Here is a 141,674-nt window from a genome sequence, read left to right as displayed (position 1 = left end):
TTAGAGGCCCTGGTTCATCTACTTCTCTCTCCCTCTTTCTCTCTTTCAGGTAAGTAAATAAGTGTAAGAGGCTTGGGATGGGAAGATCGCCATTCAGGGGGACCAAGACATGAGTTAAAGAGAACACTGATTTTTCAGAAGACCTCCATCTTTCTGAGTGACACAAACACATCTAAACTCTGTCCCCAGGGTTCTGCATACACTGGTAGAAAGCAAAGAACTTGGGTCCTTAGAGCCTTATTTAAAGACTAAAAGGACAGGACATCTTTTTCTTCCCACTGTCTTGCCAGTTTACAGTTATGGCCATTCTCTTTCCCCCTTCCTCCCTTTCCTTTCTTCTCTTCTTCCCCTCCCCACCTCGCTCTGTTTTATGAGCCAGGGTATCAATGTAGCCTGGCCTTAAACTGACACTGATCCTCCTGCGTCAGCCTCTCAGTCTGGGATTATAGGTGTGTGCCACCACACCTAGCTTACAGTGGTGTTCCACATTAAAAAGGAATTACAGGGCTGGAGAGACAGGTTAGTGGTCACGGTTACTTGCCAGCAAAGACAAAGGACCCAGGTTTGATTCCCCAGTACTCATGTAAAGGCAAACGAACAAGGTGGCACATACATCTGGAGTTCATATGCGGTGGCTGGAGGCCCTGGTGCACCCGTTCTTTCTCTGCTCCCCCATCAAATAAATAAATTAATTTTTAAAAATTGTAGAACTGGAAAGATGGTTTTGGCCCATAGCATGAAGACCTGAGTCCAGATTCCCAGAACCCACATAAAAGCCTGGGGAGGTTACGCACACCCGTGACGTCAGCACTGAGGAGGCAGAGACAGGAGACCCACTGGCGTTTGCAGGGCAGCTACTCTAACTGAATGGGTGAGCTCCAGGTTCAGAGAGACCCTGTCTCAAACTAGCAAGGTGGAGAGCGACTGAGGAAGAGACCTAATGCAGACCTCTGGCTGCCACATGCACATGCAGTAACATATATATGAACACATATTCAAAAGATGCGGATGTTGGAATTAGGCCAACAAACCATTTCAAGTTCCAATTCCCAATGCATCCCAAAGTTTGGTCATTAGCTACCCTCTCCAGGGTACTATCATTACTAAAGTCACAACTAGCTTTTACTGCTGCTCCTGAAGTCTGAAAACTACACTCTCTGGCTTTCTAGATGATTGGACCTGAATTAAGATTCTTACAACCAGAGTTGGCCAGGGAGGTCCCTGATGCCCACAAAACCTAGGCCATTGCCGAAACCCTTGGTCTCCCACCAGGAATAGATGGTAAGACCTACTGCTGAAGACTCCACATACTTGGGCTGCAAGGCCACTAAGAAATCCGGCTGGAACCGAGCTGATAACCTCTCCCATGTAGACCAGCTGACAGAAACACACGGTTCAATAGGAGAGAGAGAAATCACCAGTGCAGATACTCAACAGTGGACACTGCAAATCTTGTATCTGGCCAGCCAGGCCAAATGAGCCAATGGGTGCAATAGTGGCACATCTGTCATGATGGAAACCAACTGCCCTCTAATTGGACTGGAGGCCCGCTCCATGGGAGGGAATCCATTCCTGTGACACTGAAAACTTAAAACAGGGGTAGTCATGAGCCCTAGGGGTGTAACGTCTGCTGCTGAATGGCTAAATGTATATTCTATGCTCATCAAACTGCCCAGTCAGCACTTCTCTTAATGTTCATACCTTTATATTAATGCTACTCTCATTTTTGGTTAGAGAACCTTTTCAGAGGGCAGTGATGTTGGGATGACTCAGGAGGCACCATGGTGCTGAGAAGAAGTGACAGGAGTGCTCAGCACAGCAATGTCTTTATCACACCTTCCAAGGCTCAGGGTCTATTGTGGAAGAGGTGGCGGAAAGCATGTTAAGAGCCAGAAAAGAGTAGGACTCCTTACAACGTGCTCCTCCAGACACAACATGGCCTGGATATCCATGACCTCACAGTGCCTGACACTCCCTACACAAGGCCATCATAAGAGGAGGAAAAGATCATGACATCAAAATAAAAGAGACGGATTGAGAGGGGGAGGGGATATGATGGAGAGTGGAGTTTCAAAGGGGAAAGTGGGGGTAGGGAGGGCATTACCATGGGATATTGTTTATAACCATGGAAGTTGTTAATAAAAAAAATGAAAACAAAGATTCTTACAAGCAGGAGTACTTCTGAGATTGGAATGAGGAAAGACTAAAGCCTTTTTCTATTTCTGCCTCGAAAAGCCAGCAGTGAGGCGATCTGCAGGGGTTATGGCGGCTCTGCCAGCAGCAGCAGAGCCAATGAAGCAACGGCGACAATGGTTTCATCAGACCTTTTCTTCCCTTCAGTTCCGCTCTGTCAGCAGAGGGTGCTGCAGGGTCACGGAAGGGAAAGGGCTGTTCTCTTACTACTGTACCGGCATGCTTGTTTTAACCACTCCCTTCCCACAGCTCTACTGATGGGGACCCAAAACCACTTCAGACCTTACACAGATAAGCAAAGAGGAATCTATGGCATATCTAATCTTTATATTAATTCACTTTAGTCACTATTAAAAAAATAGGGACGGGGATAGAGAGAAGTTCAGTCAATAGAAAGCATAAAGATCTGAAAATTCAATCTCCAGAACCCTTGTTTAAAAAAAGATGAACAACTTTTAATCCCAGCACTCAGGAGACAGAGGTAGGAGGATTGCCATGAGTTCAAGGCCACCCTGAGAATGCAGAGTGAATTCCAGGTCTGCCTGAGCTAGAGAGACCCTTCCTTGAAAAATCAAAATAAATAAATAAAATAAAACAATAGAAAAAGACGATCAGGGCTGAATAGATGGCTTAGAGGTTAAGGCACTTGCCTGCAAAGCGAAAAGGACCCAGGTTCAATTCCCAGGACCCATATAAGACAGATGAACAAGGTAGTGCATTCATCTGGAATTCATTTCCAGCCAGTAGAGGCCCTGTTGCACACATTCTCTCTCAAATAAGTAAATAAAAATGAAATTTAAAAAATATGTACTTGGGCTGGAGAGATGGCTTAGCGGTTAAGTGCTTGCCTGTGAAGCCTAAGGACCCCGGTTCGAGGCTCGGTTCCCCAGGTCCCACGTTAGCCAGATGCACAAGGGGGCGCACGCGTCTGGAGTTCGTTTGCAGAGGCTGGAAGCCCTGGCGCGCCCATTCTCTCTCTCTCTCCCTCTATCTGTCTTTCTCTCTGTGTCTGTTGCTCTCAAATAAATAAATAAAATTTTTAAAAAATATGTACTTAAAAAAAAGAATTTTACAATATATAGGACTATAGTTTTAATTGTTTAAAATATGCATACATCGGGCTGGAGAGATGGCTTAGTGGTTAAGGCTCTTGCCAAAGGACCCAGGTTCAATTTCTCAGGAGCCACATAAGCCAGATGTATGAGGTGGTACATACATCTGGAGTTTGTTTGCAGTGGTAGGAGACCCTGGCACGCCCATTCTGAGAAATTAAAATTCCAAAATTAAAATACGCATAATCGTACAGCATGGTTAGCTGACAAAGTGAGCACTTCAATCACGCTGGGCACATATAGAGCTGTGTGCTGGTCCTCAGAGGAAGCCTCGTAACTACGAGCAGGCCCAGCGGCTCTCCCCAACTTCCAGGAGTCACCAAAGTACTTCCCATAGACGTGCCTACTCCAGACACTTCCACAACTGGCTCATGACAAACGTGCTCTTTTGTGACTGGCTTCTTCACTTAGCATCAGGCTTGTAAGGTTCATCCCGGCTGTGGTATGTACCAGTAATCCATTTCTTTCTACTGGTGAATAATGCCCATCTCATTAGTAGACTACATTTATATATCCAATTACACATTGTTGTTTCCACTGCTTGTCTATTATGAATTATGATTCCGTAAAGACTCGTACAGATTTTGTGTAAATATGTCCTGAATTTTATTGTATATGCCTAGAAATTTAAAAAAAAAAAAGTCCTTTGGATCCTCGATTACTTTTTTTATTTCTATTTACTTTTTATTGACAACTTCCATGACTGTAAACAATATCCCATGGTAATCCCCTTCGAAACTCCACTCTCCATCACATCCCCTCCCTCTCTCAATCAGTCTCTCTTTTATTTTGATGTCATCACCTTTTCCTCCTATTCTGATGGTCTTGTGTAGGTAGTGTCAGGCAATGCAAGGTTATGGATATCTAGGCCATTTTGTGTCTGGAGGAGCACGTTATTAGGAGACTAGCCTTCCTTTAGCTCTTACATCCTTTCTGCTCCCTCTTCCGCAGTGGACCCCGAGGCTGCTCACTTTTAAGCGTGTAAAGGGAAGCGGGAATGGAGGCATACAACACCTGCAATCTCGGCACTCAGGAGACTGAGCTAGGAAGACTGGGGTTGAAGGCCAAACTGTTATACACAGCAAGCTCAAGGACATATCACGAGCCAGTCTCAAAAACAAAAAAATTTTTAACAAGTCCCATCACTGAGAGAATAACTGACAGAAGCAATTTAAAAGAACACTTATTTTGCTCACTGTTTGAAGGGGTGCAGTCCATAGTGTGGGAAGACATGGCAGGTGGGGGTGTCTGTCTGTCTCTGGTGACAGAAGCTGAAGCAAAGCTTGTTACCCCTCAGGATCACCTGCTGAGAAGGCTCAAGTCCCAAGCTGTAAGACTCTTCAGGCCACCCCCAGTGCCCCGCCCTCTCCAGCTAGGCCCTATCTTCTGAAGGTCCCACAACTCCCACACCTGGAGGAACACTTAGTGGATACAGCTACACCAGATGGATCAGATCAGATGTTCGAACATGCAAGCCTATGGGGAATATTTCCAATCCAAAACCTGATTTTCAGAATGTTCCATTCAATATAAATGCCTTGGTCTGGAGAGATGGCTCAGTGATTAAGGGTGCTAGTTTTCAAATACAAATGCCTCTACTCACTATGCAGTGTCAGGAAGGGAGGAGTGAAATTCACCCAGGAAACAGTAGTTGGCAAAGGTTGTAATCATATAACATGTATTCAATATGTGATAAATGGAGAACAAAACAAACCAACCAGCAAAAAAAAAAAAACAAAAACAAAAACATAAGACTTGAGGCAGGAGAGATGGTTCAGTGGTTAAAGACACTTACTTGCAAAGCCTGATGACCCAAAGTCCAATTCCCCAATATCCATGAAAAGCAGATGCACAAGGTGGAGCATGCATTTGGGGTTCACTTGCACCCACTCTCCCTCCCTCCCTTGAGCACACGCACGTGCGCACGCACACACACACACAGATTGTTTTGGTTTTTCAAGGTAGGGTCTCACTCTAGGCCAAGGCTGGTCTCAAACTCAATAGCGATCCTCTTACCTCTGTCTCCTGGGTACTGGGATTAAAAGGTGTCTGTCACCATGCCTGGCTAGTCCATGCTTTTCTATTAATTTTTTAAGATTAATTTACTGGGCGTGGTGGTAAACACCTTTAATCCCAGCATTCGGGAGGCAGAGGTAGGAAGATCACTGTGAGTTCAAGGCCAGGCTAAGGCTACATAGTGAATTCCAGGTCAGCCTGGGCTAGAGCGAGACCCTACCTCAAAAAAACCCAAAAAGATGGACCCCCTGTGGGTTATATGGCTCCCCAAAGAGATAGCAATCATGCACTGTCCTGGTCACCAGAAAGGGGAGGATCCTACTTCTAAAGGGAACAACAGGGCTGGCAAGGCAGCACAAGAGGCAGCCCTCCAGGTTGCTACTACCCTGGCAAAGTTGCTTCCATTGGTGGCATCAACCTTGCCAGAGACACCAAACTACACTGATTCAGAACTACAGAGGATTAAGACCTGCATGGCAGTTTATAAGGAACATGGATGGTACAAGACTCCTGATGGAAGGATCATCATCCCATGGGACTTTGCTAGCCAACTTGTAAGACAAACATGCCAGAGCACTCATCTAGGACAACAGAAGATTGAGGACTTACTGAGATGGGCCCACCTTAAAGTGTTTGACTTGATACAGAAGGCAGCAGAAGCCACAGCCCAATGCCATGCCTGCTGCCTGTAAATGCAAAAAGTATTGTTTCTTAGTCAGGAATGAGGAACCAGCCCAGGAGTAAATTGGGAGATTGACTTTATAGAGATAAAACCTGGTTTATATGGATACAGGTATTTTCTAGTATTTATAGACACCTTTTTAGGACGGTCTGAGGCTTTTCCAACTAAGAACGAGACTGCCACAACTGTAGCCAACAAACTGTTAGATGACATCATTTCAAGATATGGTTTGCCTATTATTTTGGGGTCAGACAATGGACCAGCCTTCATCTCAGAGGTAACCCAGGCTATATTTAAAGTTGTGGGGACAAATTGGAAACTTCATTGTGTGTATCGTCCCCAGAGTTCAGGACAGGTAGAAAGGATGAATCAGTCCTTAAAGGAAACCCTAACTAAACTCACCCTTGAAAGTGGCGGTGACTGGGCATCTCTCCTTCCCTTTGCCCTCTTCCAAGTTTGAAACTCCCTGTATGCCATGGGGCTGACCCCCTTTGAAATTATGTATGCAAGGCCCCTATCCTTGTTGCCCAATACAAAAGCAGAAATGTTTAAAAAAAAAAAAACCAAAAAGCATGGATTCTCCAAAATCTTCTATTTCTAACATGTTGCGACAGAATTGCACACTAAAAACAAGGATAAATTTTACTGTACATAAATAACACCGTATTAACCTGATTCCATCTTCAGAGAATACTCCTTCCAGTAAAAGGGAAAAGAAGGGTGAGGAGAATAAAAAGGGCGTGTAATGAAGAGCATATGAAGTAAAGAAAGGCAGAGGGTGTGCTTCACTGCCTGCCGAGCCTTCAGGAAATCACTGTCTCTTATGGGACTCGCTACCTAAAACCCCCACACGTGGTTGTCAACGAGGGCCCTACAGTAAGACTATGTCCTTGTCAGAGGGCGCTGAGCTGGGAGATGCTCAGAGGGGAAGGCGCTTGCTGGGCAAGCGTGAGGGCCTGAGCTCAGATCCAGCACTGTGTAAAAGCTGGGCATGACAGCGTATACCTGAAGGCAGACAGGAGAAGCCCCAGGGCTTGCTAACCGCAGGGCTAGCCAAATTGGTGAGCTCCAGGTTCAGTGCAAAACCCTGTCTCAAAAAATAAGGTAGGGGCTGGAGAGATGGCTTAGCGGTTAAGCGCTTACCTGTGAAGCCTAAGGACCCCGGTTCGAGGCTCGGTTCCCCAGGTCCCACGTTAGCCAGATGCACAAGGGGGTGCACGCGTCTGGAGTTCGTTTGCAGAGGCTGGAAGCCCTGGCGCACCCATTCTCTCTCTCTCCCTCTATCTGTCTTTCTCCCTGTGTCTGTCGCTCTCAAATAAATAAATAAAAAATGAACAAAAATAAATAAATAAATAAGGTAGGAAGCCGTGTGGGGGGGAGGGGGGCGCATGCCTTTATTCCTAGCACTCGGGAAGCAGAGGTAGGAGGATCGCTGAGAGTTCAAGGCCACCCTGAGACTCCATAGAGAATTCCAGGTCAGCCTGGGCTAGAGTGAGACCCTACCTCAAAAAAAAAAAAAAATAAAAATAAGGTAGGGCTGGAGAGAAAGAGATGACTTAGCCATTAAGGTACTTGCCTACGATTCCCAAAGACCCAGGTTTGATTCCCCAGAACCCACACAAGCCAGATGCACAAGGTGGCCCATGCACCTGGAGTAGTTCCTTTGCAGTGGCTGGAGGGCCTGGCACACCCATTCTCTCTCTCTCATAAATAAATTTGAAATATATTTTAATAAATAGGACAGAAGACAGGTGGAGAGTAACTGTAGAAGACGACCAATGTTGACTTCTGGCTAAGCACACACATGTGGCTGCACATACATGCACACTGAAAAGGGAGGGAGGGAGGGAGGGAGGGAGATCAGGACACAGACCGTGTTGTGGCACGGAGAGAGAGAGAGGGGACAATCACCCGCAAGCCCGGTGGAAAGGCCTCAGCAGAGACGAGCCCCACCAGCACTTGCATCATCCAGCCTCCAAACGATGGCGCCAGTTTGTTAAGGCAGACTCCATGTGAAAACATCAACTTTTCCAGTGCCTGGGTAAACTACTCTAGAAATCACTCCCTCCTCCCTAGACTACCTCATCAGCTGACATGCTCTTAGTTCTACCCCTCCCTCCCTGCTTCTTGCATTCTCTTTCCATTCCTACCTTCAGCTCCATCTTGCCTAGACCACTGCAGTAACAATCTGAATCAGTGACCTTTCCCTCCATGTTTTACTTCCTGTTATCTTTTTAACAACTCTTTTTCATTCTTCCTTTATTATACTAAAAGTAAGCGCTCTTACGTCTGTCATGGTGGAAACCCATCGCTCTCTAATTGGACTGGAAGTCTGTTCGTTGGGAGGGAATACATCCCTGATACTGAAAACTTAAAACAGGGGTAGTCATGAGCCCTAAGGGTGTAACGTCTGCTGCTGTCTGGCTAAATGCATATACTATGCTCACCAAACTGCCCAGTAAACACTTGTCTTAATGTTCATACCCACATATTAATGCTACTCTCTCTTTTGGTAGAGAATCTTCTCTTTTCAGATGGCAGTGACCTTGGGATGACTCAGGAGGCACCATGGTGCTAAGAAGAAGCGACAGGAGTGCTCAGCACTGAAACATCTCTATCACACCTTCCAAGGCTCAGGGTCCATTGCGGAAGAAGAGGCGGAAAAAACGTAAGAGCCAAAGGAAGGGTAGGACTCCTTACAATGTGCTCCTCCAGACACAAAATGGCCTGGATATCCATGACCTCACAGTGCCTGACACTCCCTACACAAGACCCTCATAATAGGAGGAAAAGATCATGACATCAAAACAAAAGAGACTGATTGAGAGGGGGAGGGAATGTGATGGACAGTGGAGTTTCAAAGGGGAAGTTGGGGGGACGGAGGGAATTATCACGAGATATTGTTTATAATCATGGAAGTTAATGAAAAAAAAATTAAATATTTAAAAAATAAATGCTCTTAGCCAGGCATGGTGGTACACAGCTTTAATCCCAGCACTCAGGAGGCAGAGGTAGGAGGATCACTGTGAATTCGAGGCCAGCTGGAGACTACATAGTGAATTCCAGGTCAGCCTGGGCTATAATGAGATACACTACACCTCCAAAACAAAACAAAGTGCTCCTCATGGCTTTCCAAGAAGAAATAGAAAGCATTGAAAGAGCCTCGTTTGGGGCTGGAGAGATGGCTTAGCAGTTAAGCGCTTGCCTGTGAAGCCTAAGGACCCCGGTTCGAGGCTCGGTTCCCCAGGTCCCACGTTAGCCAGATGCACAAGGGGGCGCACGCGTCTGGAGTTCGTTTGCAGTGGCTGGAAGCCCTGGCGCGCCCATTCTCTCTCTCTCTGCCTCTTTCTCTGTGGGTCTCAAATAAGTAAACAAAAGAGCCTTATCTGAAGGAGTTGGAAAGTGGCATCTGAAGGAGGGCACCGGCACAGCACTTCAGTACTCTACTTCACCACTGCAGCGGGCACCTTTTGGGTGCCTGACCAGGTCAAGAATGGATACAACCAGACCTGACTTTTATTCTTCCCTTTTCTTTTCCACTACCATCCACTTTCTTGGATCAAAGGACATGAGCCAATTAGATTCTAGCTTCCAGAAATCTGGGTTTAACAGTTGAAAGCAAACAGGCATACACAAGAGAAGTAGCTAGTGACAAGAATGGCGAGACAATTTATGTCTCACCTCTGCTCAAAAAAAAAAAAAAAAAAAGCCAGGCTTGGTGGCGCACGCCTTCAATCCCAGCACTCAGGAGGCAGAGACAAGAGGATCGCCAAGAGAGTTCAAGGCCACTGTGAGACTACACAGTGAATTCCAAATCAGCCTGGGCTACAGCAAGACTCTACTTCGGAAAACCACCAAAAAAAGAAAAAAGAAAAGAAAAAAGGCAGCTGGTTCCACAGCTCCTCATCTCACTAGTCAAGTCAATAAAAGGCTCCGTACCAGCACCTCGCAAACTAACCCGTTTCTAGGGTTCCAACAGGTGGGGCCTTTACTGACTCACAGGAGTCAGCAATGACTCTGCGTCTTCCGACCGTACTTACCCCACCTCATCCGATCCATGGCAGCAATACTGCTCCCTCGACGCTCTCGGCATCCCCTCACAGAGTTTACACTGGCCGCTGCCTCTGCCTGGAACGTTCTGCCACAAGCATGTGCACACTAACTCCTCCAAGATTTCTATAGAAACCACAACTTCTCTTGCTGTCAAAACTGTAATCCTGGGGCTGCAGAGATGGCTGAGCATTAAGGCGCAAGCCTGCGAAGCCTAAGGACCCAGGTTTGATTTTCTAGGTCCCATGTAAACTAGATGCACATGGTGGCGCATGCGTCTGGAGTTCATGTACAGTAGCTAGAGGCCGTGGTACGCCCATTCTCTGTATCTCCCTCTGTCTCCTTCTCTGTCTCAAATATATAAATAAAAGTCTTTAAAAAATTATTTAAAAATTGTAATCCTGAAGCCGGGTGTGGTGGCACACACCTTTAAATCCAGCACTCAGGAGGTACAGACAGGAAAATCACTGTGAGTTCAAGACAACCCTGAGACTACAGAGTGAATTCCAGGTCAGCCTGGGCTAGAATGAGACCCTACCTTGAAAAACCAAACAACCAAACAAGCAAACAAAAAAGGACTGTAATCCTAAACTGGAGAGATGGCTTAGCAGTTAAGGAGCTTGCCTGTGAAGCTCAAGGACCCAGGTTAGCTTGCCCAGAACCCACGTAAGCCAGATGCACAAGGCAGCACATGCGCCTAGAGTTTGCTTGCAGAGCTGGAGGCCCTGGCACACCCATTCATTCTCATCCTCCCTTTCTCTCTCTCTAATAAATACATTTTTTTAAAGAATGTGGTTATATGTGCTTCAAATTTCATAGTTTATTTATTTATTTATTTTTTGGTTTTGTTTTTCAAGGTAGGGTGTCACTCTAGCCCAGAATGACCTGGAATTCACTCAGTCTCAGGGTGGCCTCAAGCTCACAGTGAGATCCTCCTATCTCTGCCTCCCGAGTGCTGGGATTAAAGATGTGTGCCACCACACCCAGCTACTTTGTTTTACTTATTTGAGAGACAGAGAGAGAAAGAGAATGGGTGCACCAGGGCCTCTAAGCCACTACAAGCAAATTCCATATGCACATGCCACCTTGTGCATCTGGCTTTACATGGGTACTAGGAAATCAAACCCGGGTTCTTTGGCTTCGCTGGCAAGAATCTTAAAACACTGAGCCATCTCTCCAGCCCAGCTTTCACACTTTTAAAACGAATATCCATAAAAAAATGAAACGCAGCAGGGCGTGGTGGCGCACACCTTTAATCACAGCAGTCGGGAGGCAGAGGTAGGAGGATTGCCGTGAGTTCAGGGCCACCCCAAGACTCCATAGTGAATTCCAGGTCAGCCTGGGCTAGAGTGAGACCCTACCTCGAAAAACCAAAAAAATTAAAAAATTTTAAAACAAATGAAACACATCCTCTTTGGGATCTCTTTAACAATACTGGTAAGAGGCTGGGCGTGGTGGCGCACGCCTTTAATCCCAGCACTCAGGAGGCAGAAGTAGGAGGATCACCATGAGTTCAAGGCCACCCTGAGACTCCATAGTGAATTCCAGGTCAGCCTGGGCCAGAGTGAGACCCTACCTCAAAATATATATACACATATATGTGTGTGTATACACACACACACGTAAGATTTTACATTGTATCTGCTGGTGTAAGCAGTAAGCTAGCAAAACAAAAACCGTCTTAATGCCTCACTGGGCTGAAATATGTCAATTATCTTTTTGAGGACTTCATATGTGAATTCTTGCTGCAACATCTCTTCCATTACCACAGTATTTTTTTAACTATACAAATGTTTTATTTTCCTAATATCAGTACACAGACCAGAAGCCCAGGGAAACTGCTTCATGAAATGAAGGCTACCAGGAGGCCCAAGGAGCAGCTGGGTGAAGCTAAGAAAGAGACCCACCTGGGGCTCCTTAGTAGCAGGAGTAAGAATACTGGCCCACGCCCACAGTGCATAAAAACAAAAAAAGAAAGCTGGGTGTAGTAGCGCATGCCTTTAATCCCAGCAGAAAGAAAAAAGGCTATCTTTAAACAAAGGGGAGATTTTTGGCCCCTGAAACTAAAGAACAATGTACTGGGAGTTAAGTCTTCAAATCCATTAAATGGGAAGGCTGCATGTCCAAGGTTTCCTCCAGCTCTTAAGTTTAAATTGACGATGGCAGTTTACTTAACACACCTGCACTCATACAAACGTAACAAAATAATGAGTCATCTCGCAAAAGGCACCATGGTGCTGAGGAGAAGTAACCGAGGAGTGCTCAGCACTGAAACATCTCACTCACCTTCCAAGGCTCAGGGTCTATTGCGGAACAGGCGGTGGAGAGAATGTAAGAGCCAAAGGAAGGGTAGGACTCCTTACAACATGCTCCCTCCAGACACAAAATGGCCTGGATATCTATGACCTCACAGTGCCTGACACTACCTACACAAGACCCTCATAACAGGAGGAAAAGACAATAACATTAAAAAAAAACAGAGACACTGATTGAGAGGGAGGGGATATGTTGGAGAATGGAGTTTTAAAGGGGAAAGTGGGGGAAGGGAGGGAATTACCATGGGATATTGTTTACAATCATGGAAGTTGTTAATTTAAAAAAAAATTAAGAAAAATAATGAGTAATCTATAAAAAGAATTTCTAGGGGCTGGAGAGCTAGCTTAGTGGTAAAGGTGCTTGCTAGCAAAGCCAAAGGTCTCAGGTTTGATTCTCCAGTACTCACATACACATGCACAAGGTGGTACCTGCATCTGGAGATCATTTGTAGCACCTAGAGGCCCTGACACGCCCATTCTCTCTCCCTCTCTCTCTGCCTTTTTCTCTCAAATAAAATACAGTATTTTTAAAGTTTTATTTATTTATTTGAGAAAGCAAGAGAGGGAAAGAGGCAGAGAGAGAAAAGAGAATGAGTGCACCAGGGCTTCCAGCCACTGCAAATAAATTCCAGATGCATGCACCTCCTTGTGCATCTGGCTAATGTGGCTAGAGAATCAAACGAAGGTCCTTTGGATTTGCAGGCAAATGTCTTAACCACTAAGCCAGCTCTCCAGCCCCTAAAGTACAGTATTTTAAAGATTATATTCTAAAATGATTAGTTTTACAAAACACCACTTTAGAAATCTTTACATTTTAGCAAACATTTACTGTGAAAGGGCAAAAACTATGAATATTAACAATATTGTACAAGGTACTATCAGAGTAAAGCAATGTACTATTTCTTCTCTTTTCTTTCCAGGCAGGATCTCACTCTAGTCCAGGCTGACCTGGAATTCACTATGTAGTCTCAGGACGGCCTCAAACTCATGGCCTCCTACCTGTGCCTCTTGAGTGCTGGAGTTAAAGGTGTGTGCCACCATGCCCAGCCTTAAATTATTATTTGAGAGAAAATGGGTGCACCAGGGCTGCTTGCTGCTGTAACAAACTACAGACACATGCTCCACTTTGCACATCTGGCTTTACATGGGTACTGGGAAACGAAACCTGGGCCAACAGACTTTGCAAGCAATTGCCTTTAACAGCTGAGCTATCATCCCAGCTCTCAAACTGCATTTTTAACTCAATAATCTATAACTAACAAACAGAACAGTTGCTTTCAAGCTTTTCACCATCTTCATTCTGTAATTTTTGTCATGAAATCCTCTGTAAACCCACCTTCTCTTCAGTGTTATTTTAATTATACTAGTTGTAAAAACTTCAAGCCTTCCAATTGAAACTTTACAAAACCAAGCATTCACGTTTTGGGGCTCAAGAGAAGGCTTAGCGGTTAAGGCACTTGCCTGCAAAGCCTAAGGACCCAGGTTTGTTTCCCCAGAACCCACGTAAACCAGATGCACAAGGGTCAACGTGTATCTGTAAGTTTATTTGCAGTGGCGAGAGGCCCTGGTTCTCTGTGTCTCTATCAAAGTATGGCGCCTGATATGAATTTGAATGTTGCTGCCACTTACTACCTGTGTGACCTTAGGCAAGTAACTCAGTCAAACTAACCTTTAGCTCTGTCACTTATAAAATGGGGACACTGCCTTTCCAAAAATGCCAACAGAATTGAGATGCATAAGTAAGTAGTCCTTACTTTAGCAGGGTATAGTGCTCATATCAACTTAAAAAAACGTTCACACTTTATCTCAATTATAATTTACAAGAGAAAAACTACCTTTAAGGTCTAAAACTACACTCTTTCTTTCATGATGCCATAGTCATGTTGGGCTTCTCGGTTCCGGAAGTACTAACAAGCACTGCAGCACTGTGAAGCAGGAGTTCGCGCACGCCAGCACACATCAAGTGGCCCGTACCGAATTCACTCATCAGAATCGAATCCCAGGCCCTTGTGGTGGTGTGTGCCTGGGATCCCCACACCAGGGTGCTTGCGGAAGGGTCAGGAGCTTGTGGTCAGCCTCAGTACACAGTAACTTGAGGCCGGCACGGCTTCACTGCCTCACAACTGAAGCACAAACAAAGGACCAGAGGGGCAGCTCAGGCAAGGCGGAGGCGGCCTCGCTCTCGACCACCACACAGCCAGCACCGTGGCCGTCATCTCGGGACTCAGAAGGTGGAGTAAATCAAGAGCAAAAGGTCAGGCTTCAAAATGAAATACACTGAACCCACGCAGCCTAGTGTGATGGGTGGTGCCTGTCTTTAATCCAGCATGTAGGAGGCTGCGGTAGGACTGCTGAGAGCCTGAGGCCAGCCGGAAGCTACAGAGCGAGTTCCAGGTCAGCCTGGGCTACAGCGGGACCCTGCCTGCAGTGGGGGAGCGTTGAATCCAAAGCAGGGAGTGGCGGCATATGCCCTTAGTCACAGCACTTGGAAGGCAAGAGGACTGCTGCTGAGTTCGAGGCCACCCTGAGGCTACTTCATGAATTCCATCCAGATCAGCCCAGGCTAGGGGGAAACCCTACCTTGGAAAAAAAAAAAAAAATTGAATCCAAGCCAGTCATGGTAGTGCACTTAGGAGGGTAAGGCAAGAGGCTAGGGGCAGTGACCCTCTCGTCCCACAAAAATAAATAAATAAATAAATAAATAAATAAATAAATAAATAAATGCTTGAATACAAAAGGATGTAAAACCTAGGTTGATGGAAATTTACATGCAAAGTCAACCAGGCAAAAAGAATGTGATTGCTAATATTCCAACAATTTCCTCTAGCTTTCCCAAAGGAGCCCTCCAGTAGTGACTACTTTCACTCAGTGCTAAAAATGTTAACTATGGCATAATGAAAGGGAAGCTATCAAGGATCACAACCTGTGGGTTCAATGCTGTGAACCCGGAGCCAAAAGAATCCTCAATTTCCACAAGCGGTTATCACCTGTTTCCCAGCCCTGCTTGCGAGTTCGAATGTGAATGTACAGGAGTAGGCTTAGTAAGCTATCTCATGCCCTGCCTATGTATTTCTATTAGGACTTCAAACACCATTTAAGTGGGCTGGAGAGAAGACTCAGTGGGTAAGGCACTTGCCTGCAATGCCTAATGACCCGATTCAATCCCCCAGGACCTACATAAAAGCCAAATGCACAGTGGCACATGCAAAAACAAAACAAAACAAAACAAAACAAAACAAAACTTTAAGCCGAGAGTGGTGGAGTTTAATCCCAGCACTGGGGCGGCAGAGGTAGGAGAATCACATGACTTTGAGGCCACCCTGAGACTACACAGTGAATTCCAGGTCAGCCTTGGCTACAGTGAGACCCTAACTTGAAAAACAAATAAAAATGACGCATGCATTTGGAGTCTGTCTGTAGTTGCTGGAAGCCCTGGTGGCCCCATTCATTCTCTCTCTCCCTCTCCCTCTGTAATCCACTCTTCACTCCCCATCTTTCCTTGCAAATAAAATTTTTTAAGCAACTTTAATCGACTCATTGTATGAACATGCATCTTTTTATTTCCCATTACTAGAATCCAGGACAGTGCTTGATGACTCAATTTCACTTAAAAATCGCAAAAATAAGCATCACGATTGAAAATACTCACCCCCATAAAAAAAAAAAAAAAAGCACAGTATTCGGCACTGCTAAGTACATCAATCACTTCCTCTTGTAGACTCAACTAATGTATCTTAACACCACCACACCACTTTAAACGAACCTGCCGCCTTCAGTGAGCAAGCGGATGCATTTCAGTTCTACACTGCTGTGGCTGTGTGTGTGTGTGTGTGTGTCTCTCCAAACACCCACGAAACTGCCCACCCCGCCCCCGCCGCTGCTGGTGTCGGGATGGAGCAGGGAGATGTAAAATCCCACCGGGCCTCTGTCCTGGCCTATGCACTGGGCCTTTACCTCCCAGGTCTGGCTAACAAGCTGGGGGCAGGCGGGCGTTTGAAACAGCAGGTCAGTTCAGTCCACTGGGCCACTGGATTTTCCACCAAGTTTCAAAGTCAAAAGGCAGGCGGGGTGGCGCATGCCTTTAATCCCAGCATTTGGATGGCTGAGGGAGGAGGGTGGCGGTGAGTTGGAGGCCACCCGGAGCCTACACACAGTCAATTCCAGGTCAGCCTGGGCTAGAGTGAGACCCTAACTCAAAAAAAAAAAAGAAAAAGAAAAAGAAAAGAAAAACAACCAGGCCTGGTGGCGCGCACCTTTAATCCCAGCATTTGGATGGCAGAGGAAGGAGGATCGCTGCGAGTTCGAGGCCACCCTGAGACTACAGGTCAATTCCAGGTCAGCCTGGGCTACAGCAAGACCCTTCTTCAAAAAATAAATAAATAAATAAGTAAATAAGTAAAATAACCAGGCCTGGTGACGAGCGCCTTTAATCCCAGCATTTGGATGGCAGAGGGAGGAGGGTGGCCGTGAGTTCGAGGCCACCCTGAGACTACACGGTCAATTCTAGGTCAGCCTGGGCTACAGCAAGACCCTTCTTTAAAAAAATAAATAAGTAAGTAAAATAACCAGGCCTGGTGACGAGCGCCTTTAATCCCAGCATTTGGATGGCAGAGGGAGGAGGGTGGCCATGAGTTCGAGGCCACCCTGAGACTACACCAGTCAAATCCAGTTCAGCTTGGGCTACAACAAGACCCTACTTCCAAAAAAAAAAAAAAAAAAAAAAAAAACCAACCACGCCTAATGGCGCGCTCCTTTAATCCCAGCATTTGGATGGCAGAGGGAGGAGGGTGGCCGTGAGTTCGAGGCCACCCTGAGACTACACGGCCAATGCCAGGTCAGCCTGGGCTACAGCAAGACCCTAGCTCAAAAAAACAAAAAAAACAAAAAAAGTCAACAGAGCAGCAGCGGCCAGGGGAGGCAGGTGGTGGGGAGGGAGGGAGGCCGGGCCTGCAGGATCACCCCCCACCACGGGAGACAAAACCGGGTGGGGAAGGGGAGGGGAAACCGCCAAACCGACGGTGGACAAGGCGGGGGCGCGCGCGGCGGCGGCGGCGGGGGCGCGCGTGGGAGGGAGGGTCACCTTCCTCGGCGACCCCGCCGCCGCCGCCCCTCCGGGAGGCCGCGGGTTCGGATGCGCGCGGGCGCCGCCGACTCACCTTCCTCGGCGGTGTCCATGTCGTCGCGGGGGTGGCAGGTGGGTGTGGGGAGGGCGGACGGAGGACGGCGGTGACGCAGCCGCGAGCCTCCCGCGGCCCCGGGGCCGAGCCTGTCTTCCGGCCGCCCGCGAGACGCGAGACGCGAGAGAGAAAAAGAGAGGGAGAAAAAGACGAACGGGGAAGCGAAAGGACGGCGAAAACCCGGGGGGCCCCCCAGCAGCTGCGTGAGCGCGAGTAGGCGGACGCGGGACGGCGTGCGTGTGCGTGCGCGTACGCGCGCGGGCGCGCGCGCGCGGCGGGACGCTCGCTGACAACGCCGCGGGCCGCCGGCAGGGGGAAGAGGGGGGAGCGCGCGCGCGTAGGCCGGAAGGGGCGGGGCGTGTGGCGGAAGAGACGGGCGTTGGGGCCGGAAGGGGCGGGGCGAGAGGCCGGAAGGAGCCGGCTTGCGTCCTTTCCGGCATGCTGCGCGCATGCTCGTGAGCGGCGGCGTGTCTGCGCGCGTCCAGGGGATGAAGTCCAGGCTCCGGGGACAAAGGGAGCGCCGAGCCGCGGACGTGGGGGGGGGTTGGGGACGGGGGGGGGGGGGGGTCGGCGGGAGCGAGCGCCGAGCGGGCATGCGGAGGGCCGGGCGCGCGCCCGGTCTGCACGCGTAGGCGGTGGAGGGGGAGAGGGACAAAGGCTCCCCCCTCCCCCCCACACACACTCACCTTAGGGGTACTTCACCCGGGCACCCCAGCATGGAGGAGCACGCATGGACTGTCAACGATCAGAAGGGGCCTTGGGAGCCTAGCGTGTTGTATTCAGCACCCCGCTGGCTCTAGTGCATGCCTTGAAGTAGTACAAAAGAAAAAAACCAAAATGGGGCTGGAGGGATGGCTTGCTAGTTCAGGCGCTTGCCTGCAAAGTCTAAGGACCACAGTTGGATTCCCCAGGACCCACGTAAACCACATGCACAAGGTGGTACGTGCAGTTCATTTGCAGTGGCTGGAGGCCCTGGTGTACCCATTCTCATTTTTTCTGTCTCTCTCAAATAAATGAAAAAAATACACAGTTATGTTTTTTTTTTTTTTTTCAAAACAGAAAACCACTTAAGCTAGGCATGGTGGTGCACGCCTTTAATCCCAGCACTCAGGAGGCAGAGGTAAGGGGATCGCAGGGAGCTCAAGGCCACCCTGAGACTCCATAGGGAATTCCAGGTCATCCTGGGCTAGTGCCAGACACCCTAACTTAAGAAAACCAACATCACTACACTATATCTAAATGCACACACCAAAAGTATTACAGGTGGCTCACCTAGCTAGGGCTAAATTGCTGATGAAAGAATGATGCAACACGGGGCTCTGCACCTATTGCATTCCTCAGCAATCCTTGGATTTTTCTCGAAATGAAGAAGTGCGGGTCCACACAAGAGCTGGAGAGATGGCTTAGCAGTCAAGGCGCTTGCCTCAAAGCCAAAGGACCCAGGTTCAACTCCCACCCTTGTAAACCAGATGCGCAAGGTGCTACATACATCTGGAGTTCATTTGCAAAGGCTGGCACACCCATACTGTCTCCCACCTATCCGCCTCTCTCAAGTAAATAAAAATTAAATTTAAAAAGTATTTTTTAAGTCTGGCCTGATGGCACATGCCTTTAATCCCAGGACTCAGGAGGCAGAGGTAGGAGGATCACCATGAGTTCGAGGCCACCCTGAGACTACATAGTGAATTCCAGGTCAGCATGAGCTAGAGTGAGACCCTACCAACAAAAACATAGATACATATTAGAATATATATATATATATATATATATATATATATATACACATACATATTAGAACATATATATATGAAGCAAAGAAGTCTTTCCAACCTTAATGTTCAAGCATACTCATGACAGGAAGAATACATTTAAAAATGCTAACATTGGTCTGGAGAGATGGGTTAGCAGTTAACGCACTTGCCTGCGAAGCTTAAGGACCCAGGTTCAATTCTCCAGGTCCCACGTAAGCCAGATGCACAAGGTGACACATGCATCAGTTCACTTGCGGTGGCTAGAGGCCCTGGCATGCCCTTTCTCTCTCTCCACGCCCCCCCCCATGAAAGTAAATACAATTAATTTAAAAAATAATAATAAAACAATAAATAAAAATGCTAACATCCTCTTCTCCATTTGTGTTAGTGGAAGGACCAATCCCAAGGCTTAGAATAAAGAAATTTTGCCCTTCAAAAAAGATAGCTGTCCACTTAATGTTGCATATTACTCAAGACAAACTTATTGCCACAGAAGTAGAAAATCCACTGTTTTCAAAAAGTCTGACCTTTGGGGAGATGGTTCAGGAGTGAAATGCACTTGCTTACAAAGCCTGCCAGCCCAGGCTGAACTCCTCACAGATGCACAAAGTGATGCATGTACCTGGAATTCATTTGGATGAGGCCATGGTGAGCCCCTATTTTCTTTCTCTCTTTCTCTGCTCATAAATAAATTAATATTAAAAAAAAAGTCTGACCTTGAGAACTGAATAGCTATTGTGTAAAGATATTTACACTGTCTCCCAAAAAACCAAATTTGAAGACAAGTCTTTCCCAACCCCATCCGTCCCACTGAGCTCCAAGAGCCCACACTGAGTGTGAGGCCCGTGTCCCCGACTTTCAGCCAGCTGAGAAGACTACAGAGCCATCAACTCTGTCCACATTAAGGTGAAAGGATTCTGGGAGAGAAATGTGTGCCAGAGGACACGCTAGTACCATTTCAGGCATGTTTGTAAACCTCCTGGCCATGGATAAAGGCTATGTGGTGTTAGTACAAAGCTTTTTCTTGGGAGGTGCTCAAGGGAAAGTTAGCCATTCATCCATTCTGCATAGCAATAATCTTAACAGTTACCTGTGCTCACTTAGACTCTGAGTTAAATGGAAGAATAATCAACCAATGCTCGTTTAGCCCTTAAAACTGTATATGTCAGACCCTCCTCTATTGCCTTTAACAGGAATTTAAGCAAAAAATAGAAACACACACTTTTTTTTTGGAATGCACTCTCCATTTTGTACTTATTTATTTTTTTGGTTTTTCGAGGTAGGGTCTCACTCTAGCCCAGATTGACCTGGAATTTCACGATGTAGCCTCAGGTTGGCCTGGAACTCACAGTGATCCTCCTACCTCTGCCTCCGAGCGCTGGGATTTAAAGGCGTGCACCACCACATCAGACACTTTCTATTTTTTAAATATTTTATTTGTTTATCTATTTGCAAGCAGAGAGAGAGAGAACGGGCACGTCAGGACCTTTTGCCACTGCAAACAAATTTCAGATGCATGGGACACTTTGTGTGTCTGGCATCATGTGGGCACTGGGGAATCAAACTTAGGCTGTCAGACTTTGCAAGCAAGTGTCTTTAACTACTGAGCCATCACTCCAGCCCCTGTGCTCTTAAAAAAAAAAAAAAAAAAAGTGGGACGGGAGAGATGGCTTAGCTGTTAAGTACTTGCCTGTAAAGCCCAAGAATCCTGGTTCAAGGCTTGATTCCCCAGGACCCACGTTAGCCAGATGCACAAGGGGGCGCACGCATCTGGAGTTCATTTGCAGTGGCTGGAAGCCCTGGCGCGCCCATTTTCTCTGTCTCTGTCGCTTCTCAAATAAAAATAAGTAAACAAAAATATCCCAGCAAGCCAGGCGTGGTGTGACACACCTTCAAAAAATGTGCATGCCTTAAAATCTCAGCACTCTGGAGGCAGAGGTAGGAGGATCACCTTGAGGTCAAGACTACCCTGAGAAAACAGTGAATTCCAGGTCAGCGTGGGTAGAGTAAGATCCTACGTCAAAAACAAAACAAAACAAAAAACTTGGGGGGCTTGAGCGATGGCTTAGTGGTTATGGTATTTGCTGCAAAGCAAAAGGATCCCAGTACGATTCTCCAGGACCCACCTAAGCCAGATGTACAAGGGGCACACGCGTCTGGAGTTTGTTTGCAGTGGCTGGAGGCCCTGGTGCGCCCATTCTCTCTTTCTTTCTCTCTCTCAAATAAATTAATAAAATATAAAAAAAAGATATTGGGGGGCTGGAGAGATGACTCAGTGGTTAAGGCGCTTCCCTGCAAAGCCTAAGGACCCAGGTTCAATTCCCCAGGACCCACGTAAGCCAGATGCACAAGGGGACTCATGTGTCTGGAGTTCGTTTGCAGCAGCTAGAGGCTTTGACTCACCCATTCTCCTCCTCTGCCTTTCTCTCTCTCCCTCCCTCTCTTTTTCAAATAAATAAATAAAAATAAAATATTTTTTGAAGGCATGATGTTGATCCCAAGCAGACTCCACTCTTTGGCTTTTTTTTTTTTTTGTTTGTTTTTTTTTGGCTTTTCGAGGTAGGGTCTCACTCTGGTCCAAGCTGACCTGGAATTAACTCTGTATATTCAAGGTGGCCTTGAACTCACGGCGATCCTCCTACCTCTGCCTCCCGAGTGCTGGGATTAAAGGCGCACACCACCACGCCCGACTCCAGATTCCACTCTTGATAGAGAATGTAATCACTTGCTCCTGCCCTTCACCATGGCGTCCTAGCCAGGAATGAGCTGATGCGAGGCACCAGGCCCTTTATTTTTATTTATTTATTTATTAGAGAGGGAGAGAAGAGAGTGAGAATGGGCGCACCAGGGCCTCTAGCCACCACAAAGGAACTCCAGACGCACGCGCCACCATGTGCATCTAGCTTACATGGGACATGGAGAATCGAACCTGGGTCCTTCGGCTTCACATGCATGCATGCTTGCATGCATCCGTGCATGCGCCTTAACTGCCCAGCCATCTCACCAGCCCTGCCTTTTTCCTTTCCTTGCAAATAGCTTGTGTCAAGTATGTCATTTATGTGACAAGAAGCTGACTCAGAGGGGAAATGTGGGAGGACACAGTGTAATTTTTCAGCACTAACTATAACAATAACAAGCTAATAATAACAGTAATTAACCAAACTCCCTATTATGTGCAGTGAATAGCAATAGCGATCCTGTAAGGTAAAATACACCCATTGTACACACGAGCCATCAGACTCACGCAGATAAGTGGCCAGCCCTAAACCATACACAAACCAGAACAGGAAGCAGGATTAAGGCATAGGTCTGTCTCTATCTTTGTCGCATAGTTTACACTTTACTGTTTTGACATCAGCATCCTCTTACTACAATTAAGTCCTCAACTTAAAAAAATATATATATGACCTTTCTGGTTATGTCAAACCTGTAACCTTCGCCGGGCATGGTGGTGGCACACGCCTTTAGTCCAACCCTCAGGAGGCAGAGGTAAGGAGGATCACTGTGAGTTCAAGGCCACCCTGAGACTATTGAGTGAATTCAGGTCAGCCTGGGGTAGATCGAGACCCTACCTCAAAAAAAAAAAAAAAAAAAAAAAAAAAACAAAAAAAAAAAAACAAAGCCTGATGTGGTGGCACACGCCTTTAATCCCAGCACTCGAGAGGCAGGGGTAGGAGGATCGCCGTGAGTTCGAGGCCACCCTGAGACTCCTTAGTGAATTCCGGGTCAGCCTGGACCAGAGTGAGACCCTACCTTGAAAAGCCAAAATAATAATAATAAACCCATGAACTTACAACTGCACCGGAGTATTGTCAAAGAAATTAAGTATGGTAATTAATCCAAATGTTTACCTCAAGCTTAACACCACTGATAATAGCAAAGTTTTGAAAGCAGTTTAACACTTTTTTGTTGTTGTTGCTGGGTTTTTTTTGTTTGTTTGTTTGAGTTGGCCTCTCACTCTAGTCCAGGCTGACCTGGAACTCTGTTAGCTGCAGGCTGGCCTTGGGCTTACAGTACATCTCCTAACTCAGCCTCCAGAGTACTGGGACTACAAGAAAGTGTCACCCAGAAGCAACACTGTACTAATATTAAACTCTTTCCTTGGGGGGAGCTCAATCAAAATTCAAGATGATAAGAATAAGCCATGTGAAAATCAACCTTAAAATTTTTTTTTGTTTTGTTTAGTTTTATTTATTTGAGAGTGACAGACAGAGAAAGAAGGAGAGAGAAAGCGAGAATGGGCACGCCAGGGCCTCCAGCCACTGCAAACGAACTCCAGATGCGTGCGCCCCCTTGTGCATCTGGCTAACGTGGGTCCTGGGAAATCAAGCGTCCAACCGGGGTCCTTAGGCTTCACAGGCAAGCGCTTAGCCGCTAAACCATCTCTCCAGCCCTGAAAATCTACTTTTTTGAAAATGGTGCATCCAGAAGCCAAAGATTGTCACTAAAAAAAATTGCAGTGCCAGGGATGGAATACCTTCCAGTGAGTTGCTGGCCAAGGAGGTCCTGATACCCCCAAAACATTATAGGCAAAAAAAATTACAGGTCATTGCCAAGGTTCTTGGTTTCCCACCAGGAATACATGGTAAGACACTATTGCTGAAGACTCCACATACTTGGGCTGCAAGGCCAGTGAGAAATCCTGCTGGAGCTGAGCTGAAAACCTTCTCCATGTAGACCAGCTGACAGAAAGCTGGAAAAAAGCTATGCTGCATGCAGCTCTATGGGAGAGAGAAGACATCAATGGTGTTAAACAACAGTGGACTTTTTTTTTTTTTTTTGAGGTAGGGTCTCACTCTGGCCCAGGCTGACATGGAATTAACTATGTAGTCTCAGGGTGGCCTCGAACTCGCCTCAGTCCTCCTACCTCTGTCTCCTAAGTGCTGGTATTAAAGGCATGTGCCACCATACCCAGCAACAGTGGACATTTTAAGCCTTAAGTTTGGCTAGCCAGGCCAAATGACCAAATGGGTGTAATAGTGCCATGTCTGTTATGGGGGAAACCAACCATGTTCTACTTGAACTGGAGGCCTGCCCCATGGGAGGGAATACATGCCTGATACTGAAAACCTAATCAAAAGCCTATGGCAGGGGAGGTCATGAGCCCTAGGAATGTAACACCTGCTCTTGTCTGGCTAAATACATATACTATGCTCACCAAACTGCCCAGTAAACACTTCTCTTAATGTTCATAGCATATATTAATGCTACTCTCACTTTTGGTTAGAGAACCTTCTCTTTTCAGACGGCAGTGACCTTGGGACGACTCAGAAGGCACCATGGTGCTGAGAAGAAGTGACAGAGGAGTGCTCAGCACTGCAATGTCTCAATCACACCTTCCAAGGCTCAGGGTCCATTGCGGAAGGGGTGGCAGAAATAATGAAAGAGCCAAAGGAAGGGTAGGACTGCTTGCAATGCAATCATTCAGACACAAATTGGCCTGGAAATCCATGACCTTGCAATGTGTGGTACCACCTCCATAATAGGAGGAAAAGATAATAACAACAAAATAAAAGAGTGACTCATTGAAAGAGAGGGAGGGGATATGATGGAGATTGGATTTGTGAAGAGGAAAGAGGGAGAGGGGAGCGGAGGGCATTTTCTTGGTTTATTGTCTACTTGTGGAAGTTGTCAATCAAAACTAAATAAACAAATAAGGGCCGGGCGTGGCGGCGCACACCTTTAACCCCAACACTCAGGAGGCAGAGGTAGGAGGATGGCCATGAGTTCGAGGCCACCCCTGAATTCCAGGTCAGCCTGAGCTAGAGTGAGACCTTACCTCGAAAAAGAAAAGAAATAAAAGAAAATAAAGACATATGAAAAAAAAAATTTTTTTCCTTCCCATTTCACTTTCTCTTCCCATATCCCTCTTCCAGTGTTATGTTTTCTCTCCTAGCTTCTCTGCCTTTTTATCTTTGTTTTCCATTTCTCTTCCCTAAATTAAGACCTAAGAGCAGAATAGGCAAGAACGCGAGGGTGAGAAGGAAATTCATACAGGTGGAAGAGAGAAGGCTGGTGTGGGGGACAACTGATGACATTGAGAAAATAAACATATTAAAAATGAAAAGAAAAAAGAAAAGAAAAAGGCCTGCAGAGATGGCTTAGCAGTTAAGTGCTTGCCTGTGAAGCCTAAGGACCCCGGTTCGAGGTTCGATTCCCCAGGACCCATGTTAGCCAGATGCACAAGGGGGCACATGCGTCTGGAGTTCGTTTGCAGTGGCTGGAGGCCCTGGTGCATCCATTCTCTCTCTCTCTCTCTCTCTCTCTCTCCCCCCCCCCTCTCTCTGTCACTCTCAAATAAATAAAGTAAGTTAAAAAAAAAAATGAAAATACCAGTTGGAGAGATGGCTTAGCAGTTAAGGCACTTGCCTGAGAAGCCAAAGAACCCAGGTTCAATTTCCCAAAACCCATGTAAAACCAGATGCACAAGGTAGTGCATGCCTCTGGAGTTCTTTTCCAGTGGGTAGAGGCCCTGGCGTGACCATTCTTCTATCTGCCTCTCCCTCTCTCTCTCAAGTAAATAAACTAAAAAAAAAAAGGAATAAAGAGATCCAGGTATGGTGACCCAGCACGTTGGAAGGTAGAGGTAAGAGGATTGCTGTGAGTTCAAGGCCATCCTGAGCCTACATAGTGAATTTCAAGTTAGCCTGGGCTACAGTGAAACCCTACCTTGAAAAAAACAAGCAAAAAATCCCAAAACAAAAGGGCTGGAGAGATGGCTTAATGATTAAGGCACTTGCCTGCAAAGCCAAAGGACCTAGGTTTGATCCCCTAGGATACACGTAAGCCAGATGCACAAGGGGGCAAATGTGCCAGGAATTCATTTGCAGCGGCTGAAGGCCCTACACGCCCATTTTCTCCCTCTCTCTTTCTCTCTCAAACAACTAAATAAAAATAAAATAACTTTGGGACTGGAGAGATGGCTTAGCAGTTAAGGCGCTTGCCTGCAAAGCCTAAGGACCGAGGTTCGATTCCCCAGGACCCACATAAGCCAGATGCACAAGACAGCACATTGGTCTGGAGTTCGTTTGCAGTGGCTAGTGGCCCTGATGTGCCCATTCTTTCTCTCTTTGCCTTTCTCTAATAAATAAACAAAATAAACTACTTTTTTGTTTATTTTTAATTATTTATTTGAGAGCGACAGAGAGAAAAAGAGGCAGAGAGACAGAGAGAGAGACAGAGAATGGGCGCGCCAGGGCCTCCAGCCACTGCAAACAAACTCCAGATGCATGCATCACCTTGTGCATCTGGCTAACATGGGTCTTGGGGAATCGAGCCTCGAACCAGTGTCCTTAGGCTTCACAAGCACTTAACTGCTAAGCCATCTGTCTAGCCCAAAATATTTTTTTTGTTTTTTTTAAGATAGGGTTTCACTCTAGCCCAGGCTAACCTGGAATTCACTATGTAGTCTCAGGGTGGCCTCGAACTCACGGCGATCCTCCTACCTCTGCCTCCCAAGTGCTAGGATTAAAGGCATGTGCCATCACGCCTGGCCCAAAATACTTTCTTAAAATAAAATTAAATAAATAAATAAATAAAAAGTTAGCCAGGCATGGTGGCACAGCGCTCAGAAGGCAGAGATAGGAGGAGTGCCATTAATTCTGAGGACATCCTGAGACTACACAGTGAAATCCAAGTCAGCCATGGTGAGACCCTACCTTGAAAAACCAAAAGAATAATGGGGGCTGGAGAGATGGCTTAGCGGTTAAGCGCTTGCCTGAGAAGCCTAAGGACCCCGGTTCGAGGCTCGGTTCCCCAGGTCCCACGTTAGCCAGATGCACAAGGGGGCGCACGCGTCTGGAGTTTGTTTGCAGTGGCTGGAGGTCCTGGTGCGCCCATTCTCTCCCTCTCTCTCTCTCTCTCTCTCTCTCTCCCTCTCTCCCCCCCCCTCTCTGTTGCTCTCAAATAAATAAATAAAAACAGAAAAAAATTAAAAAAAAAAAGAAGAAGAATGGCCAGATTTCCCAGTGTTAGAGAAAACGCAAACGTGGAAAGGGGGAAGATTAGATATATTCCAGAAAACTTACACACACAAATCAGCCCTGTTATAAACTCTGCCAAGGACTTCAATACCAGGCTGGGTTAGGACTATTAAGGCATCCAGCTGGCACGTTCTCAACCTCTCCAGCATGCAGACAGCCATTGTTGGACTATTTAGCTCCCATCTTATAAGCTGACCTAATAGATCTTTTTCCATAATATATATTCATTCAATTGATTCTGTTCCTCTAGGGAGCTCTTAATCCAATATATTTTTCAGTAAGTAGGATCGTTGTGTGTACGTGTTGCTCAGGATGCAATCCAAGGCCTTGTAAATACTAGAAAAGTGGTTCTACCATTAAACTAGTAAGCCTCAAGGTAGCTAAATTTAAAAATTTTTTGAGATTCTTAAATTTTAAACTGTGGGTCTGGAGAGATGGCTTAGCAGCTAAGATATATATGTATATATATATATATATATATATATATATATATATATATATATTTTTTTTTTTTTTTTTTTTTTTTTTTTTGGTTTTTCGAGGTAGGGTCTCACTTGAGCTGAGGCTGACCTGGAATTCACTATGGAGTCTCAGGATGGCCTCGAACTCAATCCTCCCACCTCTGCCTCCCGAGTGCTGGGATTAAAGGCGTGCGCCACCACGCCCGGTTTAAAATATTTTTATTATCAATTGATGACTGATTGATTTGAGAGAGAGAAAGGGGTAGATAGATGGATGGATGATGGATAGATAGATAGGTAGATGAAAGGATGAATGATAAATAGATAGATAATAGATAGATGAACAGATAAATAGATGGAAGGATGGATATAGATAGATAGATAATAGATGAATAGATAAATCGATAGATGGAAGGATGGATGACAGATGATAGATAGATAGATAGATAGATAGATAGATAGATAGATAGATAGATAGGGATGATAAATAAATAGAACTCCAGGCACATGTGCCACCATGTGCATCTGGATTACGTGGGTTCTGGAGAACCAAACCTGGGTCCTTAGACTCCGAAGGCAAGCACCTTAACCACTAAGCCATCTCTCCAGCCTGTAAAATGTTTTATTGTTTGTTTGTTTGTTGAGGTAGGGTCTCCCTCTAGCCCAGGCTGGACCTGGAATTCACTACGTAGTCTCAGCATAACCTCGAACTCAAGGCGATCCTCCTACCTCTGCCTCTTGAGTGCTGGGATTAAAGGCGTGCGCCACCACGCCCGGCTCCATAAAATGTTTTATTAGCAGGAAAAGTTTGCAGACACATTGGGAAATACAAGGCACCTTTACGTTAGGATTTCTGCGTGACTAATCTGGGCTGAGACAGTGGACTCTGCTGGCTTCACTGCTGGCTAGCCAGACCAAATGTGCCAACTGGTACAATGGTGGCATGTCTGTTATGGGGGAGACCAACAGTGCTATGATTGGATTTGAGGCCCACTCCACAGGTGGGGATTCCTGCCTGGTACTGCAAAAGTCTATGGCTGGGGAGGGCATAAGCCCTTGAGGGAAAGCTGCTACTGTTGTCTGGCTAGAGTAATATATATGCTTAACAAACTGCCCTCTAAATACGTTTATGCATATATATATATATATATATATATATATATATATATATATATATTTTGGGGGGAGGTGGGGTTGTTGAGATAGGATTTTGCTCTAGCCCAGGCTGACCTAGAATTCACTATGTAGCCTTAGGCTGGCCTCGAACTTGCCACAATCCTCCTAGGACCCACGTAGAGCATCTGGAGTTCGTTTGCAGCAGGAGTTTGTTTGCAGCGGCTGAAGGCCCTGGAGCTCCCTTTCTCTCCCTCTCTCTTTTTCCCTCTCCCTCCCTTTCTCATTCTCTCTCTCTGCCTCTTTCTCAAATAAATAATTTTTTTTTTTTTTTCTGGGCATGGTGGCGCACGCCTTTAATCCCAGCACTTGGGAGGCAGAGGTAGGAGGATCGCCATGAGTTCGAGGCCACCCTGAGACTACATAGTGAATTCCAGCTCAGCCTGAGCTAGAGTGAAACCCTGCCTCAAAAAAAGGGGGGGGGGGGGCGCTGGAGAGATGGCTTAGCGGTTAAGCGCTTGCCTGTGAAGCCTAAGGACGTAGGTTCGAGGCTCAATTCCCCAGGACCCACGTTAGCCAGATGCACAAGGGGGCACAGGCGTCTGGAGTTCGTTTGCAGTGGCTGGAGGCCCTGGCGCACCCATTCTCTCTCTGTGTCTCTCTCTCTCCCCCTCTCTCTCTCTGTCACTCTCAAATAAATAAATAAAAATGAACAAAAATATTAAAAAATAAAACAAGCCAAGATGTAACTCCAAGGCTGGAGAGATGGTTTAGTGTTTAAGGCACTTGCCTGTGAAGCCTAAGGACCCAGGTTCGATTCTCCAGCACCCACATAAGCTAAATGCACAAGGTGTTGCATGCATCTAACTAAAACTTTGTTTTGTTTTGTTTTTGAAGTAAGGTCTTGCTCTGGTCCAGCCTAACCTAGAATTCACTATGTAGTCCCAGGGTGTCCTCCAACCCACAGGGTCCTCCTACCTCTGCCTCCCGAGTGCTGATATTAAAGGTGTGCGCCACCACGCACAGCTTTGTTTCTAATTTTAATCAAAGAATTGAATTTAAAAAAAAAGAACGAGAAGGATAATTATTAAATTATTATATTCAGTGAGAGAAGTACAGAGCCAAGGAGAGACACCCACGTGGCTAGAGATCACATGCGGAAGGTCTGGAAAAAACAGTGGAAAGAAAAGAAAGAAAGGAAAGTTCAAAGAGCTCCTGCCCTGTGGGGAGCTGAAGAGGATAAAGAACCCATGTGGAGAGTAAGGGCTGGGGGGGGGGGGGCTTTCCTGGGCTCAGCTAAGGGGAAACTCACCAGCAGCTGGAAGTTTCCAGATGCTCAAGCAGCTCAGAGAGCTTGCCCTCCCCTTGCAAAGGTACTTAAAAGCTTGGGTGGGGGGTGGTGGAGAGATGGCTTAATGGCTAAGGTGCTTGCCTGCAAAGCCCAAGTACCCAGGTTCAATTCTCCAGGTTCCATGGAGTCCCTGGTGCACCCATTCTCACTCTCTGGCATCTCTCTCCCCTGCTTGCCTGCAAAGCCCAAGTACCCAGGTTCAATTCTCCAGGTTCCATGGAGTCCCTGGTGCACCCATTCTCACTCTCTGGCATCTCTCTCCCCCGTTCCTCTCCCGGTCTCTAATAAATAAATTAATTACAATAAAACTTTTTCGCGCCAGGGCTTCCAGCCTCTGCAAACGAACTCCAGACGTGTGCGCCCCCTTGTGCATCTGGCTAACATGGGACCTGGGGAACCGAGCCTCGAACCGGGGTCCTTAGGCTTCACAGGCAAGCGCTTAACTGCTAAGCCATCTCTCCAGCCCAAAACTTTTTTTTAAAAAAGCTTATAGTGGGCTTTGCCTTCCAGCTCAGGTGACCCAGAGGGACAGCTGGTCGGTTGGGGCTAGGGGCTGTTTCAGGATGAGGCTAGCCACATTCTGGGGTCTAAGATTGACCAGCCACTTGTGTAAAGATCTCCCTCCTAAATGGGGCCCAGGTTGCTTGTGGAAAAACAGGGAACTAGGCCAGAGAGAAGAATCCAGATCATCCTTTGATCTGTGGCAATTCGGACTTTCCTGCCTTTTTTACTTTCAGGGGCTCAGTCACGCCAACTGCCTGCTCCTTCTCAGTTAAGTCCCTGGAAACCAACAGTTTAGGTAGGCTTAACACCTGATGTTTCTCCCTCTCCCTTTTTTGGGGGGGTATGTGTGTAATGTGTATCCAGGTATGGGTGTACACGTGCCGTGGCACCTATGTAGATGTGCTTGCTACCAAGAGTGTCAGTTCTCCCCTCCAATCTTTTTTTGTTTGTTTGTTTGTTTGTTTTCGAGATAGGGTCTCACTCTAGCTCAGGCTGACCTGGAACTCACTATGGAGTCTCAGGGTGGCCTCGAACTCACGGCGATCCTCCTACCTCTGCCTCCCGAGTGCTGGGATTAAAGGTGTGCGCCACCACGCCCGGCTCCATCTTATTTTGGATAAGGTCTTTCTTGTTTGCTGATGTGAATGTCAGACTAGCTATATCCTATGAGCTTTGGAATTCTCTTGATTCTGCCTCGCACTGCATTTGGCATGTTTGGATTATAGACACAGGTGCCACTACATCTGGCTCTAAATGGGTTCTGGAGATCCAAATTTCATTCATCAGTAAGTGCTTCCAACCACTGACCCGTCTTCCCAGCACTTTCCCTCTTCCCTCACCCCGTTTTTTTTTTTTTTTTTTCAAGGTAAGCTCTCACTCTAGCCTAGGCTGACTGAGAGCTCACACTGTAGATTCAAGTCAGCCTTGAACTCATGGTGATCCTCCTACCTCTTCATTCCCCAGCATTCTGAAGGCATAGGAAGGAGGATTGCTCAGAAAGTTAGAGAGTTCAAGGCCATCCTAAGGCTACGTAATGAATTCTAGGTCAGCCTGGGCTAGAGTGAGACTCTACCTAAAAAAAAAAAAAAAAAAACAGGGGCAATTAAGGTGTTTGCCTGCAAAGCCAAAGGATCCTGGTTTGATTCCCCAGGCCCCACATAAGCCAGATGCCCAAGGGGGCACCTGGGTCTGGAGTTCGTTTGCAGTGGCTGGAGGCCCTGGCACGCCCATTCTCTCTCTCCTCTTTTTTTTTATTTTATTTTATTTTTTTATTTTTATTCATTTTTTCTCTCCTCCTCTTTCTCTCTCATAAATAAATAAATAAAATGTTTTTAAAAACCAAAAAACAAAGACAGAAAGAAAAAATAAATAAATAAAAATAAAAGCTGGGTTTGGAGGAGCATGCCTTTAATCCCAGCATTCAGGAGGCAGAGGAAGGAGAATCACCATGAGTTCGAGGCCACCCTGACACTACATAGTGAATTGTAGGTCAGCTTGGACTAGAGTGAAACCCTACCTTGGAAAACCAAATAACAATATTAAAAGTAAAAAATAAAAAACCAGGCCTGGTGGCTCATGCCTTTGAATTCCAGCACTCGGGAGGCAGAGGTAGGAGGACCGCCATGAGTTCGAGGCCACCCTGAGACTACATAGTGAATTCCAGGTCAGCCTGGGCTAGCGTGAGACCCTACCTCCTACCTTGAAAAACAAAAACAAAACAAAAAAAAAAAGAAAGAAAGAAAGAAAGGAAGAAAAAAAACACCTCTCAAGTTGGGGTCCTTGGGCCTGGGACCTCCAGAGCCATTATGGACATCAAATCTCTCCTGGGACTTCAAAAGTCCTGCCTCGGTGGGATGTGCTGGTTTGAGTTAGCTCATCTGCAGCTCCTCCACCCCAATGGGCTCTGGTCAGGACACCCCTTGGAGCCTTCCTTTGATTCGCTGTGAACCTTCCCGGCTCCCTTGCCTACCCTTGAGTCTTTGCCCAGTACATATGGTGGGGTACGGTGGTGGTGGTGGTAAACTCCTTTCCCCGGACAAGGCTTGCTGTAGCCCTCACCCATCTTAGCAGCTGGTCTCCAGGTTGGCAGTGGTGTCCTGCCCAGGCCTCTGCCTCCTGACAACCTCCCCAACTGTCCCCCAGGCTTGTCCACTGGCCTCCAGTCTGGTCCCCGCATCAGCAAGCATGCTGGGGCCCCAGCATCAATCTGCTCTAGGTGACAGAGGACATTCCCCTCGCTGCCGGGACACCCACAGAGCCTCATTGGAGGCCCAGTGCTAAGGAGGCAGTTGCCATAGTGATAGATGAGGCAGGCGGGCATCCTGCAGAATGGCTGGCAAGGAGGGGCGCTTAGGTCTGTCTGGCCTGCCTTACCATCCGCCACCCCCACTAACCTTTGAGAACACAAATGCAGGGCTGGGGGGGGCGGGATTCCTCCCCATTCATGCCTCTCAGAGCCTAGCTTCAGCCCACCCCACCCTTGGGTCTTAAAGGGTGGCCTCCCTGGGTTGTGTAGCTTAAGCTTTGTTGCTTAGCAACAAAACAACAATGTAAATCGAATCTCTATTGAATCTGCATGAATGCCTCCGCTTTTTTTTTTCTTTTTTTTTTTTTTTAATGAGGTTGCATTCTCAGTGCTCTGTGCCAAGGTGGGGGCAGGGAGAGGTAAACCTTCTCAAATGGGAGAATTAGTATAATGGGGGGGGTCGGGAAATGCATAAAGGGGGTGCACGTCTGGACAGATTGCAACCATCACTCAGCTCCAGATACAGGAGTTAAACATGTCTAGAATGCCAAGGAGTTCTCTTGTGCCCTTCCCAATCAACACCCCCACTCCGTTTAGACATGAGGATGAGCAGGAATCATCACCGCCCTCTTTGTTCTGCCTGAGCTAGCATGACACAGCACAGACCTATTGGTTTGTCATTTATTTCATGTGTCACTGTGCCTGTGAGGTTTCTCCCACGCTGTCTATGGAGCAAGTGGAATGGGAGAGACGCTGATCACAGTTCCTCCACTCCCAGTAACAATGCTGTCTCACTTTATATATATATAAAGGTCGTTTTCCCAATTTTCATCTGAGCATGTCAGTATTAGCCACGACAACCTCCATATGTCAGTTCGGGTGATCATACAGTTTGGTCATAGACATAAATTACCATGAATTCATTCAAGATTGATGATGGTTATTATTATTATTATTATTCTTGATTTTTCAAGGTAGGGTCTCACTCTAGCCCAGGCTGACCTAGAACTCACTATGGAGTCTCAGGGTGGCCTCGAACTCACGGCGATCCTCCTACCTCTGCCTCCGGGATGCTGGGATGAAAGGCGTGCGCCACCACACCCAACATGAGGATGTGGATTATTAATGACTGATTTTCTTTACCATGATCATTACTATTATGTTTGATGTCTGTGTGTCCATGTGTATTTCCTGCTATAGCAAATCCCCCAGGTTTGTTGACTTAAAACCAAGCAAATTATTTTCTTTGCATTTCTAGAGGTCAAAAGTCTGAGATGGGGACTGGAGAGATGGCTTAATGGTTAAGGGACTTGCCTGCAAAGCCAAAGGACCCAGATTCAATTCCCAACTACCTTTGTAAGTCAGATGCACAAGGTGGGGGTCTGTGTCTGGAGTTGTTTGGCAGCAGCATCTAGAGACCCTGGCATGCTCATTCTCTCTCTCTCTCTCTCTCTCTCTCTCTGCCTCTTTATCTCTCAAATAAATAAAAATATTTATAAGCAGGCGTGGTGGCGCACGCCTTTCATCCCAGCACTCGGGAGGCAGAGGTAGGAGGATCGCCGTGAGTTCGAGGCCACCCTGAGACTACATAGTGAATTCCAGGTCAGCCTGAGCCAGAGTGAGACCCTGCCTCGAAAAACCAAAAAAAAAAAAAAAATAATAGATAAATAAAGAGCCTTTGTCCCACCAAGACCAGAGATGGCCGTGGGGGAGGGGCTGCTGCCTTCCCTAACACCCCAGCCACCCCATCACATAGAGAGGAAAAACGAAAGCAGATGTGGGGTGAAGGAAAGACCGTGGACACCAGCCTGAAGCTGCTTCCTTGGTGGGTTTTTTTTTTTGGGGGGGGTTGGGGCTTAGATCAGAAGTGATATGCCTTTTAAGGACTAGAAACCCTGGTGTGGTGGTTTGATTCCGGAGTCCCCCATAAATTTAGGCATTCTGAATGCTAGGTTCCCAGCTGATGGAGATTTGGGAATTAACGCCTCCTGGAGGGAGTGTATTGTTGGGGGTGGGCTTAGGGGTGTTATAGCCAGTGTCCCCTTGCCAGTGTTCGGCACACCCTCCTGTTACTATTGTCCACCTGACATTGGCCAGGGGGTGATGTCCACCCTCTGCTCATGCCATCCTTTTCCCCCTGCCATCATGGAGCTTCCCCTCGAGCCTGTAAGCCAAAATAGACCCCCCACACACACACACAAGCTGCTCATGGTTGGATGATTTCTTTTTTTTTTAAACATTTTTTAAAATTATTTTTATTTATTTGAGAGTGACAGACACAGAGAGAAAGACAGATAGAGGGAGAGAGAGAGAGAATGGGCGCGCCAGGGCTTCTAGCCTCTGCAAACGAACTCCAGACGCGTGCGCCCCCTTGTGCATCTGGCTAACGTGGGACCTGGGGAACCGAGCCTCGAACCTGGGTCCTTAGGCTTCACAGGCAAGCGCTTAACCGCTAAGCCATCTCTCCAGCCCTGGTTGGATGATTTCTTCCAGCAGTGAGAACCTGACTGCAACACCTGGCATCTCACAGACCTCGCTGTGTAGGATTCACACCACACCAGTCATGAACTTAGAGCATACAGGTTCTGGGCTGGCAGGATGGTTCAGCGGTTAGCATGGACAGTTCTGTGGTGCAGATATTCAAATACGTAAGCAGCCATGACCACAAGCCAGCTTTATTTATTTAATGTATTTTAAAAATATATTTTATTTATTTGTTTATTTGAGAGAGAGAGAGAGAGAATGGGCACGCCAGGGCCTCTAGTCACTGCAAACGAACTTCAGATGCGTGTGCCCCCTTGTGCATCTGGCTAACGTGGGACCTGGGGAACCGAGCCTCGAACAGGGGTCCTTAGGCTTCACAGGCAAGCGCTTAACCGCTAAGCCATCTCTCCAGCCCCTTTGGTTTTTCTAATCTCTGTTGTCACGCTGTTGTGGACAATCATGTATGAATTATGGGTACACATGTTTTCAGTTCTTTTAGTTTTATACTTTGAAGTGAAATTGCTGGTCAAGTGGTAGCTAGCATTTTGAGGGACTATCAAAAAACCTAGTTTTGGCCGGGCGTGGTGGTGCACATCTTTAATCCTGACACTAAGGAGGAAGAGGTAGGAGGATTGTTGGGAGTTCGAGGCCACCCTGAGACTACAGAGTGAATTCCTGTTGGGAGCCATAGAGCAAAAGCTTCTCCATTTCGCCTGGGCCTGCTCATAAACTGACTCATTACTCAGAAAACTGGTCCATCCAGTTTTCTGTTAAGTACTTCTGGAACATCGGTCAGCAGACTGCTTACAGAATCTTATCTTTTGCAAAAGGCCAGTTTATGGTCAGGATGTGAAGCCTGGTGCAGTCAGGATGTTAAGCCATTGAGGCAAGATTAGATGAACACCTAATTACATCCCCTCTGGGTTTCCTGACAATTCCAAAGCCCTAAATCACGTCAGCCAGCTTATTCCCCCACTTTTCTTCCCCTATATAACCACTGTGTAAAAAATAAAGACTCTGAGGCCTTGACAAACATCTAGCATGGTCTGCTTCTTGTGTCTGTTTGCCTTCTCTCATTCAGGTTAATTTCCCCTCGGGTCCTTGTTCAACTCCCCGCTGGCTGGGGCAAATTCCGGGTCAGCCTGAGCTAGAGTGAGACTCTACCTCAAAAAACCACCAAAAAAAGAAAGAAAAAATCAAAAACACATAGTTTTGGGACTGGAGGGCTTGCCTGCAAAAGCCAAAGGACCCAGGCTTGATTCCCCAGGATCCACATAAGCCAGATGTCTGAGGTGGCGCAAGCCTTTGGAGTTTGTTTGCAGTTGCTAGAGGCCCTGGTGCACCCATTCTCTCTCTCTCTCTGCCTGTTTCATAGGTGAATAAAAATAAAATATATTGAGCCAGGCGTGATGGCGCACGCTTTTAATCCCAACACTCAGGAAGCAGAGGAAGGAGGATTGCCGTGAGTTCGAGGCCATCCTGAGACCACATAGTGAATTCCAGGTCAGCCTGGGCTAGAGTGAGACCCTACATTGAAAATAATAATAATAGATAAATAAAATATATTTTTAAAAATATAAAATAAAATATATTTTTAAAAATCTAAACTCTTTTTTTAAAAAAAAACTAGTTTTAGGGCTGGAGGGATGGCTTAGCAGTTAAGGCGCTTGCTTGCAAAGCCTGAGGACCCACGTTTGTCTCCCCAGGACTCACATAAGCCAGATGTACAGGTGGCACATGCATCTGGAGTTCGTTTGCAGCATCTGAAGTGGCTAAGGCCATTCTCTCTTTTTGTCTCACTTCCTCTACAAAAAAAAAAAAAAAATAGTTTTAACTGGTTTAGACCCTACCTCAAAAAAAAAACCTAGTTTTGGCTATTTCAGGGAGAGGGAAATGTTGGAGTTTAAAAGCAAACATGGCTGGGCATGGTAGCACAGGCTTTTTAAATTTTATGTGTTTTATTTTTATTTATTTGACAGAGAAAGAGGGAGAGAGAGAGATTGAGAGAGAGAGAGAGAGAATGGGCACGCCAGGGCCTCCAGCCACTGCAAACAAAGTCCAGATGCATGTGCCCCCTTGTGCATCTGGCTGATGTGGGTCCTGGGGAATCAAACCTGGGTTCTTTGGCTTTGCAGACAAATGCCTTAACCGCTAAGCCATCCCTCCAGCCCAATGGCGCACATCTTTAATCCCAGGATTTGGGAGGCAGAGGTAGGCGGGTAGCCATGAGTTCGAGGCCACCCTGAGACTCCATAGTGAATTCCAGGTCAGCCTGGGCTAGAGTGAGACCCTGCCTTGAAAAACAACAGCAAAAACAACAAAAAACATAGATGTGCAATGATCCTGATAACTTACCACCCTGACATTTTATTTTATTATTTCCTTTTATTTTATATTTTGGATTTTCAAGGTAGAGTTTCACTCTAGCCCAGGCTGACCTGGAATTCACTCTGTAATCTCAGGCTGGGCTCGAACTCACGGTGATCCTTCTACCTCTGCCTCCCGAGTGCTGGGATTAAAAGGCCTGCACCACCACGCCCGGCTCTCCCTGATATTTAAGAGGCACCTTCTCTGCAGATGTCCGAGCACATAAACCTCACTCTACTGTGGGGGGCGGGGGAGAAAGAAAGAAAAAAAGAACTTCTTCCTCCCCAAGACAGGAAAGGAGACAGACGCTCCAGCTTGAAGCCATAACCCATCACAGATGTTTTAACACAGACTGAGAAATCCACAGCTGAAATAATATTTGCCTCCACCTCCAACAGAGTTTTTCATGTCGCCAGCAAGTTGGGGAAGCCTTCCAGGAAGACAGAGTCTTGCAAGAGTACTTGATGCATTTGACAGTGGTGAGAGAAGACTGGGAGAGATTGGCTCGGTAGGATGAGCTCTGGCACAATGGCAATGCCACACAGGGCACGCTGGGCTTGAACCTACTGGCCGTGGGTGCCACGGAGCACATGGGGTCAAGCAGGTGGTCAGCTCATGTCCTGAAACATGGTCTTTTTAAAGTTTTATTTATTTATTTATTTATTTATTTATTTATTTGAGAGAGAGAGAGAGAGAGAGAGAGAGAGGGAGAGAATGTGTGAGCCAGGGCCTCCAGCCACTGCAAATGAACTCCAGACGCGTGCGCCCCCTTGTGCATCTGGCTAACGTGGGACCTGGGGAATCAAACCTGGGTCCTTATGCTTTGCGGGCAAACGCCTTAACTTCTAAGCCATCTCTCCAGTCCCCCCCCCCTTTCTTTTACACTTTTTAAAAGTATTTTAATTTTTACTGTTTTATTTATTTATTTGAGAGGGAGAGAGAGACAGAAAGAGAGACTGAGAGACAGAGAGAGAGAGAGAGAAAATGGGCATGCCAGGACCTCCAGCCATTACAAATGAACACCAGACGCGTATGCCACCATGTGCCGCTGGCTTACATGGGTCCTGGGGAATTGAACTTGGGTCCTTCAGCTTTGCAGGCAAGTGCCTTAACTGCTAAGCTATATCTCCGGCCCAGGTATTTTATTTATTTTGAGAGAGATAGAAAGAGGCAGAGAGAGAGAGAGAAAGAAAGAGAGAGAGAGAATGGATATGCCATGGCGTCCAGCCACTGGGATTGAGCCCTCGATACGTGCGCCCTCTTGTGGCACATGTGTGACATTGTGTGCTTACGTCACTGTGCGTCTGGCTAACGTGGGACCTGGAGATTCACACGTGAGTTCTTAGGCTTCACTGGCAAGTGCCTTAAGCACGAAGCCATCTCTCCAGCCATGAATCATGGTCTTGGGGGGTGGGAAAGCAGGGGTCTTGAAGAGAGAGACCTCACTGGAGGCAGCTGTTAGGAGGATAAGGAAGGAAGGAAAGGAGGAGGACCACAGAGGTGTGTAAGTGAGAGCCAAAGCCACCTTGGTTCCAGAGGCGTAATCTGCTTTATCTGCATTTTCTAGAAAGAGAGTAAGTGCCCCATTCGACATACCCGGCCCCCCGAGTATACCCCCTAACTGTTTGTTCCAGTTTAAAGACAAAATACTCCCCAGGGGCTCATGTGTTTGAATATTTTCGTGTTTTTTTTTTTCTTTTGGTTTTTCGGGGTAGGGTCTCACTGTAGCCCAGGCTGACCTGGAATTCACTATGGAGTCTCAGGGTGGCCTCGAACTCACGGCGATCCTCCTACCTCTGTCTCCCAAGTGCTGGGACTAAACGTGTGCACCATCAGGCCCAGCTCTGTTTGAACATTTTGATCTCCAGCTGGTGGCACTTTTTATTTTATTTTATTTTAATTAATTATTTAACTAGAGAGTGGGAAAGAAGCAGACACACACAGAGGGAGAGAGAGAAAGAAAACGGGCACGCCAGGGCCTCCAGCCACTGCAAATGGACTCCTGACACATGAGCCACTCTGTGCATCTGGCTTACGTGGGTCCTGGGGAATCCAACCCGGGTCTTTGGGCTTTGCAGGCAAGCGCCTTAACCACTAAGCCATCTCTCCAGCCCAGCTGGTGGTACTCTTTTGGGAGGTGGCCTAGCTGAGAAAACTGGCAAGGGAGGCCAGGATGGTTGGGTGGCCCTGCTTCTGACCTGCTCTGCTCTTCCTGGTCCAGGGATGTGGGCAAGCAGCTGCCCATTGCCATTGCCCACATCACGGTATTTGGTCACACCAAGACTGCTTTAATCATGCCAGAAGATTCCACCAAGCTGTGATCCAAACACTTAGCTCCAGGAGGCGACGCAGGCCTTGGAGGGATGACAAATGCTTTCCTTGCCTTGGGCGGGGTCTTTCACTGCCTTCCTTCCCTGCTGGGGGCCCACTGTCCTGGAAGGGCTGCCTCAGGGGGTCCTTTCTACCCTCGCCCTGACCTGACGCCCAGCAATACACTTGCCAAGCGCTCAGCGCTCTGCTGACAAGGGAAGGTCTTCAGCGCCGGCAGGCATGCGCACAGGGCAAGCCATCCTTTCTCTTCCTCCTGTCCTCTTTCTCCTCCCAAGCTCCCTGTCTGTCTGTCATCACCTGCAGCTCTCCAGCTCCTCAGTGTCACTGCAAGACTGGCTGTCCCAGGGTGGCATCAGGTCACTTCCAGTATTAAGACCCAGGACTCTGGCGAAGGCTGGGGTTCTAGAACTCGAGGTACCAGGATGGGGAGGAGGGATTTTTTTTCAAAGATGGATAGAGGCCAAAATTATGTTCCTAATTTTTATTTATTTATTTATTTATTTATTTAATGTTTTTTTGAGGTGGGGTCCCACTCTAGCCCAGGCTGACCTGGAATTCACTATGGAGTCACAGGGTGGCCTCGAACTCATGGCGATCTTCCTACCTCTGCCACCTCCAAACCGGGATTAAAGGCGTGCGCCACCATGACCGACATATGCTCCTAATTTTTATTAAATATCCTTGGGGGTCGAGTTCATGAAGGATTGGTGAGGATGCGTGCCTAGGCTGCAAGGTCACTGAGAAATCCATTTGGAGCTGAGCTGAAAGCCTTCTCCATGTAGACCAGCTGACAGAAACCTGGAAAAAGCCATGCTGCATGCAGTTCAATGGGAGAGAGAGAGAGAAATCACCAGTGAAGATACTCAGCAGCAGACACTGCAAACCATATATTTGGCCAGACAGGCCAAATGAGCCAATGGGTACAATAGTGGCATGTCTGTTATGGGGAAACCAACCACCCTGTAATTGGACTGGAGGCCCACTCCATGGGAGGGAATACATCCTGAAACTGAAAACTTAAAACAGGGGTAGTCATGAGCCCTAGGGTGTAACGTCTGCTGCTGTCTGGCTAAATGTATATACTATGCTCATCAAACTGCCCAGTAAACACTTCTCTTAATGTTCATACCCATATATAAATGCTACTCTCATTGTGGGTTAACGAAGCTTCTCTTTTCAGATGGCAGTGACCTTGGGATGACTCAGAAGGCACCATGGTGCTGAGAAGAAGTGACAGAGGAGTGCTCAGCGCTGAAACATCTCAATCACACCTTCCAAGGCTCAGGGTCTAATGCGGAAGAGGTGGCGGAAAGAATGTAAGAGCCAAAGGAAGGGCAGGACTCCTTACAACGTGCTCCTCCAGACACAAAATGGCCTGGATATCCATGACCTCACAGTGCCTGACACTACCTACACAAGACCATCATAAGAGGAGGAAAAGATGATGACATCAAAATAAAAGAGAGACTGGCCGGACGTGGTGGCGCACGCCTTTCATCCCAGCACTCGGGAGGCAGAGGTAGGAGGATTGCTGTGAGTTCGAGGCCACCCTGAGACTACATAGTGAATTCCAGGTCAGCCTGGGCTAGAGTGAGACCCTATCTTGAAAAAAAAAAAAAAAAAAGAGAGAGAGAGAGAGACTGATTGAGAGGGGGAGGGGATATGATGGAGAGTGGAGCGGTGAAGGGGAGAGTGAGGGAGGGAGTGAATTATCATGGTTTATTGCCTATAATTATGGAAGTTGTCAATTTTTAAAAGTTAACAAAGAAAGAACTGGGGGCTGGAGAGATGGCTTAGTAGTTAAGGCGCTTGCCTGTGAAGCCTAAGGACCCCGGTTCAAGGCTCAATTCCCCAGGACCCACGTTAGCCAGATGCACAAGGGGGCGCACGTGTCTGGAGTTCGTTTGCAGTGGCCATAGGCCCTGGTGTGTCCATTCTCTCTCTCTCAAATAAATAAATAAATAATTTTTTAAAAAAGAATTGGTAAGGATGAATAATCAGCTATGTGATCGGTTTCATAATCATTTCATTGTGTGTGTGTGTGTGTGTGTGTGCGCGCACGCGTGCACGTGAGGGTGCATGTCCACCGTGGTCAGCGGTCAACTTCCAAGTGTTGGGCTTCACCTTCCACCTTACTCGAGACAGAGTTTCACTCTCCTCCCTGTTTCTGTTGTTCACTGCTGCATGCACCCCGGCCAGGCTGGCTGGTCTTTGAGCTTCTGGGAAAATGATCCTGTCTCTGCCCCTCAGCTCCTCCCCAGCATGCATGCTGGGATTGCATGTGCCCTCCCTGCCTTTCAGATTTTATGTGGGCGCTGGGGACTGGGCACTAGGTTCCTAGCATTCAGGGTTAGGGTACTCAGAACTGAGCAGGAAGTGCTCTATGCACTGAGCCACGCCCCCAGCCCCCCAACCTCATTATTTCTGCTTGGTGCTGCTTGCTTCCTAGGGTTTTGTTTTGTTCTGGTTTTTTGTTTGTTTTCTGTTTTGTTTTGATTTTCGAGGTAGGGTCTCGCTCTAACCCAGGCTGACCTGGAATTCACTCTGGAGTCTCAGGGTGGCCTCGAACTCACGGCGATCCTCCTACCTCTGCCTCCAGAGGGCTGGGATGAAAGGCGTGCACCAACACGCCTGGCTTATTTTTTATTTAGTTATTAGAGATCGAGAGAGAGAGAGAGAGAGAGAGAGAGAGAGAGAATGGGCATGCCAGGGCCTGTAGCCACTGCCAATGAACTCTAGATACGTATACCACCATGTGCATCTGGCTTACGTGGGACCTGGGGAATCGAACCTGGGTCCTTAGGCTCCACAATCATGCACCTTAACCGTTAAGCCATCTCCCCAGAACACCCCCCCTAATTTTTTTAAACGTGAAAGAGAAAATTGGCATGCCAGGGCCTCCAGCCATTGCCATTGAACTCCAGACACGTGCGCCCCCTTGTGGGCACGTGTGGCCTTGTGCGTTTGTGTCACCTTTGTGAGTCTACCTTACATGGGACCTGGAGAGTCAGACATGGGTCCTTAGGCTTTGCAGGCAAGGGCCTTAACCGCTAAGCCATCTTTGCAGCCCCTAAAAAAAAATATATATATTTTTATTGGGACTGGAGTCTGCAAAGCCAAAGGACCCAGGTTTAATTCCCCAATACCAAGGCAAGCTAGATACACAAGGTGGCGCATGTGTCTGGAGTTTGTTTGCAGGGCTGGAGGCCCTGACATGCTCATTCTCTCTATCTGCTTCTCCCTCTCAAATAAATAAATTAAAAATTTTTTTTAAATATTTTATTTTTATTTATTTATTCGAGCGAGCGAGAGAGAAAGGTAGATAGAGTGGGAAAGAGGAGCTCCAGTCACTGCAAACAAACTCCAGATGCATGTGCCATCTTGTGCACCTATGTGGGTCCTGGGGACTTGAACCTGGGTCCTCTGGCTTTACAGACAAGCGCCTTAACCACTGAGCCATCCCTCTAGCTCCCCCCACCCAAAGCATGACTGCTCATTGCCAAGTTTGGCAGCCTGCAGGGAGGAGTGCTGGATGGGATGCGGAGCAAGCCTGAGCAATGGACAGAAGAGCTTACTGGTCCCTGTGTGCCTTGCACTTGGACGCCTGACTGCAGCTGAACTCCGGTGAACCAGTGCGCTCAACTTTGACCATGTCCTGCGGGGGAGTTGGATCCCACATTATTTATTCTACAACATTGTGAAATGCTTTGACATCAGGCAGCCAAAGAGAGCTGATCCACAATTAATAATAATGGTACATTTTAAAATATTTATTTATTTATTTTATTAGCAATGAGAGAGAAAGTGGGAGAGAGAGAAATGGGCACACCAAAGCCTCCAGCCTCTGCAAATGAACTCCAGACGCGTGCGCCTCCTTGTGCATCTGCCTAACGTGGGTCCTGGGGAATCGAGCCTCGAATCAGGGTCCTCAGCTTAGCCGCTAAGCCATCTCTCCAGCCAGATGCACACCTTTAATCACAGCACTTGGGGAAGGTGCTACATGAGCTTCTGGGGGAAAGTGGCCAACATCTGTCCAAGCAACTCAAAGTCTAAGTGGCTGAGAAGCAAATAACCTGACGTGATGCTCACGCAAGTGCAATAGTGGCACACAGCCATGGTGCATAACCAACTGCTCTTGGATTGGCTCACAGATGCATTCAGTGGAAAGGAAACCATGTCTGGAACTGGGAAACAAGTCAGAATCATATCCAGATAATGATTCTGCTTTCCATTGTCAAGCTCCCACTAACCTTAGACTATAAGAATGTCTAAACCCTTTTAATTCTCTCTAAACTAATAATGGCCATCCCATTTAACCAGCGCTGACTTCATTCTCCATTAGAGAATCGGCTTCTCTTTCAGACAGGAGCTGGACCTGAGGAGATAAATGACCCAGCGCAATCCACTCCAGCCCCAGCTGAAACCACAGAGGATTTGGGGAAATGAGCAGAGTGCTGCTTTCTGCTGGCCATGGTGGCACACACCTTTAATCCCAGCACTTGGGGGGCAGAGGTAGGAGGATCACCGTGAGTTCAAGGCCACCCTGAGACTCCATAGTGAATTCCAGGTCAGCCTCGGCTAGAGTGATACCCTACCTCGGCAAAACCAAAAACCAAAGAACAAGCAAACAAAAAACAAAACTATAAAACCTAAAACAGGGCTGGAGAAGATGGCTTAGCAGTTAAGGCCCTTTCCTGCAAAGCCAAAGGACCCAGGTTCAATTCCCCTGGACCCACACAAAGCCAGATGCACAAGGGGGTGCATGCATCTGGAGTTGGTCTACAGTGGCTGGAGGCCCTGGAGCACCCATTCTCTCTCTCTCTCTTTCCATGTCTCTCTGTCTCTCTCTCAAATAAATAAATAAATAAATATTTTAAAAGAATATCTAAAATATACCTCCTTACTGTTTCTGAGAAGCTTCAAGACAGTAATTTAACTACATACAGGTCGGTCCAGGGCGTGAAGGGCCCTGCTCCATGGTCAGTACCTGTACTTCCTGGGGGATGGTATGGGGTCTGGGGGTTGCAAGAGAAAGTACCTTGGGCTGTGTGATTTAGACAAAAAGCAATCCTTGCAGGCTTCTGAACTATAACCAGGTTCTTGCATGAAGAAGTAACTCTTGCACTCTGGTCTCCTTTTAAAGTTTTTTCTTTAAAAAGTTTAAAAAAGAAATTTTTGTTTTGTTTCGTTTTTTGTTTTCAATGTAGGGTCTCACTTTAGCCCAGGCTGGCCTGGAATTCACTATGTAGTCTCAGAGTGGCCTCGAACTCATAGAGATGCTCCTACCTCTGCCTCCTGAGTGCTGGGATTGAAGGCATCTGCCACCACACCCAGCTTAATATATATATATATATGAGAGAGGGCGAGAATGGGCACACCAGGGCCTCCAGCCACTGCACATGAACTCCAGACACATGCACCTCCTTGTGCATCTGGCTTACGTGGGTCCTGGGGAATTGACCCTGGGTCCTTTGGCTTTGAAGGCAAACGCCTTAACCACTAAGCCATCTCTCCAGCCCCCCTCCTCCTTTCTTTCTTTTTCGAGGCAGGATCTCACTCTAGCTCAGGCTGACGTGGAATTCACTATGTAGTCTCAGGGTGGCCTCGAACTCACGGCGATCCTCCTACCTCTGCCTCACGAGTGCTGGGATTAAAGGTGTGCACTGCCATGCCTGGCCAGCCCATATATATGTGTATATATTTAAAGATTTATTATTTTTATTTATTAGAGACAGAGAAAGGGAGAGAGTGGGAGATAGGGCACACAGGGGCCTCTAGCCACTGCAAACGAACTCCAGAGCATGCACCACCATGGGCATCTGGCTTACATGGAACCTAGAGAATTGAACCTGAGTCCTTAGGCTTTGCAGGCATGTGCCTTAACCACTAACCCATCTCTCCAGCCCCTGACCCTATATTTTTTTGTTTATTTTTATTTATTTGAGAGTGGCAGACAGAGAGAGAGAAAGGAGAAGAAGGAGGAGGAGGAGGAGGAGAAGAAGAAAGAGAGAGAGATAGGGAGAGAATGAGCACGCCAGGGCTTCCAGCCCCTGCAAACGAACTCCAGACGCGTGCGCCCCCTTGTGCATCTGGCTAACGTGGGACCTGGGGAACCGAGCCTCGAACCGGGGTCCTTAGGCTTCACAGGCAAGCGCTTAACCGCTAAGCCATCTCTCCAGCCCACTACACACATTTTCATGTGGCTATAGGGATTGTCCTCAGGTTCTCATACATACACAGCAAGCCCTTTACCCACTGAGCCATCTCCCCAGCCCTTAGATCTCTTCTGGTAAGCCCTTTGCCAAGACACCACCGTGATGGGGTGGCATTTTGCGGGGCAGGGGGTTCAAATGCGTGAGATAATTCCCCTCTCACCACCACCTTCGTGGAGAGCATTACTGTTGCAGTCAGGTCTGCATTGCTGGTAGAAATCACCCACCCAAGAGCAGCTGGTGGGAAAAAGGTTTATTTTCACTTACAGGCTCGTGGGGGAAGCTCCACGATGGCAGGGGAAAACGATGGCAAGAGCAGAGGGTGGACATCACCCCCTGGCCAACATCAGGTGGACAACAGCAACAGGAGAGCGTGCCAAACACTGGCCAGGGGACACTGGCTATGACACCCATAAGCCCGCCCCCAACACTACACCGCCTCCAGGGGGCGCTAATTCCCAAATCTCCATCAGCTGGGAACCTAGCGTTCAGAACACCTGAGTTTATGGGGGGGGGGCATCTGAATCCAACCAGCACAGTTAGGATTTCAACATACAATTGGAGGTGTGGAAAACCAGCATTTCACCGCAACAACATACTGTGGTTTACGTGTCCCTCTGGTGTAGACTGAGCCATATGTCCCCCCAAATTCCCTTTGGTGCTATGTTTCCATTGCGGGTGAGCTGTAAGAGATGGGCCCTCCCCAGACGCGGCTGATTTGATGAGTCACTCACCTGCTGTAGTAGCAGTTGGTCCAGAAAGTTCTTTGCTGTTTTTTTTTTCCCCCCAGCGTCCTTCCCCTTCTCTGGCTCCTGAGCCAGGTGTGTGTTTGGCTCCCTAGGGGAGAAGAGCTCGGAGTTTTTGCAGGACTCTCTCACATCATCATTGCAAGGAAAGCGTAGGAGAAAAGCAAAAGAGAAATGCCGGGCTTTGATCGGGACAGACAGACAGTTTATTAAGAGCTAGAGTGAGGGGCAGCAGCCCTCCCGCCTGATCCGGGAGTTGGGGTGCAAGCTCATAAGGAGGACCCTAAGATAAACAGACTGGACCAGGTGCAGTAGATCAGGATCTTGTAGCTGTGTGTGTCCGCGTTCAGAATAGGCTTCTTCAGCCAGGAATGGCTAAGGGAGGGTACCCAGATGGTCTCTGGTCCTTCAAGGCCATCTAGGCTAAGGGGAGTCCATCTGTCTAACACAGGAGATATCAAACTGAATGAGGCCCAATACCTCCAGTTGCTTCTTTATTTCCTGAGAGCTTTAGGGATGGTTATTAACTCTTTAGTTCCCTTTAGTTTTCAGGGAAGGCTATTTTTTTTCCTTTTCAATTTTTTTTTTATTTATTAACAACTTCCATTATTATAAACAATAGTCCATGTTAATGCCCTCCCCCCCCACTTTCCCCTTTGAAACTCCACTCCCCATCATATCCCCTCCCCCTCTCAATCAGTCTGTCTTTTATTTTGATATCATCATCTTTTCCTCCTATTATGAGGGTCTTGTGTAGGTAGTGTCAGGCACTGCGAGGTCATGGATATCCAGGCCATTTTGTGTCTGGAGGAGCACGTTGTAAGGAGTCCTACCCTTCCTTTGGCTTTTACATTCTTTCCGCCACCTCTTCCACGATGGACCCTGAGCCCTGGAAGGTGTGATAGAGATATTGCAGTGCTGAGCACTCCTCTGTCACTTCTTCTCAGCACCATGGTGCCTTCTGAGTCATCCCAAGGTCACTGCCATCTGAAAAGAGAAGCTTTGTTAACCCACAATGAGAGTAGCATTAATATATGGGTATGAACATTAAGAGAAGTGCTTACTGGGCAGTTTGATGAGCATAGTACGTACATTTATCCATAAGGCAGCGGATGTTACACCCCTAGGGCTCATGACTACCCCTGTTTTAAGTTTTCAGTATCAGGGATGTATTCCCTCCCATGGAGCGGGCCTCCAGTCCAATTAGAGGGCAGTTGGTTTCCACCATGACAGATGTGCCACTATTGCACCTGTTGGCTCATTTGGCCTGGCTGGCCAAATATAAGGCTTGCAGTGTCCACTGTGGAGTATCTTCACTGGTGATTTCTCTCCCTCTCTCCCATTGAACTGCATGGCTTTTTCCAGGTTTCTGTCAGCTGGTCTACATGGAGGAGGTTATCAGTTCAGTTCCAGCAGGATTTCTCAGTGGCCTTGCAGCCCAAGTATGTGGAGTCTTCAGCAATAGGGTCTTACCATCTATTCCTGGTGGGAAACCAAGGACCTTGGCAACGGCCTATAATGTTTTGGGGGCATTAGGGACCTCCCTGGCCAACAACTCACTGGAAGGTATCCCATCTCAGGGAAGGCTATTAACCCTTTAGTAATGGTCTCAAGGGACAAAGACACAGGGTGTTATGGTGCTCTGTGATTCATTTGCTGCATTCCATTGGTTCATGATCTCTCCTTATTGACTCTCCTGTGTGTGAACTTCGACCTTCCACACTGGATATGGTTACCTGGCAACAGCATCTACCCAGCCCCCCATGATTAGGTAAAAGGATCCCTGCACTGCTATGCAGAGGTTGGTCTCTCAAGGGTTTTTGTTTGTTTGTTTGTTTCTTGGGTCCACTTGGAAACCCCCCTCCTCCGAATAAGACCCTGTGTGGTTAAGGCTCAGTCCTTTAGTTTAACAAGCCCTCCGGGAATTCAGATGGCATGCTGAAGTTTGAGAACCAAATCCAGTCCAGTCCCCTCATTTTGTCGTTCAGGAGAAAAGTCCAAAGAACAGGGAGCAAGGGTGTGAGTGGAGATGATGCTCACTCAAGGAGCATACCCACAGCCTGGGTAGTGAGAGGCCTCAGGTTATGACACATACAGAAAGAAAGCTTTTGGGCTGGAGAGATGGCTTAGTGGTTAAGGCGCTTGCCTGCAAAACCAAAGGACCCAGGTTCGATTCCTCAGGACCCACGAAAGCCAGATGCACAAGGTGGTACACGCAGTCGTTTGCAGTGGCTGGAGGCACCCATTCTCTCCCTTACCCTTGCAAATAAATTTAAAAAATACATTTTTTTTAAAAGAAGGCTTTTGTTAACTAGAAGATGATCCCATATCCAGAGGTCCAGTGACAGGTGACAGCTTCTCTCCTTGACCACACTCTGCTCAGTCCCCTGAGGTCTTACCCAAGCAGGTCTCACCTTTCTAAGTGCACCTGTCATTCACCACAGGCCAGGAAAACTGTGGCAAGGCAGGTTTGCAAATATAAGGTCTCTTCTATTAATATCAGCGTTATTAAATCAGAAGCCGTTAGTGTTGCTTACGGAGCTAAATTTAGCAAATAGAGAAAAACGATATGTAATTAGTCATGCCTATTATTTTCTTGCAAATTGGGCTTCAAAGATGTTGAAAGATGCTTAAAAATAGTCTTACAGAGAGCTGGAGAGATGGCTTAGCGGTTTAGGCGCTTGCCTGTGAAGCTTAAGGACCCATGTCTGACTCTCTAGATCCCACATAAGCTGGCGCAAGGTCACACATGCCCATTAGGTGGCGCAAGCATCTGGAGTTCTATCATAGTGGCTGAGACCCTGGCCTCTCCCTCTGTTTCCTGCTCGCTCTCTCTCCCTCTCTCTCTCTCTCTTGTTTCTTCACTAGTGTACTCACTGGTAAGACGATCATGCTTCTTAAAAGCATTCCTTACTCAGAGAACTTCTCTTAATATTTATACCCTTATATTAATGCTACTCTCACTTTGGGTAGAGAATCTTCTCTTTTTAGATGGCAGTGACCTTGGGATGACTCAGAAGGTATCATCATAGAGCTGGAAAGAAGTAACTAGAGTACCGAGTAACATCTCTATCACACCTTCCAAGGCTCAGGGTCTAATGCGGAAGATGTGGCGGGAAGAATGTAAGAGCCAAAGGAAGGGCAGGACTCCTTACAACGTGCTCCCTCCAGACACAAAATGGTCTGGATATCTATGACCTCACAGTGCCTGACACTACCTACACAAGACCATCATAAGAGGAGGAAAAGATCACGACATCAAAATAAAAGAGAGACTGATTGAGAGGGGGAGGGGATATGATGGAGAGTGGAGTTGCAAAGGGGAAAGTGGGGGGGGGGAGATATTACCATGGGATATTTTTTATAATCATGGAAAATGTTTTAAAAAATTGAGAAAAAAATAAAATAAGATTAAAAAAAAAAAAGGATTACTTACTCAGGATTTTGTAAGGAACCCTAATGAAATTCACCGAGTCACTAAAAAAAGCAAGAAAATCAGAAGGGAACTAGTCAGGAAGAGAAGGGGAAGCTGACAGTGGAGGGGAAAAAGAGAAAGTAATGGGGGGTGTGCATGGGACAAAAATACCTTGTGGGGTTGCAGAAATGGCGTAGTGGTTAAGGCGCTTGCCTGCGAAGCTTAAGGACCCAGGTTCGATTCCCCAGGACCTATGTGAAACCAGATGCACAAGGGGGCGCATGCGCCTGGAGTTCATTTACAGTGGCTGGAGAACCTGACACACCTATTCTCTCTATCTGTGTTTTGCTCTCTCAAATAAATTTTTTTTTGGTCAATTTTATTTATTTATTTATTTGAGAGAGAACGTGAGAGAGAAGCAGAGACAGAGTGAGAGAGACAATGCTCTAGAGAGAGAATGAGAGAGAGAATGGTTGCGTCAGGGCCTCCAGCCACCGCAAACAAACTCCAGACACGCGTGCCCCCATCTTACCTGGGTCCTGGGGAATCGAACCAAAGATTTTTGGCTTTGCAGGCAAACACCTTAACCGCTAAGCCAACTCTCCAGCCTTAAATAAATATTTTTAAAAATATGCAGTAGCTGGGCATGGTGGTGCACACCTTTAATCCCAGCACTTGGGAGGTTTAGGTAGGAGGATCGCCGTGAGTTTGAGGCCACCTTGAGACGACATAGTGAATTCCAGGTCAGCCTGAGCTAGAGCTACCTCAAAAAACAAAAACAAAAACAAAACAAACAAACAAAAACAACAACAAAGGGCTGGAGAGATGGCTTAGCGGTTAAGCGCTTGCCTGTGAAGCCTAAGGACCCCGATTCGAGGCTCGGTTCCTCAGGACCCACGTTAGCCAGATGCACAAGGGGGCGCACGTGTCTGGAGTTCGTTTGCAGTGGCTGGAAGCCCTGGCGCGCCCATTCTCTCTCTCTCTCCCTCTATCTGTCTTTCTCTCTGTGTCTGTCGCTCTCAAATAAATAAGTTTTAAAAAATTAATTATTGTCATAATTATTATCATCTTGTTTTTTGAGGTAGGGTCTCACTCTAGCCCAGGCTAGCCTGGAATTCACTCTGCAGTCTCAGGCTGACCTTGAACTCACATCCACCCTCCTACCTCTGCGTCTGGAGAGCTGGCATTAAAGGCGTGCACCACCATGCCCAGCCAACAAGTGAGGCTCTTATCAATGCCTTGGACATATGACCAGGTAAAATGGGAGTTGGAGGGACACAACATGTAATAATTTATCCTAAAACAGTCACCCAAGCCAGGCATGGTGGCACACGCCTTTAATCCCAGAAATCTTGGGAGGCAGAGGTAGGAGGATCACTGTGAGTTCGAGGCCACCCTGGACTACTTAGTGAATTCCACGTCAGCCTGGGCTAGAGAGCGAGACCTTACCTTGACAAACCAATAAATAAGTAATAATAGATAAATAAATTAATTAATAAAAATAAATTAATGCCCATACAAAATATGTTAATAATGATATTAATTTTTTTTGAGGTAGCGTTTCACTCTAGTCCAGGCTGACCTGGAATGTACTCTATAGTCTCAGGGTGGCCTTGAACTCACGGTGATCTTCCTACCTCTGCTCCTGAGCGCTGGGATTAAAGGCGTGCACCACCACGCCCGGCATTATTACTAATATTTAATAAAATAAATAAATAAAATATGAAAAAAATAAAAATAAAACAGTACTCAGATTCAGACTTCCAACAGACAGGTGCAAAATTCTTTTACCCGTGTCAATGTCAGAAACTGCACACGCCTTTAATCCCAGCACTCGGGAGGCAGAGGTAGGAGGATCGCCGTGAGTTCGAGGCCATCCTGAGAGTACGTAGTGAATTCCAGGTCAGCCTGAGCTAGACCGAGACCCTGCCTCGAAAAATAAGACCAAAAAAAAAAAAAAATTAAATTAAATTAAAAAAAAATAGTAACCAGATTCAGATTTCCAACAGACAGGTGCAGAAGTCTTTTATTGCTGTAAATGTCAGAAGCTGTCTCTTGCAGGCTCCTTGCCAACTCCCCCCCGCCAATCGCAGACTTCACCTTGGGCCTCGTTTTTTCCTCTTGCCCACTTCTCTCCACCCCTTTCTTCCCACCCTACCCCCTTGGCCATCCTCCCTGGCCAGCACCCTCCTCCCTCGCCTCTCTCTCCTCTCCCCACCCCGGGAGGGAGGCGGGATCCGGGTCGCGCCCCAGGGCTCCGCCCTCTGGCCTCCCCGGGCGGACGGGCTGCTCAGCTCGGCCTCCTCTCCCTCTCTCCCTCTCTCTCTCTCTCTCTCTCTCTCTCTCTCTCTCTCTCTCTCTGACTGCCGGCTCCCCGCAGACTCCACGGTAACACCAGGTAGGAGCAAAGGCTCTGGGGTCTGGAGGGATTGCATTAAGACACAGGGTTTTGCCCTTGCAAAAAAGTTGTGTGTGTGTGTGTGTGTGTGTGTGTGTGTGTGTGTGGTGACTGACCCCCGTCCGTTATCCTTTTATAACAAAAAATATTTTATTTATTGATTTATTTGCGAGAGAGAGAGAGAGAGAGAGAGAGAGAGAATGGGCGTGCCAGGACCTCCACCCGCAGCAAACAAAGTCCAGGCACATACACCACCTTGTGCATCTGGCTTCACACGTGGGTCCTGGGGGGATTGAGCCTGGATCCTTAAACTTTGCAGGCAAGCGCCTTAACCACTAGGCAATCTCTCCAGCACATCCCCACCCCCCGCAAAAAAAAACAAACAAACCATATATTTCATGAAAGTGATTTATAGTCTTCATAGAAAAGTCATGATCCTGCAAGGCCACTGGTCCCTGGCAATCACCCTTTCCACCTAGGCAAACCTTCCTGTAAGTGTTTAGCCATATTCTTTCCCCTCTTCCCCCCCCCACCCCACCCCCTGCCAAGATGGGGTCTCGCTCTAGCTGAGGCTGACCTGGAACTCATACTGTAGTCCCAAGGGTGGCTTCAAACTCACAGCAATCCTTCTACCACTGCCTCCTGAGTGCTGGGCCATACGCTTTAAAAATAATTACAATCACTATATCCAAATTTATATTCTTAGCCAGGTGTGGTGGCGCATGCCTTTAATCCCAGTGCTCGGGAGTCAGAGGTAGGAGGACTGCTGTGAGTTCGAGGCCACCCTGAGACTACGTAGTGAATTCCAGGTCAGCCTGGGCTAGAGTGAGACCCTACCTCAAAAAACAAAAACAATAACAACAACAAAAAAACCCTATATTCCTTATTTCCATGTAAAAGAGCATCAAGGAGCCGTTCCTTCATGGCCTTAAATACCACCTGTAGGCTGGCCAACTTTATTGTAAAGTTTTTTATTTTATTTTATTTTATTTTATTTTATTTTATTTTATTTTATTTATTTATTTATTTGAGAGAGAGAGAGACAGAGGAAGAGGCAGAGAGAAAGAGAGAATGGGTGCACCAGGGCCTTCAGCCACTGTAAATGAACTCCAGGTAAACGCGCCCTCTTGTGTATCTGACTTAAGTGGGTCCTGGGGAATCGAACCAGGGTCCTTCAGGCTTCGCAGGCAAATGCCTTAACCACTAAGCCGTCTCTCCAGCCCCTATTGTAAAGGTATGAAGGCACTCAGTATATCCTGGTCAAAATTGGCGTCCTCGTGTGGCAGGCAGCACTTCTTTAGGGAGTGCAGAAGAGCCACGGTGTTATTAAGAGGATGACATTCTAGATGCAGGCTCAGTCTTGCCAAGAGAAAGAACAGTTTCACTCCCCACGGGCCACTGGGTCCGGCCCAGGCCTTGCTAAAACCGGGTACTGCTTTTTTTTTTTTTTTTTTTTTTTTTTTTGTCCACTTGCTGATAGAAAAAGCCACCTGTTGTTTTCAGAACCCATTTCAAACAAGGTTTACAATGATTGCTGGGCATACACGGACCCCAGGGACAGCCTGTGGCTGGCATGTAGAACGCGCCTGGCTTTCTGATTAACGCTATCTTATCCACATAGCCTCTTGCAGAATGCAAGCGTGATTGCTGAAAACTATGTACTCAGAGGCTCCACCAGTCACAAAATTAAATAAAATTAGAAGTGACCTTTCCCACTCTAGGATTTAAAAAAAAATCAAGTGTCATGCAAGTTTCTACAGCGTTTAACCTGTAAAGGGCAAACTGCCAGCCTCTCCCTGTTCCCCTCCCTGTGAAACACTTCCTTTCCATATTATCTTGTAGCTTGCCCTTGAACTTGGAGTCCATTTCTACTTGCGAACTTCCAAAGTTTCCAGAAGTTGATTCTTTTTGTTTGCTTTTTAGATATTTTATTTTTACTTATTTGAGAGAGAGGAAGAGAGAACGGGCACTCCAGGGCCTTCAGCCACTGCAAACGAACTCCAGACCCATGTACCACCTTGTGCATCTGTCTTACGTGGGACCTGGGGAATCAAACCTGGGTTCTTTGGCTTTGCAGGCCAGTGTCTTAACCACTAAGCCATTCCCTCCAGCCCCGCACCACCATTTGATTCTTTTTTTGGTTTTTTGGGGTAGGGTCTCACTCTAGCCCAGGCTGACCTGGAATTCCCTATGTAGTCTCAGGGTGGCCTCAAACTCACGGTGATCCTCCTACCTCTGCCTCCCGAGTGCTGGGATTAAAGGCGTGCGCCACCATGCCCTGCTACATAGTGAGTTTGAGGCCAGCCTAGGATATATGAAACTTTGCCTCAAAACAAATAGGTGATTATTTTCAGCAGAAGGTAAAACCATCACTTATTCCCTATGGGTATAAAAGTGAGTACTTAGGGTCTGGAGAGATGGCATAGCGGTTAAGGCGCTGGCCTAGGAAGCCTAAGGACCCAGGTTAGGCCGTACACATTTCTTCTTCTTCTTCTTCTTCTTTTTTTGGTCTTATCCTTGTAGCCTTTTAGAACATCTGCCTCTTTCTCTCCCATCCTCTACTAAAAATCCTTATTCTAAGTCGGGCGTGGTGGTGCACGCCTTAAATCCCAGCACTCAGGAGGCAGAGGTAGGAGGGTTGCCGTGAGTCCGAGGCCACCCTGAGACTACAGAATGAGTTCCAGGTCAGCCTGGGCTAGAGTGAGACCCCTACCTCGAAAAACCAAAAAATTTATTTTATTTTATTTTTATTTACTTCAGAGAGAAAGAAGTAGATAGATAGATAGACAGACAGACAGACAGACAGACAGACAGACAGACAGAAAGAAAGAATGGGTGCACCAGGGTCTCCATCTGCTGCAAACTAACTCCAGACACATGCACTGCCTTGTGCATCGGGCTTACGTGGGTCCTGGGGAATCGAACCTAGGTCCTTCGGCTTTGCAGACCAGTGCCCACCCCTTGAGTTTTGACTTAAAATTTTGCAGTGGGGGTTGTCTGTGGGAGGCCGAGCTGTGGTAGCCACAAGGGTCTCTGCGTGGGGGTCTTGCACGAATGTCTGTGGGGAAAACAGTGTGCTTTCTGCTACTAGCCACTGCGGCCCTCCCAAAGGTGCTGTCAGGGTGTCTTCTGTAACCCTGGCTTTTCCTGGTGCCACAAGTCTTCGGGGAGGCTGTGCCAGTGAAGACCACAGATCTGGTCTCAGGGTGGCCAGGGTGTGGCCTCAAATATGTATGTAATGGGCATCCATTCATTCTACCCCAATACAAGAGGAAACAGAAATCTTATCACCCCCACTCCACCCCCAGTGAAGGGCCCTATAGTGTATAGAAGAAACTTTGTGCTCCAATAGAGAGGCACCCATCTCCTCTAGCTTGGTCTCCAGGCTATTGGACTCCAGCGTGTGGTCAGTGTGGCTGAGTCATTTTGCAATTTTTTTTGTAGGTCATAGGTACCTGATAGACGGACAGATTTCTAAACTCTCTTAGAGAATGAGTCACCTTCCTCTTGTCCTAGGGAAAAAATACTTCATGTTTGTTTGCATTTCATTCCACTTACTTAGGCCGTACACATTTCTTCTTCTTCTTCTTTTTTTTTTTGTCTTATCCTTGTAGCCTTTTAGAACATCTGCCTCTTTCTCTCCCATCCTCTACTAAAAATCCTTATTCTAAGTCGGGCGTGGTGGTGCACGCCTTAAATCCCAGCACTCAGGAGGCAGAGGTAGGAGGATCACTGTGAGTTCGAGGCCACCCTGAGACTACATAGTGAATTCCAGGTCAGCTCTGAGCCTAGAGTGAGACCCTACCTCGGAAAACCAAAAAACAAAACAAAACAAAAACACTTCATTCTGAACTGGAGAGATGGCCACGTGGTTAAGGTGTTTGCCTGTGAAGCCAAAAGACCCAGGTTCCATTCCCCAGGACCCAAGTAAATCAGATGCCCATGGTGGCACGTGTGTCTGGAGTTCGTTTGCAGTGGCTGGAGGCCCTGGTGTGCCCATTCTCTCTCTCTCTCTCTGCCTGTTTCTCTCTCTCAAATAAAGTAAATAAAAATAAATCAAAAAAAAAAAAAAAAAAGAAATCCTTAAGCTACATTCACTTTTATGTCTGCATGAAGAGCGATGTCTACTTTTTTTGTTGGTCCTGAAAATTATCTTTGAATAAAGATAGTTTTGGGAGAAGCAAAAATCCTGGAAGTCCTGTACAGAAATGAATTGTACAGTCAGTCGAAGGTCAAGGGCTTGACCTGGCTCCCAGGCGGCTGTGGATAGGAACTTTATTCCTGCCTGGTCCACACTGGATTTGGCCCCTGGCACACAGGCAGCCGAGCCCACGTGGAAGGTCTGGGCAGGAGTCCAGCCTTCCGCATGTTGGCATGCTCAGGCCTGTGCTGGCTACCACCCCATTCTCTGGGACAATAAACTTGGCTCTCTGGGCTATAAAAATTCCTTTTGGAAAGTGCACATCCCTTGGAGATCAAGTCAAAAGATTTATATTACAGGCTGCTTTGGAGAACCCAGATTTCTGTGGTCCTGTGGCTCCTTGCAGATCAGCACTGGTAAGAGAGTAGCCTGTATGTATTTAGGGTTTTTATTTTTGTTTTTTAAAAGCTTTTATTTATTTGTGGGAGAGAGAGAGAGAATGGCATGCCAGGGCCTCCAGCCATTGCAAACAAACTCCAGATGCATGTGCCACCTGTGCATCTGGCTTACGTGGGTCCTGGGGGAATCGAACCTGGATCCTTTGGCTTTTCAGGCAAGTGCCTTAACCACTAAGCCATACTTCCAGCCCAGGGTTTTAATTTTTTCCTCTTCTCTCTCTGTTTCTTTTTTGTTTTTTCTAGGTAGGGTCTCACTCTAGCCTCTTTCTCTCTCTCGCAAATAAATAGATAAAAGTAATTAAAACAATTTTTTTTTTGGGGGGGTAGAGTCTTGCTCTAGGCCAGACTGACCTGGAATTCAGTATGTAGTCACAGGGTGGCCTCGAACTCATGGCGATCCTCCTACCTCTGCCTCCTGACTGCTAGGATTAAAGGTGTGCGCCACCAAGCCAAGCTTTTTTCTTTTCGGTTTTTTGAGGTAGAGTCTTGCTCTAGGCCAGATTGACCTGGAATTCACTATGTAGTCTCAGGGTGGCCTCGAGCTCACAGTGATCCTACAACCTCTGCCTCCCGAGTGCTGGGATGAAAGGCGTGCGCCACCACACCCAGCTCTCTTTTCTTTCTCTTTTTTTCAAACCATTGGTTAAAGTAACGTGAACTTTACTAATTCTTTCTTGTACGGTTTATATTTTCGGGTCTTGTTTAAAGAGATCATGCGGGCTGGAGAGATGGCTTAGCGGTTAAGCGCTTGCCCGTGAAGCCTAAGGACCCCGGTTCGAGGCTCGGTTCCCCAGGACCCACGTTAGCCAGATGCACAAGGGGGCGCACGCGTCTGGAGTTCGTTTGCAGAGGCTGGAGGCCCTGGCGCGCCCATTCTCTCTCTCTCTCCCTCTATCTGTCTTTCTCTCTGTGTCTGTTGCTCTCAAATAAATAAACAAAAATTGAAAATAAAGAGATCGCGCCTTCCTCCAACATTGCAGAAAAGGCACTCCCCTGTATTCTTCTTGGGCCAGGCTAGTTTTGTTTTCCTACTTAGATTTCAAATTGTCAGCTGAGATCGCTGCCTGTGGTGGATACAGGGTCACTGTGACTCGTTTTCTCAGCTGGGCAGTGTCCTATTCCGCCCCCCGCCCCCCGGGGATGACCCGGTAGAGCCCCCCCCCACTGTATCCTTCTGCGTACCCCTGTGAGCACACCTCACTGTGGCTGCACCTACCTGGCTGGCAGAAGTTGGCCTGGCAGCTGGCACGCCTCCCCCGGTTTCCCTCAAGCCCTCCTTCCCACTGCACCCCGGCTTGGCTGGGTCTGCATTTCAGTTCTGCGAGCAAACACACACCTACGGCCCGTCTACAATGTGCTGCTAAGACCCCCTGATGTCCCTGTGTCCCCCACTCATCTGCCCTCTGTCTGGGTATCATGGAACGCTACCTGTCGTTTGCAGATGCTGACTTATTCTGTTCTTTAAATTATTTTTATTTTTTATTTTTTTGGTTTTTCGAGGTAGGGTCTCACTCTGGTCCAGGCTCACCTGGAATTAACTCTGTAGTCTCAGGGTGGCCTTGAACTCACGGCGATCCTCCTACCTCTGCCTCCCGAGTGCTGGGATAAAAGGCACGCGCCACCACGCCCGGCTTTTTTGTTCTTTAAATTATTATGAACATTTTTTTTTTTCCAAGGTATGGTCTCTATCTAGCCCAGGCTTCATTATTTATTTATTTAGGTCTTTTTCGTTTGTTTGTTTGTTTTTGTTTTTTTTTTTAAATGTTTTTTATTTTTTAATTAATTAATTAATTTTATTATTTATTTATTTTTAGTTTTCTGAGGTACGGTTTCACTCACCGTTTGCTTGGTTGGTTTTTCGAGGTAGGGTCTCACTCTAGCCCAGGCTGACCTGGAATTCACTATGTAGTCTCAGGGTGGCTTCGAACTCACGGTGATCCTCCTACCTCTGCCTCCCGAGTGCTGGGATAAAAGGCACGCGCCACCACACCCGGCTTTTTTGTTCTTTAAATTATTATGAACATTTTTTTTTTCCAAGGTAGGGTCTCTATCTAGCCCAGGCTTCATTATTTATTTATTTAGGTCTTTTTCGTTTGTTTGTTTGTTTTTGCTTTTTTTAAATGTTTTTTATTTTTTAATTAATTAATTTTATTATTTATTTATTTTTAGTTTTCTGAGGTACGGTTTCACTCACCGTTTGCTTGGTTGGTTTTTCGAGGTAGGGTCTCACTCTAGCCCAGGCTGACCTGGAATTCACTATGTAGTCTCAGGGTGGCTTCGAACTCACGGTGATCCTCCTACCTCTGCCTCCCGAGTGCTGGGATAAAAGGCACGCGCCACCACACCCGGCTTTTTTGTTCTTTAAATTATTATGAACATTTTTTTTTTCCAAGGTAGGGTCTCTATCTAGCCCAGGCTTCATTATTTATTTATTTAGGTCTTTTTCGTTTGTTTGTTTGTTTTTGCTTTTTTTAAATGTTTTTTATTTTTTAATTAATTAATTTTATTTATTTATTTATTTTTAGTTTTCTGAGGTACGGTTTCACTCACCGTTTGCTTGGTTGGTTTTTCGAGGTAGGGTCTCACTCTAGCCCAGGCTGACCTGGAATTCACTATGGAGTCTCAGGGTGGCCTCGAACTCACGGTGATCCTCCTACCTCTGCCTCCCGAGTGCTGGGATTAAAGGCGTGCGCCACCACTACCCTGCTTTTTTTCCGGCACCTTTTTAAAAGTTTTTTTTTTTTAATTTTTATTTTATTTATGTATTTATTTAAGAGAGACAGAGAAAGAGAGGAGAATGGAGAATGGGCACGCCAGGACCTCCAGCCACTGCAAACAAACTCCAGACGCGTGCCGCCACCTTGTGCATCTGGCTTACATGGGTTCTGGGCAGTCAGACCTGAGTCCTTAGGCTTTGTAAGCAAATGCCTTAACTGTTAAGCCATCTCTTCAGTCCACTCTGCATTGGAGGTAGGGTCTTGCTTTAACCCGGGCTGACCTGGAATTCACTATGTAGTCTCAGGCTGGCCTCAAACTCACAGAAATTCTCCTATCTCAGCCTCCCAAGTGCTGACATTAAAGGCGTGTGCCATCATGCCCAGCCATTCCTAAAACTTTTTGAGTTTTTATTATGATTTATCATATTTATATAGTATCCTTACATAAAATCCTTCTTGAACGTTTCATTGCAGGGCAATATGTTGGTAGTTTGATAACTGTCCACATCTGTATGAAAATATTGAGTTTAGCTGGGCATGGTGGCATATGCTTTTAATCCCAGCACTCGGGAGGCAGAGGTAGGAGGATCTCTGTGAGTTCAAGGCCACCCTGAGACTCCATAGTGAATTCCAGGTCAGCCTGGGCTAGAGTGAAACCTTACCATAACCCCCACCCCCCCGCCAAAAAAAAACTGAATTCATTTACTACATTTATTTAATTACTTATGAGAGAGAGAGAGAGAGAAAAAACTGGCACAGCAGGGACTTAGCCACTGCAAACAAATTCCAGATGCATGCACCACCACCTTGTGCATCTGGTTTATGTGGGTCCTGGGGAATCGAACTTGGGTTGTTAGGTTTTGTAGGCAAGAATCTTAACTGCTGAGCCATCTCTCCAGCTGTTTGTTTGTTTGTTTGTTTATTTATTTATTTATTTATTTATTTATTTTCAGACTGACCTGGAATTCACTATGTATTTTCAGGATGGCCTCAAACTCACAGCCATCCTCCTACCTCTGCCTCCCAGTACTGGGATTAAAGGCGTGCGTCACCACGCCTGGCATGGCTCTTATGTTCTTTTGGCAGCCTATTTGGCAAACTATTGCACTCATTAAGGGGCTAATCCATTGAGTAGGTTCTCATGATCTCCTTGTCTCTGGAAAAGCAATCACAGGCCAATGTAGGTCTTAATCCCATCAGGGTGACAGTCAACATTAATCGCTGCGCCACTGATTTCCTTCAGAATAAATGCCGTAAATGGAACAAACAGGACTTTCCTTCAGTAATCTTTTTATTTATTTATTTAAAAATGGTTAAACTTTATTTTAGAGAGAGCAAGAGCGAAAGAATTGGCACGAAAAGAGCCTCAGCCACTGAAATCGCACTCCAGATGCTTGCGCCACCTAGTGGGCATTTGCAATCCTGCGCCTGCCTCTTTTTGTGTGTCTGGCTTATGTGGGATCTGGAGGGTGGAACATGGGTCCTTAGGCTGCACAGGCAAGCACCTGAATCATTAAGCCATCTCTCCAGCCCTTCAGTAAGCTTTATTTATTTATTTTATTTTATTTGAGAGAGAGCAGCAATGGGAGCATCTGGGGCCGCTAGCAAACGAACTCCAGACGCCTGTGCCACTTTGTGCATCTGTCTAATCTGTGTGCTGGGGAATCAAACCTGGGTCATTAGGCTTCGCAGGCAAATGCCTTAACTGCTAAACCATCTCTCCAGCCCTCCTCCCCCCTTTCAGTAACCTTTTTGTTTGTTTGTTTTGAGGTAGGGTCTCACTCTAGCTCAGGCTGACCTGGAATTCACTATGTAGTCTCAGAGTGGCCTCGAACTCACGGTGATCCTCCTACCTCTGCCTCCCAAGTGCTGGGATTAAAGGTGTGCACCACCGCGCCCGGCTTCCATTTCAGCAATCTTGACAGCAGTTTACTCTAGATTTTCATCACTCAGTATAATGCGTTATTTCTCTCTTCAGCCCAACGTCAGAAACACCAATGGCTAACGAAGCTTATCCCTGTCCATGTGACATTGGCGACAGGCTGGAGTATGGAGGCATGGGCCATGAAGTTCAGGTTGAGCACATCATGGCTTATATCACCCGACCTCCTGTGGACACGGGCAAGGCTGTGATTGTCATTCAAGATATCTTTGGGTGGAAACTGCCCAACACCAGGTATATGGTCGACATGATTGCCAGAAATGGATACACGTACGTATGAATTATCTTCCTTTGCTTAAGTTCTCGTATATTTTTTTGTCGTTCATCTTGTTTGTTTCTCTTCTCTTTCATTTTTATTTATTTGCAAGCAGAGAGAGAGAGATAGAGGGAAGAGAGACAGCCAGAGAGAAAATGGGTGCACCGTGGCCTCCAGCTGCTGCAGATGAATTCCAGATGCATGCACCACTTTGTGCATCTGACTTTATGTGGGTACTGGGGAATTGAACCCAGGTTGTTAGGCTTTGCGGGCAAGTGCCTTAACTGTTGAGACATCTCTCCAGCCCTATTTTTTTTTTTTCCTTTCAAGAAGACAATAAGCAGGGCTCGAGATATGGCTTAGTGGTTAAGATGCTTGCCTGTGAAGGCTAAGGACCTAGGTTCAATTCTCCAGGTCCCACATAAGCCAGATGCACATGGTGGCACATGTATCTGGAGTTTGTTTGCAGTGGCTAATGGTCCTGGTGTGCCCTTTCTTACTCTCTCTCTCTTCTCTCTGTCTCTAATGAATAAATAAAAATAAAGAAATCAGAAAAAAATATTCAAAAGCAAAACAGGGTTGGAGAGATGGCTTAACGGTTAAGGAGCTCACTTGCAAAGCCAAAGGACCCAGGTTTGATTCCCCAGCAAGCCAGATGCGCAAGGTGGCGCATGAGGCTACAGTTTGTTTCTGGTGGCCAGAGGTCCTGGTATGCCCTCTCTCTCTCTCTCTCTCTGCCTCTTCCTCCCCATCAAATAAATAATTAAATAATAGGGCCGGGTGTGGTGGCGCATGCCTTTAATCCCAGTACTCAGATCACTGTGAGTTCAAGACCAGCCTGGGATGACAGAGTTCTAGGTCAGCCTGGGCTAGAGTAAGACCCTACCTCAAAAAAAAAAAAAAAAACCTTTAGAAAAAAATAAAAAGGGGCTGGAGAGATAGATGGCTTAGCGGTTAATTGCTTGCCTGTGAAGCCTAAGGACCCCGGTTCAAGGCTCAATTCCCCAGGACCCACGTTAACCAGATGCACAAGGGGGCACATGCGTCTGGAGTTCGTTTGCAGTGGCTGGAGGCCCTGGCGCGCCCATTCTCTCTTTCTATCTGCCTCTTTCTCGCTTTGTCGCTGTCAAATAAATAAAAGTACCAAAAATTAAAAAAAAAAAAAAGAAAAAACGAAAAAAATAAAGTTAGTTCACATTTTTGCCTGGTCACTTGGCCACAGCCCCTTCTGATAAAGATGGTCATTGCTCATCCCTCATGTGCCCTGGTATTGATGGAAACTTCCAGGAGGATGGAGGTTGGCAGGAAGAGAGTAAGATTTCCCACCTGCCCTGAGCCCGTAGGCCCCCCAACTTCCCTTTGTTTTTCCTAGCACAGGCTGGAAAGCCAGGGTGCCCCAACTTTGTCTGCATTGGGTGAAAAGATGACTTACCCTTGATGTTTCGGTTTCCATCCCAGCTCTTCTGCTGAGGAGGAGGCCGGGCTATGTAAGCGCATCGCTGACCCGCATTGTCCCTGTCTTGTCCAGACATGACAAAGTCACCTCAAGGACCATGGCTCCTTCCTTCCCGCGCGCTTGTGTGGGACAGGAGTCACTGGGAAGTCATGTCACAAAGGCAGAGGTTCTCAGTTCACCCAGGTCACCCCACTGCCAGCAGCCGCTGGGAGGGGACCGACCGGGCTTACTGTCGTTTTCCGTGTGTCCCAAGCTGCAGTGAGGCCATTACGTGACGGAGGCACCTCTGAGTTACAATGCTTCTTCCCGGGCACACCAGCCGCTTTTTACTTTTATTTATTATTTATTTTAACCACTCACTTTTTATTTTTATTTATTTGTTTATTTTAACCATTCACTTTTTATTTTTGTTTGTTTTAACCACTCACTTTTTATTTTTATTTTTTTTAATTTTTATTTATTTTTTAAAATTTTTATTAACATTTTCCATGATTATAAAAAAATATCCCATGGTAATTCCCTCCCTCCCCACCCCCACACTTTCCCATTTGAAATTCCATTCCCCATCATATTACCTCCCCATTACAATCATTGTACTTACATATATACAATATCAACCTATTAAGTACCCTCCTCCCTTCCTTTCTCTTCCCTTCATGTCTCCTTTTTAATTTACTGGCCTCTGCTACTAAGTATTTTCATTCTCACGCAGAAGCCCAATCATCTGTAGCTAGGATCCACATATGAGGGAGAACATGTGATGCTTGGCTTTCTGGGCCTGGGTTACCTCACTTAGTATAATCCTTTCCAGGTCCATCCATTTTTTTTTTTTTTAAATTTTGTTTATTTATTTGAGAGCGACAGACACAGAGAGAAAGACATATAGAGGAAGAGAGAGAGAATGGGCGCGCCAGGGCCTCCAGCCTCTGCAAACGAACTCCAGATGCGTGCGCCCCCTTGTGCATCTGGCTAACGTGGGACCTGGGGAACCGAGCCTCGAACCGGGGTCCTTAGGCTTCACAGGCAAGCGCTTAACCACTAAGCCATCTCTCCAGCCCAGGTCCATCCATTTTTAAAAAGTGAGTGGTTAAAAAAAAAAAAAAAAGCCGGGCGTGGTGGCGCACACCTTTAATCCCAGCACTCGGGAGGCAGAGGTAGGAGGATCGCTGTGAGTTCGAGGTCACCCTGAGGCTCCATAGTGAATTCCAGGTCAGCCTGGACCAGAGTGAGACCCCTACTTGGGGGAAAAAAAAAAAAATCAGGGGCTGGAGAGATGGTTTAGCGGTTAAGCGCTTGCCTGTGAAGCCTAAGGACCCCGGTTCGAGGCTCGGTTCCCCAGGTCCCACGTTAGCCAGATGCACAAGGGGGCGCACGTGTCTGGAGTTCATCTGCAGTGGCTGGAAGCCCTGGTGTGCCCATTCTCTCTCTCTCTATCTTCCTCTTTCTGTCTCTCTCTGTCGCTCTCAAATAAATAAATAAAAATGAACTTAAAAAAAAAAATCAGGAAGAAAAGAAGAGTGAGGGGGAAGTGGTTGGGCGTATTGGTAAAGGTCTCATTGCAGTCCTGTGGCAGTGAGACTTGAGCTTGGGTTTGGGGTGTTGTGCCCAGCCTCGCAGGAGAAACCTAAGCGTCGTCGGTGCCAGCTGTTTTGGTAAATCATGGCATTGGCTCTGGGCCCCCTGGATCGACTCATGAAAGAATGACAGGAACTCAGAGCCTGGCTTGTTTTCCTCTGTGAAGTCTTCTAGAACAGTCTGTGGACTTTACTCCCAGGGCAGGAAATGGTGTTTTGTTGGCAGAGTTGGGGTGTTGGGGGGGGTGCGGGCGGGGAGGGATTGCTCAGTCACAGTGATTGGCTGTGCCTCTCAGGTGAGTGTGTAACCTCCAGCCAAGACTAATTCCAAATTGCAGAAGACTCCTTGGCCTGCGTTGGGGTGGGGGGCAACTCTGTAGGCCACCCACCCGGGCCTGTTCGTTCCTGCAGTGGACTTAGGGTCAACCTCATGCTGCTGGGGGGCTGTTTGGCTGCCCTTGTGCCAGGGTAACGGCTCCAGCTGGTCTCCTTGCTACCATTGTAGCTGGCCTCTGGGGCTCAAGCCTTTTGCCTTGCCTGTGACTTGAATTGCCAACCTCGCAGGCTGCTTAATAAATCCGAGCAAACACTGAGCTTGGGCAACCATGCCCATATTTTCCAGAGCCATCCTTCCGGACTTCTTTGTGGGGCAGGAGCCATGGGACCCGGCTGCTGACTGGTCCACATTCCCCAAGTGGCTGGAAACAAGAAATGCCAGAAAGATCAATCGGTGAGTCATCAGTGGACATGGCTGTATGACAGAGTCCCAGGAATGAGACAGGTTCCTTCTCTCCCTCCCTCCTGCATATGACTTCAAAGAGCCACTGGGCAAGAGTGTGTTCTACAGTGTGAAGAAAACAGAACAAACAAACAAACAAACAAAAAAAACCCACACGTATTTTAAAAAGCTAGGTATGGGCTGGAGGCATGGCTTAGCACTTAAGGCAGTTGCCTGCAAAACCAAAGGATGGAGGTTTGATTCCCCTGCACCCACGTTAGCCAGATGCACAAGGTGGCGCACGCACGTGGAGTTTGTTTGCAGTGACAGGAGGCCCTGGCGTGCCCATTCTCTCTCTCTCTCTGTCAAATAAATAAATAAAAATAAAACATTGAGGGCTGGAGAGATGGCTTAGCGGTTAAGGACTTGCCTGTGAAGCCTAAGGACCCCGGTTCGAGGCTCGGTTCCCCAGGTGCCCAGATGCACAAGGGGGCGCACACGTCTGGAGTTTGTTTGCAGAGGCTGGAAGCCCTGGTGCGCCCATTCTCTCTCTCTCCCTCTATCTGTCTTTCTCTCTGTGTCTGTCGCTCTCAAAAAAACAAAACAAAACAAAACAAAACAAACAAACAAACAAACAAACAAAAAAAAAAACATTGAGGGCTGGGCATGGTGGCACACTACTTTAATCCCAACCCTTGCGAGGCAGAGGTAGGAGGATCACTGTGAGTTCAAGGCCAGCCTGACTTTACATAGTGAATTCCAGGGCAGCCTGGGCTAGAGTGAGACCCTACCTTAAAAACAAAACAAAAAAAAACCATCAAAATATGTATTTTATTTTTAGTTATTTATTTGAGAGAGAGAGAGAGAATGGGCCTCTAGCCACTGTGAACAAACTCCAGACTCACGTGCCATCTTGTGCATCGTTTATGTGGGTCCTGGGGAATCGAACCTGGGTCTTTTGGCTTTGCAGGCAAGCACCTTGACCGCTAGCCCATCTCTCCAGCCCCCGAGAAATGCTCCTTGCCACTGAGGTGAGGGGATGAGGTGGAAATGGAGGGTTGGAGTCCTTGTGTCCAACCAGATGTCTGTAAGGGACAGGAAATGGATCCGGAACGCTTAGGCATTCAAGTAGGACTCCGTATGCCTCAGCTGGCATCATCCTCTGGCAGTTCTCATCTCTGGCTGGCAAGCTGTCTGGCCTTAGCTCCATCTTCTGTGTGCCCCCCCCCCCAACCCACCAACCTAAGAGTCTAGATTGGCTTTGATTGGTCGGAAGGTCACCTGGGACGTGCAGGTGACTGCTCTGCTCTGCTCTGGTTGGCTTGCCGTGAGTCAGACAGACCTGCAGCGATGGCCGAACCTGCCAGAGAACACAGAGGGAGAATGCTGCTGTTGCAGAATGGACAGGAGCAGAGTTGAACAAGGAAACAACTCACTGTTCACTCATCAGAGAATTCTCTTTCTGTTTTTTTTTTTTTTTCAAATTTTTATTAACAACTTCCATGATTATAAAAAATATCCTATGGTAATACCCTCCCTCCCCCCACTTTCCCCTTTGAAACTCCACTCTCCATCATATCCCCTCCCCATCTCAGTCAGTCTCTCTTTTATTTTGATGTCATCATCTTTCCTCCTGTTATGATGGTCTTGTGTAGGGAGTGTCAGGCACTGTGAGGTCATGGATATCCAGGCCATTTTGGGTCTGGAGGAGCATGTAGTAAGGAGTCCTACCCTTCCTTTGGCTGTTACATTCTTTCTGCCACCTCTTCCGCAATGGACCCTGAGCCTTGGAAGGGATGAGCACTCCTCCCCAGTACCATGATACCTTCTGAGTCATCCCAAGGTCACTGCCATCTGAAAAGAGAAAATTCTCTACCAAAAGTGAGAGTAGCATTCATATAAGGGTGTGAACATTAAGAGAAGTGCTCACTGGGCAGTTTGATAAGCACAGTATATACATTTAGCCAGACAGCAGCAGACATTATACCTCTAGGGCTCACGACTACCCCTGTTTTAAGTTTTCAGTATCAGGGATGTATTCCCTCCCATGGAGCGGGCCTCCAGTCCAATTAGAGGGCAGTTGGTTTCCACCATGACAGACGTGCCACTATTGCACCCGTTGGATCATATGGCCTGACTGGCCAAACTTAAGGTTTGCCGTGTCCACTGTTGAGTATCTTCACTGGTGATTTTTCTCTCTCTCTCCCATTGAACTGCATGCAGAATGTCTTCTTCCATCATCAGAGAATTTTCACAGACTGCAGATAGCTCAGCAGGTCACATGCTTGCCTTGCAAGCATGAGAACCTGAGTTCAATCACTAGACGCAACATGAAAGAAAGAAAGAAAGAAAGAAAGAAAGAAAGAAAGAGGGAAAGAAGAAAAACAATAATAGACTAGATCATGTGTCCCTGTAATCCCTGACACTTGAAGTCTAGTTAATCTGGCCTAAGTGAGTTCCAGGCCAATGGGAGATCCTGTCTCAAAAAAGATGGATGCGGGGAAGGAGAGCTGGCAGATTGGCTTAGTGGTCAAGGCATTTGCCTGCAAAGCCAAAGGACCTGGGTTCAATTCCCCAGGACCCACGTAAGCCAGATGCACAAGGGGGCGGACATGTCTAGAGTTTTGTTTGTAGTGTCTAGAGCCTTGGAGTTCCCATTCTCTCTCTTTCTCCCTCTTCCTCTGTGTCAAATAAATAAAAATAAAATATTTTTTTAAAAAAGGTGGATGTGGCTGGAGAGATGGCTTAGCAGTTAAGGTGCTAGCCTGCAAAGCCTAAGGACCCATGTTTGACTCCCCAGATCCCATCTAAGCTAGAGGCACAAGGTGACCCATGCACAAGGTTGCACATGTGTCTGGAGTGTGATTACAGCTGGAGGCCCTGGCATGCCAATTCTCTCTCTCTCTCTCTCTCTCTCATACACACACAGACAATAAAAAGAGTTAGGCTTATAGGCTTGCCTCAAAAAAAAAAAAAAAAAGTGTATAAGAGATACCACTAGTGAAAATACTCAACAGTGGACACTGCAAGCCTTATAATTGGCCAGCCAGGCCAGATGAGCCAATGGGTGCAATAGTGGCATGTCTGTCATGGTGGAAACCAATTGCCCTCTAATTGGACTGGAGGCCTGTTCCAGGGGAGGGAATACATCACTGATACTGAAAACTTAAAACAGGGGTAGTCATCAACCCTAGGGGTGTAACATCTGCTGATGTCTGGATAAGTGTATATACTATGCTTATCAAACTGCCCAGTAAGCACTTCTCTTAATATTTATACCCTTATATTAACGGTACTCTCACTTTGGGTAGAGAATCTTCTCTTTTCAGATGGCAGTGACCTTGGGATGACTCAGAAGGCACCATGTTGCTGGAAAGAAGTGACAGGAGTGCTCAGCACTGCAATATCTCTATCACACCTTCCAAGGCTCAGGGTCCATTGCGGAAGAGGTGGCAAAAAGAATGTACAAGCCAAAGGAAGGGCAGGACTCCTTACAACGTGCTCCCCCCAGACACAAAATGGCCTGGATATCCATGACCTCACAGTGCCTGACACTACCTACACAAGACCATCATAAGAGGAAGAATCATGACATCAGAATAAAAGAGAGTGATTGAGAGGGAAGGGGATATGATGGAGAATGGAATTTCAAAGGGGAAATTGGGGAGGGGGAGGGAGGTTATTACCATGGGATATTTTTTATAATCATGGAAAATGTTAATAAAAATTGAGAAAAAAGAAAAAAAAGAAAAAGAAAAAAAAAGTGTATGGCACCTGAAAAACAACACCTGATGCCCATATCAACACACATATATGTACCTGCACACACACACACACACATAACATACAGAAGAATTAAAAACAATTGTTTTGAGGTAGGGTTTCACTCTAGCTCAGGCTGACCTGGAATTCACTACATAGTCTCAGGGTGGCCTCGAACTCATGGCGATCCTTTTACCTCTACCTCCCGAGTGTTGGGACTAAAGGCGTGTGCTATCGTGCCTGGCTAATTTTTTAAATTTAGTTTTATTTTTAGAGAGAGAGAGAATTGGAGGGAGAGAGAATTGCCATGCCAAGTTTTCAGCCACTACAATCAAATGCCAGATGCTTGTGACTCTTCGTGTGCATGTGCGAGCTTGCCTTGCCTAATCTTTTGTGCATCTGGCCTATGTGGCATCAGGAGAGATCAAACTTGGGTCCTTAGGCTCCACAGGCAAGGGCTTTAACCGCTAAGCCATCTCCCCAGCCCTCACAGAAGAATTTTCCTAGAGCTTGTCTTCCTCCTTGTCTCACCCAAGGAAGGCAGTTATTCCTAAAATCAAAGAAGTAAAGAAAAAAGAATATCAAAATGACAAAATTATTGCTTGTCAATTTTATTTTGCACTAACATAACAATACTTGCACGGGGCTGGAGCGATGGCTTAGCGGTTAAGCGCTTGCCTGTGAAGCCTAAGGACCCTGGTTCGAGGCTCGATTCCCCAGGACCCACATTAGCCAGATGCACAAGGGGGCGCACGCATCTGGAGTTTACTTGCAGTGGCTGGAGGCCTCTCTCTCTCTCTCTCTCTGCCTCTTTCTGTCTCTGTCACTCTCAAACAAATAGAAATGAACAAAAAAGATTAAGAAAAATACTTGCACACACAGATACATGATGCATTCATTTAAATGTGTGCAAATATAGATTATGCTTGCAATCCCAGCACTTGGGAGGCTGAGGCAGGAAGATAAGGAGTTCAAGGTTGTCCTGGCTACATGACACATTGTCTAAAAAAACACAAAGAAGCCGGGTGTGGTGGTGCACGCCTTTAATCCCAGCACTCAGAAGGCAGAGGTAGGAGGATCGCAGTGAGTTCGAGGTCACCCTGAGACTCCATAGTGAATTCCAGGTCAGCCTGGGCTAGAGTGAGACCCTACCTCAAAAAACAAAAAATAATAAATGAATAAATAAAAATAAAATAAAAAAAACACAAAGAGGGCTGGAAGGATGGCTTAGCCGTTAAGGCATTTGCCAGCAAAGCCAAAGGACCCAGGTTCGATTCCCCAAGACCCACGTTAGCCAGATGCACATGGGGGCACATGTGTCTGGAGTTCGTTTGCAGTGGCTGGAGGCCCTGGCGTGCCCATTGTCTCTCTCTCTCTAAATAAATAAATAAAGTATTAAAAAAAAAAAAACCACAAAGAAAGGGCTGGAGAGATGGCTCTTCAGTTAAGGTGCTTGCCTACAAAGCCTAATGACCCGGGTTTAATTCCCCAGTATCCACATAAAAGCCAGATGCACAAAGTGATGCATGCATCTAGAGTCTATTTGCAGAGGCTGGAGGCCCTGGTGCACCCATTCTCTCTGTCTCTTCTATCCCTGCTTGCAAATAAATGAATTTTTTTTTTTTTTTCGAGGTAGGTTTTCACTCTAGCCCAGGCTGACCTGGAATTCACTCTGTAGTCTCAGGGTGGCCTCAAACTCACAGTGATCCTCCTACCTCTGCCTCCCGAGTGCTGGGATTAAATGCATGCTCCAGCACGCCTGGTTTAAATAAATTTTATTTTATTCTATTTTGGTTTTTCAAGTTAGAATTTCTCTCTACCCAGGCTGACCTAGAATTCACTATGTAGTCTCAGGGTGGCCTTGAACTCACAGCAATCCTCACACCTCTGCCTCCCCAGTGCTGGGATTAAAGGCATGCACCACTACGCCCTGCATAAATAAATTTTTTTTTTTTGAGGTAGGGTCTCACTGTAGCCCAGGCTGCCCTGGGATTCACTATGAAGTCTCAGGGTGGCCTCGAACTCACGACAATCCTCCTACCTCTGCCTCCCGAGTGCTGGGATTAAAGGTGTGCGCCACCACGTCGGGCTGTCAACCCCCAGTCCTTCAATGCCTGTTCTTCCTTTCTAGAGAGGTGGATGCTGTCTTGAGGTTTCTGAAACAACAATGCCATGCCCAGAAGATTGGCACCGTGGGCTTCTGCTGGGGCGGGGCTGCTGTGCACCACGCGATGGTGACGTACCCAGAGCTCCGGGCAGGAGTGTCCCTCTATGGTAAGCCCCCCTGTTCGGTTTTACTCACTGAAATCGGGAGTGGTCATTGTCACAAACATCTCCCACGTGGCGCAACATAAAACCCAACAGTGAGAGATGTGCCAGTTAAGAAGCTTGGCTTTAAGAATCTGGAAATAGGGCCGGAGGGGAGAGATGGCTTAGGTTAAGGCACTTGCCTGCAAAGCCAAAGGACCCGGGTTCAACTCCCTAGGACCCACGTAAGCCAGGTGCACAAGGTGACACATGTATCTGGAGTTCGTTTTCAGTGACTGGAGGCCCAGGCATGTCTATTTATTTTTCTCTCTCTCTCTAATAAATATATAAAAATAAATAAGTTTTTTTTTTTTTTTTTTAAAGAATCTGGGTGTCAGGGTCTGTTGTGGAAGAGGTGGTGGGAAGAATGTAAGAGCCAAAGGAAGGGTAGGACTCCTTACAACGTGCTCCTCCAGACACAAAATGGCCTGGATATCCGTGACCTCACAGTGCCTGACACTACCTACACAAGACCATCATAAGAGGAGGAAAAGATCATGACATCAAAATAAAAGAGAGACTGATTGAGAGGATGAGGGGATATGATGGAGAGTGGAGTATCAAAGGGGAAAGTGGGGGAGGGAGGGCATTACCAGGGGATATTGTTTACAATCATGGAAGTTGTTAAAACTTTGGGGGAAAAAAAAAAGAATCTAAGCATATACCAGGCATGGTGGCTGAAACCTGAATCACAGCCCTTGGGAGGCTGAGGTAGGAATATCAATGATTTTGAGGCCACCCTGAGACTCCATAGTGAATTCCAGGGCAGCCTGGGCTAGAGTGAGACCCTACCTCGAAACATCAACAAACAAAACAAAATATGGACAGCAACTTTTCACATTCCAGCCAAAATGAACCAAAAATTTCATAGAAATGAACTAAGAGCACTGTATCCATATATAGAAAACTGCATGCTAGGGTTGGAGTGATGGCTCAGTGGTTAAAAGCGCTTGCTTGAAAGCCTGACAGCCTGAGTTTGATTCCCCAGTACCCGCGTAGATACGCAAAGTGGTGCATGAACTTGGAGGTCGTTTACAAGGACAAGAGGCACTAGGGTACCCATTCTCATTCTGTCTCTCTTTGCAAATGAATAAGCTTATTTATTTATTTGAGAGACAGTGAGATAGAGAGAGAATGGGTGCACCAGGGCCTCTATCCACTGCAAATAAGCTCCAGACACATGCACCACCTTGTGCATATGGGTTACGTGTGTCCCGGGGGGAATGGAACTTGGGTCCTTTGGCTTTGCCGGAAGTGCCTCAACCAACCGTTAAGCCATCTCTCCATCCCTAAATACACACACACACACACACATACATATATATATACACACACATATATTTGGTTTTCCAAGAGAGAGTCTCATTCTATCCTAGGCTGACCTGGAATTCACTATGTAGTCTCAGGGTGGCCTCGAACTCACAGCAATCCTTCTACCTCTGCCTCCCGAGTGCTGGGATTAAAGGTGTGTGCCACTATGCCCAGGTAAAATATATATATACATTTTTTAAAAAAAGAAAGAAACTGCACACTAAACCCATGATTTAGTATTCAGACTAGTATATGAGGCTAGCATATCATAGTATACCATAGTTATACAGGTACCAATAATGCTTATTTGGACTAATGGTTCCTCACTGTTACATTTTCACCTACTAGTAGCACAAATTAAAAATCTTACTGTGTGCCTGCAAAGCCAAAGGATCGTGGATTGATTCTTCAGGACCCACGTAAGCCAGATGCACAAGGGGGCGCATACATCTGGAGTTCATTTGCAGTGGGCTGGAGGCCCTGGCGTGGCCATTCTCTCTCTCTCTCAAATAAATAAGTAACTAATAATAATAATAATAATAATTTTACTGTAGTCCTCCTACCATAGACACCCCTGTGCTGGGATTGAAGTCATGTGCCACACTGCCCAGCCAGGAAAAAATCTTTGTTCGAGGTAGAGTCTCACTCTAGCCCAGGCTGACCTGGAATTCACTACGTAAGTCTCAAGTTGTCCTCGAACTCACGGAGATCCTCCTACCTCTACTTCCGGAGGGCTGGGATTAAAGGTGTGTGCCGGCAGGCCTGGCTAGAAAAAAAGAAATCTTTTAAGCATTTACTTACATGAAAGTCAAACTGAGTGTGGCTCATACATCTTTTATTTTATTATATTTTTGGCTTTTTGAGGTAGGGTCTCACCTTAGCTCAGGCTAACCTGGAATTCACTATGTAGTCTCAAGGTGGCCTCGAACTCACCGCAATCCTCCTACCTCTGCCTCCCGAGTGCTGGGATTACAGGCATGCACCACCATGCCCGGCTACATCATACACCTTTTAATCTCAACACTCAGGAGTCTGTGGAGAATTGTGAGTTTGAGGCCAGCGTGGGCCACACAGTGACAACAATGAAATCAACTCAGTACCATTTATTAGTTAGCCTAAGGGTGTCTGGATTAAAGGTGCTCCTAGCTGGACGTGTCACTAGCGCCATCTGCTGGCTCTGGTTGTGTGGCACGTGATTTACAGACCCTTGTAGGACTCCAGACAACCTTTTTGCCTGTGGTTGTCCTTCCCATGGCTCTAGAGAGGAGTGATGGATGAGAGAGACCCACTGTGTGCTACTGGCAGGAACTAGAGAAAAAAAAAAAAGTTATTTCTCAACCTATTATTATTATTTTTTTTTGAGGTAGGGTCTTGCTGTAGCCCAGGCTGCCCTGGAATTCGCTATGTAGTCTCATGGCCATCCTCCTACCTCTGCCTCCCAAGCGCTGGGATTAAAGGCGTGTGTCACCCCATCCTGTTCTTTTGCTCTTTTTACACAGTTCCAGCTCCACTTTAAAAAGAAAATTATTTGCAAGCAGAGAGACAGACAGAGGGAGGGAGGGAGGGAGGGGGAAGAGGAGAATGGGCATGCCAGAGCCTCCAGGCACTGCAACCAAACTGTGGATGCATGTGCCACTTTGTGTATCTGGCTTTACATGGGCACCGGGGAATCAGACTTGGGTCGTTGGGCTTTGCAGGCAAGTGCCTTAACTGCTGAACTACCTCTCCAGCCTCTGGCCACTTTCTTATTTATTTATTTATTTTTGATTGTTCAAAGTATAGTTTCATTCCAGCCCAGGCTGCCCTGGAATTTACTGTTATCTTAGGGTGGCCTCGAACTCGCAGCAATCCCCTAACTCTGGTCTCCTGAGTGCTTGGATTAAAGGCACATACCACCATGTCTAGCATCTGGATACTTTTTTCTACTTACATGTATACAGTACCATCCTATTAGGTCCTCCCCTTCCTCGTTTCCTATTCCCTTTATATCTCCTTTCTCTCTTACTGGCCTATGCTACTGAGTTTTCTTCCTACTCACACAGAAGACCAGTTATTTGTAGCTAGGATCCACATATGAGAGAGAGCATGTGACATTTGGTTTCCTGGGCCTGGGTTACCTTTTTAATTTAATTTATTTAAGAGCGTGAGAGAAAGATGCAGATAGAAAGAATGGGTGCACCAGGGCCTCCAGCCCTGGCAATTGTGCATCATGTGGGTCCTTGGGAATCAAACCTGGGTTCTCTGGATTTGCAGGCAAATGCCGTAACTGCTAAGCCATTTCCCCAGCTTCCCCCACCTTTTTAAAAAAATTTTTTGAGGTAGGGTCTCACTCTGGTCCAGGCTGACCTGGGATTCACTGTGGAGTCTCAGAGTAGCCTCAAACTCACAGTGATCCTTCTACCTCTGCCTTCTGAGTGTTGGGATTAAAGGCGTGCGCCCCCGCGGCCGGCTCTGGACATTTAAAAAATATTTATTTAGAGAGAAAGAGGCAGATAGAATGTGTGTGCCAGGGTCTCTAGTCACTGCAAGCGAACTCCAGATGCTTTATGTGGATACTGGGGAATTGAACCTGGGTCTTTAAGCTTCACAGACAAGGGCCTTAACCACTAAGACATCTCTCCAGCTCCGGACACATTTTAAAAAAATTTTTTATTTATTTATGTGAGAGCGACAGAGAAAGAGGCAGATGGAGAGAGAGAGAATGGGCGCGCCAAGGCTTCCAGCCATTGCAAATGAACTCCAGACGCGTGCGCCCCCTTGTGCATCAGGTTTATGTGGGTCCTGGGGAATCAAGCCTTGAACCGGGGTCCTTAGGCTTCACAGGCAAGCACTTAGCAGCTAAGCCTTATCTCCAGCCCTCCGGACACTTTTCACTTTGTCAAACCTAACCATGTCTGGGCGGTGCTGCCTGGTGTAACTGGAAATCCCGTTTCCATTGACCTGTTTGCAGGCATCATCAAAGACACTGAGGACTGGTATGGTCTGAAGAACCCCACTCTGTTCATCTTCGCCGAGAACGACTCCCTGATTCCGCTTGAACAAGTGAGTGCCATCTTTCCTCTTGTTACTGTGTGTTCAGTGATATGTGTGTGTGTGTGTGTGAAGTCCTAAAGAAATCACTCACTGCTCTAAAGTTTTCCATTGTTGACATTGCAAACACGGAGCTCATCAGGGACATAGAATGAAACCACAGGCCCCAAGTGTGGGCACTTGGCAGACATGGGAAGTGCGTGTTCTTTGCACAGCCTGGACAGTTTCTGCCTTTTCTCCTCCCTGGCAACTCATGAGTTACCATGTCTGCCTCCTCACAGACAGACTGGTTAAATCGAGAAGGTTGATGAGGAAGAAGTTGACAGAGTGTAACTCAAAAGCCGTCATTTGAGCCGGGCGTGGTGGCGCACGCCTTTAATCCCAGCACTCGGGGAGGCAGAGGTAGGAGGATCGCCGTGAGTTCGAGGCCACCCTGAGACTACAGAGTGAATTCCAGGTCAGCCTGAGCTAGAGTGAGACCCTACCTCGAAAAACTCACAGCCATCCTCCTGAGTGCTGGGACTAAGGGTGTGTGCCACTGTTTTTTTAATGTTTATTTAAGAGCTTAAAGCATTGATGTTAAGTCTCTCTGAAGACTCGCCGTACTGAAAAGTCCAATTCTTTCAGTCACAAAATCTTTTCTGTGCCAGGTCTCTTTGCTGAACCAGAAGTTGAAAGAACAGTGCAAAGTTGATTATCAAATTAAAACGTTTTCGGGGCAAACTCATGGCTTTGTGCACAGGAAGAAAGAAAACTGCTCCCCTGCTGACAAGCCTTACATCGATGAGGCGAGAAGGAATTTAATTGAATGGCTGAACAAGTACATTTAGAAACAAACTTTTTCAGCATTAGCTTTCATCTAAAAATTTGTCTTGAAATCCTTAGATTTTTTTTTTTTTTTTTACTTTATCTGAAACACAAATTCAGTAGACACAATGTATGAAAAATAACATTGAAATAAATTTTAAAATGATCAGTACGGGGAGGCTGGAGAGATGGCTCAGCGGTTAAGCATTTGCCTGTGAAGCCTAAGGACCCTGGTTCGAGGCTCGATTCTCCAGGACCCACGTGAGCCAGATGCACAAGGGGGTGCATGCGTCTGGAGTTAGTCTGCAGTGGCTGGAGGCCCTGGTGCGCCCATTCTTTCTATCTGCCTCCTTCTGTCTCTGTCACTGTCAAATAAATAAACAAAAATTAAAAAGAAAAAGATCAGTATGTGAAGAATTTGAATGCTAATGACACAAATTTGGGAATATCTGGAGCTATTCAGGGACCAGTTGTGGTAGTGTGAACAAACGACCCCCTGCCCTGCCAGTATATTTAGGAGTTTTAGTAAAGCTTCTTGGATACCTCGCTGAAGGGAGGCATCACTGAGGGCGGACCTGAATTGCAGCCCGAGCTATTCTGTTTGGGTGCTCTGTGGTTAGGGTGCTGGTGTTTGGCTATTGGTTTTGTTCATGGGGGCATTTCTCTCTGCTTGGTCCTGTAAAAAAAACAACAACAACAAAAAAACAAAAACAACAACAACAACAACAAAAAAACAAAAGAGGGCCAAACCCTGCCATTATGGAACTTCCCCTGGAGTGGTAAACTTCAAATAAATGCCATTCCTCCCATACATAAACTGTGTCTGCTTTGGAGGTTCATTCCAGCAATGTGAGGCTGTCTGCTACACCAGCTAAAACCTTAGATGCGGCCTTTGAACACATCCTGTAAAAGGACTCGTATTGAACTTGTTTCTAATTATTATCAACCTAATAAAGTTACTCCCCCCCCCCCCAATTTGTAGCGTTTTCTTCTTCTTATTTTTTGGTTTTTCGAGGTAAGGTCTCACTCTAGCTCAGGCTGACCTGGAATTCACTATGGAGTCTCAAGGTAGCCTTGAACTCACGGCGATCCTCCTACCTCTGCCTCCCAAGTGCTGGGATGAAAGGCGTGTGCCACCATGCCCGGCTTTTTCTTCTTCTGATGTAGGGTCTTAATCAGGAACACCGTATAATCTCAGGCTGGCCTTGATAGCCATTCCCCTACACCTTTAATCTTAGAGTACTATGTACTGTTAGAGAGGGTGGGAAGATAGACAGACAGCCACACACACACACAGAAATGGGCACAGCAGGGCCTCTAGCCACTACAAACTCCACTCTGTGTATCTGACTTACATGGGTACTGGGGAATTGGACCTGTGTCCTTAGGCTTTGTAGGGAAGCGTCCCAGTTTTTAATTTGAGACAAAAGGCACACCAAGGCCTCCCTCCAGTCACTGCAAATGAACTGCAGACACATGTGCCATCTTGTGCATCTGGCTTACTTGGGTCCTGGGGAACCAAGCCTGTGTCCTTAGGCTTTGCAAGCAGGTGCCTTAACTGCTAAGCCATCTCTCCAGCCCTGCTTGAGGCTTTTATGCGGGTTGTCTAAGTCCTATGTAGGAGGCCTCTCTCCAGCAGCTTTTCTTGTAGGTGAGCCTTGGTTAGGACAGTTAGGTTCGGCGCATCTGAGGTGAGACACAGGAGGCAGCTTAATGGAGCAGATGGAGTTAAGTGAGGTCTCGTCCAGATCCTGGACTGAGGAGCTCAGCACACCTCGCAGCGCTGGGGTGCCAGGAGGGGGAGGGGAATACTTGAAGCCTGGAGCCTCGAACCCACCTTTCCAAGGAGCGCTCAGCAGGGAAGTTCTGACTGGTGGGCCTGAGGCCATCTGGTGGCCCAGAGAGGGTCCGCGCAGGATGTGGGAATGAGTGGAGCGAAGTCAAGCGGGGTGTGCCGTGCACAGAACTAGACGGTTGTGGGAGGCGTGAATCTTCATAGACTGACATAGACCTGGACAGCTAGGAGACAGGAGCATCAGAAATGGTCGGTGTGAATAAGCCCAGCTTTTTAGAAGAGAACGTAAAAAAACCCAGATTCTGAGATGACTTGTATTTTTGAAGAATTTGTTGGCATACAACACCCATAATCAGCCTGGCATGGTGGCATGTGCCTTTAATCCCAGCACTCAGGAGGTAGGGGTAGGAGGAGGATCACCGTAATTTCGAGGTGAGCCTGAGACTATGTGGTGAATTCCAGGTCAGCCTGGGCTAGAGCGAGACCCTCCCTTGAAAAACCAAAACCAAACACACACCAAAACATCCACAACCCCAGCACTTGGAAAATAGGAGGGTTGAGAGCTTCAGACCGTTGTTGGCTACCTACCAAGTCCAAGGTCAGCCTGGGCAACAGTTGGCTTTTCTGAGACTCTGTGCCATCTGTCCGGTTGGGATGAGGGAAGCTTTTGGGTAGGTTGAGAATATTCCTTGTGGACACTTAGCCGTGGACCTCCAACAGCCGATGGAGGGCTGGCCTCCAGTTCCTGCTACCGTACTGGTGAACGCCAGCAGACAGACTCCAAGATAGCTATCAGGATAGAAGATACCATCTGGACAGACCTGACCTGACTCTGAACCGGGAAGAACTGCATTCTGAAGCTGCACTCAGAATGCAGAGGTGGAGTGCTTTCAATCCTCAATGGTCTTTAGTCCGTAGAAAAGCAAACTAAACTTTCTAAAAGTTTAAACCCACAGGATAGTTTAGGAAAGCATCCAGTGTACCGCTGTGTTGGAAAGCTGGTGAGTGGACAACATGGTTGTGTCCAGCTTTCCGGGCCTGGCTACGCCTTGATGCCAGTGTAGAATCTGCTTGAGCAAATTGTAAGCGAACCATCCTGGCCTCGCGGTTCTCTGTAAGGAACCCACAACTTTTGCACTGGCAAAGATGGTTATAAGGAACCCACAACTTTTGCACTGGCAAAGATGGGGACGGGGACAGGGACACTGAAGCCTGCCTGCTGGGGACCAGCCTCGTTCTTTTTTTTTTCGAGGTACAGTGTTGTTCTGGCCCAGGCTGACCTGCAATTCACTATGGAGCCTCAGGGTGACCCTCCTCCTTCTGCCTCCTGTGCTGGCATTAAAGGTGTGCGCCGCCACGCCCAGTGGGGTGGGATGCTGGCAAATTATTGGGGCTCACTGGGGAAGAAGTGACAGTGGAAAAATCGAGTGCAGACAGCGTGCAGAGCAAGGCCTGCCCCGCAGCAGTCAGCTGGCCGTTTTTCGGGAAGTGAATGAGGCGACCAGCACCTTAGCTGTGTGCGTGGCGGCCGCAAGGCCTTTCTTCCCTGCGGTTCTGGATTTCCCCCTCAGCACGCTCAGTTCACCCCTCTTGCGAGCAGCCACCGGGTCTACCCTGCTCTCTCAGTACTTGCTGGCGGCGCAGCTCTGCCCACGCCGGTTCTGACCGGCTGGTCAAGACAGGACGTGAGGACCGTCTTCAGCACTTGATCCACCAGCGCCGGAGCGAGCAACCCCAGAAGCCTAAGCAAGGGGCCCTTGATTGTCCCCCAAAGCTCAGCTAATGTCGCTCTCCTTTTAGCCCACACATCTGTCAGCTGTAGGCTAAAGACACGATGTTTAGGCTGCAAAAATACAATCTATGTTGAAAAAAATCTGCTTACTTAAATCCCCTGAATTAATGTAACGTTACAACGAATGCTTCTGAAACCTGATGATACCAGTTTGAAGGGGTCTCTAATGAATACAAAAGCTGGTGAGAGAGCAGGGTGACAACCACAGAGCCCTGAAGAAGTGAAGCCGTGGCTACAGCTCTTTTTATTATAGCGTCTCCAGTACCTGAAAAAGGACGTAATAACAAATAACCGTAAATGCATCACAAATACACCCTTTATTTAGTCACAATGGTGGGTCTCAGGACACTTTACACTAGTTTTCTTTACTCTTCAGACTCTCCAGGCTTACGGATGTCATCAATCTTCAAAATCATTCTAACCATTTGTGTTGCAAGAGAAATCTGCTGCTTTTTGCCAATCAAGGTTTCTATGACATGTTGTTTCTTCATATCTGAAACATACAGGAAATCAATTGTTGGCAAAACAGCAGAGTAACTGGTATTAACAGGTTTCAACTTACGTAATCACAACAGCGTTGAAGAAACGTAGCAGGAAGTCGGGCATGGACGTAGGTACAGGCCACTTCTAGCGCTGCCATGGTTTGAGGCCAGCCTAGACTAGAGCGAGGCCTACCTATCGCAGAGCCGAGCCGAGCAGAAGGCGCGCGGCAGCAGGGAGCAGCAGGTCTCCAGGCCAGGATAAAGCAAACCCAAACCATGGAGGGCAGGGGCCACGCATCTCAGTCACATTTCGTTTCATTTTTTCCCAGACTTTCTTGAAATTGAGCATGGTAACATGCAAGGGAAAGGGCTTGTCAATAACAAGGCAAGCTGTCAGTGACACCGCATATTACAAGGTACACCCCAACTGAACAAATCTGAAGGTACCTGGAATATGAAATATTTGAGTCAAACACACTCAATGGCGGGGCGTGTTGGCACACACCTTTCGTCGAGCACTTGGGAGGCAGAGGTAGGGTTGGTATAAGTTTGACCCCAGCCTGGGACTACAAAGAGTTCTACATCGGCTACAGTGAGAAACTACCTTGGAAAAATAAAACCACCAAAAAATTTAAATGCTTTAGTGAGGGTTTTTTTTGGGGGTGGGGGGGATTGAGGAAGGGTCGGTGGTACTGGGGACTGAACCAGAGGCTTTGGCATATTGGGGTTGCTATTATTAAAAATAATTTTAGGAGCCGGGTGTGGTGGTGCACGCCTTTAATCCCAGCACTCGGGAAGCAGAGGTAGAAGGATCTCCGTGAGTTCGAGGCCACCCTGAGACTATAGTGAGACCCTACCTTGAAGATCCAAACAACAACAACAAACAATCTTAGGGATGGAGACATGGCTCAGGGTAAAGGTCCTTGCTTCTGACATCTGACAACCTGACCCCATGTGAAGCCAGACTGGCATTTGTTTGCAGGGGCAAGAGGCCCTGGCGTGCCCGTTCTCTCTTCCTCTCTGCTTAGAAGTAAGTAATTGTTAATTCCTGCAACCAGTTAGGGGAGTTCCTGCTGACTCCATGACTGACGCATGAACAAGCTGACCCTCTATCACCCACCGAGCAGCAGAGTGATGCAGAGAGCAGTGGTTCTGTTCAGCAAAACCCCACAGCCGGGCTGGAGGGATGGCTTAGTGGTTAAGGTATTGGCTTGCGAAGTCAAAGGACCCAGGTTCGATTCCCCAGGACCCACGTTAGCCAGATGCACAAGGGGTTACCTGCCTCTACTATCACCCACCGAGCAGCAGAGTGATGCAGAGAGCAGTGGTTCTGTTCAGCAAAACCCCACAGCCGGGCTGGAGGGATGGCTTAGTGGTTAAGGTATTGGCTTGCAAAGTCAAAGGACCCAGGTTCGATTCCCCAGGACCCACGTTAGCCAGATGCAAAAGGGGTTACCTGCCTCTAGAGTTCGTTTATAGTGTCTAGAGGCCCTGGTGTACCCTTTCAGTCTCCCTCCCTCCCCTCTCTGTGCTTGCAAATAAATGAATTAAAAAAAAAAAAGCCTCAGAACTGTTTTTTGAAAACACATATGTATTTTTTTTGGCCAGGAATTCACTATGCAATCTCAGGATGGCCTTGAACTCCATGGCAATCCTCCTACCGCTGCTTCCCGAGTGATGGAATTAAAGTTATGCGCCACTATGTTTGGCTCAAAACATGTCATTTTTGAAAATAATGTTTAGTAGTTTATTGTTTTACGTGCGAAGGCCATCAACTCAAAACTTTTAATCCAGGCCTTGAGTCCAAGACGTGCTCCGGCACTTCAGGCACGGCAGCCCTCCACTCACCGTTCGTCCCCTTGTGCAGACAGTCAATGCCGAGGGCGGCGTTCACCTCCTTCACTTGTTTGGCTCGGACTTCAGTCATGGTCTGGATGGGATTCATGCCACTGTTCTCAGCCAGGGCCATGGGGATGACCTCCAGCGCATCGGCAAAAGCCCTCATGGCATACTGCTCTAAGGTCGGGCACTGCAAAGGCACAGGGGTTAGTGGATGTACTTGGCAAAACCAAACCTACCAATCACACCCAAAACCGATTGGTAACAAAGCTACACACCACCATTGACAAACTCGTGAGCTTACTGAGCTGCCGTGACCATTCTGTCTCCGTTACCTTATCTGCTTCTTGGCTAACTGCCAAGGCGCAGGATATCTCAGCCGCTCCGCCCCCGTACACCACGCGGTTATCACGGATGAGGTTCCGGATGACACACAAAGCGTCGTGAAGGGATCGCTTGGCTTCCTCGATGATCTGGAGCAGCAGTGAGACAAATGACAAATGAGTTCAAGGTGACTAGCAAGAAGTGCCTGGCCCCTGGCTCAGTCCTCACAGAGGGCGTGCCACAACACTCAGACCTTCCTCCCTGCTCCTGTTGTTTTTGGACGGAGCCACTCTAACCCAGGCTGCCTAGGAATTCTCTCTGTAGCCCCGGGCTGAGATTAAAGTAAAGGCACACTCCTCTATGCTCGGCCAAACCTCCTCCTTTGGAGACAGGCTCAACGTTGCTCTGCATCCGTCTTTGAAGTGCTGTATTACAGGCCCGAACCACCATACCTGACTGGGTTCCTTCCTCCCCATGATGCAGTTGGTAAAACTTAAGAGGCAGAGGCAGCCAGCCAGTGGTTCATGGCAGACACATGCCAATCCTCAGGAGCATCCCTCACTAGTCTGGCTACTTGGCAAGCTCCAGGGATCCTCTGCTCCTGAAACCAACGTGGTTCTTACAATTGCAAGCACACGGCGCCACACTTGGCTTTTTTTGGTGAGTGTGTGTGTGTGTGTGTGTTTGTGTGTACGCTCGAGAGGCCAGCACTCTACACACTGAACTATCTCCCTCCCCCTACGAGGTCATTTCTGAACAGTCACTCACTTATTCGAGGGAAAGAAAGATGTAGACAGAACAGGCGCACCAGGGCCTCCAGCCACTGCAAATGAACTCCAGCAGATGCACCACCTTGTGCCTCTGGCTTATGTGGGTCCTGGGGAATCGACCCTGGGTCCTTTGGCTTTGCAGGAAAGCACCTTAACTCTAAGCCATCTCTGCAGCCCCAACGTCATTTTTTCTTTTTTGAGGTAGGCTTTCACTGTAGCTCAGGCTGACCTGGAAGTCACTGTATAGTCTCTCAGGGTAGCCTTGAACTCACAGCAATCCTCCTACCGCTGCCTCCTGAGTACTGGGATTAAAGTGTGTATCACCACGACAGGCTCTCAAGGTCATTTTTGAATATAGAGACTAGTAACGATTACTTACAAGTTTGTCTTGACTATAGTAGAAAAAAATTTTTTTTAACTTGAATCCTTTTGTCTCCACCTATCTTGAGCACTGGGGTTACAAGTGTCATGGTGACTGGCTGTTCACTAATTTTACATGATCATACATCTCTCTCTCTCTTTGAGAAAAAAACCCAAACTTATGTATCAAAATCTGAGAAAAAGCAGAACAAGAGGCTGAGTTCCTGCTTACCATCTTGTTCCCTCCTCTGATGAAGATGGTCACAGCTCTGGAGTTCTTGCACTGCTCGATGACCAGCATCTTGTCTTTCGTTGTGCCGAAGGAGATCTCCTGTACAACGCCGGCAAAGCCCAGCTTCTCAGCTGTGAGCTCTGAGAACCGAGGCACGATGCGACCTCCGGTTGCAATGGCAATCAGCTAATTGGGATGGGTCGGGGAAGGATGGAGAAAGACAAGAGGAGGTGAACTACATCGAATCCAGAACCAGCTCGTTCCTACCACAGTCGACAAGAATGCCTGGGGCTGCCCGGCTCTCACTGAGCCTGACTAGTCAGCCTTGCACCTCACCTCACCCTGCTGTGAACCCAGCTGCTACAGGGGGGTGGCGTGGAACGGACTAGGGGCAGCTACTGAGCACTTTGAGGAACAGCGGAAATACACAGCACCTTCCTCCCCTCTTTCTCGCTCACCGCCATGTGCCCCGCAGAGCCTTGGGTGGTGTGCCAGCTTCTCTGCCAGCGCAGCCCCACCCAGCGAGGGCTGTCGGGTCCTCACCTCAATCTCAGGACCTCCGACCCAGCGGACTGCAGGCAGGTTGTTCTGAAGAAGTAAGTGATTTGCTTCGTCATCAAAGCCCCACTGGCAGATGGCCAGGTTAGCGCCAGTGTCTTTAATCTGGGAGAAGAAACGCAGCAATTTCAATGGGAAGTATTCATTTTTATCACAGTCTGAGAACAAGGGGCGCTGTCCCGTTGGGTGTGTGACTGAGTTAAAATTCGTGACAGCAGCAAAGCACAGAAAAGAGAAAGACACTTTCCAAACTATGCTCCTTCCTTCCTTCCTCCCCTCCCTGCTTTCTTCTTTCTCTCTGTTTTTTTTGAGGTAGGGTCTCACTCTGGTCCAGGCTGACCTGGAATTAACTTTGGAGTCTCAGGGTGGCCTCGGACTCATGGTGATCCTCCTACCTCTGCTTCCCAAGTACTGGGATTAAAGGTGTGCGCCACCACGCCCGGCTCCGAACGATGCTTTTTAAAAAAATTCACTTTAGTTTGTTTGTGCATGAGAGCGAGAGAGGGGGAAAGAGAGGGTGACCAGGGCGTCCAGCCACTGCAAGTGAACTCCAGGTAGTTGCACCACTTTGTGCACAAGTTTATGTTCATGACAGTGCTGGTGGGCACTGATCCCGGGGTCCTTAGGCTTCATAGGCAAATGCCTTAACCACTATGCCACCTCTCTAGTGTCCCCCCCATCCCGAACTATGCTCTAAAAGCATCTGACAGTAATTTGTGCTGAGCTCTGTAACTAGTGAACAAGATACAGTATGTGTCACCCGAGCTCACAGCAAACCCTCCCAAGTGCTGTCGGAAGCGCCGGCAAGCAGGTTCCGTGCACGCGAATCCACACACCGGGCATGCTTCCGCACTCTGCCTGTGCACTTCAGCGCGGACGCTACTCCAAGGCCTAAGAGTGGAGACCGGCGCCATGGCTGGGCCTCTTGGTCACATAACATACGAAGGAGAGCGCACATGGAGCACAGCACCCATCACACGCTGTCCTGACTGTGCTGGACAGTGTCACCAGCTGCTCCGTGCTCCTGCCTCCATGAAACTGTGAGCCAAAGCAAAGCCTCCGCTGATCTGCTCTTGTCCAGTATCAGTTGCTGTGACAGAGCTGACCACGTGGCCCTTAGCCCCTGGACCTTCTCTGTGGGCGGAATGCAGACCATGGGGCCTGGGGTTAGAGAAGTCCCCAAAGCTGCAAGTGGGGCTCACCAGGTGAAGCTGGGAGACAGCGTCTTGTAGCGGACTGCTGGACCGGGCCGACCACTGCGAACCCTACTCACCCAGGGCCCCTCACCAACTACTCCTTCTTGGACTGCCACCTGCGTGCGTCACGAGTCCCCGGAAGCCAGGCGACCCACAGCAGGTGGAAGGCGGAAGGCCCCGTCTGGCCGCACACAGACGGGCCATCTCCTACAGCAGACACGCCTGCCCCTGCAACCCTTCAGGAGCCGTGGCTATTTTGCTTCCCAAGCATTCACATTGGACCACAAGCCCTTCTTGACTGTCACTTGCGGCGTTCCTCTGGGCCACTCTCTCTCCAACAGCTTTAGTCCCCAGTCTCACCACCACTCCTGTCTCCCGTTCTTAGCACCCTACAAACGAGCGGAGTGAGACCACACGGCCACGAGGCTGCACCCAGAGGCACTGCTGTCTCGCTAGAGACCTGCTCTGGCCACTTTTCCCACAGCCCCAGCACCTTTCTTATACCCTGTGCTTTAAAGCCGAGAGCTTGGTTCAGCTCAGTGCGGTGTTGCGCCCCAGTGTGAGCCACGATGCCTTCTATGAAGCAGGCAGGATGAGGTAACCGTGAGAGAATCAACTCAAGGAGTGCCTTGAGAGCAGACTTCCCAACAGCCTACAGCCTGCTTGCTGCAGTAACAGTGTTCCAATCACCGTGGTTGTTCATCTAGCCTTGAGTTCCCGTGTCTTAAACCCGCAAGCACAGGTCTGCAGGAGTGAAAGTGCCACGGTGGACAGCACATGCCCTTGCAGCACCAACAGCCAGGAGAGCAAAAGGCCTGCATCCAACCCCACCTGCGTGATGCTGGTCACGTCACTACACTGAGAAGCTCCCAGACAGCAAACGCAATGCAAAGCACAGTTAACATGAGACTCCTTTTCCCTCCATGCTTTTCTATGCCACTTGTTTTTTTGTGTTTTTATGACTTAAACAACTGAACACCACCAGGCTGAAGAGACTGCACGCCCAAATTCAACTCCCCAGTGCCCATGTAAATACAGATGTACAAGCAGCACACGTATCTGGAGTTTGTTTACACAGCCAGAGGCCCCGGCATGCCCATTGTATCTCTCTCTGCTCCCAAACATCAACAACAACAAAAGCACAAAAGTGAACCCGGGGTAAAGACCATTTTTGCTCAAGCATGAGTTGACTCCTGTGTTTAACTCCTGGAACCCACACAAGTGGGCGCAGCTGCACACACTGTAATTCTGGTCCTCTGGGGACCTGAGATCTTCAACCACCAAGGCTCCTAAGACGCCAGGTGTCCTCTAGAGCCCCGTGCTCACAGGGTGCCACACGCACACATCTGCACATGCCAAGCAGGCACGTGCCTGGAGTGACGGCTCAGCACTCACAGGTGCTTACTCACAAAGCCTGCTGGCCCGCGTTCAGTTCCCCAGTACCCACATAAAGCCAGGTGCACCAAGTGGAGCACGGGTGTGGCGTCCATTTATGACGGCCAAGAGGCCTGGGCATGTCCACTGTTTTCTCTCACGTGAGTAATGAAAACAGCCAACACCAACGCATAAACACAGCAGACCAGCTACAAAGTGCCGTAGTTGCTTCGCTACAACAAAGCGCCAAGGTGATAACTGCGGCTAGTGACATGGTTGGTGACACGTGTCACCAAGCCCATGTGCAGACCAGCATTCTAGGCAGTTTACACCTCACCAAGGGTGACATCAAGACTCACTTGTTGGGGTGGGAGACATGACTTAGCGGTTAAGGTGCTTGCCTGTGAAGTCAAAGGACCAGGTTCAAATAGATCTCCAACCCCCACATAAGCCACATGCTCAAGGGGGCGCATGCACCTGGGGTCCTCCTTTCTCTCCCGGCTCCTCTCTCGCGAGTCAAGACGGCGGCTCACCTGCTGGATCATCTCTTCAAACTTCTCCTTCTCGTACTTCTGCAGGGCTCGGTAGTCCTCGACGGAGGCCACGTCCAGCTTGTGCTTGGTCTTTGGCTTAGGCGGCTCAAAGGGACACGTGAGAATTGCAATCTTAGCATTATCCACTTTCTGTGGGGATAAGAAATGTTGAGTGTGTTTTTTTCTTTTTGTTCCTCCCGAGGTCGGGTCTCACTCTAGCCCAGGCTGACCTGGAGTTCACTATGGAGTCTCAGGGGGGACTTGATCCTCCTACCTCTCTGCCTCCCAAGAGCTGGGATTAAAGGTGTGTGCCACCAAGCCCGGCTAAGCCATGGTGTTTTAATCAGTGGGCTTGAGAATTAAACAGTGTGAAACCCGAAAGGTCACCGACTTACTTTTGGCATCTGAGGGTGACTGAAGTCCTTATCGACAATTACACCTTTGATAAGTTTCGTGTCCTCCAGCCGTCCACCCACTTTGCCTTCCACTTTGATGAGCTCAAAGTCAACATCTCTCCGCTCCATGTCGGCCACTGTGAGGATGGCATTCACAGCAATCTCAGCCATCTGCCGGTGACAGCTGTTGACCCTGGTGAGGAAAACAAGTATTTCACATTCCAGGCACACTGTTGCGGTCCAGAGAGAACCCACCACACACGGAACGTCCAGACAACAGCTCACAAAACTGGTGCATCCACAGCTTAAGCAAGGAATGCCATAACAAGTGCTTTAAAAAGCTTGAGGCAGGGCTGGAGAGATGGCTTAGTGGTTAAGGCATATGCCTGTGAGGCCCAAGGACCCTGGGAGAGAGAAAGAAAATGGGAAAGAGACATATAGAGAATGGGCACACCAGAGCTCCAGTCACTGCAAATGAACTCCAGATGTGTGCACTCCCTTGTGCCTCTGGCTGACATGGATCCTGGAGAATCGAACCTGGGTCCTTTGGCTTTGCAGGCAAACGCCTTAACTGCTAAGCCATCTCTCCAGCCCTGGAATTGCCGATTCTTAAGAAAACAAAATGCCTGAGGCAGGGGGCTGACTCGGCAGTTAAAGGCACTTCTTGCAAAGCTTGCTGGCCTGGGTTCAATTCCTCAGTATCCATGTAAATCCAGATGCACAAAGAGGTGCACACATGTACAATTCATTTGTACTGGCAGGAAGCCCATGCTGTCTTTCTCTAAATAAATGAAAATATTTTAAGAAGTTTAAGGCAGGAATTCTCAACCAAGGACCCCTGGAGCACAAAAGGGACCATAAACTCAGAAAGAAAACTGCATCTCTATTTTCACAAGCTAAAATTTATTCCCTTTCATTATGAATGCTTTTTCACTATGGCAAGAACTAAGATTTTTCTGAAGACTGTACTACCTTTTTTTTGTTTTTTCTTTGGGGGGGGAAGGGAAGGAGGGAGGGAGAATGGGCGCATGAGGGCCCCCAGCTGCTGTAAACTAACTCCAGATGCCTGTGCCCCCTTATGCATCTGGCTTACTTAGGTCCTGGGGAATTGAACCTGGGTCCTTTAGCTTGTAGGCAAGCACCTTAAACAGTAAGCCATTTCTCCAGCCCACTACGTTTTAAAATACTATTGAAGCTGGGCGTGGTGGTGCACACCTTTAATCTCAGCACTTGGGAGGCAGAGGTAGGAGGATCACCATGAGTTCAAGACCACTCTGACAGCACAAGTTTAAAGAAGAATGGATGAGGGCTGGAGAGATGGCTTAGCGGTTAAGCGCTTGCCTGTGAAGCCTAAGGACCCCGGTTCGAGGCTCGGTTCCCCAGGTCCCACGTTAGCCAGATGCACAAGGGGGCGCACGCGTCTGGAGTTCGTTTGCAGAGGCTGGAAGCCCTGGCGCGCCCATTCTCTCCCTCTCCCTCTATCTGTCTTTCTGTCTGTGTCTGTTGCTCTCAAATAAGTAAATAAATAAATAATTAAAAAAAAGAATGGATGAGATATAATACTCAAAAAAGTAATGAATCTATGAAATATATTAAAAACTGCCCCCAAAATTTAGTTTGAAAAAACATAAGGGAAATGTGGCACTTGAAAGAATGTCTGACACTCAGGAAAGAGATCCACAAAACTAGAGGTGCAGTCCGTGTCCCAGGTCACCGTTGTGGTGGAGCTGTCTGGGCGCTACCAGACGGTGTGCGTATTTTCTTTCTTTTTGAGGAAGGGTCTGGCTTTAGCCCACAGTGGCCTGGAAATCACTAGTCTCAGGCTGGCCTTGAACTCAGAACTCACGGTGAGCCTCCTCCCACTGCTTCCCAAGTGCTGGGACTAAAGGCACGTGCCACCATACCAGGTCGACCGGCGCATTAATAGACGTATCTGAGGTAATGAGGATGTGCTCGTGTGAGGAAGCGGGCCTCAGCTGAGCAAGCCCCGGGCGAGGGCAGCAAGCAGAGCCCAGGGCGCTGTCTCCGTGCAGGAAGGCGGCTGGGGGCGTCCTCTGTGGCACAGACTCCGAGTGCTTTCCCACACTTGTCACCCTGCGCTGGCACCACTCCTGCTAAAATCACCCTCCCCACACAAACACCCTGTCCATTCCGTTGTCAATTAGAACAGGGTAACGAGGAGGAAATGACAGACTAGCAACAAGAAAGACGTGTGTCACTTTTTTTCACACATGGAACTTAGATGTAAATTTGACGTAAAAAGTAATGTGATCAGCAAATCTCCTTGCTGGATAAAAACTACCACCTCTTCCTCAGCGACCTTCTCAGCAGAGAGACGATGGAAAGGAAAATGAACAGAGTCCCCAAGGAGCCTTCTGCTCCGGACCACACGCTGCCTGAAAGGACCATGCTCTTTACCAACACTGTTCAGGTGATCTGAGGCGCAGTAACGACAAAGCACCACCAGCGATCACACTGCTGCCCTCAAAGACCCGACGGCGCTTGGCGCACCGCGACCTGTGAGCACCTCTGCTGTGACACATACACTTTGGAGCCGAGTGTGGTTTTCGCCGTCTGAATGAGGGGTTCGGTGTTCTTTATGTCCACAAGGACACTGTCGCTGATCTTGTCGAGGTGCTCAATCGCAATGCGGGCGGCCTGCTCATAGCCGTCAGCGATCCGGATGGGGTGGATGCCTCGGTCCAGCAGCTGCTCAGCCTCTTCCAGCAAGGCCCCCGCCAGCACTGCAAGCACAGAGCACACAAGAGCTCAGAGGCAGCCCGAGCTCTTCACATGCCACAGCAATGCCAGCGGAGCGGGTTCCGAGAGCGCCCCCTGCTGTACACCCGGTCTCCCTTCTGGATAAACGTGATACAAAATATTTAGAACGTGCAGGCTATAATGCAGCGATTTTTTTTTGAACTTTTTTGGAGGCAGGGTTTTGCTCTGGCCCAGGCTGACCTGAAATTCACTATGTAGTCGCAGGGTGGCCTCCAATTCACAGCAATCCTCTTACCTCTGCCTCCCCAGTGCTGGGATTAAAGACGTGCACCACCACGCCCAATAAGAACATTTTTTTTTTTTTTAAACAAGGGAAGACCAACTATTATGTCACTTGTTCCAAGTACTATAACCCTGGTGGTAAGAGGACCGACAAATCTTATTTCCCCCTCAGCAACCTTTCTTTCCCCCGCTGACGCCTCACACATGAGTTTTGTTCTGCTGAACAATGACACACACCCTGCCACGTAATACATGATCCACAATTAAATCATGTCATGTTCCGGGATCCCTGTACTTTAAAACCAACTTGGGGCTAGAGAGATGGTTCAGCGGTTCAGTGTGCTTATTACACATGCTTAAGAAGTGGAGTCAGGTTCCTACAGCTCACCTAAAGCTAGAGGTTAGTGCACACTTCTCGAGTCTGAAAGTGCCCATGAAAACGGGAGGCAGAGGCAGAGGCACCAGAACCCCACGTCGGCGGGCTCGCCTAGGATTTACAGCAGCAAAAAGATCTTGTCTCAGAACGAGGTCGGCACCGACACTCTGGGGTGGCTTTCTGACCTCAACAGGCATGTGCATACCTGCCCCCCCCCAAAACCAAAACTGAACAAAACAAACCTCAGATGCTGTTTAAAATTACATTCAGGGGCTGGAGGGATGGCTTAGTGGTTAAGGCATTTGCTTGCAAAGCCGAAGGATCTCTTTTCCATTCATCTGGACCCACATAAGCCAGATGTACAAGGGGGCACAAACGTCTCGTCTGGAGTTTGTTTTGCAGTGGCTGGAGGCCCTGGTGGACGCATTCTTTCTCAAATTCATACATAAAAATAAAGTTTAAAAAAATTCCATCAAGGGTCTAGAGAGATGACTTAGTGGTTAAGGCACTTGCCTGCAAAGCCTAAGGACCCAGGTTCAATTCCCTAGTACCCATATAAGCCAGATGTACATGGTGGTGCAGGTGTCTCAAGTTTGTCTGCAGTGGCTACAGGCCCTGGTGCGTCCATTCGTTCTCTTTCTCCCAAGTAAATAAATAAAAAGTATTTTAAAAATCACGTTACAAGCTCGGCGTGGTGGTACATGCCTTTAATCCCAACACTTGGGAGGCAAGAGGCAGGAGGGTCACTGTGAGTTCGGGGCTAGCATGAGTCAGTTTCAGGTCCTTACATTACAGCTGGCTGTCGGATCTCACCGCCTAGCTGACCCTCCAGTCAGTTCAAGAGCCTGGACCACTTGCTTTGTGGCGTGAACTTCAGCTTGGATCTGTTCAAGTGTACCGGCCCGAGTGATGCTTTTAAGCAACAGCTCTTAAGTTGGAAAGAACGTCTTCTTACCGACCACTCCAGTGGTGCCGTCCCCAATCTCGTCATCCTGGGATTTAGACAGTTCAACCATCAGCTTGGCAATCTGATGGTCCACATCCATCATGCTTAGAATGGTGGCGCCGTCATTAGTTACCGTCACATCGCCATCCTTGTCTACCATCATCTTATCCAGCCCTGTAAGAGGACAACGTTTGCGTTTAGAAGGCCATTAGGAAAAAAAAACAAAAAAGAGTGAGGGTATTAAAAAGTTTGAGATGTCAGGACCCAGTGCTTGCTCAGGCAATTCATCAGAATCGATAGTTCAACATACACAGTTTCTGTAGGAAGCCATTCTTACACTGGCTAACCTAAAACACACTGCACACAAGCTAAATGGCTCGAGCCAGAGAAATGTGCACCCTCAAATATAGTATTAAACTGAAGAAATGAGTCACAATTGGGAAAAATGTTAAAGAGAAAAACCCTCACCTGTAATTGTAATTGTATCAGGGTAGCAGGACAGTCTACCACTTTTCTGAAAAGGTTGTACTGACCATGCTATGATTTGAAATGTCAAAAAATAAATAAATAAATAAGTGGGGGCTGGAGAGATGGCTTAGCAGTTAAGGTGCTTGCCTGCAAAGCCTAAGGATCCAGGTTCAATTCTCCAGAACACATGTAAGCCAGATGCACAAGGTGGCACATGCGTCTGGAGTTCATTTGTAGTTGCTGGAGGCCCTGGTGTGCCCATTCTCTATATATCTGCCTCTCTCAACAAACAAACAAATAAATATTTAAAAAGCGGGCTGGAGATGGCTGAGGTGTTAGAGGTGCTTGCTTGCAAAGTCGGATGGCCTGGGTTCACGTCCCCATACCCATGTAAAGGCACACACACAAAATGGTGCATGCACCTGGAGTTTGTTCTGGTGAGCTCAAATGAGTAAAACCTGGCGCTGGCTCAGCAGTTAAGATACTCACTTGCAAATTCTCAGGGCCCGGGTGTGATTCTCCAGCATGAGTGCAAAGCCCGATGCACAAAGTGGCACGTGTGCCTGGAATTCACTTGCAGTGGCAGGAGGCCCTGGTGCACCCATTCTCTTTCTCTCCCCCCTCCTCCTTGCAAATAAAAATTCTTTGTAAAAACCCCAAAAGCATGGTTAGGCTCTTACCATTTGGTCCAAGTGATGTTCTCATCGTATTTGCTACCGCTTTTGCAGCCATTATGTGAGACTAAACGAGACAGAAAAAGCACACTCAGTTACAGGTAATCCACAGTCAGTTGCAGTACCTAGAGAGACACAGCTGATTACAACATGCAACTGATGTTCTACTTTCTGTACTCCAGAAACGCCTACCTTTAAGAGGCCATAGACAGGTCTGAACTTAAATGTGGGGACATGAACTGTAAGCTTTATAGGCTATTTTCAGGTAAAACTAACAGAAGCCAATGCGGTGCCATTTCATTTGCCCCGGCACTTGGGGGCAGGTTCTGTCAGCCAGCCTAACTGCTGAGAACACAAGACACAAGACCAACCAAGGGCCCCAGACTCCGACAGCAAGCTCGCAGCACCTCTGACTCACACCCAGGTGCACGGTAGAAGGGCGCCTCTGCAACTCACACAGGGGTCACTGCGGTCACCTTAAACCTGCCCCACACCGCATGTGAACAGCAGATGTGCGCGCCACTTTGTGCGTCTGCTTTATGTGCGTGCCGGGGAATGGAACCTATACCAGGTTTTGCAACCGAGCACTTTAACCTCTCTCTAGCCCTGTCAACGTTTTTAAAAAGAATTCTCCCAGAAGAACCAAGTTCTGAAAAGTGGCTAAAAATTTAATAATTGCGATTTTTGTGAAGCATATAAGGTAGATTGCCGAACTTTATCTTTTATTCTTTTGTAGAGAGGGAGGGAGAAACTGGCATACCAGGGCCTCAGCCACTGCAACAGAACTCCAGACGCTTGCGCCACCTAGTTAGTGGCCATGTGAGACCTTGCACTTGCCTCCCCTTGGTGTTATGGCTTAGTGGGATCTGGAGAGGTGAACATGGGTCCTTAGGGTTCACAGACAAGCATCTTAACTGCTAAGCCGTGTCTCTAGCCCAGACTGCTATTGTCCATCTGATATTGGCCAGGAGGTGATGTCCACCCTCTGCTCATGCCATTGTTTCCCCCTGCCATCATGGGCCTTCCACTTGAGTCTGTAAGCCAAAATAAACTTTCTTCCTACAAGCTGCTCTTGGTCAGGTGTTTTCTGACTACAGCAGTGGACTTAACACAGTTTTAGAACACAAGGCTGACCTGCAATTCACTATGTAGTTTCAGGGAGGCCTCGAACTCATGACTATTCACCTACCTCTGCCCTCCAAGTGCTGGAATTAAAGGCATGTGCCACCATGCCCAGCTCCCATTGCCTTTTTAAAAAATGCCAGAGTTGCACTGGGCATGGTGGCACACGCCTTTAATCCCAGCACTGGGGAGGCAGAGGTAGGAGGATCGCTGCGAGTTCAAGGCTACCCTGAGACTACACAGTGAATTCCAGGTCAGCCTGGGCAAGAGTTAGAGCCTACCATGAAAACACCCATGGGCTAGAGTGAGACCCTACCTCAAAAACACCCAAAAACAAACAAACAAACAAAATAAAGGTTGGGCTGGAGAGATGGCTTAGTGGTTAAGCGCTTGCCTGTGAAGCCTAAGGACCCCTGGTTTGAGGCTCGATTCCCCAGGACCCACGTTAGCCAGATGCACAAGGGGGTGCACTTGTCTGGAGTTCGTTTGCAGTGACTGGAAGCCGTGGTGCATCCATTCTCTCCCTCTCTCTCTCTCCCCCTCTTTCTCCCTCTGACTGTCGCTCTCAAATAAATAAACAAAAAAAAGTTTTTTTAAAAAGGTAGTAAAATAATCTTTTAGGAAAATATTTTAACAACCCCCCCAAAATAGTAAGTAAAGTGTTAAAAGATAAAATCCTTAGCTATTAAAAAATTACAGGCTGAGCATGGTGATGCACACCTTTAACCCAGTTCAGCCTGGGCTACAGTGAAACCCTACCATGAAACCCCCCCAAAAAGGGGGCTGAAGAGATGGCTTAGTGGTTAAGGCACTGGTCAGCAAAGCCAAAGGACCCAGGTTCAGTTCCCCAGGACCCACGTAAGCCAGATGCTCAAGGTGGTAAATACATATGGAGTTTGTTTGCACCAGATGGAAGGCCTGGTGTGCCCATTCTCTCTTCTATCTGCCTTTCTCTTTCTTGAAAATAAATAAATAAAATAGAGACAATAAAAAAAATTTTTCAACTAGATTTTAAAGAGGCTTTTAGTTCTTTCATTCTTATATTATAAATTATTACTCAATATACATTTACTCAATTCCTTAGGAAAACAGTTTTAACAAAAAGTGGCCAAGAGTTACACAAAACTCTGTATTTAAAATGATACCATTAGCCAGCTGTGGTGGTGCACACCTTTAATCCCAGCACTCAGGAGGCAGAGGTAGGTGGATCGCCATGAGTTCGAGGCCACCCTGAGACTATAGTGCATTCCAGGTCAGCCTGGGCTAGAGTGAGTCTGTACCTTGAAAAACAAAACAAAACAAAAGCAATGGGGTCACAAAACTGAATGTGAGGTTTGTGACTGGGCAAAGACAACAACTAACTGAAAACCAAACACAGAATGAGTGCACAGCACATGCTTCTGGAAGCCCTGGCCTGTGTGACGTCTCTGCAGCCTTGCTTCTGATGGCACACCACACACACTGCAGAGCAACAGCTCCAACCCGAGACCGTCGCATGTTAAGAATCCAGTCTTTACAGCCTACAGAAAAGCCCCCACTTTTACAGATGCATAATCGTGTAACGAGGGAAAACAAGGTGCCAATAGTTTCTACCATCATTTGTCAGTGTGTTAAGTATCAAACTAGTGCGTCCTTGGCTTGAATGACTCTGAAAACTGGCATGTGAGCTGTCGACTCGACTGTCATAAAAATTGTTAAACTGGCCTCTAATCCCAGCACTCGGGAGACAGAGGTAGGAGGATCGCCGTGAGTTCGAGGCCACCCTGACACTGCATAGTGAATTCCAGGTCAGCCTGGATTAGAGTGAAACCCTACTTTGAAACACCCCCCCTAAATAAAATAAATAAAACAAACTCCAGATTCATGTACCACCGTGCATCTGGCTTTATGTGGGTACTAGGGAATTGAACCCAGTTAGTGAGGTTTTGTGGACAAGTACTTTAACTGCTGAGCCATCTCTCCCCAGTCCCACGTCTGCCATTTTCTGCTATGTATTTATGCAAAGCAGGGTTCTCAGTATAGACTATAAAAAATCAAAATAAGGCCTGGGGAGATGGCTTAGTGGTTAAGGTGTGTTTACCTATGAAGCCTAAGGACCCAGGTTCGGTTCCCTAGTACCCACGGAAGCCAGATGCACGAGGCGGCACACGTGTCTGCATTTCATTTGCAGTGGCTGGAGGGCCCAGCACACTCATGCCTCTCTCAAAGAAGTACATAGAGGAAAAAAAAAATATTTTCAAGCACAGAAAGAAAGAGAGGGAGACAAGAGAATGTGTGTGTCAGGGCCTCTTGACACTGTAAAAAAAAATATACCAAGTGCATGCACCACTTTGTGCATCTAGCTTTACATAGGTACTAGGGAAACTGAACCAAGCTGTGAGGCTTTGCAAGCAAGTGCCCTAACTGCTGTGCCATCTCTCCAGTCCAGGTCTGAATTCTCTCTCTCTCTCTCTATATATATATATATTTATTTAAGAGCGACCGAGAGAGAGAGAGAGAGAGAGAGAGAGAGAGAGGGGGGGGGGAGGAGGGAGGGAGGGAGGGAGGCAGGCAGGCAGATAGAGAATGGGCACGTGAGGGCTTCCAGCCTCTGCAAACGAACTCCAGACACGTGCGCCCCCTTGTGCATCTGGCTAACGTGGGACCTGGGGAACCGAGCCTCGGACCGGGATCCTTAGGCCTGACAGGCAAGCGCTTAACCGCTAAGCCATCTCTACAGCCCCAGGTTTGAATTCTTTATGTAAAAAATAAACCAAGCAGGGCTGGGCATGCTTTTAATCCCAGCACTTGGGAAGGCTGAGGTAGGAGGATTGCTGAGAGTCCCAGGACAGCCTGGACTAGACTGAGACCCTATGGTGGATGCGGTGGGGGAGGGAGGAGCCAAACACATCCATCTCATTAGTATGCAAATTTGGTTGTCTTTACGAAACAGTAACATATGCCTACTAAAGCAATGTATTAAAAACACATTTCATTACGGTTTCTCATCAGTAAATGTTTGATTTGTACACCCATTCTATATACCCGGGGTCATGTACAAATTTCTCGGGTGAGGGTTGGAAAGACGGCTCTGCAGTGAGAAGGGCTTGCTTGGCAAAGTTCGATGGCTTGATTTCTATTCCCCAGGACCTACTCAAAGCCAGAAGCACAAAGCGGCCCATGCATCTGGGGTTTGTCTGCAGTGGCTGGAGGATTGCCGTGAGTTCGAGGCCACCCTGAGACTACACAGTGAATTCCGCTTGCAAACAGATGAGTGAGGTCAATGAAACTGAAGCTGTACTCCAACAGGACGGCGGACCTCGGCCCGTTGAGGTGTCGTCGGGCTTAGACACCACACGTGGGTCGACAGGTTGCCCCAGACATCCAATCCGCATCACCACCGAATGAAACCCTAGAGACCTCGATTCCCGCTCTAGGGGGAAAAAAAAAAAAAATCACCAGCGTCCTAAGTGCCACACAGTGGACAGCTCCATTCATTTTCAGCGAGGTCCCCTGCAAGTCAGACCCTCGCTGGCACTCTTCACACCACGCACGATCACGGGCATCCCTTCCCCTCCCACGACCCCTCCACGAGCGTGCCCGGTCCACGCCCATCCCATCTTTCCTCCTCCAGCACGGCCGCTGCACATGGGCTCCCGGCACACGACCCTTCTCGACGTTTCCAGGGCGGGCCAGGGGCGGAAAAAAAAAAACGGCGCCCGACTCGCGCAGGCGCACACCGGCCTCCTTCCCTTCCGGCCCGGCACGCCGCGGCTCCGGCGTGTGTGTGTTTGGGTGCCGTTACCTTCAGGGCCTCGAGTCCCATGAGACGAGACTTGCGGTCCTGGTCCTTGATGATTAGGAACGGCCGCCCATACTCGTCGAAGGCCAGGGTCCCCACGGACGCCATGCTTGCAGGACCCGGGAGTTCCTTCCGCAGCCAGCGGCGGAGACAGCGCACGGACTCAGAGAGAACGCGCTCGCAGCCGCCCGCCTCTCGCGAGAACACGCCAACAAGCTCGCGCACGCGCAGCGCAGGGCCGCGCGAGACTTCTCTTACCCACCGAGACTCGGTTGTGAACGCCCGCGCGGCGACGGCGGCTTCCGGAAACTTCTATCGTTCGCGAGGCTTCGGGGGGGGGGCGGGAGGGTGAATTTCGAAGACGCGCGAACATTTACAGAATCCAAAAGCCAGTGACAAAACCTTAGTCGCAGAATAAAGTATTTCAAGTTCAGTTTCTCAATAGTGGGCTCCAGAAGGGGATCATTTTCTCAAGATATTTTATTTCATATTTTAACCCCCCCCAGGCTCCGATTAAGAATGGTAGATGCCAGCTTCCGGTTTTTCTCGGAAGTCTCGCGATGGGGAGCGGAAGTCTCGCGATGGAGGGCGGAGGTGAGCCTAGAGCGGCGTGGCGGGCAGGCGTGGGCTTGGGCCGAGGGTCGGGCCGGTGGTGGAGTTGAGTTGCGGGCGGGACGGTGTGGCCTGAGGGACAAAAGACGCGTAGCTTCGCGGAAGCCTGAGACACCTGGGTGCTAACCACTCCTGCCTTCTCGTCCTGTTTCTTTGGATGAGTTATTTGAAACAGCTGTACCTCAGTGTTTTTTTTTTTTTTTTTTTTTTTTTGGGGGGGGGCTACAAAAATGACGATAAACAATAGTGTAAAAAACAACAATAGGGGCTGGAGACTAAGGCGCTTGCCTGTGAAGCCTAAGGCCGTAGGTTCGATTCCCCAGAACTCATGTGCCAGATGCATGTGGTGGCACATGTGTTTGTGGAGTTCGTTTGCAGTGGCCGGAGGCCCTGCTGCACCCAATCTCTCCCTGTCCTTGGAAATAAATATATACAAACATTATTAAAAAAATAAGGGGACGTGGTGGCGTACGCCTTTAATCCCAGTTCGAGGCCAGCCTGAGACTATGAGCCTACCTAGTGAATTCCAGGTTCAGTCTGAGCTAGAGTGAAACCCTACCTTGAGAAACCACCGTAAAACAAAAACAAACAACAAAACCAAAGCAAAACAGAAACCTAAATAGTGTCCACCTGAGAAGGTTACTGTAAAGATTCGGGGGACAGTGGCTGCTCCTCAGCACATAATTTTTCCTATATCCCCATGTCACACAGACCTCGTAGCTTTTTGGATAAAGTTACACTGTTAGGGACAAAACCATAGGTTTCACTCTTCAATTTAAAAAAATTAAAAAAAATACTTATTATTATTAATATATATTTTTGGTTTTTTGAGGTAGGGTCTCACTGTGGTCCAGGCTGACCTGGAATTAACTCTGTCATCTCAGGGTGGCTTTGAACTCATGGCAATCCTCCTACCTCTGCCTCCCGAGTGCTAGGATTAAAGGCGTGCACCACCACGCCCGGCTCTTCATCCCTAATTTTTTAATATATTGTTTTATTTGGAAGGGTAGAGAAGAGGGAAGGCACGCCAGCATCTCCAGCCTCTGCAAAGGAACTCCAGATGCATGCGCCACTCTGCGTCTGGGGTTTATGTGGGTACTGGGCAAATCAAACCTGGGCTTTTAGGCTTTGCAAGCAAGAGCTTAAACCATGGAGCCATCTCTTCAGCCTAGGTTTTGCCCTTTCTTTTTAAAAACTAACTTACTTGAGAGAGCGTGTGTGGGCACAGAAGGTCTGCTTTGTGTGTCTGGCTTTACGTGGGTATTGGCGAATCGGGTGCTGGGCAGGCTTTACAAGCAAGTGCCTTTATCTGCAGAGCCATCTCTCCAGCTCACACTTCATGTGTTTTGCTGCCCCTCACATATTCTCTGGTCTCCCCAACCATGCTGTTTATAGACTTAGATTTATTTCTTTGGTGTTTCCAGCTCCTCTTCCCAAACGAGCACAGGACAGAACCTTGTCTGTATAGTGTATTATTCTCAGTTTTTATTAGATACCCAAGATTTGAATGCATGTATCATAAGAGTTAACACCCCCCCCCCATCTGGAAGCCAAGACTTGATTCGTCAAATACTCCACGATCTGTAGCCTTTCCTAATGTTTTCTGACATACATCTAACTTTAATGTTATTTACCACTATCATAGAACTGTTATGATACTCTCCCCCCCCCCCCGGCAATTTTTTCTTTCTTTCTTTTTTTTTCCAAGGTAGGGTCTTACTGTAGCCCAGGCTGACTTTGAACTCACTTTGTGGTTTCAGTCAGGGTGGCCTTGAGCTCATGGAGATCCTCCTGCCTCTGTGTCCCAGGTGCTGGGGTTAAAGGCGAGCACCACCTCAGGCTTTGAAACCAGTTTTAAGACCTTAGAGGCCTCAGGAGTTAGGAATAAAGACACGGAGCTGGGGTGGCTGGCAGCGGCTCTAGATGGGATGGCCCACTTTGTGTGGCATCTCTTGGTGTGTCCTGTGTTCACAGGTGTCCCTTACCAGAATAGATTGTCACAGTTCGTGGGGGAAGTATGTGGCGTAATGGTCCCTCCAACCATGTCCACAGTCTGATCAGTGTGACTCGTGTGAATGTGATTAAGGATTTAGGAATGGGAGAGTATCTTGGACTATGTGGGCGTGTCCAGCGCTTTCACAATGAAAGAGGGAAACAAAAGCGTGAGAAAAGGAGATACCGAGATGGAAGCTGAGGTCGGAGTCAGGCAGGGTGGGTACGTTCTGGAAGCTGTAGAGTGTGAGGGAACTTATGTGGGTATTGGCGAATCGGGTGCTGGGTAGGCTTTGCAAGCAAGTGCCTTTATCTGCAGAGCCATCTCTCCAACTCACACTTCATGTGTTTCGCTGTCCCTCACATATTCTCTGGTCTCCCCAACCAAGGACTGGGAGAACGCGGTCCTAACACTGTAGACTTCTGACCCCCTCTGCAAGGTATTAAGTACGTGTTGTTCTAAGCAACTCAGTGTGTAGTTATTTCTTGCAGCAGATTGAAACAAACGCAGTGGGCCTTTTGAGTGGCTTACTGATGAAAGAACCTTTATATTATATTGTGTTATATTATATTACTTATTTGAGGGAGAAAGAGAGGCAGATAGAGAATGGGCGTGCCAGGGCCTCCAGCCACTGCAAACTAACTCCAGATGTATGTGCTACTTTGTGCATCTGGCTTACATGGGTCCTGGGGAATTGAACCTAGGTCCCTTGGCTTTGCAGGCAAGTGCCTTAACCACTAAGCCATCTTTTCAATCCAAGAGAATCTTTAAAAAGTTTTTTATTTAGCCAGGCGTGGTGGTGCACGCCTTTAATACCAGCTCTCGGGTGGCAGAGGTAGGAGGATCGCCGTGAGATCGAGGCCACCCTGAGACTCCATAGTGAATTCCAGGTCAGCCAGGGCTAGAATAAGACTCTACCTAGAAAAACGGACACATTTATTTATTTATGTATTTGCAAGCAGAAAGATACAGAGAGAAGAGAGACAGACAGACAGAATGGGCGCACCAAGGCCTCCAGCAAACGAACTCCAGATGCACGTGCTGCTTTTCCAGGGTTCCTGGGGAATCGAACTCGGTCATAAGGCTTTGCAGGCAAGCAACTTCACGGCTGAGTTAAGTCTCTCTCTCCAGGCTAGATTGAACGACTTGCCGATAACGACACTACGACTGGTCATGTCTGCAAGGGGACAAGCAGCTGCTGTCCCTCCTCTTTCCCTTTCCTGTTTCCAGTCTTACCCCTCACTCTTGGGGAACTGCTGTTTCAAGCCTTTGTGCTCCAGCAGTGCTTAAGGATGACTGAGCCCGTGCATGCTTCATCCCGTGTGCGTGGCCCTCTCTAAGTGCCTCTCCGGTGTGCGCTGACTCAGTTTCCACCATGCTGAGGACACCCCCCCCCAGTACACTGATGAGGAAGTGGAGGGGTTACGCCCAGTTCTCGGCGCCCCCAGTGACCACCAAGGAGAACCAAACACGCATGCAAAGGCAAGGAGCTTTATTTCGGGCTGAAGCTCGGACTCTTGCCGTCACCAACGCAGTGGATCCATACAAGAGCCCTGAGCAGCAGGGGGCAGGTTTTTTATAGGGATTTGAACAAAGAAGTAGGGTAATGGTTCCATGATTGGTAGATTTAAGCAGTAACTGCACTTGTATTTTCCTGATAGGCTTAGGATGCTGGGGGGCAGAGCTGGGGGGCAGGGGGTAGGGGGATTTCAAGCAGATTAGGTAACCTTTATTGTGATTGGCTATGTGTGTTTGAAGAACTTAAGCAACTTGTTTTACGACTATAGAAATGTATGGCATAAGCAATTTGTGATCTTTTTTCAGTAACTGTTAAATTCTTATTTAAACCTTGCTGGGAAACAGAAACTTAGGCCTGCTGGTGACTCTGGAGCCTGTCATGGCGTCCCTCTGGTTCCTGAGTCCTTCAGAGGTTTGGTGTGGAGAGCTGCAGGCTCGCTTCCTTAGTCAGGTGATTGCAGGCCTGCATCGCTGCCCAGCCGGCTCCAAGGGAGCAGGCACTTGACTCCTGTGCTGCGCTTGTCATTTAGTCAGTTTTGCCATCCAGAATGCCTTTTATTTTACTTACTTATTTTTTTCAAATTTTTATTAACAACTTCCATGATTATAAACAATATCCCATAGTAATACCCTCCTCCCCCCCTGCTTTCCCCTTTCAAACTCCTCTCTCCATCAAAGCCCCTCCCCCTCTCAATCAGTCTCTCTTTTATTGTGATGTCATCATCTTTTCCTCCTATTATGAGGGTCTTGTGTAGGTAGTGTCAGGCCCTGTGAGGTCATGGATATCCAGGCCATTTTGTCTGGAGAGTAGAATGACTTTTAAAACATGGCACTCGGGCTGCAGAGATGGCTTAGCGGTTTAGGCATTTGCCTGCTAAATCTAAAAACCCAGATTGCGTTCCCCAGGACCCACGTTAGCCAGATGCACAAGGGGGCGCACACGTTTGCAGTGGCCGGAGGCCCTGGAGCACCCATTCTCTCTCCCTCTCTCACATACATAAAGAAAAACAAAGATAGAACTCAGGAATATTTCTGAGGTATTCATTTCTCTGCAATCACTGATTAGGGTTTGCTTTATTCTGTGCTTATGACAGTATTGAAATGACTTTTTTTGTTTTGATCTGCTTTCAGAAATCTCTATTACCATACTTTATAAAGAGTTTGGCAAAGCCGGGCATGGTGGCGCACGCCTTTAATCCCAGCACTTGGGAGGCAGAGGTAGGAGGATCGCCCTGAGTTCAAGGCCACCCCGAGACTACATAGTGAATCTCAAGTCAGCCTGGACTAGAATGAGACCATACTTCGAAAAACAAAAACAAACCCCAAACAAAGAATTTAGTGAAACTTGATTTTTATCTCTCCTGTACTTCAAAATTGTATTTGTAGCCGGGCGTGGCAGCGCACGCCTTTCATCCCAGCACTCGGGAGGCAGAGGTAGGAGGATCATCATGAGTTTGAGGCCACCCTGAGACTCCATAGTGAATTCCAGGTCAGCCTGGGCTAGAGTGAGACCCTACCTCGAAAAGCCAAAAAGAAAAAAAAAAAAATTGTATTTGTGCCACTGGATTATAGATGCCAAGCAATTTTGATGTATAATCCTTATGCCCTATTTTAAGTAAGTAATAACCAGATGTTTTTGTGCCTTTTTTTTGTCTGTGAAGTTTTTTTCATTCAGAATGTAAAAATGGGGGGGTGGTTTATGGTTAAAACCTGCAGTAATCAACATCAAATTTGTAAATTACTGGGTAAGTTTGAATACATTGTTTCCTCACGATGATTCTTAGACACACAAAATAAGCCTAATGGAAGGAAAAGATTTAGTCTGCCATTAGCGCTGAATAATTTTCTCCAAATCACCTTAATTTTGTTAGTGGAATTTAGAACTCAACGTAGCATCTTGTACTGGTAATTTAGATCATATTTAGTCAGCAAAATAATCCATTAAAAGGCATGAGGTTATTTCTCACTAAGAATTGTTACTACTGAGATGGGGAGGGGATGTGATGGAGAGTGGAATTTCAAAAAATAAATAAAAGAATTGTAGTAACAGGCTAGGGAGAAACAGGGGCACTTGCTTGCAAACCTGCCGACCTGAGTTTGATTCCCCGGGACCCACATACAGCTAGACACACTAAGTGGAACATGTGTCTGGAGTTCCTTTGCAGTGGCAGGAGGCCCATGTTCTCCCTCTTGAATAAATAATAAATAAGTATTGGGGCTGGAGAGATGGCTTAGTGGTTAAGGTGCTTGCCTGCAAAGCCAAAGGATCCCGGTTTGACTCTCCAGGACCCACGTTAGCCAGATGCACAAGGGGGCGCATGAGCCTGTCGTTCGTTTGCAGTGGCTGGAGGCCCTGGCATGCCCATTCTTTTTCTCTCTCAAGTAAAAAAAATAAAATAATGTTAAAAAACAATAAATAAGAGCTGGGCGTGGTGGCACACGCCTTTAATCCCAGCTCTCGGGAGGCAGAGAGGTAGGAGGATCGCCCCGTGAGTTCAAGGTCAGCCTGAGACTACAGAGTGAATTCCAGGTCAGCCTGAGCTAGAGTGGGACCCTTCCTGGGAAAAACCAATAAATAAATAAACAAACAAATAAATATCTAAAAAATCAGGGCCGAGAAGATGGCCTAGTAGTTAAAGGCACTTGCTTGCCAACCCTAGCAGCCCAGATTCATCTCCCCATTACCTATGTAAAGCCTGATGTGCAAAGTGACACATGTGTCTGGAATTCATTTGCAGCGGTGGGAGGCCCTGGTATGCCAATTCCCTGTCTCTCTCTCTCTCTCTCTCTCTTTTAGCCACCTCTCTCAAATAAATAATTGAAAGGAAGGCATCGTTGAATGCATGCAGCCTTGGATTTCAGATATGCCACACGGGCTGCTGTTTTCTCTTCTTGTAGACTGGTCCGCAGAGATGCCCAAGGATTTGGAACGGCCCAATGTAAAGCAAGGCAGCTGGGCGGTCCTAATTCCCGGGATTGTCGGTGGGGCACTGGTAGCGGTTTATGCGATAGCGACACCATTTCTCACGCCAGCCCTCCGGAAGCTCTGTTTACCCTTTGTACCGGCGACTCCCAAGCAGGTTGAAAATGTTGTGAAAATGTTGCAGCGTAGAAGTGGATCCCTGGTGGACATCGGTAGCGGCGATGGACGTATTGTGAGTTTTGCCAACTCGACTTAAGGTTTGGAACCAGAATTGTAAAAAATTTCTACCTCCTCTTTTTCTTGTAAGGCTTCTGCCAAGACTGCCAAATATGACAGTTTGAAAAGTGGGTGTTTTGTTTTGTGTTTGTTTGTTTGTTTGGTTAAACTGTTAGACCACCAATATTGGGAATTCATTTTTCTCTGATTTTTTTTTTTTTTTTGATTTTTCAAGGTAGGATCTTATTCTAGCCCAGGCTGACCTGGAATTCACTATGGAGTCTCAGGGTGGCTTCGAACTCATAGTGATCACCTCCTATCTCTGCCTCCCGAGTGCTGGGATTAAAGGCGTGCGCTACCACATTCGGCCTTGATTTTTTTTTCTTAAAGGAAAACATACTCCATAAACAAGCCAAATAAAAAAGGACAAGTAAGGTTGGAGGGATGGCTTAGCTGTTGAGGTGCTTGCCTGCAAAGCCAAAGGACCCAGGTTCGCTTCCCCAGGGCCTAGGTGAGCCAAATGCACAAGGTGGCACGTGCATCTGGAGTTTGTTTGCAGTGGCTGGAGGCCCTAGTGCGTCCATCCTCTCCCTCTCTTTCTCTCTCTGACTCTCTCTATCAAATAAATAAATACAAATAATTAAAAAAGGAAGCTGGGTGTGGTGGTGCATGCCTTTAATCCCAGCACTGGGGAGGCAGAGGTAGGAGGATCACCATGAGTTTGAGGCCACCCTGAGATTACATAGTGAATTCCAGGTCAGCCTGGGCCAGAGTGAGACCCTACCTCAAAAAACCAAAACAAACATACAAACAAAAAAAGCCTCAAATAATTAAAAACGGAAAAATTAGGGTTGAAGAGATGGATTAGTGGTTAAGGCCCTTTTCTGTGAAGCCCATGTAAGCTGAGTTCCTTTGCAGTAGCTGGAGGCCCTGGCATGCTCCTAAAAATAGAAACAAACAACAAAAAAAGGGTACAGTTGGGCTGGAGAAATGGCTTAGCGGTTATGTTGTTTGCCTGCAAAACCTAAGGACCCCGGTTCGATTCCCCAGGACCCACATAAGCAAGATGGCACAAGGGTGCTCATGCATCTGGAGTTTGCAGTGGTTAAAGGCCCTTGAGTGCCCATTCTCTCTTTCTCTCTATCTGCCTCTGTCAAATAAATAAAATAAAATACTTTTTTAGAAAAGGGACAATTAATTGATGGTTATCATATATTTTTTTAAAATTCTGGGTCCAGTAGAGGTGGTATAATTAGAAGAAGCAGGGCTGGAGAGATGGCTTAGTGGTTAAGGCGCTTGCCTGCAAAGTCAAAGAACCCAGGTTCGATTCCCCAGGACCCTCATTAGCCAGCTGCACAAGGTGGTGGATGTGTCTGGAGTTCATTTGCAGTGGCTGAAGGCGCTGGTACACCCATTCTCTCTCTCTCTCCCTCTTTCTGTCAAATTAATAATAATAATAATAATAATAATAATAATAAATTAGAAGCATGCTGTACTTAGGGGATAGCTGACTTGGTAAAGTGTTGGTCCTGCAAGCACAAAGACCTGGACTTTGTCCCCAGGACTCCAGTGAAAAAGCTGAGCCCCATGGCGCAGGGGAGGTGGAGACCAGAGTGTCCTTGGCATTCCTTTACCAGCCAGGGAATCTAGGCTAATTAGTAAAGCCAATGAGAGGCCCCATCTCCAAGGAAGCAGACAGTGCACTTAAGTATGACACTGAGAGTTGTACACACACACACACACACACACACACACACACACACACACAGAGCCGGGCGTGGTGGCACATGCCTTTAGTCCAGGCACTCGATTAAAGGTGTGTGCCACCATGCCCAGCTGAGAGAGAGAGAGAGAAGTAGTTAGAATGGGCACACCGGGTCTCCAGCCATTGCAAATGAAGTCCAGATGCATGTGCCTCTTTGTGCATCTGGCTTACGTGAGTCCTGGGGAACTGAACTTTGGTTCTTTGACTTTGCAAGCAAATGCCCTAACCTCCAAGATAGCTCTCCAGCCCACCTTATCTTTTCTTACTTCCCCTCTTCTTCATCCCTTTCTTCTTTCCAAATAGCACCCTAGGAAGTGCATTTTGTTTGTTTGTTTGTTTGTTTTTGTTTTTCGAGGTAGGGTCTCCCTCTAGCCCAGACTGATGAGGAATTCACTCTGTAGTCTCAGGTTGGCCTTGAACTCAGAGCAGTCTTCTTACCCCTGCTTCCCAAATGCTTGGATTAAAGATATGTGCCACCAGGCCCAGTAGGAAGTGTCTTTTTAAAAATTAATTAATTAGCAAGCAGAAAGAAGAGAGAATGGGTATGTCAGGACCTCTAGCCACTGCAAATGAACTCTAGACACATGTGGCCCTTTGTGCATCTGGCTTACGTGAGTCCTGGGGAATCGAACCTGGGTCCTTTGGCTTTGCAGGCAAACACCTTAACTGCTAAGCCATCACTCCAGCCCAGGGAATGTCTTTTGATGGGATATTTTAGCATTATAAAAGCTAAATGAGAAATGCACCTATTATTCCACTCTGTAAGATGAATTTCTTCTTTTCAGGTGATTGCGGCAGCAAAGGAAGGATTCACAGCCGTTGGTTATGAACTAAACCCGTGGCTAGTTTGGTACGCCAGATACCGTGCTTGGCGAGAAGGCGTGCATGGTTCTGCCAAGTTCTATATTTCGGATTTGTGGAAGGTACATAACGCCTCTAGAGGATGGTTCTAGAAAAATTCAAATGAGAATTTCTATTTTTTTAAACATATTTTATTTATTTATTTGAGAAAGAGAAAGAGGGAGAGAAAAAGAGAGAGAAGATGGGTGTGTCAGGGCATCCAGCTACTGCAGACGAACTCCAGATGCATGCGCCCCCTTGTGCATCTGGTTCACATGGGTCCTGGGGAATCGAACCAGGGTCCTTTGGCTTTGTAGGCAAACGCCTTAACTGCTAAGCCATCCCTCCAGACCCAATGTTTCTATTCTTTTTTTTTTTTTTTCCTGAGGTAGGGTCTCACGCAAGCTCAGGCTGACCTGTAACTCACTATTTGGTCTCAGGGTGGCCTTGAACTCATGGCGATCCTCCCACCTTTGCCTCCCAAGTGCTAGGATGAAAGGCGTGCGCCACCACGCCCGGCATCTATTCTTACTTAGTATGGCTGACAGTTGGAAAATGTATTAAATGAAAAGTAATTATAGTCCAAACGAGTACTTCGTACTTTTAGACCTACCGTCAAACTCCCAAGTTTGATTCATCACACAAATTTCATGAATTTAACTAAATTAAAATGCTCTCTTTTTTTTAAAATTTTTTTTGTTCATTTTTATTTATTTGAGAGTAACAGAGAAAGAGGTAGATAGATAGAGAGAGAGAATGGGAGCACCAGGGCCTCCAGCCACTGCAGACGAACTCCAGACACGTGCGCCCCCTTGTGCATCTGGCTAAAGTGGGTCCTGGGGAATCGAGCCTCGAACCGGGGTCCTTAAGCTTCACAGGCAAGCGCTTAACCACTGAGCCATCCCAGCCCAAAATGCTCTCATTTTATTTATTGCGGCATGAGTTTTTTTTCCCCCCATCACTTTAATGGAACTCTTACAAATTCTTCAAGGTAAAACTTTGACTTGTGTGTTTGAAGTTTAGGGAGGCAGCAGTGGCTGGTGCAGAAGAATCCACTACCCTTCTTTTTACCCTCATAAAATATGAGGTTTTTGTCCAAATTTACTTGTACTCCCAGAAAAAAAAAAACAAAAAGCCCTGGACTATTGCTCTATAAAATGCTTTTCCTTAAATAAGAATTTTCCCATTGTAACATTGTCATCAGTAGCTTATAAAAATTCACTTGGATTTTGCTTGCATTGTTTTTCAGGCCATTTATAACTAAACAATCTCTATAGAGTAAATAGACTTTTATTGGGCAATAAGAATTTTGACTGGCAAAGCACTTTTACTGTTCTCCCCCCGCCTTGTTTTCAACTGTTGAAAGTCCATTTTACTATTTATTTTTTGGTGTGGTTTTTTGAGGTAGATTTTCACTGTAGCCCAGGCTGACCTGGAATTCACTATGGATTCTCAGGGTGGCCTTGAACTCATGGCGATCCTCCTGCCTCTGCCTCCCGAGTGCTGGGATTAAAGGCGTGGGCCACCATGACTGGCTTTAAAAAAAAATTTAAAATTTAAAGGTAGGGAAAGAGGGAGAGAATAGGTGTTCCAGGGCCACCAGCTGCTGCAAACTCCCAGACACATGTGCCACCTTGTGCATCTGACTTATATGGGTCCTGGAGAACTGAATCTTTTGTCCATTGGCTTTGCAGGCAAATGCCTTAATCACTAAGCCAGTCCCCCTTTTTTATTGACAACTTCCATAATTGTAAACAATATCCCATGGTAATTCCCTCCTTCCCTCCCTCCACTTTCCCCTTAGAAACTCCGTTCTCCACCATACCCCTCCCCTGTCTAAATCAGTCTCTCTTTTATTTTGATGTCATGATCTTTTCTTCCTCTTATGATGGTCTTGTGTAGGTAGTGTCAGGCACTGTGAGGTCATGGATATCCAGGCCATTTTGTGTCTGGAGGAGCATGTTGTAAGGTGTCCTACCCTTCCTTTGGCTCTTACATTCTTTCTGCCACCTCTTCCGCAATGGACCTGAACCTTGGGAGGTGTGAATGAGATATTTCAGTGCTGAGCACTCCTCTGTCACTTCTTTCCAGCACCATGGTGCCTTCTGAGTCATCCCAAGGTCACTGAAAGAGGGCCATCTTTAAAAAAAAAAAAAAATTTTTATTTTTATTTATTTATTTGACAGAGAAAGGGGGGGGGAGAGAGAGAATGGGTGTATCGGGGTCTCCAGCCCCTGCAAACGAACTCCAGACACGTGCACCCCCTTGTGCATCTGGCTTATGTGGGTCCTGGGGAATTGAACCTGGGTCCTTTGGCTTTTCAAGCAAATGCCTTAGCCACTAAGCCATCCCTCCAGCCCAGGAGGGCCATCTTTTGAGGAGCTTGTGAAAGCCCACCACCCGCCAAAATGGAAAATCGCTACTCATGTGAAGCAAGTTACTCTTAACATCTGACATTTTTGAATTAACCCCCGCCCTTTATTTCCCATCTTAGGTTACTTTTTCTCAGTACTCAAACGTCGTAATTTTCGGCGTGCCCCAGATGGTGAGTATGCATTCTGCATTCTCTATTTGGGGGAGGTGATGTCCCCGGCTCTATAAATCCCAGCAGATCAATGCTCACCCACACCCAGAGCAATGGCCTCCCAGCGACGTTGAGAGAACACTGGGTTTCAGTTCATTGGTTTAATAAAACACTTCAGGCCCTTAAAAGTTTAATCGTAAAAGAGCCAGTCATACTTTCAAACTTTTTGCTTCAGATAAAAGTCTCAATGATCTACCTCGGTCTTAAAAACCCAGGTTGGGAAACGGCTGTAACAAGGCTTCTGTCTGCAGTTGGTGATTTTCATCTGTTCACTTAGGCCAGCGTAAGTCACTTGGAGAGTTAATACGGTGCTCCCTTTGCATTGATCATTGCTCCAGTTTTTCAGGAAGATAGTTTCCAGGGTGGATGAGCATTGACAGGCCTCATTTTACGTCAAGTGACCCATTTGCCAAAGAACTGAATATTGCACTTTGATCGTGTGCTCCGCATATGGAAATGCCACAGTGCTCTTCCGAAAACGGTTCCCCAAGGGCTTGGGAAAGATGGTTCGGGTGGGACTTCTTGTACTGTAATTGCTGGCTTATAGAGAATAAACCCTTTTTACTTTTCAGAATCTATAATTGTAGCCGGGAGAATCTTAGTAGAATTGGATGTTTGCTCCACTGGCACGATTATATAAGGGATATAATTTAAAAAATATATATATATTTGGGCTGGAGAGATGGCTTAGCAGTTAAGCGTTTGCCTGTGAAGCCTTAGGACCCCGGTTCGAGGCTTGATTCCCCAGGACCCACATTAGCCAGATGCACAAGAGGACGCATGCGTCTGGAGTTCGTTTGCAGTGGCTGGAGGCCCTGGTACGCCTATTCTTTTTTCTCTCCTTTTTGGCTTTGCAGGGCAAGTGCCTTCACCACTAAGCCATCTCAAGTGAAATTATTCTTATTCTTAGGACTTTCAGTGTAATACCATATTCTTTACGTTTTAAAAAATACATTTATCACACAGACAGAGAGAGAATGATAGTGAATGTGGATGCACTAGGACCTTTTGCTTCTGTAGACAAATTCCAGATGCATGTGCTTTTTTGTACATCTGGCTTTACGTGGATACTGGGGGATCGAACCTGGAATAGCAGGTTTTGAAAGCAAGTTCCTTATCAACTGAACCATCTCCCCAGTCCCAAGTTCTTTTATTTTTATTAAAATTTTTTTTTTATTTATTTAAGAGGGATAAAGAGGCAGATAGAAAGAGAGAGAGAAAATGGGTATGCCAGAGCTTCCTGCCACTGCAAATGAACTCCAGATGCATGTGCCACCTTGTGCATCTGGCTCACATGGGTCCTTTGGAATTGAACCTAGGTCCTTTGACTTTGCAGGCAAACGCCTTAATCACTAAGCCATCCCTTCAGCCCCAGCCCAGGAAATTAAAAAAAAAAAAAAAAAAAAAAGCAACTTATGTATTTATTTGAGAGAAAGAGGTACATAAAGAGAGAGAGAGGGAGAGAGAATGGGCACGTCAGAGCTCCCAGCCACTGCAAATGAATTCCAGACGCATGTCACCTTGTACATCTGGCTTACATGGGTCCTGGGGAGTCGAACCTGAGTCCTTTGGCTTTGTCAGCAAGAGCCTTAACCACTAAGCAAACTCTCTAGCCCTCCCATGGGACATTGTTTTCCCCCTTTTCTCGAGGTAGGGTCTCACTTTAGCCTAGGCTGACCTAGCATTCACTATGTAGTCAGTCTCAGGGTGGCCTTGAACTCATGGCGATTCTCCTAACTCTTCCTTCTAACTATGCCTGGGATGAAAGGCATGTACCACCGCACCCGGCTTCCACAGGGAATTTTAAAAATAATTTATTTTATTGATCCGATAGAAAGAGAGAGAGAGAGAGAGATTGGGGGCGCCAGGGCCTCCAGCTGCTGCCAACGAACTCCAGATGCATGCGCCACCTTGTGCATCTGGTTTACGTGGGTCCTGGGGAATTGAACCAGGGTCGTCCTTAGGCTTCACCTTAACCGCTAAGTCATTTCCCCAGCCTCCATAGGGAATTTTGATGGCGATTTACTACGTACTAGGACGTCTGGGCCTTTTCTTTCTAAAGTGTAGCAATTAGCATTTTGGAAACAAGTACCTCTACTGTATAAATATAGCAAGTCAGTTTTCCTGGGTAACCCATGCTGTCCTCTGGAGGGAAGGTGCTGGGCTGTGGGTTATGAGCCATGCTGGCCTGTCCCAGCAGGGGGCAGCAGCGGCCTTTGGTAACGCTGCCATGGCCGCCCCTCTGGTTCCTGCAGGGGGGCTGAGAGACATGCTAGCGTTCTGGGTTTGTTTCCTCAGGGCCGGTAGAGTCTTGTTATTCTGATAAAATACGTTGCAGTTATTGCACATCCCTCTGCCCTAGGCAAAGCTCAGCTAAGGAGTTTTGCAGCATTTCACTGTTGTCCAGGAGAGGGGCAACGAGCTATTCACAGAGCATTCTCGCTTCTTGTGATAGGATACTCAGCCATACTGGGTTGTCCATGCACGTGGGGTTGAACAGGCACATAGAGAGTCCAGAAGGTTCTCTTGTCTGGAAGGATCACTTTTGCTTTGTTTTGCTATTTTAAAAAAATATTTTATATATTAAAAAAAAAATTTTTTTCCAAGCTGGGCATGGTGGCGCACGCCTTTTTAATCCCAGCACTCGGGAGGCAGAGGTAGGAGCATCGCCGTGAGTTTGAGGCCACCCTGAGACTACATAGTGCGTTCCAGGTCAGTCTGGGCTAGAGTGAGACCCTACCTTGAAGCAGCCTCCAGCTGCTGTAAATGGACTCCAGATGCGTGCGCTCCCTTGTGCATCTGGCTAACGTGGGGAATCTAACCTGGGTCCTTTGGCTTTGCAGGCAAATGCCTTAACTGCTAAGCCATCCCTCCAGCCCTTCTTTTCCTTTTAAAATTTTATTTATTTGAGAGAGAGAGAGAGGGAGGGAGGGAGGGAGGGAGAGAGAAATGGCGCGCCAGGCTCCAGCCACTGCAAATGAACTCCAGACGCGTGCGCCATCTTGTGCATCTGGCCAATGTGGGTCCTGGGGAATCGAACCTGGGTCCTTTGGCTTTACAGGCAAGCGCCTTCAACCGCTAAGCCATCTCTCCAGGCCCTAGTTTGTAGTTTGGATCTTTGGCCACCTGGTGGAGGAGGTGTCACTGGGTGGATCTCAGGGTCCAGCCCTAAGGTACGGTGGTGGTAGATTTACAATTCCAGCCTAAAGATAACACGAAGCGCCTGGAGTTTCCGAAGTGTGTGTGTTTGTGATGTGGCTTATTTATTCATTTATTTTTGCCTTGTGGCATCCCTCTCTCTCTCTCTCCCTCCCTCCCTCCCTCTCTCTCTCTCTCTGCTTGGACCTATGAAAGTGGGCCAGCTTCTTCTGCCATTATGGAAACCTCCCCTGCATCTGAAGGCTTCAGAAAATATTCCTTTCTCCATTCCTGGCCTGACTTGGGAGTGCATCTCAGTGGCCCGAGTCTGTCTGCTACAGCAGGCGATCGGAGGGCCGGGAAGAGCGTCAGGGAAGCAGAGCAGGACAGATGAAGTGTGACTCCTCAGGCCTTCGGATGTCTACCGATTATTCCTAACAGCACAGTGCAGCTGTAGCTAGAAATCAGAGCTACCACTTGGGCAGTAAAGCCACTATGAGGTCTGCAGACGCCCGCTTTTGACATGAGCAGCAAGAGCTTCTTTTTTTTTTTTTTAATTATTTATTTATTTATTTGAGAGCGACAGACACAGAGAGAAAGACAGAGAGAGGGGGAGAGAGAGAATGGGCGCGCCAGGGCTTCCAGCCTCTGCAAACGAACTCCAGACGCGTGCGCCCCCTTGTGCATCTGGCTAACGTGGGACCTGGGGAACCGTGCCTCGAACCGGGGTCCTTAGGCTTCACAGGCAAGCGCTTAACCGCTAAGCCATCTCTCCAGCCCAAGAGCTTCATTTTCAAGGCGTGAAACAGATGAATCGTGCCCTTGTTTAACACGCTGAGTGGGTAGAGCGCTTGCCTGGGCACGCATGAGGCCCTGGGTACCATTCAGGGTCGTGTACGCTGGTGGAGCGTGCCAGTGATCCCAGGACTTCAAAGGTGTAAGCAGGCGTTCTAGAGGTTTCTGTCACTGTGTTGGTTTGATTCAGGTGTCCCCCATAAACATAGGTATTCTGAATGCTACTCTCCCCAGCTGATGGCAATTGGAAATTAAAGCCTCATGAAGGCAGTGTATTGTTGGGGGTGGGCTGTGGGTGTTGCAGCCCCTTTTCCCATGCCAGTGTTTGGCACCTTGCCCTATTGTTCTTGTCCACCTGATGTTGGAGAGGGGACGATATCCACCCACTGCTCATGCCTTTGTTTCCCCTGCCATCTTGGAGCTTTCCCTTGAGTCTGTAAGCCAAAATAAACCCTTCCCCCCCACTGGCAAAAAAAAAAAACAACAAAACAAAACACAAACTGCTCTTGATTTCTACCATCAATGTGACTGCAACAATCACATAGACATTTGGAGGTCAGTCTGGAGTACGTAACACCCTGTCTAGAAGAGCAAGCAAGGGCTAGAGAGATGTCTAAGCAGTTAAGACACTTGCCTGTGAAGCCTCAGGACCTAGGTTTGATCCTACAGTACCCGTGTAAGCCAGATGCACAAGGGGGTGCATGCACCTGGAGTTTGTTTAAAAATAAATAAATAGGCTGGAGAGAGGGCTTAGTGGCTAAGGTGCTTGCTTGCAAAGCCTAAGGACCCATGTTCAAATCCTCAGATCCCACGAGAGCCAGACACAGAAAGGTGAGGCAAGCGCAAGGTCACACGTGCCCACTAGGTGGCGCGGGCGTCTGGAGTTCGAGTGTAGTGGCTGAGGCCCTGGTGTGCCCATTCTCTATCTCTTTCCTTCCCTCCCTCCCTCTCTCTCTCTCTCTCTCTCTCTCTCTCTCTCTCTCTGGCATTCTCTAAAATAAAAAAAATTTTAAAAAGTCAAAAAATGAAAAAAAAAAAAAGAGGGCAAACAAACCAAACCCATCCTTGACTTCTTGCTAATTTAAGGAAAAATCCTCAGGACCTCTGAGGCTGGCATGGCATAGCCCGTGCTCACCTCTCTCACCTTGCTTTTGCGCCCACTGGTCTGTGCCGCACCCCGCTCTGCTAGTCCCTAGACTTGGCTGTGCTTCTCTCCCAGAGATTGGGGGGGGCCCTTCCTATTGACTCCAGTCCCCCATGCTCTAACCCTAGTTAGTACATGGTAAGTGCTTCCTCAGGTGAGGCACAGTTGTGCGTGTGCAGACTCTTGACAGTCCTTCCTGAGGCTCTGTCCAGCTGTCTGTCAGTGGCTGTCACAGCCCTCTGTGAGGTGCTCGGCTGTGTCTCTCTCTGTCCCGCACTTGGAGCTGGCAAGAGAGAGGAGGGGTCAGGGGCCACTGTCTGGGTTCCCACGTGGTTTCTGGGCTCACAGGAACCTCGGAAGTGGTGTTGAATGAATGAATATGGCACCCTCGACTTAAACGCTCCTGATCCTTTTCTCGAAAGCTAGCTACTTTCATAATTTCCAGGAATTTTGCAGTTTTAGTTATGAATTCTGTTTTAATTGGCTCATCGCTGAATCCATTCCCCATTTTCCTGTGTAATAAGTATGGTTGCTACCCATAAGGCCTTGTTTTTTTTTTAGATTTGTTTTCTAATTTTTTTTTGTTTTTATTTTTATTTATTTATTTGAGAGTGACAGAGAGAGAAAGAGGCAGAGAGAGAAAGAATGGGTGCACCAGGGCCTCCAGCCACTGCAACTGAACTCCAGACGTGTGCGCCCTTTGTGCATCTGGCTAACGTGGGTCCTGGAGAACCGAGCCTCGAACCGGGGTTCTTAGGCTGCATAGGCAAGCGCCTAACTGCTAAGCCGTCTCTCCAGCCCAAGATTTTTTTGTTTTATGTTTATTTATTTATTTGAAAGCGGCAGACAGAGAAAGAGGCAGAGAGAGGGAAGGTTGGGGGGGAGGGAGAGAATGGGCGCACCAGGGAGGGCCTCCAGCCAGTGCAGACAAACTCCAGATGCGTGCGCCCCCTTGTGCATCTGGCTAACGTGGGTCCTGGGGAATCGAGCCTCGAACCGGGGTCCTTAGGCTTCACAGGCAAGCGCTAAACCAGTAAGCCATCTCTCCAGCCCTATTTCTTTTTATTTTGAAATAATAAATTTATTATTTTTTTCTCAATTTTTATTAGCATTTTCCATGATTATAAAAAATATCCCATGGTAATACCCTCCCTCCCCCCACTTTCCCCTTTGAAATTCCATTCTCTATCATATCCCCTCCCCATCTCAATCAGTCTCTCTTATTTAGATGTCATGATCTTTTCCTCCTCTTATGATGGTCTTGTGTAGGTAGTGTCAGGCACTGTGAGGTCATGGAGATCCAGGCCACTTTGTGTCTGGAGGAGCACGTTGTTAGGAGTCTACCCTTCCTTTGGCTCTTACATTCTTTCTGCCACCTCTTCCGCATCCAAGTTTATTTCTGATGCCTAGTTAGCATATGGAGACATTCATTCTAGCATGTAAGCAATGGCAGGGGCTTCAGATGATTTAGGGTCTCGGGGGGGAATGGGGTGTGTGAAGGCTGACAGGGAGTTGCCTAGGCAACTGGTCGAAGGTTCCAGGGCTGTGGGCAGAGCCTAAGTTCAGGTGTGCCGGGCTTGGAGAGGGGTACTTAGCTGTGCCTGGCAGCTCAGGCCCCTCTCCTGAAGGCTCCAGCCTGTGCCTGGCAGTGCCCAACAGTATCATAGAGGAGCAGAGGTGATGTGGAATTTCAGAGAGCAAGGAAGGGACAAGGCAAGGGCACTTTCCCTGAAACGGTGGTTTTGGGAGGTGAGGGATGAGGGCCCTGCATCGAGTCGTGATCCGTGCTGAAGACCAGCAGTTGCAAGTGTACCGAGGGGCGTGCGTGCGTGCGTGTGTGTGTGTGTGTGTGTGTGTGTGTTTGTGTGTGTTCGCTTGTTGCACTGGGGAGCAGCAAGCAGGTTGGGGGGATGAGTGTGGCTTGAATGAGAGGAGAGCCAGAGAGGAGCTAGGGAAAGCACCCGAAAGATCCTGGTACTTCTATAGGCAGGAGCTTTTAAGGGGTGAGCAGAGGAGAGCCTAAAGGCTGGCTCGGGCCGAAAAGGATCGTGTGCCACCGTGTGGAGACCCATGGTGTTAGAAGCTGGCACTCCGATCGGTTGAAAGCACTTGCTTGCAAAGCCCGAGGGCTTAGACTCACTTCCCAAGCCACCTACCTAAGCCCAACGCAAAAAGTTGCACAAACACCTGGCGCTGGCTTGTAGTGGTGAGAAGACCTGGTGTGTGGCATGTGTGTGCTCACACACACGTAAATTAAAAAAAAAAAAAGTGGGACTGGAAGAGATGGCTTAGCGGTCAAGGCACTTGCCTGCAGAGCCAAAGGGCCTGTTTGATTCCCTAGGACTTTCCTAAGCCAGATGCACAAGGTGGTGCATGCATCTGGAGGTTGTTTGCAGTGGTTGGAAGCCCTGGTGTGCCCATTTTTTTTTCTCTCTCACTCTCTGTCTCTTTCCCTCTCTCAAATTAAAAAATAAAAATGGGGCTGGAGAGATGGCTTAGCGGTTAAGCGCTTGCCTGTGAAGCCTAAGGACCCCGGTTCGAGGCTCGGTTCCCCAGGTCCCACGTTAGCCAGATGCACAAGGGGGCGCACGCGTCTGGAGTTCGTTTGCAGAGGCTGGAAGCCCTGGCGCGCCCATTCTCTCTCTCTCCCTCTATCTGTCTTTCTCTCTGTGTCTGTCGCTCTCAAATAAATAAATAAATAAAATTTAAAAAAAAAAATTAAAAAAAAAATGATGCTGGGCGTGGTGGTGCACGCCTTTAATCCCAGCACTCGGGAGGCAGAGGTAGGAGGATCGCCGTGAGTTCAAGGCCACCCTGAGACTACAGAGTTAATTCCAGGTCAGCCTGGACCAGAGTGAGACCCTACCTCGAAAAAACAAAAAAAAAAAATAAATAAATAAAAAAAAATAAATAAATAAAATAAAAATAAAAATGTCTGCCAGTCAGCGCTGCCCGTCAATCCATGCCTTTCATCGTAGCACGCAGGAGGCTGAGGTAGGAGGATTGCTGAGTTTAAAGCCAGCCTGGGCTTCAGAGTGAGTTCCAGGTCAGCCAGGGCTAGAATGAAATGCTGCCTCAAAACAAAAAAACAAAGGAGACAAATAAAGCTGAAGCTAGGAATCACGTTGTGTGTTCTTACAGGTATTCAAGCCACAGGTGTTGAGGTGGGCACTATGATAGGTTATTTGTTGTCTGGTGAGAAATGGGCAAATTCTTTAAAAAAAATTTTTTTTTGTTCATTTATTTATTTGAGAGCAACAGACAGAGAGAAAGAGACAGATAGAGAGGGAATGGGCGCGCCAGGACCTCCAGCCACTGCAAAGGAACTCCAGACGCGTGCGCCCCCTTGTGCATCTGGCTAACGTGGGTCCTGGGGAATTGAGCCTTGAACCGGGGTCCTTAGGCTTCACAAGCAAGTGCTTAACCACTAAGCCATCTCTCCAGCCCAGTTTTTTTTTTTTTTTGAGGTAGGGTCTCACTCTGGCCCAGGCTGACCTGGTATCAGCTATGTAGTCTCAGGGTGGCCTTGAACTCACAGCAATCCTCCTATCCCTGCCTCCTATGTGTTGGGATTAAAGACGTATGCCATCACACGTCTGATAGAAATGGGCAAATTCTGGTTGCATTGTAAAGATGGAATCAACAAGAGTAGTGGGCACACCGACAGACTGAGAGAGAGAGAAAGAGGAGAGATAGAGAGAAAGAGAGAGAAAAAGAGAGAAGGAAAAGGCAGTCCCACCTTATCTGCTGAGCTCCTGAGTGTCTGGAGCTTCCAGGAGCTGATCTGGGAGAGGTGTGGGCAGAGCCATCTGTGGAAGTTCATGGGTCAGTGCTGCGGGTAACAAGGTTGAGGTGATCTCACTTGGACTTGAAAGTTTTGAAGCTATAATTAGAATATGATGAGTTTGTGTTACTTTGAAAAACCTATGAACTGTTTGAATAATTTTGCATCTCATTAGACAGGCGTGACACACCACTGCTTCTTTGTGTGTGATATCAAGGACCAGATTCGCTGCATATTTATGTGTAATTTAGTCAGTTAATTTCTTATGATTGAAGTAGCTCTTTTCATTTCCAGGTTTATCTTGACTTAGCATATGACAATCATTGGGAAATAAAAGAAACTATGAAAGAGAAGAGAATAATAGCAATGTGAATAAGTTTACAATTATCCTTCTTATGAACAAAATTACCATGAGAAACATGATATTTTGGAAAAATGGATATTGTCTTATTCTCTGTTTATTTAATTTTTCCCTCAAAGAATACTCTTTTTAAAAATCGTCTTTGGCTGGCTGTGAGAAGAATAGAAATCTTCTACCCTTGATGGAATTTATTTTTTGTTATTGATACCAGTGATGAATTGGAATTTTGGCTCACTTTAGCCATTGTCTTATAAAGGTGTTTTTCCACACTGGTGTTTTTAAGATACAGGTCAAGAATCAAAAATTCACGAAAGCACTATAAATTTTTGTGTTGTGTTTAGTTAGTTACTGTTAAAGGAGTGTTTTATTTTTTTTTTTTATTTTTTTTAATTATTTATTTATTTATTTATTTGAGAGCGACAGACACAGAGAGAAAGACAGATGGAGAGAGAGAGAATGGGTGCGCCAGGGCTTCCAGCCTCTGCAAACGAACTCCAGACGCGTGCGCCCCCTTGTGCATCTGGCTATTGTGGGACCTGGGGAACCGAGCCTCGAACCGGGGTCCTTAGGCTTCATAGGCAAGCGCTTAACCGCTAAGCCATCTCTCCAGCCCAGGAGTGTTTTATTATTATTATTATTATTATTATTGCTTAGCTCTAGCTTTCTCAGGATGGTTTTTCACACCAGGAACCTTTGAGAAATGGCTGATCCAGGCCTGGGGAAAGGAAGGTGCAAGTGTCTGGAATTTTTTGTTGAGCCAGAACATATGGAAGTAGGGGGCCGGAGAGATGACTTTGCAGTTAAGGCACTTGCCTGCAAAACCTAAAGACCCAGGTTTGATTCCCCAGGACCCACATAAGCCAGATACACAAGGTGGCGCATGTATCTGGAGTTTGTTTGCAATGGCTAAAGGCCCTAGTTAGCCCATTCTCTCCATACACTTCTGCCTCTTTCTCTCAAATAAATAAATAAATAAGTAGATATTTATTTATTTTTCGAGGTAGGGTCTCACTCTGGTCCAGGCTGACCTGGAATTAATTATGTAGTCTCAGGGTGGCCTCAAACTCACAGCGATCCTCCTACCTCTGCCTCTCGAGTGCTGGGATTAAAGGTGTGCGCCACCACACCCGGCTAATAAAAATACTTTAAAAAAAAGATCTGGGGCTGGAGGGATTGCTTAGTGATTAGGGCATTTGCCTGCAAAGACAAAGGACCCAGGTTTGATTCCCCAGGACCCACATTAACAAGATGCACAAGGGGACACAAGCTTCTGGTGTTTGTTTATAGTGGCTAGAAGTCCTGGCACACCCATTCTCTCTCTCTCTCTCCTGTCTCTGTCAAATAAATAAATAAATATAAAATAAGTTTAAAAAAAGATGGGGAGAGATGGCTTAATGGTTAAGATGCTTGCCTGCAAAGCCTAAGGACCCAGGTTCAACTCCCCAGCTCCCAACAGGTCCCATGTAAAGCCAGATGCATAAGGTGGTGCATGCATGTGGAGTTCGTTTGCAGCAGCTCAAGGCCCTGAAATGTCCAGTCTTTCTCTCTCTCTCTACCTCTTTCTCTCAAATAAATGAAAATAAACAATATTTAAAAGAGATCATACAGAAGTACCCAAATATCTAATGAGAGCATGCTTAGAGGTTGAACATCAGCAATAAGTGAGAGAGAAAACCCTCCCTTACAGCAGCATGCTCTCTGTCCATAGTCAGAGGGTGAGTGGGAAAACCCTCCCTTACAGCAGCATGCTCTCTGTCCGTAGACAGTGTGAGTGGGAAAACCCTCCCTTACAGCAGCATGTTCTCTGTCCATAGACAGAGGGTGAGTGGAAAACCCTCCCTTACAGCAGCATGCTCTCTGTCCGTAGACAGTGTGAGTGGGAAAACCCTCCCTTACAGCAGCATGTTCTCTGTCCGTAGACAGAGGGTGAGTGGAAAACCCTCCCTTACAGCAGCATGCTCTCTGTCCATAGACAAGAGGGTAAGTGGGAAAACCCTCCCTTACAGCAGCATGCTCTCTGTCCGTAGACAGTGGGTGAGTGGGAAAACCCTCCCTTACAGCAGCGTGCTCTCTGTCCATAGACAGAGGGTGAGTGGGAAAACCCTCCCTTACAGCAGCATGCTCTCTGTCCGTAGACAGAGGGTGAGTGGGAAAACCCTCCCTTACAGCAGCGTGCTCTCTGTCCATAGACAGAGGGTGAGTGGGAAAACCCTCCCTTACAGCAGCATGCTCTCTGTCCGTAGACAGAGGGTGAGTGGGAAAACCCTCCCTTACAGCAGCATGCTCTCTGTCCGTAGACAGTGGGTGAGTAGGAAAACCCTCCCTTACAGCAGCATGCTCTCTGTCCGTAGACAGAGGGTGAGTGGGAAAACCCTCCCTTACAGCAGCATGCTCTCTGTCCGTAGACAGAGGGTGAGTGGGAAAACCCTCCCTTACAGCAGCATGCTCTCTGTCCATAGACCAGACACGATGGGATTAGCACATTACCACTTTGCAACCATGATAATGAAAGTTGATCCCAGTCAGAATTCTCAATGAATGATTGGTAAATATTTTATTTATTTATTTGGGAGAGAGAGGGAGAAAGAGAGGAGGGGCGCACCAGGGCCACTAGCCACCGCAAAGCAACTCCAAATGCATGTGCCAACTTGTGCATCCGGCTTATGTAGGTCCTGGGGAATTGAACCTGGGTCCTTAGGCTTCGCAGGCAGATGCCTTAACCCCTAAGCCATCTCTCCAGGCCAATGAATGATACTTCTATGCAGCAGTCAGTCATCCAAGGGTGCTTGGGCTTACATCATCTCTAAGTGTCTTCCTACAAAGAATGCTAGTAGCTCTGTTGTGGAGGCACCACACTCCACCTGACTGATGTCTCCATCAAGAGCAGAAGGGCCTCTTGGGCTTCTGGAGCTCAGAAAAGTCACAGGTGTGCCGCTGGGGCATTGCCAGAGATGCACATGCCATGTGCCATTAGGAGCCAACACCAGAAGAATTTAAGAGGCCCATTCGGTCCATTGCCATGTAAGACTGAGGAGACCGATGTGGGTATGGGCAGAGCACAGGGGTAAAGTGCCTGCCTGACCCTGGCTTCATTCCCAGCCCCAGAAAACAAGGCAGCCAAAAAGGGGAGACCAAGCCGGGCGTGGTGGCGCACGCCTTTAATCCCGGCACTGCGGAAGCAGAGGTAGGAGGATCGCTTTGAGTTCGAGGCCAGCCTGAGACTACGCAGTGAATTTCAGGTCAGCCTGGGCTACAGCGAGACCTTACTTTGAACCTCCCCCTCCAGTTTAAAACTTATTATTATTATTTTTTTAAAAAGGAAACCAAACAAGCTAAATGCAAAAGGGCGTTCTTGTGCTGGGTCCTACCCTGTGAGCGGGATGCAGGCCACTATCGGACAAAGGGAAAATTGAGTTGTTATTGGAATTACCGATGAAATACAGTATACATTTTCTGCACTAGGGGTATGTCAAAGAAGGTTCTTTCTCTTAGAACATATACACTAGAGCATTAAGGAGGCAGTCTCATCCTAAATGGCTGTGAAAGCACCCGTAGAGAAGAGAAGGACGTGAACATGCCAGCAGAGTGACAGACGGTGACGGATCCGTGACATGTTCTTGCAAACTCGTCTAGAAGTTTGAAATCTCAAAATCAGCTAAGAGAAAAGCTGAAGTGAAAGTAATTTCAGGCTACGAGTGTGTTAATGTATGTTTACACACTTCATGCGCATGTTAAAACAGTGCTTTATTGAAATAACTAAGAAGTGAGTACTTTTTGTTGTTGTTGTTTTTGAGGTAGGGTCTCACTGTAGCTCAGGGCTGGGCTGGAGAGATGGCTTAGCGGTTAAGCGCTTGCCTGTGAAGCCTAAGGACCCCGGTTCGAGGCTCGGTTCCCCAGGACCCTCGTTAGCCAGATGCACAAGGGGGCGCACGCGTCTGGAGTTCGTTTGTAGAGGCTGGAAGCCCTGGCGCGCCCATTCTCTCTCTCTCCTTCTATCTGTCTTTCTCTATCTGTCTGTTGCTCTCAAATAAGTTAAAAAAAATTTAAAAAAAAAAAAAAGAAGGGCTGCACTGGGCACATGCTTAGCATGTGTAAGGCCCCTGGGTACTTACTCCCTAGGAAGAAAAGAATGTATCTCATTAAGCCACCTGATTAGGCCACTCTTGAGTTTTACTTAGGTGGGTGATATGAGATCCTAACTTGTTTTCCTCAAATGTTCACATATTCTGAAATCATTCATTAAATAATTCAGTCTTCTGCTGGGTGCACGCCTTTAATCCCAGCACTCGCGAGGCAGAGATAGGAGGATCGCTATGAGTTCGAGGCTACTCTGAGACTATACAGTGACTTCCAGGTCAGCCTGAGCTACAGGGAGACCCTACCTCAGAAAAACCAAAAGCCGAATATAAAAAATACCATCTTCTGAGAATGGAATTTCAAAGGGGAAAGTGTGTGTGTGGGGGGGGGGAAGGAGGGTATTACCATGGGATATTTTTTATAATCATGGAAAATGTTAATAAAAATTGTGAAAAGAAAAAAATATATATATTTAGCATCAAAAAAAAAAAAAAAAAAAAAGAAGGGCTGGGGAAATGCCTCAGCAATTAAAGGTGCTGGCTTACAAAAAACCAGCCTAGGTTTGGTTCCCACATCAGCCAGATGCAGAAAGTGACACAAGCATCTGGCATTTGTTTGCAGTGGCAAGAGGCTGTGGCATTGCCACATGCAAGAAAGAAGGAGAGAAAGGAAGGAAGGTAGTAAGGAAGAAAGAGAGAAGGAAAAAAAAGAAAAAAAGAGAGAGAGAAAGAAAGGCTTCCAGGTCGGATCTGAGTGCTGCTCAGATGCAGTTCAGGGCATTGAAGAGCCAGTGTTACGGCTTTGAGCACCTTGTGGAGGACCTTTAGTCACTGATCTGAGGGTTGGTCCCTGGACCTGTGGATGCCTTGAAGGAACACCCTGCGATTCTTGCTCACAAGATGAGGTGTTATATTTAGATAGATTGTGTTTGGCACAATTGACCCAACTTCTACCTCCATCTTAGAATGCTCCAAATTCCTTCCTAAATCTCGATGTTTTTTTCTTTTTCTTTTTTTGAGGTAGAGTTTCAGTTTAGCTCAGGCTGGCCTGGAATTCACTGTGTAGTCTCAGGGTGGCCTCGAACTCACGGCGACCCTCCTTCCTCTCTGCCTCCCGAGCGCTGGGATTAAAGGCATGCGCCACCACACCTGACTTTTTTTTTTTTTTTTTTTTTCCTTCTTCTGAAGTAGGGTCTCACTCTAATCCAGGCTGACCTGGAATTCACTACGTAGTCTCTGGCTGGCCTCGAACCCCTCCTACCTCAGCCTCCTGAGTGCTGGGATTAAAAGTGTGCGCCACCATGTCTGGCAGACTAGAATAATTTTTTTAGACTTTATTTTTATTTATTTATTGAGAGAGAGAGAGAGAGAGAAAGAGACAGAAAGAAGGAGAGAGAGAATGGGTGTGCCAGGGCCTCCAGCCACTGCAAATGAACTCCAGACGTGTGCGCCCCCTGTGCATCTGGCTAACGTGGGTCCTGGGGAATCAAACTGGGGTCCTTTGGCTTGGCAGGCAAATGCCTTAACGGCTAAGCCATCTCTCCAGTCCCAACTCCCTGGATATTGCTATGGATTTTTGCCTTTATAAGCCTGTGGCGATCAGTGTGATTGACATTTTAGAAGCAAGACTGACCTTTTTAGGAGCAAAGTGCTAACACTCTATTGCCACACCGTAAATCCATGAGATTAAATTAGATGAAGTAGGATTTGTAATACCATTTGCTGTACATGGGGATGGCCATAAAAGGGCGGCACTGTGCATTGATGGTCCCAAAAGATTTTGCTGTGATAGCAAACACTCACCTGAAGAAGAAGCAGTTAAATGAAAACACAATTACTCGGTTACCAAATGGCCCAGGTGCCGTATCCTGAGCTCAGCGTGCTTGCTTATTTATTTATTTATTTATTTATTTATTTATTTACGAGTGACAGAAAGAGAAAGAGGCAGAGAGAGAGAGAGAGAGAGAATGGGTGCTCCAGTGCCTCCAGCCACTGCACATGAACTCCAGATGCGTGCGCCCCCTTGTGCATTTAGCTAACGTAGGTCCTGGGGAATCGAGCCTCGAACGGGAGTCCTTAGGCTCCACAGGCAAGCGCTTAATCGCTAAGCCATCTCTCCAGCCCTCAGGGTGCTCTTGTGAAGACTCAAACTGGTGGAATATTTACAAAAACAACAATAACAACAACAAAATACCCCTGTTTTCTCAAAATTGCGTTGTTCATTGGAAACAGGGAAAGCTGGCTTCAGGATTTAGATAGTGACATAACCAGTTCCAGCGACATAATTTAACCTGTGACTTCACCACCAAATGGAATTCTGTTTATAGACGGGGTCTGAAAAGGGTCTGCAGTGGTCCTTTGGCCAGGTACACATATATTGGTAAATTTAATATTAATTTTAGCAATACTGATGTCAAATGCTTTTATACATCAAACAATAAATCTAATAATACAGTGAGTAAATGTTAATTAATAAAAAGACAGGCAGGCTGGAGATGATGGCTTATTGGTTAAGGCGTTTGCCTGCAAAGGCAAAGGACCTAAGTTTGATTCCCCAGGACCCACGTTAGCCAGATACACAAGGGGGCACATGCGTCTGGAGTTTGTTTGCAGTGGCTAGAGACCCTGGCGTACCCATTCTCTTTTTACCTCTCTCTCTTTCTCTGTCAAATAAATAAATAAATGAAAATTAAAAAAAATATTAAAAAAAAAGACAGGCTGGGAGTGGTGGTGCATGCCTTTAATCCCAGCACTCGGGAGGCAGAGGTAGGTGGATTGCCATGAATTTGAGGCCACCCCGAGACTACATAGTGAATTCCAGGCCAGCCTGGGCTAGAGCAAGACCTTATCTTGAAAAAAAAAAAAAAGACAGGGCGGGAGAGATGGCTTAGCGGTTAAGCGCTTGCCTGTGAAGCCTAAGGACCCCGGTTCGAGGCTCGGTTCCCCAGGTCCCATGTTAGCCAGATGCACAAGGGGGCGCACGCGTCTGGAGTTTGTTTGCAGAGGCTGGAAACCCTGGCGCGCCCATTCTCTCTCTCTCCCTCTATCTGTCTTTCTCTCTCTGTCTGTCGCTCTCAAATAAATAAATAATAATAATAAAAAAAGACAGAAGGGATGGAGTGATGGCTTAGTGATTAAAGCATTTGCCTGTGAAGCCTTAAGGACCCAGGTTTGATTCTCCAGGTCTCACATAACCCAGATGCATAAGGTGGTGCACGCATTTGGAGTTCATCAGCAGTGGCTGGAGGCCCTGGTGTGACCATTCTCTCCCTCTACCTCTCCCTCTCACTGTCTCTAATACATAAATTGAAAAAGTTAAAAAAAGACAGGAGAGACCTGCATTATCAATATGTTATAAACACATTTAAAAAGTATGAAATAGCCAGGCATGGTGGCGCACACCTTTAATCCCAGCACTGGGGAGGCAGAGGTAGGAGGATCGCCGTGAGTTACGCCACCCTGAGACTACACAGTGAATTCCAGGTCAGCCTGAGCTAGAGTGAGACCCTACCTCAACAACAACAACAAAAAAAGTATGAAGTATTTAATAATATTTCTAATTGGTCATGTGTATACTTTTTCATGGTTTAATTAAACAATATTTCCTTGACTTTAAATGGTATGTTATATAGCATAATTGAGAGAAAATTTGCCAATTGCAACTTTTTTTATATTTATTTATTTATTTTTATTTATTTTTATTTATTTTTTTATTTATTTATTTGAGAGTGACAGACACAGAGAGAAGGACAGATAGAGGGAGAGAGAGAGAATGGGCGCGCCAGGGCTTCCAACCTCTGCAAACAAACTCCAGACGCGTGCGCCCCCTTGTGCATCTGGCTAACGTGGGACCTGGGGAACTGAGCCTCGAACCGGGGTCCTTAGGCTTCACAGGCAAGCGTTTAACCAACCGCTAAGCCATCTCTCCAGCCCTGCAATTTTTTTTTTTAATTAAAATGTTTTTTTTAGAGAGAGAGAGAGAGAGAAAATTGGCATGCCAGGGCCTCAGCCGCTGCAATTGAACTCCAGACCCTCACACCCATCTAGTGGGCATGTGTGACCTTGTGCTTGCCTCACCTTTGTGCGTCTGGCTTATGTGGGACCTGGAGAGCTGAACATGGGTCCTTAGGCTTTGCAGGCAAACACCTTAACTGCTAAGCCATCTCTGCAGCCTGCCAATTTCAAGTCTAAGATAACATTAATTGTGTGATGTATCAGATATGTTAAAAATGTGGAAAAAGGGCTGGAGAGATGGCTTAGTGGTTAAGCGCTTATCTGTGAAGCCTAAGGACCCCGGTTCGAGGCTCAGTTCCCCAGGTCCCACGTTAGCCAGATGCACAAGGGGGTGCACGCGTCTGGAGTTTGTTTGCAGAGGTTGGAAGCCCTGGCGCGCCCATTCTCTCTCTCTCCCTCTATCTGTCCTTCTCTCTGTGTCTGTCACTCTCAAACAAATAAATAAAAAAAAAATAAAAAAAATGTGGAAAAATATATCTTAAATACATATAACAACAGGCCATGTTGAAATGTTTAATTGGGTAAATCACTTAAAAGAATTACTCTTTTGGGCTGGAGAGATGGCTTAGCGGTTAAGCGCTTGCCTGTGAAGCCTAAGGACCCCGGTTTGAGGCTCGGTTCCCCAGGTCCCACGTTAGCCAGATGCACAAGGGGGCGCACGCGTCTGGAGTTCGTTTGCAGAGGCTGGAAGCCCTGGCGCGCCCATTCTCTCTCTCCCTCTCTCTGTCTTTCTCTCTGTGTCTGTCGCTCTCAAATAAATAAATAAAAATTAAAAAAAAAAAGAATTACTCTTTTAATTATCACCAGGCTATGATTTCAATCAGAAAACTGGGAGTTTATGATATATATCTGCTAAAAATAGCTTATTTTATAATTGATACTAGAAGATGTTCTTAGAACAGGTTAATGTCTTTTTTAAAAAATTTTTTATTCATTTTTATTTATTTGAGAGTCACAGAGAGAGAAAGAGGCAGAGAGAGAGAGAGAGAGAGAGAGAGAGAGAGAGAGAGGGAGAGAATGGGCGCGCCAGCGCCTCCAGCCACTGCAAACGAGCTCCAGACGCGTGCGCCCCCTTGTGCATCTGGCTGATGTGGGTCCTGGGGAATTGAGCCTCGAACCGTGGTCCTTAGGCTTCACAGGCAAGCGCTTAACCGCTAAGCTATCTCTCCATCTCATGTCTTTTTTTTTTTTTTTTGAGGTAGGGTCTCGCTGTAGCCCAGGCTGACCTTGCATTTACTATGTAGTCTCAGGCCGGCCTGGAACTTATCATAATCCTCCTACCTCTTCCTCCGAAGTGCTGGGATTAAAGGCGAGCGCCACCACCGCCGGCTAATGCGTGTCTTTACGTTAGAGGACTGGTAACGCACGTGTGCGCTGAACTGCTGCAGCCTGGACGTGTGTTCAGGGACCCGTCCATCTCCCGTTCACCGAGCCTGACAGCTGTTCTCATCCACAGATGCTGCAGCTGGAGAAGAAACTGGAAGAGGAACTTGAGAACGGCACCAGAGTCATTGCTTGCCGGTTCCCTTTCCCACACTGGACCCCTGACCACGTCACCGGACAGGGGATAGACACCGTGTGGGCTTACGACATGAGCGCTTCCAGGGACCTGAGGCCCCCAAAGGCAGCATCTCCAGACAGTCATTGAAATAGAGCTTCTTCCTGGGCAGTGCCTTTCTGAAATGGGGGCGAACTTTGATTCCACCAGAGGTGGACACCGGTGTCTTTGGCCCTAGCACATACTTTTCTTTAATGTGGAATAAGAAGTTACTACTGGGCTGGAGAGATGGCTTAGCGGTTATGCGCTTGTCTGTGAAGCCCAAGGACCCCGGTTCGAGGCTCGATTCCCCAGGACCCACGTCAGCCAGATGCACAAGGGGCCGCATGCGTCTGGAGTTCGTTTGCAGTGGCTGGAGGCCCTGGTGCTCCCATTCTCTCTCTGTCCCTCTTTCTCTCTCTGTCACTCTCAAATAAATAAATAAAAATAAATATTAAAAAGAAGTTACTACTAGTTTTCTTTAACTTTTTTGAGAAAATATAAGAAAGTTACCTAGATATAAAATTTGCTGTTGTTGTTGTTGTTTGTTTTTTTCTTTATGGTTTTTCAAGGTATAGGGTCTTACTGTAGCCCAGGCTGACCTGGAATTCACTATGGAGTCTCAGGGTGGCCTTGAACTCACAGCAATCCTCCTACCTCTGCTTTCCGAGTACTGGGGTTAAAGGCATGCACCACCATGCCAGACATAAAATCTTTTTTTTGAGGCATGGACTCATGTAGCTGAGGTTGATTTCCAACTTGGTATGTAGCCATGGGTAACCTTGAACTTGTGATCTTCCTGCTTCTATGTTCTAAGTATAATGTATTTTTAAAATCTTTTTTATTTTTATTATTTATTTGAAAGTGAAAGACAGAGAAAGAGGGAGAAAGAGAGAGAGAGAATGGGTGCACCAGGGCCTCCAGCCACTGCAAATGAACTCCAGATATATGTGCCCCTTGTGCATCTGGCTAACGTGGGTCCTGGGGAATCGAGCCTCGAACCAGGGTCCTTAGGCTTCACAGGCAAGCGCTTAACCACTAAGCCATCTCTCCAGCCCCTAAGTATAATGTATTTAAAAAAATTTTTTTTACAACATTTTATTTTTATTTATTACAGATAGAGGGAGTGAGCAAGAGAGAGATAAAAAGAGAGTGAGAACGGGCACACCAGGGCCTCCAGCCACTGCAAACGAACTCCAGACGTGTGCGCCCCCTTGTGCATCTGGCTAACGTCGGACCTGGAGAATTGAACCAGGGTCCTTAGGCTTCGCAGGCATGCGCTAACCGCTAAGCCATCTCTCTAGCCCTATAATGTATTTTTAATGGAATGTTCTAAATGTGCTTACTGCCTTTTCATGCGTTAGGTGCATGATCTTATAGATGGGTGATGGAAGTGATTACAGGTTAGAAAGCTGTCTCTCTACATCACATTCAGTGGGTTTATGGTATGGAGAAAAGACTTTTAAAGTGATGTTTGCAGTTTCTTGTGACATTATTCATACTTAAGATTTGTCTTTTTTTTCCTATGCTTTATGGCCAAATTAATTTTCTAGAGGATTCAGTATTATATTTTACAACACTTATAAGGAATAGTTTGGTCCAATGAATTACAATATGTTTTTGTTTTATTTATTTGAGAGAGAGAGGCAGATAAGTAGATAATTGATAGATAGATAGATAGATAGATAGATAGATAGATAGATAGATAGAGTAGATAGATAGGCCACTCCAGGGCCTTCAGCTGCTGCAAACGAACTCCAAATATATGTGCCATCATGTGCATCTGGCTTACATGGGTCCTGGGGAATCGAACCTGGGTCCTTTGTATTTGCAGGCAGGCATCTTAACCACTAAGCCACCTCTCTAGCCCTCCTGTATTTTTTGAACTGAATGCTTATATTTACGTGAGCATTCATGTGTGTACATGGATGTGTGTCCACACATTTTACCATGCCTGAAGTTGTGACACATTTTCCAGTTGAAGCCTCAGTTGGTCGTGTTGGGTATGCTGACGTAACGGTGTTATACTAGGTGTATCTTAGATTTGATGAAATATGATATTCAGCCGAGTAGTGAGTGAGGGTGGAATAGTAAAATAAATGATTGTTAACTCTGGTGGGAGCCAAGTCTGGGCACTTCAGTTCTGACTTCTGTAGGAGGTGCCCTTGGGCAGTGGTCCACTGTCTCTGCACCTTGGTTCCTCAGATACCTCTACCACTGGCCACAGGACTGGGAACCAGCTCAGGAAACTCACAGCACATACTCTTTGGTCTGTAAATGGTATCTATTATTATTATTATTATTATTTTTGGTGTTTCGAGGTAGGGTCTCGCTATAGCCCAGGCTGACCTGGAATTCATTATGTAGTCTCAGGGTGGCCTCGAACTCACAGCCATACTCCTACCTCTGCCTCCCGAGTGCTGGGATTAAAGGCATGTGCACCACCACGCTCGGCTTTCTACTGAGTATTTATAACTAGTTTTCCCTTTAATTAGCTGATGCTTGGTTCTGAATCTTCAGAGTTCTGTGGAAGGATGATTAGATTCTGTAAGATCTTGAATTGCTTTTTAAAATGGTGCTTTGTTAAGCCGGACGTGGAGGTGCACACCTTTAATCCCGGCACTTGGGAGGCAGAGGTAGGAGGATCACTGTGAGTTCCAGGCCACCCTGAGACTACATAGTGAATTCCAGGTCAGGCTGGGCTAGAGCGAGACCATACCCCCCCCCAAAAAAAAAAAGTGTTGCTTTGTTAAGTACGGTGAGGGTTTTCCTACAGAGACCATGGCTTCTATTGAATTCGGATTTTCACCAGATACTTGGGTAAGGACACTGATCAGGCTTCTTCAAGACTTCCTGGCCTACTATGCCAGATGCCAAACATTGAATCATAAAAGTCTGAGCAAATGGTTATCAGTCAGCTTTGGGGGAGCAGTCGAGAGTCCGTGGGTAGAAGGATGTTAAAGGAACAAGAGGCTGAAGCCCAACAGGAAGTACACTTAGGGGCTGGAGAGATGGCTTAGCGGTTAAGCGCTTGCCTGTGAAGCCTAAGGACCCCGGTTCGAGGCTCAGTTCCCCAGGACCCACGTCAGCCAGATGCACAAGGGGGCGCACGTGTCTGGAGTTCGTTTGCAGTGGCTGGAGGCCCTGGTGCGCCCATTCTCTGTCTGTCTGTCTGTCTGTCTGTCACTCAAATAAATAAATAAAAATAAACAAAAAGTTATTTAAAAAGTTCACTTGATAAAGTCATCTTAAGTTGGAATGTTGCCTTGGAATATCATATCCCTTCTCCCTAAAGACATTGGAGCAGAGGCTGGACCAGTGGGTGGGGATGTCGCAGAGGAGATGTGTCCGTAGCAGGCATGGAATCCCATGATGATCCAAAGTGAGGCTAAAATTCTGGGTCTCAGTGAACCAGAATCCGTACGCAGACCTCTGAGCTCCATGGATCACTGGAGCGGCCCCCGGGCCACAGGGGCACCGCGTAACTTCCGCAAGTGTGAGACACCTATGAACAGTTTTTCCTGGTATTACCAAAGTTGACAGAGTAGTGGGACCCTGATTAATGAAGATCAATTGTACCAGAAACAGCCAGGCAGTGTGTGTGAGTCCTGAGACATGCAAGTTGGACTCAAAATTCCAGGATGGCCAGGCATGGTGGCCTTTAATCCCAGCACTTGGGAGGCAGAGGTAGGAGGATCGCCGTGAGTTCGAGGCCACCCTGAGACTCCATAGTGAATTCCAGGTCAGCCTGGGCTAGAATGAAACCTTACCTTGTAAAAACAAAAATAAAATTCTTTTATTTTAAAGTCATGTACATATATGCCTTATGATTTGGATCTTTTTTGTTTTTTAAAATATATTTTATTTATTTATTTGCTTGAGATAGAGAAAGAGAGAGAGAGAGAGAGGGAGAGAATGGGTATGCCAGGGCCTCCAGCCATTGCAAATGAACTCCAGACGCGTGCGCCTCCTTGTGCATCTGTCTTACGTGTGTCCTGGAGAGTCGAACCTGGGTCCTTTAGCTTTGCAGTCAAATACCTTAACCACTAAGCCATCTCTCCAGTCTCTTTTTTTTTTGTATTTTTTTTATGGGGGAGAGAGAGAGAGAGAAAATGGGTGCGCCAAGGCCTCAGCCACTGTAATTGAAGTCCAGACGCGTGTGTACCATCTTGTGTGCATGCGCAACCTTGCATGCTGGCCTCAGCTTTGTGCTTACGTGGGATCTGGAGAGTCGAACGTGGGTCCTTAGGCTTTGCAGGCAAGCGCCTTAAGTGCTAAGCCATCTCTACAGCCCTGGGTTGGATCTCAGATGTTCCCCTGGTGCTTGCTGTGTGTTGAAGGCTTGGTGCCCAGCTGATGGTGAAGTTGTGGGGGTGGTGCCTCGCAGAAAGAGGTGAGGTCACTAGGGGTGTGTCCTAGGGGAGGATATGGGGACTCCGACCCCTCTCTTTCTCTCTTTGGCCTCCTGGTCACCGTGAGGTAAGAATTTTCTTCTATCATATATTCCCCCTCCCGAATCCATGCTACACTGCCCCGCCACAGTCCCAGAATGATGGAAATTGAAATCCCTGAAGCCACGTTGCAAAATAATACAAAATAAATATCTTCTCCTTCTAAGATGTTTATCTCAGGTATTTTGCCATAGCATTGGAAAGATGACCAACACAACAATTTTTTTTTTAATTTATTTATTTGAGAGCGACAGACACAGAGAGAAAGACAGATAGAGGGAGAGAGAGAGAATGGGCGCGCCAGGGCTTCCAGCCTCTGCAAACGAACTCCAGACGCGTGCACCCCCTTGTGCATCTGGCTAACGTGGGACCTGGGGAACCGAGCCTCGAACCGGGGTCCTTAGGCTTCACAGGCAAGCGCTTAACCGCTAAGCCATCTCTCCAGCCCAACAAATTTTTTTTTTTTTTTTGTTTCTTTGTTTTGAGGTAGGATTTCGCTGTAGCCCAGGCTGACCTGGAATTCACTATATAGTCTCAGGCTGGCCTCAAACTCACGGTGATGCTCCGACCTCTGCCTCCTGAGGGCTGGGATTAAAGATGTGTGCCACCACGGCCGGCTCAACACACAACAACAACAAAATAAAAAGTGAAATTTGGCTGTTTGAACATTTAAATATAAGATTAGCTTTGCGATTCATAAAATCTCATATGGATTCAGAGATGGTGATGGTGTGGGGCCGAGGCCTGAGCTGCTGTGACCATAGACATTGGTCAGTAAGACTGGAGATGAGAGAGAGCTGGGATTCGGTGGGGCAAATCCATTGGCATGTAGGCTGAACTTTCATGAAGATGGTTAATATCTTGTGGTGGATAAACAGTATTATTCATTCACGCTTATTTTATACCTCCAGACCGTCTACTGCACCTCTTTTTTTTTTCAAAGTAGGGTTACACTCTAGCTCAGGCTGACCTGGAATTCACTACGTAGTCTTAGGGTGGCCTTGAACTCATGGCGATCCTCCTACCTCTGCCCCCCCCGCCCCCAGTGCTGGGATTAAAGGCGCCACCATGCCCAGCTCTTTGTCCTGTTGTTTTTAAAAATATTTTATTTTAATTAATTTATTTGACAGAAAGGCGGGGGGGGGAGGGGAGAGAGAATGGGAGCGCCAGGGCCTCCAGCCACTGCAGATGAACTCCAGATGCATGCACCTCCTTGTGCATCTTGCTAACGTGGGTCCCGGGGAATCGAACCAAGGTCTTTTGGCTTTGCAGGCAAATGCCTTAACCGCTAAGCCATTCCTCCAGCCCCTCTTTGTCTTGGGTTTGACTTTACAATCAACTGGAAAGAAATATACAATTTTGGACTGGAGAGATGGCTCAGCAGTTAAAGGCACTTGCTTGCAAAGCCTGACAGCCCATGCAGTACTCACGTAAAGCCAGATGCGCAAAGTAGTACACGCATCTGGAGTTCGTTTGCAGTGACAGGAGACACTGGCGTCTACCCCCCACCTAAAAATAAACGAAGTACATAAAAATGAAACTTACAGTTTTGAGTTTTAGGACAGCAGTCCAAAGAACCAAAAAGTTACAGAGAGAGAGAGAGAGAGAGAGAGAGAGAGAGAGAGAAGGAAGCAGTGGGCAGGGAGGGGCTATGAGATAAAAGCTAGACACTTCTCTGCCTTTTGTACTGTCTAACAAAGGACACTTTGGGCCGAAGAGCAAGTGATATATCAGACAATGTTGAATGGTACCTTGAGGCGATTTACTGTAAGTAGCCAGCAACTCTCGTCTAAAGCAGTTTATTTATTTTTAAATTCTTTTTCCTTATTTACTTGAGACAGAAAGAGGACGAGAAAGAGAAAGGGAGGGAGAATGGACACACCAGAGCCTCCAGCCACTGCAAATGAACTCCAGACACATGCGCCCCCTTGTGCATCTGGCTAATGTGGGTCCTGGGGAATTGAACCTGGGTCCTTAGGCTTCTCAGGCGAGTGCCTTAACCACTAAGCCATCCCTCTAGCCCCTAAAGCAGTTTTATATGGCTTTGGGGGTCCTGTGGAATTGCATCCAGGACTGGTAGTTTCTTAAGGCAGTTCCTCTCAACTTGGAGCATGCGTGTTAGAGATGAAACCTGGGGCTGGAGAGATGGCTTAGCGGTTAAGGCACTTGCCTGAGAAGCCTGAGGACCCAGGTTCAATTCCCCAGGACCCACATTAGCCAGATGCTCATGGTGGCGCATGTGGGGGAGGGAGGCATTGGGCATGTCAGGGCTTTCAGCTGTTGCAAACGAACTCCAGATGCATACATCACCTTGTGCATCTGGCTTAACGTGGGTGCTGGGGAATTGAACCTGGGTCCTTTGGCTTTGCAGGCAAGCGCCTCAACCGCTAAGCCCTCTCTCCAGCCCCCTAGGTATTTTTTCTCCACCCACTTAGCACTTAACAAAAAAGAGAGGCAGGCTGGGTGCGGGGCGGGGGGGCGGGGGTCTCGGCAGTTCTCTGGGACGAGATGAGCATGTGATAGATGTCCAGTTCACTTCAGTTTGGCTTCACGTGTGGGCATTTTTTTTTAAAGGTTTATATTTATTTATTTGATTATTTGAGAGTGACAGAGAGAGAAAGAGGCAGATAGAGAGGGAGAGAGAGAATGGGCACGCCAGGGCTTCCAGCCTCTGCAAACGAACTCCAGACGCGTGCGCCCCCTTGTGCATCTGGCTCACGTGGGACCTGGGGAACCGAGCCTCGAACCGGGGTTCTTAGGCTTCACAGGCAAGCACTTAACTGCTAAGCCATCTCTCCAGCCCACGTGTGGGCATTTTGTACCTCAGTCATTTTGCTATTATTTCTTCAGGTTGATTTTTAAAAAAATTTATTTATGTATTTGATAGAGAAAGAGGGGGAGAGAGAGAGAGAATGGGCACACCAGGGCCTCCAGCCACTGCAGACACATTCCCTATGCATGCTCCCCCTTGTGCATCTGGCTAAGGTGGGACTTGAACCTGGGTCCTTTGGCTTTGCAGGCAAATGCCTTAACTGCTAAGCCATCCCTCCAGCCCGCAGGTTGATTTTTTTTTTTTTTTTTTTTTTTTTTTTTGGTTTTTCGAGGTAGCGTCTCACTCTAGCCCAGGCTGACCTGGAATTCACCATGGAGTCTCAGGGTGGCCTTGAATTCACGGTGATCTTCCTACCACTGCCTCCAGAGTGCTGGGATTAAAGGCGTGTGCCACAATGCCTGGCTCTTTTTTTTTTTTTTTAAATCCGATGCCATGTAAGATGTGAAATGTTGATTCTATGTAAGGAGGGTTTCAGTGAAAATGATGGTGTTGGTGTTTATTTCAGGTAGAAGGAACTACCTACCTTGCCCACCAGACATAGTAGATGATGTTCAGATTGACACAAACAAGTAATTTCTTTTTTCAGATTATCCACGTCACAATTGGTTCAAACCCTATAGACTGATAGCAAACTTGAGAGACCACTGACTGATCATGGTGGATTCCTTCCCAAGCAGCAAGTGAACCGCTGCTGGAGGTGAAATCAGGCTTCAGTGCTTGATCTGGCTGCTGAGGGACATGAAGGGCAGGGATTTGAATTTGCAGGCAACCTTTCTTTGCCCTCAGCAGGAGACGTTTTCAAAGCAGGCTGGATAACATGTGGCTGTCAATCTTCAGCCCTTTGTTCAGAAAAAACAATAGCCTGTCTGAGGAAATTGAAAATCTTCTGAGTGTAGGCTGGTAATGAAAAAAAAAAAAAAACAAAAAACCTACATAAACATTCTATATAAAGATTTTAACCATATGTTATAAGGTGTTTGTGAAAGAGTATGAAAGCCATACACTTAAATTAAGGTATCATTTACATAGGAAAATTGGTCCTTTTAAACAATTTTTATTTTATTTTGAGAGAGAGAGAGAGAGAGAGGGAGAGAGGGAGGGAGGGAGGGAGGGAGGGAGGGAACCTCCAGCCACGGTTAAGAGACTCCAGACACATGTGTAACCTTGTACATCTAGCTTACATGGGTCCTGGGGAATTGAACCTGGGTCCATTGGCTTTGCAGGCAAGTGACTTAACCATTAAGACATCTCTCCAGGCCAAAAATATTTCATATTTATTTATTTATTTATTTGAGAGAGAGAGAGAGATGTAGAGAGAGAGGTAGAGAGAGAATGGGTATACCAGGGCCTGTAGCCACTGCAAACGAACTCTAGACGCATGCGCCCCCTTGTGCATCTGGCTTATGTGGGTCCTGGGGAATTGAACCTGGGTCCTTTGGCTTTGCAGGCAAATGCCTTAACCGCTAAGCCATCTCTCCAGCCAGAATTTACCTTTATTTACTTTACAGTATTGTGAACTGTCACTGCAATTATAACATAGAATAAATCTATTATTTGCAAAATTCCCTTGCGGCCCCTCTCCCCAACTTCTAGCCACTCATCCTGGTTCTGTCCCTTAGCTCTGCCCTTTGCAGAATGCTGTGTAAACAGACTCACAGCTCACATGGAGGGAGGCACTCGTGATCCATTCATGTTAGTGAGCTTGTTTTTTTTTGAGGTAGGATCTCACTGTAATGTGAGGGTTTTTTTAATTGCCGAATAGGGATACATTCTATAGATACACTTGACTCTTTATCCATTCACCAGTAGAAAAACCAGTCTTTTTCTAGTTTTTGGTGATTATGAATAAATATTCATAAGGTTTCACTCATATAAAAATGTGCTTCATTTATGAACACATTGTTGTTGAAATAGGTAAAACCCAGGGAGTGGCATTGCTGGCTCATGCCAGCCTTACAGTGAGTTGAGGGGTTGTGTCTGCATATTTGGCATTCCTACCTCTTTTTGGTAGTGGCCATGACTCCTCAATCCCTCATTTCCTTCCTTCCTTCCTTTTTCGTTTAAAAGAAAATATTTTAGGGCTGGAGAGATGGCTTAGTGGTTAAGCGCTTGCCTGTGAAGCCTGAGGACCCCGGTTCGAGGACCCATGTTAGCCAGATGCACAAGGATGCATCTGGAGTTACGTTTGCAGTGGCTAGAGCCTCTGGTGCGCCCATCCTCTCTCTCTCTTTCTCTCTCTCTCTCTCTCTCTGCCTCTTTCTCTCTGTTGCTCTCAAATAAATAAAAAAATAAATAAAATAAACAAAAAACTATTTATATTTATATTTATTTATTTGACAGAGAAAGAGGGAGAGAGAGAATGGGCACACCAGGGCCTCCAGCCACTGCAAATGAACTCCAGATGCATGCACCCCCTTATTCATCTGGCTAACGTGGGTCCTGGGGAATTAAATCTGGGTCCTTTGTCCTTGCAGATAAATGCCTCAACCACAAAGCCATCTCTGCAGCCCTCCTTTATTTATTTTTTTTTAATATTTTCATTGATTTCTTTGTGTGTGTGTGTGTTTTAAAATTTATTTTATGGACATACTTGATTTGGATACATCATGTGTTGGTACCACCCTTTTCCTTATCCCTGTCCCATTCCGCTGGGGCCCCTCCTCAGTGGGGTTGCAGGTATTCCCCATGGAGGTGTGGTTTATGCATTGTGGGAGCAGCAGTCAGTTATTTTTGGGGGGATGGAATGCCTCTGGCATGTCTCAACCTGTGGCTCTTACAATCTTTCTGCCCCGTCTTCTGCAAAATTCCCTGAGCCGTGGTGGGTGAGTTTTAAGTCTGTTTCAGTGATGGGCTCCTAGGGGCCTCTGGATCTCTGCTTTGGTGGGTGTCGAGTGTCCTCAGGGTCTGTCCCCTTCACCCTGGCGCTGATTGTCAGGTTCAGCATGGAAGCAGCGCCCTTGCCCATCTCCCCAGTTCCTCTGTGGATTCAGCTGTGGCTTGGCTGAAGTGCGAGGGATAGTTTATCTCCTCTGGTCTCGCCACCTTCTGAAAAAGAAGAACAAGATTCTCCAACAGAGAGTAAAGTCAGCATAGTTTAAATGGGAGAGAATTTGACGTATGCAACCCCTCCTTTAGCCAGACTAACGAGAGCTTGACCACAGGATTGTCAGATTTGGCATAATCTTTGTCTCCATAGGATTCTGTTTCCCATATAAGTTCCTTTCCACCGGGCAGATCTTTTCTTAGCCAATCAGAAAGCCATTGGTTACACACCACGCCCGTGTGCTGCTCCTGCAACTGGCGTGTGCATGCATCGTGTCCAGGTGTCTGCTCCTGAGTAGTTCAGATCTCTGGGGGCTCAGACCGTTGCTGGCCACTTTACCCCAGTAGTGCACATAGCACCCTCCAGCGCTAGGCTAACTGCTGGGGGACCCGCTCTTTTCCGGATTCCAGCCAGGTCTCTCCGTGTCGGCTGCCTACAGTGTCTTCAGCCATAGGGTCTTACCTTTTGCCTCAGGTGGGCAATCAAAATGCTTTGACAGAAAGCTGGCTTGTTTTGGGGGGACCTTGTACGTCTCTCCTGATCAACAGCTCATTGTGGGTAGCAACTGATTTCTGGTACTGGGCGTTAGTGGCCAGAGACAAAAATAATTTTTTTTTTTAAAACTTACATTTCATCTCATCCT

General features: G+C 47.2%; 4 protein-coding genes across 10 annotated transcripts in view; 2 read left to right on the top strand and 2 right to left on the bottom strand.

Moving 5' to 3' along the window:
* Positions 1-17,775, bottom strand: part of Marchf6 (membrane associated ring-CH-type finger 6) — a 68,233-nt gene extending 50,458 nt beyond the window's left edge. For both annotated transcript variants that reach the window (XM_045139152.1, XM_045139153.1), the window contains exon 1: positions 17,525-17,775. In XM_045139152.1, coding sequence (XP_044995087.1) covers positions 17,525-17,543 — 19 coding nt within the window. In that variant the 5' untranslated portion in view covers positions 17,544-17,775. The remainder of the gene's footprint in view (positions 1-17,524) is intronic.
* A 35,033-nt stretch (positions 17,776-52,808) lies between these two features.
* On the top strand, positions 52,809-77,429 carry Cmbl (carboxymethylenebutenolidase homolog). Of its 2 annotated transcripts, none has more exons than XM_045139338.1 (6): positions 52,809-52,905; positions 62,200-62,433; positions 66,072-66,179; positions 72,061-72,203; positions 76,498-76,589; positions 77,228-77,429. In XM_045139338.1, exons 2-6 carry the CDS (start codon positions 62,219-62,221, stop codon positions 77,405-77,407), a joined length of 738 nt encoding a protein of 245 aa, XP_044995273.1. In that variant the 5' UTR covers positions 52,809-52,905; positions 62,200-62,218; the 3' UTR covers positions 77,408-77,429. The 2 variants fall into 2 exon arrangements, with proteins under 2 accessions (XP_044995273.1, XP_044995275.1); XM_045139340.1 differs by lacking the exon at positions 52,809-52,905 and adding an exon at positions 57,394-57,462.
* Positions 77,430-81,269: 3,840 nt separating this feature from the next.
* Positions 81,270-99,594, bottom strand: Cct5 (chaperonin containing TCP1 subunit 5). 2 transcript variants are annotated; one of them, XM_004670637.2, is made up of 11 exons: positions 99,408-99,594; positions 94,508-94,568; positions 93,369-93,533; positions 91,580-91,778; positions 89,035-89,227; positions 88,640-88,789; positions 85,522-85,641; positions 84,979-85,164; positions 83,628-83,765; positions 83,302-83,482; positions 81,270-81,464 (listed from the first exon to the last, which is right to left on the bottom strand). In XM_004670637.2, exons 1-11 carry the CDS (start codon positions 99,510-99,512, stop codon positions 81,337-81,339), a joined length of 1,626 nt encoding a protein of 541 aa, XP_004670694.1. In that variant the 5' UTR covers positions 99,513-99,594; the 3' UTR covers positions 81,270-81,336. The 2 variants fall into 2 exon arrangements, with proteins under 2 accessions (XP_004670694.1, XP_044995310.1); XM_045139375.1 differs by lacking the exon at positions 99,408-99,594 and adding an exon at positions 99,062-99,139.
* Positions 99,595-99,871: 277 nt separating this feature from the next.
* Atpsckmt (ATP synthase c subunit lysine N-methyltransferase) lies at positions 99,872-131,057 on the top strand. 4 transcript variants are annotated; one of them, XM_045139280.1, is made up of 5 exons: positions 99,872-99,998; positions 106,426-106,682; positions 109,217-109,354; positions 111,766-111,816; positions 130,624-131,057. In XM_045139280.1, exons 1-5 carry the CDS (start codon positions 99,965-99,967, stop codon positions 130,813-130,815), a joined length of 672 nt encoding a protein of 223 aa, XP_044995215.1. In that variant the 5' UTR covers positions 99,872-99,964; the 3' UTR covers positions 130,816-131,057. The 4 variants fall into 4 exon arrangements, with proteins under 4 accessions (XP_044995215.1, XP_044995216.1, XP_044995217.1 ...); XM_045139282.1 differs by lacking the exon at positions 99,872-99,998 and adding an exon at positions 100,010-100,061; XM_045139281.1 differs by lacking the exon at positions 111,766-111,816 and having other exon boundaries at positions 99,981-99,998; positions 106,325-106,682.
* Positions 131,058-141,674: the final 10,617 nt, after the last annotated feature.

Source organism: Jaculus jaculus, chromosome 21 (assembly GCF_020740685.1).
Source record: "Jaculus jaculus isolate mJacJac1 chromosome 21, mJacJac1.mat.Y.cur, whole genome shotgun sequence".
Classification (NCBI taxonomy): Eukaryota; Metazoa; Chordata; class Mammalia; order Rodentia; family Dipodidae; genus Jaculus; species Jaculus jaculus.
This window is presented reverse-complemented; position numbering and strand designations above follow the sequence as displayed.

Bases quoted from the DNA above. Each gene is read 5' to 3' on its own strand.
- Cmbl (XM_045139338.1), top strand. From the start codon at position 62,219: ATGGCTAACGAAGCTTATCCCTGTCCATGTGACATTGGCGACAGGCTG. The intron at 62,434-66,071 runs GTACGTATGAAT...CATATTTTCCAG, and splicing joins ATTGCCAGAAATGGATACAC to AGCCATCCTTCCGGACTTCT. The intron at 72,204-76,497 runs GTAAGCCCCCCT...ACCTGTTTGCAG, and splicing joins GGCAGGAGTGTCCCTCTATG to GCATCATCAAAGACACTGAG.
- Cct5 (XM_004670637.2), bottom strand. From the start codon at position 99,512: ATGGCGTCCGTGGGGACCCTGGCCTTCGACGAGTATGGGCGGCCGTTC. The intron at 91,779-93,368 runs GTAAGAAGACGT...CTGTGCTTGCAG, and splicing joins CGGCACCACTGGAGTGGTCG to TGCTGGCGGGGGCCTTGCTG. The intron at 89,228-91,579 runs GTATGTGTCACA...TTTCCTCACCAG, and splicing joins ACCACACTCGGCTCCAAAGT to GGTCAACAGCTGTCACCGGC.
- Atpsckmt (XM_045139279.1), top strand. From the start codon at position 106,371: ATGCAGCCTTGGATTTCAGATATGCCACACGGGCTGCTGTTTTCTCTT. The intron at 106,683-109,216 runs GTGAGTTTTGCC...TCTTCTTTTCAG, and splicing joins GTAGCGGCGATGGACGTATT to GTGATTGCGGCAGCAAAGGA. The intron at 111,817-130,623 runs GTGAGTATGCAT...TCTCATCCACAG, and splicing joins TTTTCGGCGTGCCCCAGATG to ATGCTGCAGCTGGAGAAGAA.